The sequence below is a fragment of the Cnephaeus nilssonii genome (assembly GCF_951640355.1).
Source record: "Cnephaeus nilssonii genome assembly, chromosome: 11".
Lineage (NCBI taxonomy): Eukaryota > Metazoa > Chordata > Mammalia > Chiroptera > Vespertilionidae > Cnephaeus > Cnephaeus nilssonii.
Window position 1 is genome coordinate 33,348,344 of NC_137082.1, and position 131,361 is coordinate 33,479,704.

Consider the following 131,361-nt stretch of genomic DNA (forward strand, 5'->3'; position numbering starts at 1 on the left):
GATGCTCTATCCACTGAGCAAAACTGGGGTTTTGTCTCTACAGCTGGCTTTCTTGGATTCAGATCCTGGCTGTGTCACATACAGTGTGTGACTATGGAGATGTTGTCTGCCCTTCCTGGGCTTCAATTTCCTACAACTATAAAATGGGAATGATAACATTTTCTACCCTAGGGTTATTGTGAATATGGAATAAATTAATATGTGTAAAGTACTTCAAACAGTGCCTGGCATATAATAAGTGCCAGATGTTATTACTTACATGGACCCATGGGAAAAGTGGAGCATTGTTTTGCATATTTTAAAAAAACATAATTGTTTCACACTGAATTTATATCAGCAATTTTCAGCTGGTGTGTCACAAGAATTTTTAAGACAATACTTAACTATTTAGTCAGGGACACTGACCTCTTTTCCCTAAGATTGTCAAATAAAAAAAATGACAACAGAGGAGAAACCAAGATGGCAGCATAGGTAAACACCTAAACTGCTGCCTCGCACAACAATTTCAAAACTACAACTAAAAGACAGAACGGACATCATCCAGAACCACAGGAAAGCTGGCTGAATGGAAATTCTACAACTAGAAGGGGAGAGAAAAGCACACTGAGACTCAGAGGAGCTGCAAAGGACTGAGGTACGGAGACACATGCACAGAGAGGAAGGGCGGCTGAGTGCCTGGCTGGCTTTCTCTGGCGGGAGAGGGAAGGAAGCCCCCGACTGCACTGAACCCCAGTTCCGACTGCACTGAACCCCAGTTCCGGGCGAAACCCCGTGAACCCAGGCTCACATGGGGGAAGTCTGGACTGTCAGGTAGAGAGAAAGGCACACGGAGACTTGGAGACTCAGGGAAGCCATGGCGGACAGGGGTCTGGAGGCTCACGCGAGTGCATGTGCGCACGCACACACGCACATGAGTGCACACAGAGAAGACTGACTGCTGAGGTTGCCGCTAGCTCTCGCTATCAGAAGGGAGTCGGAAGCTCCTGACTGCACTGAACCCCAGTTCCGACTGCACTGAACCCCAGTTCTGGGCGAGCCTGGGGGAATCTGGACTGTCAGGCGGAAACTCAGGGGAGCTGCGGAAGGCAGAGGTCTGGAGGCGCGCGCGCACGCAAGGGCAGGGCTGATGGGAAGTCAAGACTGTCTGCTCAGCTCTGAGACTCCGCCCCATCCAAGCAGAGCACAGAGGCTTTTGCAATTTTGCAAGTCTGGTCCTATAAGGCTGTCTCCAGCACAGGTCTCCCGGCGTAGACACAGCTGATACACACAGCCAATTGGCCTGGAGGTCAATTCCTCCCAGTGATACCAACAACAATCAAGACTTAACTACAACAATGCTGTACACACAGACCACAAAGGGGTGCACCAAGAGTGTCCACCTCAGGTGACTGGGGAGGCTGAGCCACTGGGCCATATAGGACACCTACCACACAAAGCTACCCTACCAACTCAGGGAAGCAGTGAAAATGGGGAGACAAAGTAACAGATCACAAAGGAAATGGAGGAAAACAAACGTCTGGATATAGAATTCAAAACCACGGTTATAAGATTTTTCAAGAATTTCCTAGAAAAGGCCGATAAATTTAGCCAGACCCTCGAGGATATGAAAAAGGACCAACTAGAAATTAAACATACACTGACTGAAATAAAAAATATTATACAGAGACCCAACAGCAGACTAGAGGAACGCAAGAATCAAATCAAAGATTTGAAATTCAAAGAAGCAAAAAACACCCAACTGGAAAAGCAAAAAGCAAAAAGAAGCCAAAAATATGAAGATAGTGTAAGGAGCCTCTGGGAGAACTTCAAGCATACCAATATCAGAATTATGGGGGTGCCAGAAGAAGACAGAGAGCAAGATACTGAAAACCTATTTGAAGAAATAATGACTGAAAACTTCCCCCATTTGGTGAAAGAAATAGACTTACAAGTCCAGGAAGCGCACAGAACCCCAAACAAAAGGAATCCAAAGAGGACCACACCAAGACACATCATAATTAAAATGCCAAGAGCAAAAGACAAAAAGAGAATATTAAAAGCAGCAACAGAAAAACAGTTAATTACCTACAAGGGAGCACCCATACGATTGTCAGCTGATTTCTCAACAGAAACTATGCAGGCCAGATGGGAGTGGCAAGAAATATTCAAAGTGATGAATAGCAAGAACCTACAACCAGCCGAAACCGGTTTGGCTCAGTGGATAGAGCGTCGGTCTGCGGACTGAAAGGTCCCAGGTTCGATTCCGGTCAAGGGCATGTACCTTGGTTGCGGGCACATCCCCAGTAGGGGGTGTGCAGGAGGCAGCTGATTGATGTTTCTCTCTCACCGATGTTTCTGACTCTCTATCCCTCTCCCTTCCTTTCCTCTCTGTAAAAAATCAATAAAATATATTTAAAAAAAAAAAAAAAGAACCTACAACCAAGATTACTCTACCCAGCAAGTTATCATTCAGAATGGAAGGTCAGATAAAGAGCTTCACAGATAAGAAAAAGCTAAAGGAGTTCATCACCGCCAAACCAGTATTATATATAAAGTAAAGATAAAAATTATGAACAACAAATACATACCTACCAACAAGTGAACCCAAAAATCAAGTGAATTAAAAATCTGAGGGACAGAATAAACTGGTGAATATAATAGAATCAGGGGCATAGAAAGGGAGTGGACTGATAATTCTCAGGGGGAAAGAGGTATGGGGGGGTGCAGGAAGAGACTGGACAAAAATTGTACACCTATGGATGAGGACAGTGGCGGGGAGGTAAGGGCAGAGGGTGGGATGGGAACCGGGTGGAGTGGAGCTATTAGGGGGGGCGGGAAAGGAGAAACTATTGTAATAATCTGAACAATAAAGATTTATTAAATTAAAAAAAATGACAACAGCCAACACAACAATAGTCATCCAGTGTGTGAATAAATCAAAATTGTACCTATTTTTTTTTTTTGGCAAAATATATATATTTTTTGGTGTGCCACAGAATTTTAGTAATTAGTTTCTGCATGCCATGAGATGAAGAAGGTTGAAAATTGCTGATTTATATCAATCATTAATTTGTTTTTTATTTTAATTTTTTTATTGATTTCAGAGAGGAAGGGAGAGGGAGAGAGATAGAAACATCAATGATGAGAGAGAATCATTGATCGGCTGCCTCCTGCACACCCCAAACTGAGGATTGAGTCCGCAACCTGGGCATGTGCCCTTGACTGAAATCGAACCCGGGACCCTTCAGTCCGCAAGCTGATGCTCTGAGCCAAACCAGTTAGGGCAGTAATTTGTTTTTTAACTCAAAAAATGTATCTCAAAGAAAACTCCTTGTTAGTCCAGATCTATGGAACTCTTTTTGAACAGATGCTTAGCTAAGTATTCCATTCTATAGTCAGGTTATTGAAATAATCCCCTGTGTATGGACATTTAGGTGGTTTCCAATTTCTCACAACTACAATGCAACAGGCTACTAATTGATTTCCCTATTTCCAATCTTGTTCCCCTTCCTTCTGTTTTCACTACAGCAACTAGAGTTATTTCATTAAAAGCAGACAGAGAGTAAATCAATGCTTGAAACCCTCCCAGGACTCCCACTTCATTCAGAGTAAAAATTAAAGTCCTTATAATGGCCTAGAATCTAGGCCCTAGATGGTCTGCATCCTGCTCCAGAATATCTCTGGTTTCATCTCCTGATCGTCTTCTCCCTGTCCACTTCTAAAACATGCCTGCTATGCTCCTGCCTTTGCACTTGCTGTGTCCTGTGCCTGGAACACATTCCCTTCAGTTATCTGCATGAATCACTCATTCATCTTCTTCAGGTTTTTGCCCAAATGTCCCTGCCCTGCCCTATGAAAATCACAAAACTCTTTTACAGAGATAATGTCAACACAGTCATGGCTGAAACTGTGGATAGGGTGGACCAGATGTGTCTATGCTTCCTTCAGCTCTAAAATTCTGCTTTGGTGATTTCAGACCTCGAAGTCTCCCATTCACGAATGGGAACTTGAGACTCAGCCTAGGATGTAATCGATGCAGAAACAATGACAAAAGAGGAATCCCTTTCTCCAGGTTTACCTCTTGTTAATTTGGAAGGACTTGGGAAAGTTCTTGCTCACATCCTGGCCTCCTGGCATTGCCTCATTCACTCACTCACTGCGTCACTGAGCACCTTCTGCCTAGTAGGCCCTGGAGACAACACAGGTCTGATGACCTCTCACCTAATACAGAGCAAGCTATCTCTGCCTCCACCCTCATCCCAGGCCTGGCTTCTCTGTGGTTCTAGAGGTCCGGTGATATTTGCTAAAAGTGGCAGTTACAGCCCAAGCAGACCCTGCCCTCCCTTTGTCTGATCAGTCCCTCCTTCCTTCTCTTGTTGTCATCCACCCTTCAGGGCCTGGGAGCAAATGACTTTGCATTTATCACCTCCCAAGACTACATCATTTATTTATTTACCTTATTTAGGATCTGTCTTCTTCACCTGAGTTCCCTCAGGTCAGTGATTGATTTTTCTGTCTTTTCACTGCTGCATCCCCACACTTAGCACAGGGACTGACCCAGGGTAGGCCCTCAATTGCTGGAGTGACTGTGCCTCTGTGTGAAAGTGGATAAGTATGTCTCTTGGAACTAAACCTAGAAATAGAAATCCTAGGTCACAGGGCATACATGTTTTGTCTTTTTAATAGATGTTGTCAAGTTTCCCTCCAGAGCAGGGGAACCCATCCATTCTCCCACCTGCTGAGTTACCTTTCAAATCCTTGATACCTTCCCACTTTAAACTCTGGTCAATCTGATGGGTGAAAAATGGTACCTCTTTGTTTAAACTTCCCATACTAGTGAGGCCAAGCACCTTTTCCTGTCTTTAATGGCCAGTTTTGTTCCTTCTTCTAAGAATTGGCTATTTTTCCAAAATTTTTCCTATTAAATTTTGTTTTGATTCTTGTCTCAGGAGATTCAAAGGAGACTTTTTGTTTGTTCGCATTCTGGGTTCTAATCCTTTGTTACGTGTGTTGGAAGTATTCCTCCCCTAGTCTTGTTTGTTTTTCTTTTGTCAAACAGAATTTTAAAATTTTGGTTTGGTTGGTCTTTTCTTTTGTCTTGATTTTTTCCTATGCCTTACTTAAGATTTTCCTACCCTAATGCCATCAACATATTCTTTTAAACTGTAAAATTTTTAATTTTTAAATGTCCCTAGGGTTCTAATTCATTTGAAATTTGTTTTTGTAACTGGTACAGAATAAAAAAATAACATAATATTTTCCCCAAATGAAAAGCAAATGTCCCAGCTCCATTATTTGTTTGTCTCTGATTTCAATTCTGCGCAGCATTTAATAAATTCTGATATATATGGGTCTTTTCTATACTCTTAAATTCTTCTACTGATTAACAAATTTCTCTATGGCAATCCCCTACTTAAAAAACACACACTTTTGTATAAAAAAAAAAAAAGAAAAAAAACTTTTGCAAGCTGGACCAGTGTGGCTCAGTGGTTGAGCGTCAACCTATGAACCAAGAGGTCACAGTTCGATTCCTGGTCAGGGCATATGCCCGGGTTGTGGGCTTTATCCCCAGTAGGGGGCATGCAGGAGGCAGCTGATCCATGATTTTCTAACATTGATGTTTCTATCTCTCCCTTTCTCTCTGAAATCAATTAAATATAGTATATATATATATATATATATATATATATATATATATATATATATAAGACTTTTGTGGAAAATTTCAAACACATATCTGTATATGAGTATGTGTATGCATATATGTCACTCAGATTCAACAATTATCAATTTGTGGCTAATCTTGTTTCATTTATATTCCCACCTACTTTCCTCCCCTACATACTTTCAACTATTATTAATCCTCACCTGAGGATATTTTTCCATTAATTTTTGAGAGAGAGAGAGAGAGTGAGAGAGAGAGAGAGAGAGAGAGAGGACATTAATTTTTGAGAGAGAGAGAGAGAGAGAGAGAGAGAGAGAGAGGAAAGGAGGAGGAGTTTGAGAGAAAGACATACTTCCATTGGTTGCCTCCCTCACGTGCCCCAACTGGGGTTGGGGATTGAGCCTGCCACTGAGGTATGTGCCCTTGATCAGAATTGAACTTGAGACCCTTCAGGTCGGGCCAACACTATCCACTAAGCCAATCCGGCTAGGGCACTCCCAATTATTTTGAAGTAAAATTCAAGAGTCATTTTATCCTTTCCACTTCTATATGTATCTCTAAATATAAGAAATACTAAAAAAACAAAACCAAACCAAATTGAAACAAACAAAAAAAACCTTGCAGTTTATTTTTTTGAAGAAACTAGATCTTTTGTACTCATCTGGATTTGTTGTTCTTGTTTATTTTTGTTTATCCTCACCCGAGGATATTTTTTCCATTGATTTTTTAGAGAGTGGAAGGGAGGGAGGGAGGAGGGGAGAGAGAGAGAGAAACATTGGTGTGAGAGAGATAAATCCATTGGTGGCCTCCAGCACCAGCTGACCTGGATGGGGATGGAATCTGCAATATATATTCCAGAGAGGAAGAGAGAGATAGAAACATCAATGATGAGAGAGAATCATTGATCCGCTGCCTCCTGCGCCCCACACTGGGGATGGAGCAGGCAACCCCGGCAGGTCCCTGACCGGAATCCAGAATCCAACCCTGACCTACTGGTTCATAAGTGGACACTCAACAACTGATACACGCTGGCAGCGCTGGGTTCTCTCTTTAAATAGATTTTTTAGAGAGAGGAAGGGAGAGGGAGAGAGAAACAGAGACGTGTAACCAAGTGAGCCACACCAGTAGGGCCAGACATTTTAAATTCAAATCCTATCTCCTCCACTTATTACGTGATTAGACAAGTGTACTCAAGTTCTTTGAGTTTTTTGTGGTTTTTCCTACAATACAAGGATAACAACACTCGAGATGTAGTTGGAATTAAAATAGAAAAACAAGGAACCCTACAAACCGCTGTTTAAACCAGTAATATCAGGGCGTGGACTGTATTAAGAATTTGAGGGTCTCCTTCATTGGCAGAGAAGCTGAGGGCGAGTCTATGTTGCAGGCAGGGGATTCTATATTAAAATGAAGTGAATTCCTACGAATATCAGGCACAATGCACAGTTACAAGGAGAATAATAAAATTATCATTTCCTTCCGTAAAAGTTTTGGGGAGGTCCAGGATGGGTGCTGTTTTGTTACCTAAATCGACTTCCCATCTTCTCAGTTGGTACCACCTTCCCCAAAGAGTTTGGAGCTGAGCATTCTGGGCTTTGTAGTAAATCCTTATTAGAGCTGTTCCAATGGGCTCACGAAATCTCCTGAGACTACATTTCCCAGGAGCCTTCGGGCAAGTGATTGCTCTTCCTTTATCCTGACTTCCGGCATCAAGCGATTTGTAGGACCAATCGGGAGGCTGGGATTGCCAAGTTCCGGCAGTCTGATTGGTGCATTCGGCTGGAGAGCCTGGGTTCAAATTTTCAACGGCATTGAGTAAATCCCGCGGCGGTTCTTGCGGGCGCTCCGCCGTTACAGCTGAGAAGAGGTGAGCCTTAGGGAGAAAAGGGAAGCAGCTGGGGCACCGGGGTGCCTTTTCCTGATTTTCGAACGGCTGGAGGTTGCCTCCAAGCCCCCAGTTCGCTCCGCGTTGCTAGGCCCGGGCTTCTGGAGGCTTTTGTTGTGGGGCGCCGTCCAGGCAGGGGCGGAGTGGGGAGCCGGTCTTCCGGCCACCCTTCTCTTCCTTACAGATTTTTTCCGGTAAGTCTGTCTGGGCTGAGTCTAGTGGGCTGTATCTGGAAGTAGAGATGGAGACTGACCGTGAGAAATAGGGGAAGAAGGATTTGCGAGAGGCTGTAGGCTAGTAGTAGTGGTAACAATTATTGTTATTACATGTGTGAAATAAGCATTTACTGGGCTAAGCACTTTGCGTGCGCTTTCTCATTTAATTTCCACATCAAGCCATAGAAGTAAGTGCTATTCTTTGCTCCACCTTGTAGAGGAGGAAACTGAGGCCCACAATCCAGACAAACTTAGAGAAATGGGTGAAACAGTAGCCCCGCTCTCAAGAAGGGTGGCTTTTGGTGGAGGAAAATAGTTGTGGTCACAGACAACTACATTTCAAAACTAGATAATTGAGGTGGTGTGAGAACATACTTGAGGGAGAGTTTAATTCCACTTGGAGTTGTGTTTCTATTTGGGATTTTAAATTAATCCTGTTCTATCTATATTTGCCCAGCCCCTCCCCTTTGGATCTAAAAACTAGGTATTATTGCCTTTCTAATTTCTTGTCCTAACCTAGGACATTTATAGGTAGGAGAGGAAAGAAGTGTGAACCAGGCTATAATATCATAGGATTGGTTTGCCCCCCCCCCCTTTTTTTTAAAATATATTTTATTGATTTTTTACAGAGAGGAAGAGAGAGGGATAGAGAGCTAGAAACATCGATGAGAGAGAAACATCGACCAGCTGCCTCCTGCACACTCCCTACTGGGTATGTGCCCACAACCCAGGTACATGCCCTTGACCGGAATCGAACCTGGGGCCTTTCAGTCCGCAGGCCGACGCTCTATCCACTGAGCCAAACTGGTTTCGGCTGCCCCCTTTTTCTTGATAATACGGTTTCTTTTTATCACATACCGTTTTCATAATTAAGTACCAAGGATTTCCCCCAAATCAGTCCTGCTGAGGACAGGACAGCATCTGAGTGCTGTACTGTTTTGTATTGTAAGTGCCCTGGCAATTTAGAGGTGAGGGAGATCAATGAAGCTTAAAAATGGACAAGGGTGGCTTTGTGAAGCAGGTGGGACATAAACTGGCTCTTGATAAGCAAAGTTTGTGAGACAGGAACTAGAACAGTCTTGGTGCATAGAAATCACCCACTTAATATCTATTGAACTGAATAGGCAGATGGGCATTGTCTAAATTGACTATAAAATTGCAGGCATGAAAAAGTGGACTTAATCGATTAGGTTGGTAAATTTGTTTAAACTTTCAAATTATATAAATAAAGTAGAGTCACTTTGGCCAGCCTTATGCGTAAGTCTTTATTCTAACCTGAAAGTTAATTTACTCTACAGTTGCAATTAAGCTTCTGCAGGAAAGGGGATTATGTGGGAAGGCCCTCATTTCTCGTGTAGGAACCCAGAGAAGTCCAGAGTTCTATATCCTCCATATATTGTTTTCTCCAGCCTTTTCTGGGTCTCTTCCCTAATTCTTTTTGAATTGCTGGGGAAGAAAGGAGGAGAGATTCAAGTGCCCCTTGGCAGACTTAATTTTCTTTGTCATGGGTAAAGGTAGGAAGCAGAATTGATGACCGGGAGCAACTTTTTGAATAGATTTATGTTTGCGACAGGGACATATCGATCAGCAGCCCAAGGTACTTTGTGAAAAAGGTGTAGATAACTGGAAGGGGTTCTGCTTTTGTCTGTTTTGGTAGATAAACTTGATTAGGAGGACATTAAAGATTAGTGAGAAAGGTATAAAGTTGTATGTAGAAGCTTACTTTGGAAAATTTTAAAAAATGCTAGTTCTACTTAAAAAAAAAACCCTAGTAAAAGTGTTTTTCATATATATATTTTAAAATATATTTTATTGATTTTTTACAGAGAGGAAGGGAGAGGGATAGAGAGTCAGAAACATCGATCAGCTACCTCCCGGGGATGTGCCCGCAGCCAAGGTACATGCCCTTGACCGGAATCGAACCTGGGACCCTTGAGTCCGCAGGCCGACGCTCTATCCACTGAGCCAAACTGGTTAGGGCGTGTTTTTCATATTTTAAGTGTGCCTGCTATTTGTCCTATTTGAATAGGATAGAAGTGCACACTACCACCCCTTGATGTCAGTGTTCCTAAATTGCAGGTTTTAGAAAGGTTGCTTTAAAGTGGGAGTAGATGTAGGTAATATGAAAGACACCAGGAGACAGCAAATATACCCCCCAAAAATTTAAGAACACTTTTCCACTGATGAACAACAGTCTGTTAAGAAGTTTGGTGTTTGGAGGTTCCATGCTATTTGGACCTTGGCTCTCAGAGAACTCTGGTTTTGAGAGTGGATATCCTTGATCTTAGAGCTCCTTCCTGTTCTGTTAACCTTTTTTTACTACAGAGAACTTGAACCTGTTTCTTCATCTTTCTGCTTCTCCCAGGTTCTTGTTTCTTTTTCTTTATTATTATTATTTCTCTCTCAGGTTCTTGATAAGAAGTACTTGCTCGACTTCAAGATATCAGAAGAGAGGTGAAAGTATATTGCAACTTTGATTGGACTTTCAGATTAAACCACAGGTACGGTTGTGTCCACAGTGAATTACATTAAAAAAAAATAAGGGGAGCATTAATATATTAGCTTCAAAAGTATTTAAGTAAATTTAATGTATCTTTATAAAATAACATGTTTTGGAAGAAAATTTATTTAATATTGGGAAAGCAAAAGAAAACAATATAACCCATTGTCCCATCTCATAAACTGTGGCTAACATTTTGATAGATTTCTTTCCAGTGTTTTTTGTGCCTATATTTGGTTTTAAAAAATTATTCACTGAAAACCTTTATTCCCCCACCCCCCAATAGGTTATGACCATTTTTTCATGCCATTAAAATTTTGTAGAACATATTTAATGGTTATGTGTTATTCCTTTGGCACATAACACCAAATTGCCTCATAGGAAAATTATGCTAATTCACATACCCAGTGACAGTATATATTCATAAAGGCACAAATTTATATTTTAAAAATATGTAATACATTTGCATTGTGCAAAAATCCAAATAATGTAAAAAGATTTATAGTATTTAAAAATCTTCTGACCCTAACACTGTCGACCTCACTCCCTGTCACCTCATAGATGATCACTTTTTTAGGTTCTGCTTCCCAAACCTTTTGAAGGTTATAACTCTCTACAAGATGGAGTGATTGAGAATTTATGAGGATTACAACCTGCAGTCCCACTGTCAATCCTTACAAACTCTTTCAGCTTCTTACTCTTGGAATATCAGAACACTAACATTTTATAAAGATTTGTGTCATTATTTGGCCTAGAGGTAAATGGCATTGAATTCTATCCAGGTTCTATTAGTCATATAAGAGTGGATTATGGTTTATAGAATCTATGGATAAATAAAGCAGTCCTGAGTGTAATTCTTCAAAGAGAGTGATCTGAAACACAAGTTTGGGAGAGAAATGATAGAAAAACATTTGTTTGAGGTTTCTGGGCAGTGATGAATTAGAACAAGTGTCTCTGTGTCCTGTGCTGACTTCAGAGTGCTTGGACAGTGAGGGATTGCCATTGGATTTTAAATTGACCCAATTTTGGAAGCTTCATAGATCTGTTTCTGTAAACAGATCCAATTTCAACACAGAAATTAGCAAACATAAATATGGAAACACAAAGTACATTAACTTCCTTCCGACTTAGTTTGTGACTTATATTAACAATTAAAATTGCACGCTGGATTATGTTGCCATTTACTGACACCTGCTGATCTCTTATGTACAAAAAAAATGTAGGTGTTTTCTCCCTGGGTAAGATGAAAATAACTATTTAACTTGTGGTATGTAATAGGATATATTATCCCTTGTGAAAGAAGGAGAGGGTGTCCCTGGGGAAATGGCACTGCCTGGGATGGGACCATCTTGACTACACTCTAATGAAGTCTTGAGTTACTCTGTTTACTCTTTGATATTTCCTTTTGTTTAACTCATGATTTTTTCTTTTTTTTTTTTTTAATATATTTTATTGATTTTTTACAGAGAGGAAGAGAGAGGGATAGAGAGTTAGAAACATCGATGAGAGAGAAACATCGATCAGCTGCCTCTTGCACACCCCCTACTGGGGATGTGCCCGCAACCAAGGTACATGCCCCCGACCGGAATCGAACCCGGGACCCTTGAGTCCGCAGGCTGACGCTCTATCCACTGAGCCAAACCGGTTTCGGCTCATGATTTTTTCTGCAATAGAAATAGGCAAGACACAGCTGGAAAGCTGGATATTGAGGTTCTCAATTGAGAACATCTATCACACCGAAGTGTTTGTTTTACTTAGGAGCTGCCAGCTCACTATTTCAGCGTTGCTTAGAATGCACCCTTTTGACACTTCCTTCCTCTCACTTCTGAACCTGCACCTTTTGATTTATAGAGCTTGTCAAGACTAGTTATTTTTGGTTTAGAGTGAAGAAAGGTAGACGGGAGGTAATAGAGGTTAATATCAGATGACTGGAAAAAGGTAGCATTGCTTCTTTTGCAGTTTTCCTCAATTGTATATCCCGCCCCCCCCCCCCCCCATTTGTTTCCTCTTTCCATTTATCTCTTCCACTAGAAAAACTCGACATTCATCTTTACCTGGTAGAACTGTATTTTTTAGGTATTACTTCCACCAGGAAGCTAGCTCTGACCCTTCTTCTTCTTCTTTTTTTAAAAAAAAAATATATTTTTATTGATTTCAGAGAGGAAGGGAGAGGGAAGGAGAGAAACATCATTGATGAGAGAGAATAATTGATCGATTGCCTTCTGCATGCTCCACACTGGGGATTGAGCCATGACCTCCTGATTCATAAGGTCGACGCTCAACCACGGAGCCATACCGGCTGGGCTCTGGTTCTTTACTCTGTTAATGCTTCTCTGCACTTCTGTAGTTTATCCTTAGTTGCCCTTGCTTTATCCCCTATTATAGCAAGGATCACACTGTGTTATAATTGTATTCTCCACTCAACTGTGAGTTTCTTAAGGGAGGGAATTATGTATACCCTTTTAGGCTTTGTTTTTTTTTTTTTTTTTTAATATATTTTATTGATTTTTTACAGAGAGGAAGAGAGAGGGATAGAGAGTCAGAAACATCGATGAGAGAGAAACATCGATCAGCTGCCTCCTGCACACCCCCTACCGGGGATGTGCCCGCAACCAAGGTATATGCCCTTGACCGGAATCGAACCTGGGACCCTTGAGTCCGCAGGCCGACGCTCTATCCACTGAGCCAAACCGGCTTTGGCTAGTCTTTGTTTTTTGGAAACAAAAATAATGTATATGATATGATGGATGGCACTTAGTAGGCAGTTTTTATTTATTTATTTATTTAAAATATATTTTATTGGTTTTCCACAGAGAGGAAGGGAGAGGGATAGAGTTAGAAACATCGATGAGAGAGAAACATCGATCAGCTGCCTCCTGCACACCCCCTACTGGGGATGTGCCCGCAACCAAGGTACATGACCTTGACCGGAATCGAACCCAAGACCCTTCAGTCCGCAGGCCGACGCTCTATCCACCGAGCCAAACCGGTTTCAGCTTTATTTATTTATTTTTAAAAATATTTTTATTGATTTCAGAGAGAAAGGGAGCGGGAGAGAGAAAGATAGAAACATCAGTGATGAGAGAATCATTGATCGGCTGCCCCCTGCATGCCCCCCACTGGCAATTGAGTCCGCAACCCGGGCATGTGCCCTTGACCGGAATCGAACTTGGAACCCTTCAGTCCACAGGCTAATGCTCTATCCACTGAGCCAAACCAGCTAGGGCAGTAGGCAGTTTTTAAAAGGAAACTAGTTCATAACATACCGGAGAGGCTTTTTTCTCGATTGTACGAGTTATTGGTCAGAAAGAGCTATTTTTTTCACTTATAATGTTTCTAAGTTTGCAGGAGTCTGAAGCTATGGTGGATTTAGATAATTTTGAAATGTGATGCTGATTCTTTTGCTTGGCAGCTTAATTTGTTTGGGGGAATGTGGTTGACGCATGTGCCCTTCCTCCCAGTGAGAAGTGTTGACAGAAATTCAATCTTGATTAAGGGGCACAGGAAGGCATCCAGTTCCCACCATGTCTCAGGCTCTCTCATTTAAACAGTTGGCTTTAGCCCTGGCCTGCTCCATTTCCCTCTAGGCTTTGTGCTCTTCAATTTTTGAAGGTTTTACATTCTAATATTTATTATTTATAGGAGAGGCAGTGCGGTGAAACTGGCATAACCCTTAGTTACTTTTGGCTTTGTTCATGTACTTGTGCTATCACCCTTTATTTATTTATTTAATTTCTTTATTGATTAAGGTATCACATATTTGTCCTCATCCCCCCATTCCCATCCCACACCCCTCCCCACACATGCTCCCACCCCCCTGTTGTCCTCAACCACTGGTTAGGCTCATATGCTTGCACACAAGTCCTTTGGTTGATCTCTCCCCTTTACCCCCACCCTCCCCTACCCTCCCTCTGAGGCCCGACAGTCTGATCCATGCCTCCTTGTTTCTGGGTCTGTTCTTGTTCATCCGTCTATGTTGTTCATTATTTCCCCTAGATGAGTGAGATCATGTGCTATTAGAAATACACTTATAAAAACCAAAAATGAGACAAGCAATAATGGTTATGGTGACAGGCAAATGAATCAGTCTGTAGTGAGTTTCTTTCTGGGCTAACAGTTCTTTTGAGACCCAATTTCAATGTCAAACAGTTCCTTATGTGTACATGTCAGCAATGACATTTCAGTTCTGGATGGTGGACAAATGGTGGTAATGCAGGTCCGACTCTCTGGTTTGGTCCTGGGCAACCTGCAGTGACGCACAGCTGCTAACTGCTAGTATGGCAAGGCGACATCGGCGTCTTCCATCTCTGGACTGCTTCTCTTCTGTCTTCATGGCTGGAGTAGTGTATCACCCTTTATTGAGGAGAGTCAGACTTCTCAATGAATGTGCATTTTCTTTTAAAATTTCACCCAAATAAAGTTTGGCTGCTTCCTGCACACCCCCTACTGGGAATCAAGCCCACAACCCTAGCATGTGTCCTGACAGGGAATGGAACTGTGACCTCCTGGTTCATGGGTTGACGCTCAACCACCGAACCACATCAGCTGGGCCCTTTGCCCCTGTTTAAATTGGATTGTGGTTGGTTTGTTTTTTGGTGTTGAGGTTTATAAGTTCTTTGTAAATTTGGTATATTAAGCCCTTATCAGAACAGAATATGTTCTCTCATTCAGTGGATTGTCTTTTCATTTTTTGTTGATGGTTTCCTTTGCTGTGCAAAACCTTTTTAGTTTGATGTAGTCCCATTTGTTTATTTTTTCTTTTGTTTCACTTGCCCAAGGAGATATATCAGAAAAAATATTGTTACACTAAATGTCTGAAATTTTACTGCCTGTGTTGTCTTCTAGGATTTTTATGGTTTTGAGTCTAACATTTGAGTCTTTAATCTATTTTGAGTTTATTCTTGTGTATAGTATAAGAAGGTGGTCTAGTTTAATTTTTTTGCATATATCTGTCCAGTTTTCCCAGCACCATTTATTGAATAGACTCTCTTTAGCCCATTGTATGCTTTTGCCTCCTTTGTCAAATATTAATTGACTATAAAGATGTGGGTTTATTTTTGGGCACCCTATTCTGTTCCATTGATCTATATGTCTGTTTTTATGCCAGTATCATGCTGTTTTAATTACTAAGTTCTTGTATAGTTTGATATTTGGTAGCATGATACCTCCATCTTTTTTCTTCTTTCTCAAAATTGTTCTTTTGTGGTTCCATATGAAATTTTGGAATATTCTAGTTTTGTGAAATATGCTGTTGGTATCTTGATAGGAATTGTGTTGATCCTGTAGATTGCTTAGTATGGACATTTTAATTATGTTAATTCTTCAGTGTCTTATAATTTTCTGAGTATAGATCTTTTACCTCTGTTAAATTTATTCCTAGGTACGGTATTTTATTTTGTTTTGAAGCAATTATGAATAGGATTGTTTTCTTAGTTTTCCTTTCTGATATTTCATTATTGGTATATAAAAATGCAACTGATTGCCCTGGCTGGCATTGCCCAGTGATTAGAGTATCAGCCTGTGCATTGAAGGGTGTTGAGTTCCATTCATGGTCAAGAGCATGTACTTGGGTTGCATGTTCGATCCCCTGGCCCTGGTTGGGGTGAGTGCAGGAGGCAACCAATCGATATGTCTCTCTCACCTCTCTCTCTTTCTCTTTCTCTCTCTCTCTCTCTCTTTCTCTCTTTCTCTCTCTCTTTCTCTCTCTCTCTTCCTCTTCCTCTCCCCCCTCCCTTCCACTCTCGCTGAAAATCAATGGAAAAATATATCCTTGGGTGAAGATTAAAAAAAAAAAAAAAGCAACTGATTTCTAGATATTTATTTTGTATCCTGCTACTTTACTGAATTCATTTATCAGTTCTAGTAGTTTTTGTGTGGAATCTTTAGGGCTCTCTGCACACAGTATCATGTCATCTGTAAATAATGACAGTTTTACTTCCTTTCCAATTTGGATGACTTTTATCTCTTCTTGTATGATTGCTGTGGCTAGGACTTTGGTACTGTGTTGAATAAGAATAGTGAAAGCAGACATTCCTATCTTGGTTCCAATTTTGAGGGAAACTCTTGTAGTTTTTGCTGATTGAGTAAAAATATTTTATTGATTTCAGAGAGGAAGGTAGGAAGGGAGAGAGATGTTGGCTGTGGGTTTATCATATATGGCCTTTATTACTTTGAGGTATGTTTCCTCTATTCTCACTTTGCTGAGAGTTTTTATCATAAATGGATGTTGGATTTTATCAATTTTGCATCTATTGATAGGATCATGTGGTTTTAATTCTTCATTTTGTTTATGTGGTCTATCATATTAATTGATTTGTGGATAGTGTACCAACCTTGCATCCCTGGAATAAATCCCACTTGATCATGATATCTGATCTTTTTAATGTACTGCTGGATTTGGTTTGCTAATATTTTGTTAAAGACTACCTCATTTTTGAAGAAATATTTATAGGAAAACCTTGCATGTTATAATAATTCCAGATTTTGGAATCCTGTGGACCTGGTCTTAAAACTCAACACTGCTACACTGGTTGGTAATTGTAGTAGCTTAACTTCTCTGAGCCAGTTTCCTTATTTGTAAAATCATGATGATGATGATGATGGTATGTACTTTCTATATTGTTAATTCATTTAAATGAGATGACTTATATGAAGTGCCTGATAAGGTGCTTAGCCTGTAGTAGAGATCAGTATTTGAAATATATTATTACTTATAAATGGTTTTGTCTCTTGCTCCTTGACATTTGATATTGATCTATACAAATATCTATTTTAAAATAAATATGAAAGGTAGTGGGTGGTGCAGTAGATAAAGACATACCCTTTAGAGCTTGTCTGGATTCAAATTATGGTTCTACTACTTCTTAGCTGTTTTGTGACCGTGAATAAGTAGTAAATATCTTTGCCTCAGTTTCCACTTCCGTAAAATGAAGGTAATAGCAGTACCTACTTCATAGGGTAATTGTGAGGATTTAGTGACTTAAAGTAAAACACTGCCAACAGAGCCTGGCATGTCATAAATACTCAGTAATTAATAGCTATTGTTATTTTTAGCTTTTTTCAAGTTTGCATACCTTTTTATTAAGTCAATGTCCAGGACCAATTTAACTTTTTACAGAAACATTGCTAAAGAAAGAGAATATGTAACATTTGTATATGTGAAAGTTAGTAGCCAATTTATAGACCACGTAAATGGGAAGCATTATTTCAAAAAATCAAGAGTTTTAACAGTTATTGCTGGATTTAAGAATGCTTAATAAAAATTCCAGAAAACTCTAGAAACATAGATTTAGGGGGAGATAAATACTGCTTAACTAGTTTTTTAAACTGAAAAGGTATGCATTTATATAATAAAACCTATTCAGAGAGTATAAAAGTTCATATAATAGAAAGTCTTCTCCTGACCCCGAACTCCCAGCTCTCTTCCCAGACCCAAATAGTACTGTTAACATTTTTGAGTCTCCTTCCACAACAATCTGTGAATGTACAAAGGTATAAATGAGTATATATTACCCTTTTCTCTCTTTTTGACATGAACGGGGGCATGCATTTCTGCATTTTGCTTTTCTCATTCAATAGCTCTTGGAGCTTATTCTGCACATATAATCACGTATAAAGTTACCTAATATATACATTTGTGCCATAGTTTATACAACAAATCTCTTATTGGTGGACTTTGAGTTTTCAGTTTTTTGGCTTTTATGCACAATTCTATACTGAATATTCTTATACTTACATATATGCATAAATACATACCTGTAAGATAAATTTTTATGTTTGGCAAGATCTTTCAAAAAGAAAAATGCAAATTGCCCTCCAAAGAGGTTAGCAGTGTAGCTCCATAAGTAAAAAAAGAAAAAGGGGTGTTAGGGGTTAAACTTGAATACTTTCCAGGTGGTTTTCAGCAGCATGCTTTAGTGGAATCATGGTTTTTAGGAGGGTAAGTGGGGTTGCTGCAAAATTACATTCCTGCCTCTTCCCTCCCCCAACTTTAGTTGTCTTCATTACATTCCTGCCTGGGAAGTGTTCCCAGTGACCTGGGTTAGGCATTAAGATCATGGGAATCCAACATTTTCCCATGTCTTCAGCATGTTTGTTCACAAGAACAGAAAAACTTTCTCCTTGTAGAAGGGGAATTTTAACCACTGTCATTTACTGGGGAATCTTTCGATAAGGGTCCTTTGAATAGAAATCAAAGAGAAGAAAGTTATCAGTAGGTCAAAGGCAGTGATAATGTTATGGTAATATATTTCATAGCACTGGAAATATCTTTTCATTTGTTTATGGGAAGTAGGTAGGCAGAAAGGTAGATGAGTTGCCCATTGGCCACATACATCTAATAAATGCCAAAGGTGGCTAAATTTCTGGACTTGTATGTTACTTGGTATTACTTTTGTCTGTCTGTGACAGAAAGTGTAATTCTAATGGCTTATACAAAAACATATTACTGTCTGAGAGGAAGGGAGTGGGAGAAAGAGATAGAAACATCCAATGATGAAAGAATCATTTACTGGCCACCTCCTGCACACGCCCTGCTGGGGATCGAGCCCCAACCCGGGCATGTGCCCTGACCAGGAATCGAACTGTGACCTCCTGGCTCATAGGTCATTGCTCAACCACTGAGCCACACTGGTTGGGCGGTTGCTGATATTTAATCATCAAAGATCAGTAGCTCAGTGATATCAGAGCCAATGTCAGTTATACTCTTAGCCATCCACTCATGTGTACATGATGGGTGTTATAGCTCTAACCATTTATATCTGCTTTGAAGGCAAGAAGGAGGGTGAAAGAAAAGGGCAGGACCAGGGGCTGTAGCTGTATCAGAAAAAAATATAAGTTTTCTTATGAATCTGTCAGCAGATTCTGACTTTTTTCTCATTGGCCAGAACTGTCCCATGGCTACTCCAAGCTCGGAAGGTGGCAGTCTAGGTCAGCGGTCGCCAACCTTTCGGACCTCCCGGACCACCAGTGGTCCGTGGACAACCGGTTGGTGACCGCTGGTCTAGGTGACTTCCATTATTTTGTGCTTCCTACTGTTTTGATGATGTTCAGTTAAAAATACTTAACAATGGCTTAGGTTATGTTAACCTCTATTTCTCTTTATATTTATAGTTCATACTATATAATTTAAATATTGTGTACTGCCTTATTTATTGAGAGTATAGGACTTCAGCTACTGTCTAGATTTTTAAATTCCTTTGTGTTTGAGACTAGATCTATTTTTTTTGGTATATTTTTGAGAAAGGAGCTTCAATATCACCAAAACCCACATCTTAAGAACTACTTACTAAGAAATAGCTTATTGAGTTAAATTGAATACTGAAAGTAGAAATAAGTGAGAGTGAAAAAGTTAGAATGGCAAAAAAAACCACTATGGAGAATGGATCTACTTAGAAATAAATATAGTACTACTTTCTATAAAAATATAAACCTTAATTACATTAACATGCTTCTCTAATTCACAGAGTGAGAGGGAAGAATGATATAGAAAGAACATTTTACTGAAGTCAGGGACCTCAGTTGTAGATCTAAATCTGTTTTACATAACTGTGCTATTGGGCAAGTCATTTAATCTCTTTTACCTTCAGCTTCCTCTTCTGGGACGGGGATAATAATTGCTACTTTACAGATTGTTGAGAGTATTAGGAATAGTACATATTTAGTACTTAATGGCACCTGGCATGTATAAGCACCTTTGGCAACTATTTTTAACATGATCATTAGTATTAATTGTTGGGTGACTTTGAAGTACCCCTTTTTGCATCAATTAATTCTTATCTATAAACTGCAAAAGTTTTAACAGCTTTTTTATCCACTTGTCTACTGATGGTCACTTCGGCTGGTTCCAGATCTTAGCTATTGTTGTCTAAGATGCCTCCCAATTAAAAAATATCATGTTTCTAAACTAAGTCCTTCAACTGAGGCAATTATTATAAAGGTAATCTGTGGAGATCTGAGTTCATACGAGACCATGGGAAGATGAAGTTTTCTACTATATGGATTGATGTCAACATATAAACCAAATGTGTTAGAACAAATGTTTCTGAGGCACTGAAGTACCTTCTGAATTATCCCAGGCCACTGAGAGAAACTAATGAAATGCTGGCCAAACCACTGAGCAGCAGTGAAATTGGGTGTAACTAATCTTATGATTTCTCTCAGAGTATACCTATAGTGGTATAATATAGAGAAAGGTGACAGTTTGGGGAACCAGCACACCTCTCTGATAATGTAAGTGGGTATTACTTCTGAGGAACATTTCACAGTATGTAGCAAAAGGCAGCAATTCCATTTTTAAGCATTTATCTTAAGGGAGCAATTATGGATGTGTACAGAAGTTTAGTTCCAAGGATATAGTACTATCTTTAAAGTGAAAATACTGGGAAAAGCCTAAAAATAAGGAATAAGTAAGTTAAGGTATAGCCATCATTTGATTATATATCAATATTTATTGACATGGAAAATATGTCTGTGAACATGCAAAATGTCAATGATCCCATTTTTACTTTTATTTATTTTTTAAAATATATTTTTATTGATTTCAGAGAGGAAGGGAGTGGGAGAGAGAGCTAGAAGCATCAATGATGAGAATCATTGACCGGTTGCCTCCTGCATCCCCCACACCTGGGATTAAGCCTGCAACCTGGGTATGTGCCCTGACCGGGGATCCAATTGTGACCTCCTGGTTCATAGGTTGACGCTCAACCACTGAGTCATGCCAGCTGGCCGAGCTGATCTCATTTTTAAAAGTAAATATATATGTATGTGAGAGCAGAGAGAAGCTGGAATAGTTCTGCATTTTAGATTAAAAAAAAAAAATAAAAGCTTTTTTTGTGTTCTAATTTTTATTTTTTTAAAAAAATCTTTATTGTTGAGCCCTATCCAGTTAGATTCAGTGAATAAAGCATCGGCCTGCAGACCAAAGGGTCCGGGGTTTGATTGGTTGCAGGCTCCTCCCCTGCCCAGACGGTCAGGGCAGGTACAGGAGGCAACCAATCGATGTGTTTCTCTTACATTGATGTTTCTCTCTGTCTTTCCCTCTCTCTTCCACTCTCCCTAAAAATCAATGGGAAAATATCCTTGGGTGAGGATTAACAATCCCCACCCCCCCAAAAAAAATCTTTACATACATATATTACATACGTCTCCTTTTTCCCCCCATTGATCCCCTCCAGCCCTTCCTACCTTCCACCTCAGCCCTTCACTACCCCATTGTCTGTGTCCATGGGTTATGCGTATATTCATGCAAGTTCTTTGGTTGATCTCTTCCCACCCACCCTCCCCCGCCTTTCCTCTGAGATTCTGTACTCTGTTCCATGCTTCCATGTTTCTGGATCTACTCTGTTCATCAGTTTATTTTGTTAGATTCCACATATGAGTGAGAGCATGTGATACTTGTCTTTCTCTGGCTTATTTTGCTTAGCACAATACTCTCTAGGTCCTTCCATGCTGTCTCAAAGGGTAAGAGATTCTTTTTTTTTAACTGCTGCATAGTATTCCATGGCATAAATGTACCACAGCTTTTTTATCTACTTGTTTACTGATGGGCACTTGGGCTGTTTCCAGATCTTAGCTATTGAAAATTGTGCAGCTATGAACATAGGGGTGCATACATTCTTTCTGATTGGTTGATTTCTAATTTCCATTGTGATCTGAGAAGATGCTTGATATGATTTCAATCTTCTTGAACTTGTAGAGACTTGTTTTATGTCTTAACATGTGGTCTATCTTTGTGAATGACCCATTGCACTTGAGAAGAATGTATATTCTGCAGCTTTGGGGTGAAATGTTCTATAAATGTTAAACTCCTCTGATCCAGTGTGTCATTTAGAGTCCCTGTTTTCTTGTTAATTTTTTTGTCTGGAAGATCTATCCAGTGAAGTCAGTGGGGTGTTTAATTCCCCTACTATGACTATATTGTTGTTGTTCTTTTCCTTAAAGTCCTCTAGATGATTTTTTATATATTTAGGTGCTCCTATATTGGATGTACATATGTTTACCAGGGTTATATCCTCTTGTTGGAGTGATCCCTTTAGTATTATGTAGTGATCTTTGTTGTCTCTTATGATGGCCTTCTTTTTAAAAAATAATTCTTTATCGTAGAAAGTATTACATATGTCCTCCTTTTTCTCCCATTGACCCCCTCCAGCCCGGCCTCCCTTCAGCATGATGGCCGTCATTTTGAAGTCTACTTTGTCAGATATGAGTATTGCTACCCCAGCTTTTTTTTTTTTTTCCATTTTCATTTGCATGGAAAATCTTTTTTTCATTCCTTTACTCTCATCCTATATGAATCTTTTGTTCTAAGGTGAGTCTCTTGTAGACAGCATATAATTGGGTCATGTTTTTGTTTTCATTCAGCTACCCTGTTTTTTGATTGGAGCATTTAACTATTTACTTTTAAGATTATTATAGGTACTTATTTATTACTATTTTCATTCTGTATGCCTATGTTTCTCTCTGTATTCTTCTCATTACTGTAGTCTCTTTAGCATTTCTTGCAGTGCTGGTTTGGTGGTGAAAACTCCTTTAGCCTTTTTTTGTCTGGGAAACTATTTTACCATCTATCCTTTTCATAACCTTGAATACTTCATGCCATTCCCTTCTGGCCTGTAGAGTTTCTGATGAGAAATTAGTTGACAGCCTTATGGGAGCTCCTTTGTAGGTAACAAATTGTTTTTCTCTTGCTGCCTTTAAGATTCTCTCTTTGTTATTTTTGGCATTTTAATTATGATGTGTCTGGGCGTGAGCCCTTTTGGGTACTTTTTGCTTGGGACTCTCTGTGTCCCCTGTACTTGAGTGACTTTTTTCTTCATGAGGTTAGGGAAGTCTGCCATTATTTCTTCAAACATGTCCTCTATCCCTTGCTCACTTCCTTCTTGGGCACACTTATTACATTTCATGTTGTCCCATAGCTCCCTTAAGCTGTCCTCCTGTTTTTAAATTGTTTTTTCTTTTTGGTTCTCTGATTGAGTGATTTTTTTTTTTTCCTACCCTGTCTTCTAATTCAGTAATCCAATCCTCAGCTTTCCCTAATACATCTGTGTTGTTTATTAGTGCTATGTCAGTGGTCCACTGTGCTATGTCATTCTTCTTTTTTATTATTTTTATTATTTTTTATTTATTTATTTTTATTTTTTTTTTAAATTTCTTTATTGATTAAGGTATCACATATTTGTCCTCGTCCCCCCATTCCCATCCCACACCCCTCCCCACACATGCCCCCACCCCCCTGTTGTCCTTAACCGCTGGTTAGGCTCATATGCCTGCACACAAGTCCTTTGTATGTCATTCTTCTGAGTTATCTTCTCAAGCTGTTGAGAATGTTTTTTAAGTGTTTTTCCCTAAGGCAGTGGTCGGCAAACTCATTAGTCAACAGAGCGGCAAACCGCGGCTCATGAGCCGCATGTGGCTCACGAGCCGCAGTTTGCCGACCACTGTGCTATGTCATTCTTCAGAGTTATCTTTTCTCATGCTGTTGAGCATCTTTGCCATCATTATTCTGAACTCTATGTCTGATAAATTTATTATCTCCATTTCATTTAGCTCTTCTTTTGGAGAATTTTGTTGTTCTTTCATTTCAGGCTTGTTGGTTTTTTTGTCTCCCCATTTTGGCTGCTGGTTTGGGTTTGTGACTGTGTATTAGGTAGATCTGCTAGCCCTCCCAGTCTCTAGTGCAGGACAGTGTTAAATGATGTTTCTGATTAATTAGATCAGGCAAAGACTCAAAGCCTCCGAAACCTGCCTCTGCCTGCAGACTGATTGGATTCAGTCTTCAGTCTTCAGTAGCCTCAGGAAATCATCCACAGGTGGGGTGATAGGTTTTCCAACATAGTGGGACAATTGATTCTGCCTGGAGGCTAATTGCTGTTTTCAGTCTCTTAACGACCTCAGAAACTCCATAGGGTGGGGCAGGGGGTTTTCCAATAGGATGTGGCAACTGCCACCCCTCCAGGCAAAAACCGTCTGGATAGCAAAGGTCTGCCCAGAAAAGATGTCCTTCACAGTGTGAGGGAATGACTCAGCACAGGAACCCAGGGTGAACCCTGGCTTCTGCTCACACAGCTCCAGTCTACTCTGCCTTCCCTCAGCCAGAGCCCAAGGTGAATTGTGCGTTGGCCTTTTAAGAGAGTGCCTGCATTTCCAGCCATTTGTCCGTGGCAGACAACAGCCCTGCTGCTTTTCACAGCCAGATGTTATGCCAGCACCTTTCTCAGTTTTGGTGCTCTCTGCTGGGGGGCCCAGCTTGGTGTTTAGATCCCAGATGCTATTTTAGTTGTAATTTCAGTTTGGTCCTGGGAGTGTGTCAGTGTTACTTACTCCACCACCATTTTTAATCTCCTATATGCTTTTAAATCCCCACTCGAGGATTTGTTTATTGATTTTAGGGAGGAAGGGAGAGAGACAGAGAAACATCACTGGGAGAGGGAAACAAACATCAATCTGTTGCCTCTTGTACAGGCCCTGACTGGGGATCGAACCAGCAACCTAGGTATATGCCCTGACCAGGAATTGAACCTGCAACCTTTTATTGGATGACGCTTCAACCACCTGAACCACCTGGCCAAGGCTTATATATTTTTAAGTCTTTTTCTTCATGCCCAGGAACAATATTTTTATGAAAATAAGGAAAGAAAACCTAAATGTGGCAAAACTGTATTGAGCTCTTTTTTTAAAAAAATATATTTTATTGATTTTTTACAGAGAGGAAGGGAGAGGGATAGAGAGCGAGAAACATCGATGAGAGAGAATCATCGACCAGCTGCCTCCTGCACACCCCCTACCAGGGATGTGCCCGCAGCCAATGTACATGCCCTTGACCGGAATCGAACCTGGGACCTTTCAGTCCGCAGACCGACGCTCTATCCGTTGAGCCAAACCGGTTTCGGCTGTATTGAGCTCTTACTATGTATAACAGGCGTCCTCAAACTACGGCCTGCGGGCCACATGCGGGTGTTTTTGCCGTTTTGTTTTTTTACTTCAAAATAAGATATGTGCAGAGTGCATAGGAATTTGTTCATAGTTTTTTTTTAAACAATAGTCCGGCCCTCCAACGGTCTGAGGGACAGTGAACTGGCCCCCTGTTTAAAAAGTTTGAGGACCCCTGATGTATAAGATACTGTTCTAAGCACCTTGATGGATGAGGCATACACAAATGAGTAAAATCCATCCTTGTCTTTAGGAACTTATAGTCTACTTGGAGAGACATTTGTGTAGGTTATTAATATAAAATTGGACGGTAAACAAAGCACTATAGCGTTGGAGAAGCAACAATTATGTACAATGGGATAGAAATTGAGAAATAATTTGTAGAGAATTGAATTGGACTTTGAATGATGAGGAAGATTTTGGTTAGTAGGTATGAAATTTAATGTGTGCATTTCAGAAATTGGGTTGTGTGGGGGAGAGAGAGAGAAAATTGGATTGGGTTATTCAGGGCAGAGAGAGTAAATTGGGTGAGAAGACGGTAGATTGAGGGGAAAATAAAATAATGAATGTAAAACAACTAGCCCAGTGGATGGCATGTTGTAGGTACTCAAACTTGGCCATTTTCTAATTCTACCATATTTACCTCAAGGAGTATTTTCAAGTTACCAAAAATAACTTGATTTGATTTGAAAAATAAGACATATGCAGTCAAGTTTTTGAAATTTTCTTATAAGTTGACCTGGTGAGAAAAGTGACACTAATATTGGAAAAACCTGCTCTTCTGTGCCAAGGTGGGGACAATGTCTTATTCCTATGATGCTCCCACGGACTTCATCAATTTTACATCTTTGACTGAGGAGGAAGAACCCCAAAACATAGATTCTTGGTTTGGTAAGTGTCTGCTTTCTCTGCCATTTTAAGGGTTAGTGGCTTGCTTTGTTCTGAGGATCTTAAAAAAAGAAGGGGTTGAAAGAAAATAATTAAAATGTAAATTCCTTTCTGCATCAAGATACTTTGTCATCCATGATATGAGAGAAATAATTGAAGTGCTCAGTATTTTGGGAATGAACTATCAGTATAAGACAACGTTATTTTGCGGTTAAGAATGACAAATAATTTAAACTTTAGGGATATATGGGAAAATCCAGAAATCCATATTTTCTTAAAATACGATGAAGCAAAGTTGAGTGAAACTCTAGGACTCAAAACCATGTCTATAGTGATGGCAGCCACGTGAAAATTTGCTCTACTTGTCACTGGGCATAGAGTATAATATTACAACTAGGATATTGACATTGATACAATCCACAATCTTGCTCAGATTTCCCATTTCACTTATACTCACTTTTGTTTATGTGTATTAAGTTTTATGCAATTTTATCACTTGTGTAGGTTCGTGGATCTGTCACCACCGTCAACATACTGAACATTTGTAACATCACAAGGAGCCTTTTTATAACTATACTAGTCGTGCACGGTGTGTGGGGGAGTGTTCCTCAGCCAGGCCTGCACCCTCGCCAATCTGGGACCCCTCAGGGGATGTCTGACTGCTGGTTTAGGCTCGATCCCTGGGATCCGGCCTAAACCAGCAGTCAGACATCCCACTCGCAATCTGGGACCACTGGCTCCTAACCGCTCACCTGCCTGCCTGCCTGCCTGATCACCCCTAACCACTCTGCCTGCTGGCCTGCTTACTCCCAACTGCCCCACCCCCCGCCAGCCTGCTCGCCCCCAACTACCCCCCACCCCCGCCAGCCCACCACTGCTGGCCTGATCACCTCCAAATGCCCTCCCTTCCTGGCCTGATCACCCTAACTGCCTCTGTCTTGGCCCTGCCACCATGGCTTTGTCCGGAAGGACGTCTGGAAGGTCTCCCAGGATGTCTCCCGGCCTAATTAGCATATTACCATTTTATTAGTATAGATTTGTCTCCCTCTTGCTAACCCTCCCCAATTTGTTTTTAAATGGGAAGGATTATGCTACTCAGAACCCAGTCCCTAAACAGAGATAAGATTGCCTGATGTTGGGTCATGTGATGTGGCACAAACCCTGAACCAGGCCAATAATAAATAAGGATGGTTATATATATATTTTAAAAAATATATATTTTATTGATTTCTACAGAGACGAAGGGAGAGGGATAGAGAGTTAGAAACATCGATGAAAGAGAAACATTGATTAGATGCCTCCTGCACACTCCCCACTGGGGATGTGCCCGCAACCAAGGTACATGCCCTTGACCAGAATCAAACCTGGGACCCTTGAGTCCGAAGGCCGATGCTGTATCCACTGAGCCAAACTGGTTAGGGCAGTGGTTGGCAAACTCATTAGTCAACAGAGTCAAATATCAACAGTACAATGATTGAAATTTCTTTTGAGAGCCAAATTTTTTAAACTTAAACTTCTTCTAATGCCACTTCTTCAAAATAGACTCGCCCAGGCCGTGGTATTTTGTGGAAGAGCCACACTCAAGGGGCCAAAGAGCCGCATGTGGCTCGTGAGCCGCAGTTTGCTGACCACGGGGTTAGGGCAAGGATGATTATATTTTTATATTACTTTGGAGTAATATATGAGACTATGTCAGGGTAGTAGTTGCTGGGGCCCCTTCATTTTATTCTTTTGCATGTCCTTTTTACTCCTTATTAAGAGAAATCAATATTGATAGGAAAATGAGTCCATTGAAGCTGTACTTAGCACTGGTAATGCAGAGTCCAAATGTAAGGGCATAAGCCATTCTCCTGGGAAAGGACTTCAATGGTGTCTAATCCAGATCCCAAGAGGAGAGGTTTCTTGGAAGTGGTATGGGAAGAAAGATAGACAAGAGCGCCAACTGCCCAACAGGGGTCTTTCCATGCCCTTGCTCTACGGAAATTCTGAGGAAATGGTTGGGTTGTCTGTTATCTTTTTTTCACAGTTTCTCTTTAAATCAAAAAAAGGAAATACTAGTATAACAATACTATTACATACTAGAAGCCCAGTGCACGAAATTTGTGCACTCGCGGGGGGTCGGGGGGGTCCCTCAGCCTGGCCTGCACCCTCTTGCAGTCCGGAGCCCTCGGGGGATGTCCTAAGCCGTCAGTGGGACATTCTTAGCGCTGCCATGGAGGTGGGAAAGGCTCCTGCCACCGCCGCTGCGCTCCCTTTGTGGGAGTGCATTGACCACCAGGGGCAGCTCCTGTGTTGAGCATCTGCCCCCTGGTGGTCAGTGCGCATCATAGCGACCGGTCATTCTGCTGTTTGGTCGATTTGCATATTAGCCTTTTATTATATAGGATAGTTGGGAAGAAAATGATTAATCCCACTGTTTTTTTCAAAACCTTAGTTCTAATATATTGCTTTCTAGTTCCTCCAAGTAATCACATCTTTTTACACAGTTGCAATCAGTTTACATGCACCATGTTTTTTGCTGGGGCTCACCACAATCTTTTTTAAAAATTATTTTTAAAATATACTTTTATTGAGTTCAGAGAGGAAGGGAAAGGGAGAGAGAAATAGAAACATCAATGATAAGAGAATCATTGATTGGCTGCTTCCTGCACACCCCCTCCTGGGGATCAAGTCCACACCTGGGCATGTGCCCTTGACTGGAATCGAACCTGGGACCCTTTAGTCTACAGGCCGGCACTCTCTCCACTCAGCCAAACTGGCTAGGGCATTCTCACCACAATCTTGATACTTCTGTCAGTAGGCCGGGGTAGAACAGGCGTTTCATTGCTTTGTGCTGACTTTAGGCACAGCAGAACATAAAACAAAATTACTGCATAAAGCCTAGTTCTCTTCCTTTCTCACATACCTCATACTCCCCTCTCACTACCCTAATTGAGGAATAACCTCAACTCAGACTATGAGAAGTCCCTTGTAAATCCTGCAGAGCTTGGTGGCTACAGTTTTCTTTAGAAGGAACATGATGTATTTAGGTGGTAGATAAGCCCAGTTCATGCTTGTATGGTCCTAACTTTGAATCAAGCAAAGACAAGGAGCTGTTCACAGTGTAGTCTGTACTTCTTTTCTAAAATACATTGTTCACTGTTGCCAGTGTTTTAGTGATACTTTTCACAGTCTATCTCTGACGTATAATGTGTACTCATTTTTTTTTTACTCACTAGAATTTTGCTTGTACTTGTCAAATGAGTTAGAAGTGTACTGGTTGGGGCTTTAGGCCCCATTTTAAGTGCATGGCACTGACTTATTTTGCTTGTGTAGATAATGACATTCTTATCATTTCACAGAAGAGAAGGCCAATTTGGAGAATAGGTTTCCTGACATGACTCCTATGAGAAAAGCAAATCCTCCACAAGCTATTGTGACACCTTTGAGACCAGGTAAGAGAAAATATTAGAAAAAAGCTCCTTTGCAGAATGGTGGTACATTGTATTAGGAGCCTGAGGGTTCTGGAGGAATTACCTAAATGCTGTATATCCCTTGGTTTATTTTTGGTGAAATGGGCTAATTTATTTCATGGTGAATGTGAAATTAATGATGTGCTACACTTTTAAAAAAATAATGTCTTGGAACTTAAGCTAACATGGAATTTTTTTTTGTCCAACTAGAATTTGATTGCCAGGTATATAACTATCTTCTTTTTATGACAGTATTTAATGTAACATATGGGTCTGGCTGGTAAATAAACCAGTAGGAGAGAAAAATGTATTGCTCTATATTATACAAGAATTCTTTGAGTTGTCTGATTTTAAAAGATGATTTACATTTAAACTGGTGGTTACTAAATCTGTAGAATATAGTCTATTTGATCAGAACAAAAGAGGCATCCTTTAAGAGGTCACAAATCCGTGGACAGTGCTTTAGAGCCTGCCCACCCTCTACATCCTGGAGGCTGTATTAATTCCCCTTAATTCACAATAAAGTCTTGTGCTCACGTTTAAACTTAAAAAAAAAAAAAAATAAAGTCAAATCCTTGAAAATGACCTTTTTTTGAAGTCATAGCTATATTTAGATATAATTCAAACACAGAATTCACCTACTTAAAGTGTACATTTCCTGTTTTTTTTAAAAAAAATATTTTATTGATTTCAGAGAGGAAGGAAGAGGGAGAGAGAGATAGAAATATCAATGATGAGAGAGGATCATTGATTGACTGCCTCCTGCACGCCTCACACTGGCGATCAAGCCCGCAACGCAGCCATGTGCCCTGACCGGGAATCGAACCATGACCTCTAGGTTCTTAGGTTGACGCTCAAACACTGAGCTGGGCTGTGTCGTCTTTTTTATAGTATGTTCATAGAGTAGTGTGCAACCATCACTACAATCAATTTGTCATTGATTTTTTTTTCTATTTTTCTGTTTTCTAATTTATAGATTTCCATTCTGATCTTTAATATTTTCCTTCTACTTACTTTGGACTCACTATGCTCTTTTTGTTTTATTAAAAAAAAAATCACAGACTGATTTCAGAGAGGAAAGTAAAGGGATAAAAACATAAGTGATGAGAGATTATCATTGATCGGCTACTTCCTGCATGCCTCCTACTGGGGATGCAGCCCTGACCCAGAATCAAACGTGACCTCCTGGTTTATAGATTGATGCTCATCCACTGAGCCACATGGGGCAGGCTTTTTTTTTTAAGTTTCTTAAGGTGGCAACTGAAGTCATTGATTTGAGATCTTTTTTCTTTTTTACTGTGTTTACTGCTATAAATTTCCCCCTAAGTACTGCTTTAGTGTAGCAATTTTCAACCTTTTTTATCTCATGGCACACATAAACTAATTACTAAAATTCTGCAACACACTAAAAGGTATATTTTTTGCCAATCTGACAGACAAAAAGGGTAGAATTTTGATTGGTTTACAAAAAAAAAAGTATCTACCATTTTTGCTCCAAAGTGACTTTTTAAAAAATCAGGTGCCTATCCTACATAATAAAAGAGTAATATGCAAATTAACCATCACTCTGCTACATGCACAAGCCGTGCCCACCAGCCAATCAGAGTGAGTATGCAAATAAACCCAACTAAGATGGCTACAGCCACAGAGAGCAGGAGGGAGGCTTGGGTTTCCCTGGTAACAAAGGAAGCCAAGCTTTCCACGTGCCGTTGCAGGCCTAAGCCTCCACTCAAGGCTACAAAGTTTCAATTATAGAAGGTAAACAAATCCAAACAGAAATGGCAGCAGCCATGGAGCTGGAAAGAGCAGGAGGCTAGGGTTGCCCCCTGCTTTCCGCACATCCTGGCCGGCTCAGGCCTTTGCATAAGGCTACAAAGTTTCAATTATAGAAGATATACACAAACCCCAACAGAAACTGCTGCCGGCCACGGAGCGAGCAGGAAGCTTGGCTCCACTCCAGGCTACAAAGTTTCAATTGTAGAAGGTAAATAAATTCCAGATACCAGGGCCTCCGCTTGGGTTGCCAGGGGACGTGGCTGGCCTGCAAACCACCTCGCTCAGGCCACCCCACGCCCCAAGGGAACCCCCACCCTGATCCGGGACACCCTTCAGGGCAAACCAGCTGGCCCCCACCCATGCACCAGGCCCCTATCCTATCTATTAAAAGAGTAATATGCAGATTGACCAACACACAATATGGATACCCCCATGTGGTCAAAGATCCTGCCCCCATGTGGACACAAGATGGCCACCACAAGATGGCCAGCAGGGGAGGGCAGTTGGGAGGCACCAGGCCTGCAAGGGAGGGCAGTTGGAGGCGATCAAGCCTGCAGGGGAGGGCAGTTAGGGGTGACCAGGCCGGCAGAGGAGGGAAGTTGGGGGCAAACAGGCTGGCAGGGGAGCAGTTAGACATCAATCAGGCTGGCATTGGAGTGGTTAGGGGGTGATTAGGCTGGCAGGCAGAAGCGGTTAGGGGAAATCGGGAAGGCAGGCAGGCGAGCAGTTGGGAGCCAGCAGTCTTGGATTGTGAGAGGGATATCCGACTGCCTGTTTAGGCCCGATCCCAGTGGGATCGGGCCTAAACAGGCAGTCGGACATCCCTCGAGGGGTCCCAGATTGGAGAGGGTGTAGGCTGGGCTGAGGGACACCCCCCACCCCCGTGCACGAATTTCGTGCACCGGGCCTCTAGTCTATATATATAAAAGTCTAGGCGACAGCGACTGGCTGACCAGCGACCGGCCGGTAGCTGTGACACGCAATGACCACCAGGGGGCAGATGCTCAATGCACAGGCATGGAAACATAGAACAGACTGAATTTCAGAGGGAAGGGGGCAGGAGGGTGGCTGGAAGAGATTAACCAAAGATCTTATATGCATGCTAGAGGTTTGGTGCACGTATTCGTGCACTGGTGGGGTCCCTTGGCCTGGCCTGTGCCTTCTTGCAATTCAGGATCCCTTGGGGGATGTTGGAGAGCTAGTTGTGGCCTGATTTCCGCAGGCCAGGCCAAGGGACCCCACTGGTGCACGAATTTGTGCACCAGGCCTCTAGTATCATCCTATATAATAAAGAGGTAATATGCAAATTGACCATCACACCCTCACAAGATGGCTGCCTACGACCAGGCCGGCAGGGGGCTTAGTGAGGGACAACCAAACGACAGAACTGCAGGCTGCGTGGGGTGACCAGGCTTGCAGGGGGGTTAGTTAGGGATGACCAAATGACTGAATAGCAGGCTGCGTGGGGTGACCAGGCTGGCAGGGGGCCCCTTCATCCTTCCCTCCACTCTAAAAAAATTAATGGGAAAAAATATCTTCGGGTGGAATTAACAAAAAATAAAAATAAATAAGATGTCATGAGGATGTGTTTGGGATTTTTTTCTGAGATGGTGCCTAAGGTTAGCAAATAGGCAGGACCCTGGATACTTTATTTTTGCTTCAACCAAAGTAGCTTTATAAATTGGTCTTCTTTGGAACATTTCACTAGAACTAAAAGTTCTATTGCTTAGGAGGGCTATATGTATACACACACAAAATTTAAAAAAAATATATTTTTATTGATTTCAGAGAGGAAGGGAGAGAGAGATAGAAACATCAATGATGAGAGAGAATCATTGATTGGCTGCCTCCTGCACGCCCCCTACTGGGGATTGAGCCCGCAACCCGGGCATGTGCCCTTGACCGGAATTGAACCCAGACCCTTCAGTCCACAGGCCGATGCTCCATCCACTAAGCCAAACCGGCTAGGGCCACACACAAAATTTTTAATCCAGAATTCTGTTTTAAATCATATATATACATGTTGGGGGGAAAAGTGGGTTTACAGTTGTGAGTACCCAAAACACAGTTTATTCTTGTATTATTAATTATTGTATTGTTTTCCATATGAACAACTGTAAACCTACTTTTGCCCCACTGTGTATATCTTATTTTTAACTTATTTTCTTGAGATTTGAGTACTGACTAGTTTTGTTTTATTTTAACTTATTTAAAAAAATATATATATTTTATTGATTTTTTACAGAGAGGAAGGGAGAGGGATAGAGAGTTAGAAACATCGATGAGAGAGAAACATCGATCAGCTGCCTCCTGCACTTCTCCTACTGGGGATGTGCCCGCAACCAAGGTACATGCCCTTGACCGGAATCGAACCTGGGACCTTTCAGTCTGCAGGCCGACGCTCTGTCCACTGAACCAAACCGGTTAGGGCTTAACTTATTTTTTTAGAAACTGGGGGGGGGGGGGGGGGGGGGGGAGGGAAGAGAGAGAGAGAGAGAGAGAGAGAGAGGAAAAGAAACAGAGAAACATAAACATCCATGTCAGAGAGAAATGTCGCTTGGTTGTTTCTCGCATGTGCCCCAACCAGAGTGGGGATTGAACCCACAACCTGGGTATGTGCCTTGACGGGGAATCAAACCTGCTACCTTTTGGCGTACAGGAGGACGCTCCAACCAACTGAGCCACACTGACCAGGGCTGAGTGCTGACTAGTTTTTACTCTCTTGCAGTTGACAACACTTACTACAAAGAGTCAGAAAAAGAAAATCTGGTGCAACAGTCCATTCCCTCAAATGCTCGTTCTGCCCTGGAAGTCAAGGGAACCACCTCAAGAAATACTCCATCTCTGCCTCAGAGGTAAGATTGTTTCAGGGTCAGAAGTGGTGGTTATATATTTTTAAAAAATCTTTATTGTTAAGATTATTACAGTTGTTCCTCTTTTTCCCCCCATAGCTCCCCTCTACCCAGTTCCCACCCCACCCTCTGCCCTTACCGCCCCCCCCTACTATCCTCATCCATAGGTGTACAATTTTTGTCCAGTCTCTTCCGCACCCACCACACCCCTTTCCCCCTGAGAATTGTCAGTCCACTTCCTTTCTATGTCTCTGATTCTATTATATTCACCAGTTTATTCTGTTCATCAGATTTTTTATTCACTTGATTTTTAGACTCACTTGTTGATAGATATGTATTTGTTGTTCATAATTTTTATCTTTACCTTTTTCTTCTTCTTCCTCTTCTTACAGAATACCCTTCAGCATTTCATATAATACTGGTTTGGCGGTGATGAACTCCTTTAGCTTTTTCTTATCTGTGAAGCTCTTTATCTGACCTTCAATTCTGAATGATAGCTTTGCTGGGTAAAGTAATCTTGGTTGTAGCTTCTTGCTATTCATCACTTTGAATATTTCTTGCCACTCCCTTCTGGCCTGTATCGTTTCTGCTGAGAAATCAGCTGACAATTGTATGGGTACTCCCTTGTAGATAACTGTTTTTCTCTTGCTGCTTTTAATATTCTCTCTTTGTCTTTTGTTCTTGGCATTTTAATTATGATGTGTCTTGATGTGGTCCTCTTTGGATTCCTTTTGTTTGGGGTTTTCTGCGCTTCCTGGACTTGTAAGTCTATTTCTTTCACCAGATAGGGGAAGTTTTCTGTCATTATTTCTTCAAATAGGTTTTCAATATCTTGCTCTCTCTCTTCTTCTGGCACCCCCATAATTCGAATGTTGGTATGCTTGAAGTTGTCATAGAGGCTTCTTACACTATCTTCAACTTTTTGGATTCTTTTTTCTTTTTGCTTTTCCAGTTGGGTGTTTTTTGCTTCTTTGAATTTCAAATCTTTGACTTGATTCTTGCAATCCTCTGGTCTGCTGTTGGATCTCTGTATATTATTCTTTATTTCAGTCAGTGTATGCTTAATTTCTAGTTGATCCTTTTTCATATCCTTGAGGAACTCACTAAATTTATCAGCGGTTTCTAGAAAATTCTTGAAAAACCTTATAAGAGTGGTTTTGAACTCTATATCCAGCCGTTTGCTTTCGACCATTTCTTTCATTTGTGATCTGTTTCTTTGTCTCCGCATTTTGGCTGCTTCCCTGTGTTGATAGAGTGGCTTTGTTTGCTAGGTGTCCTATAGGGCCCAGTGGCTCAGCCTCCCCAATTACCTGAGGTGGACACTCTTGGTGCACCCCTTTGTGGGCTGTGTGCACAGTCTTATTGTAGTTAAGCTTAGATTGTTGTTGGTATCACTGGGAGGAATTGACCTCCAGGCCAATTGGCTGTGAGGATCAGTTGTGTCTATGATGGGAGAACTTCTGTGCTGGAGACACCCTTATGGGGCAGGACTTGCTTCAGTGGGGCTTTGGTGCTCACTGAGTCTGCCCCCTGAGTGTGTCCCTTATGGATCTGAGGAGTTGTAATTTGGATGGTCCCACTCTGACCATTGGGTACACTGGCTCTTGGATCTCCAAGGAGGTGCAAATTGAGCTCTGCCTGAGGCCACCCAGCAGGAACTATGGAGAGATCTGCAGATTCCTCTTCTTTGTCTGGGGTTTGGAGGTGCCCAGATGAGGCCCAGCTGTGAAGCAATGCAAGCTGCTGTGGAGCCTTGGAAGTTCTGGGGCTCTCTGACCCAGCTGCAGTTTGTTAGGTAATTTTAGATTGCAAAGGGCCAGGCCATTCATATGCAAAACCCTCTGCGCACAGCTGGGGTGGAGTTGTAAATTGGGTGGGGCGGGGTCTCAGGGAATCAACAGGGCGGAGCAAACAGCAATGGCTTCCCATCAGCCCTGCCCTAAGAGGCCCCCGGATCTTAAGTGTCCCGCAGTAATCGCTGCAAGCACCTCTGAGAGAAAGTTGCCCTTGAGTTCCGGCCCGATGCCAGACAATCCAGTGTCCCCCATATGAGTCTGGGTCCCCAGAGTCTCGCCTGGAACTGGAGTTCAGAGCAGTCGGGAGCTTGTGTCTCCCTCCCGATTGAAAAAGACATCCGCTTCCTCAGTTGCCAGCCCTTTTCCTCATGTGCGCCTCCATACCTCTGCACTTTACTTCCGCACCTCCTCTGAGTCTCAGTGTGCTTTACCCTTCCCTTCTAGTTGTAGAATTTCCACTCAGCCAGCCTTCCTGTGGTTCTGGATGATGTCCGTTTTGTCTTTTAGTTGTAGTTTTGAAGTTTTACCTATGCCGCCATCTTGGTTTCTCTCCAAAAGTGGGGTTATATTAATGATGTTCAAAGAATAGTTTCCTGGACAGAGTATCTACTAGGTGTGCCATACTTTATTAGACTCTTTATGTTACATCATTTAATCTTCGTAACATTTATGAGATGTAGGTAATATGTTTCATTTGTGATAATGGTTCAGAGGTTACTAAGTTATTTGTCTATGGTAACTTTATTTCAGAGCCAGGATTCAAACTGATCAGTTTGGTTCCAAAGCCCTTGCTGTTTGCACCACCAACACGAGTTGCAATTTTAGATTTATTTTTATGGCTATTTGACAGAATTTTTTTTTTTTTTTTTTTTTTTACACCCCATTGTAAGTAAACTTTTTAAGGGCAACTATAATTTATCTCTAGTCCTTAACAGTGTCTGGCTGGAGCAGAAGCTCAATAAATACTTGATGAATGAACGAATGGATGGGTGGGTAGATTAATCTGCCATCTTTACCAGCAATCTCAGAGCTTTCACCATCTAATAATTAACCACCCCTGCAGAGTTTAAATTGCAGGGCTATTAATTGCTTTATATTTTGGTGTCACCTAGAATATCTCAAGAAGAATGGTAGAGTATTTATAATATTATTGCCCAGAAATAATGAAATTACCTTTTGCAAAGCCTTATGCTGGCATAAGGGTATCACTTTTGAGGATATCACGAGCTTATACTAATCTTCTCTGGTAAAGAAGCCCATTTTAATCAAAGAATTCTATGAAATGTCAACCAGATATGTATATATCACAGGCTGAAGAGATTGCTATTGGTTGATTCAGTGGTTTCTGTTCCATGTTTAGATTGTGAAGTAGGTCTATGGAAAAGAGACCCAGTGTCCTATAGATTCCTTCAGAATCCAAGAAACTGTTAGTGTCTTGGCTTTTCTGTTTTGTATGTGTATATGATTACAAAAATTGTTCCTCATCCTGACTGAATTCTAGAATGCTTTTTGGAAATGATGGTATGATAGAAGATATCTTCTGTCAGAAGATCTGCCTGAAATTTTTTTTTTCTTAGGGGCATGTACCCTCAGCTATTCAAAACCTTAGTTTATTGAGAATAAGGGAGCTAATTGTAAGAAAGGTCCAAATGAGATAATATGTACTTTGTAAATGATACTGCGTTATGAAAATGCATAATAAGCCTGGCTGCTGTTGCTCAGTGGTTAGATTGTTGGCCCATACACCTGAGGGTCTCAGGTTCAATTCCCCATCAAAGGCACATACCTGGGTTGCAGGCTCAATCCCCGGCCCCATTTGGGGAGTATGTGGGACATAACCAGTTGATGTGTCTCTCTCTTTCTCTCTCCCTCTTCCTTCCTACCCTCCTCCCTTCCACTCTCTAAAAATCATCGGAAAAAAATATCCTCAGGTGAGGATAATAAAAAAAGGAAATGCATAATAAGAGGTAAAATGTTAGTGCATTATCTCAGATCTTAGATTTATCTTAGAGATGTCCAATCTAGAAAGGAACAGCATATGAAATAGGATGGTGTAGACAATCATACAAATTTCCTACTATTTTATTTCACACTAGAGGCCCGGTGTACAAAATTTGTGCATGGGTAGGGTCCTAGGCCTGGCCACGAACAGGTCCCATCAGGGCCTTCCTTCCCCTGGCTGCTGGCTGCTGGCCAAGGCCTTCCTTTGTTCCACACCGCCCCCTAGTGGTCAGCACACGTCAGAGCGAGCAGTCAAACTCCCTGTTGGTCGAACTCCTGAGGGGACAATTTGCATATTAGCCTTTTATTATATAGGATGGTTTAGATGGATAGGCTGAAAGATGGCCAAAACTACTTTGACACAGAAGTTAAGAATCAACAAGTCTGTAATAATAATTTTTCCATGGAGGTGTTACTTTACCAGTGAGACCAGTGATATAAAATAGAAACTCAGTTTCCCATGTATGGGCATGGTATATGACAAAGAGAATACTGCAGACCTGTGGGGAAAGTGGTTTGTTTTTTTCTTTTTTTAACTTCCCTTAATTAAACACTTGGACAATGGATATCCAAGTAGAATAAAAATAAAACTTGTCTTTACCTCACTATATAAAATGGTCAGTTCTAGATTATAGATCTAAATGTGAAAGCTGAAACTCATATAAGGCAATATAGGAGAATATAGTTAAGAGCTTATATAAGGAAATATAGGAGAATATAGTTATGAGCTTAGTATAGGGATATTTTGAATAGGATACACATAGAAAAACACTGACCATAATGGGGAAGGGGGTTGATGTATTTTGAGCACTGTTAGTCAAATGATACTATAAAGAGTAAAAAAGCCAACCCTCATAGTGGGAAAAGATATTTGTAACATAAAATTTACAAAGGACTCATTTGTAGTATGCAAAGAGTCTCTACTAATCAATTGGAAAAGGATTAACAATCTACAGAAAACAAGCAAGAGACTTGAACTTCTTAGCACTTTATGAAAAAGGATAACCAAATGGCCAATAAGCATGTGAAAAGTTGCTCAGTCCACTGATAATCAGGGAAAAGCAGAATAAAACCACAGTATCATTTAATATGGCTATAGTTAAATCATCTGATAATACCTAGTTCAGGAGGCAAAAAGGTGTTCAGGAGGATGTAGATTCTTATAAACTTGCCAGTGTAAGCATAAATTGATTCAAGCACTTTGGAAAAACTACTTGAGTTGTTTTAACCAATGTCCTATGACCCAGAAATCTTAAAACTTAAGATATCCAGCAGCAGCATGTATACGTCTGCACCAAGAACATGAGAATCAACAGTAGGCTGGTACATTCGTGCAATGAATGCATCATTGAAAACTGAATTAAAGCTACATGAATCAATGTGGTTGAATCTCACAAACATAATGATGGGTAGAATAAAGAATAAATGAGACAGAAAAAAAATACTTGCAGCAGTCTGATTACATTACATAAAGGTTTATTTTTTGTTTCTTTCCTTAATGTACCATGCTTATATGGTAACATCATAAAGAAAAAGTAATGATTACTTTAAGACAAGTCAAGATAGCTGCTTCCAGTGTTCTGTTTCTTTGCTTAGGTCATGATTTCAATTTGTAATCTTTTAACTTTAGTTTTGTGCATTTTTTGGTATGTGTTATATTTTAACTGTGTGGCTAAAAGTAAAAGGAGAAAATAAAGACTATGATCAGTGTCCAGGAGCTCTGATCTCTAATTTCAATTCTGACAGCAGTTAGTTATGTAACAGGGTTGGTCAAGTCACTTCACCATTTTTTTTTACTTTTCTCACTTATGAAAGAAGGAATTCTGCTAGGTGATTGCCAGTGCCTTAAAAAAAATCTCAGCTTTATTGAGGTCTAATTTACAAGTACCAATGCATTTAAATACTAATATTTGTGATGAAAGTTTGAAAACTATCAGTAAAACAAGAGATTAGACGTTTAGAGTTGAAATAATACCACTAAACTTTTTATAGCCCTTTGTAGTTTGACATACTTTCACATTTCTGAAGAACATTTACATATCTGTAGGAGATATATTAATTTCAGATAAATTTTTGTCAATTCCTCTACCATAGAAGATCTGTTAGACTCTCTGCTCAGAAAGCTTTGGCACAGAAAGAAAAACACCATGTGAAAACGAAAGCCAAGAGATGTGCTACTCCTGTAATCGTCAGTGAAACTCCACCGTCCAAAAGAATGAAAGTGTAAGTAGCCACAGCTTTTGACAGTTGGCATAGGTTTTACCTCTGTTTGCTCCTGAGGTTAATAGTAAGCAGAATATATGATGTTCTTATTTTTATCAGTTAGAAATGCATTTTACCTGTTCAGCTAGAGTGGTTTACAGACTAGTTATTTATTTGTTTCACAGAAGTTTACTGTTGGCTTTGGTTCAGTGGTTGAACAATGCTAGGGCATCATCTCTGTGAGTCAGCTTTTATTTCTTGCTTGTTCCTCAAGATGGCTGCTCTGTTTCTTAGCTTCTTCCTTGTGTTTGTTGCCTCGTTCCCACAAGATAGCTGCTATATCTCTAGGTGTCCAGAGAAGAAGGAGGCAAAGGAAGAGGGGCAGCACCACCGTATCACAAAAGTAAAATATTTTCCAGAAACTCTTGTTATTATCTTAGTTGCCCAATTGTGTCATGGATCCCTCCTAGTTGCAGTAGAGACTATTGATGCAAGTGCAATACTTTTGCCTTTTTCCATTGTTGCCCCAAACAAAATTGGAGTTCTGTTAATAAAAAAGAAAATGGAATAGATATTGGGAAGGCAACCAGCTGTCTGGCATTTGTGCATTTGATGATGAACACTTGGAATCCCTCTTATCCTCTTGAAGCTTCACTAGACAACTCTTACCTTGACTTCTATTAGTATTCCTAAAGTTTACCTGTTAGAGATGATCTGATAACCACTAGTTACCTACTAGTAGAAGAATCTTGTGGTTGAAGTATGCTTGTTGTCTCAGAGAGTGAAAATTAAAGTCATATGCGATAGGTTTGGGGAGGAGGCTAGAGCAGGGTATAATTTAGGGAATTAAGAGGATTTTTTTGTTCTTTTGAACTCAAGTTCTAATCAAAAGAAGTCAGAAGAAGAGGAAGATGGCATTGCTCCTCGTCAAGATACTTCTGGAAAGAATGAGTCTTCCCCAGAGAAAGCCAAGGACAGACGTACTATGCCTTGTATACCACCTGTAAGGTATGCTTCTTTCCTAAATTTAAAACTGAGTCAATAGAGGAAAACTGCAAATGGGTACATCTCCAGTCTATTTGTTGTACGTAGAGCTTGGGAAACTCCTGAGGCTATAACCATGGTGAGGTGAATTGTTTTATAACCCGGTGAGCACTCAAGTCTTAAACATTGGGAAAAATATATTATTAAAGCAAATTAAAAGAAATATAAAAGGAAAAAGTAAAGGTTCTTACTATCCAACTTGAATGTTTTTATTTCGCCAAGCTCCCTTCTGGTTTTATTCAAATAAAATACATATTTTCCCAATCAGTATATAAACAACCTTTGGCTTTGCTTTATTCACTCACCATGAGACTTTTATTTATTTACTTTTCTGTACTACTATAAAATCTTTACATTTATCCTCTTTTGGTAGATTGTTAATATTCTCATATTTAAACATTTCTGTTGAAAATGCAGTTTCTAATTTTTTATTATAAGTAGTTAGTGAACATCTTTATAGGCAGAACTTTTTCTTTAGTGTAATCTCAATTACTAGTTTTATGGCTATTAATATATATTGCCAATTTTATTTTAGAAAAGAAGATATAAATTTACAGTGCCATCAGTTTTAAATATTATTATTTCCTTGTCTCATTTGCATTGAATGTTTTTACTTTAAAAAATGTTCCTGCCACCCTAGCCAGTTTGGCTTAATGGATAGACCATTGGCCTGCGGAGTGAGAGCTCCCAGGTTCGATTCCGGTCAAGGGCACATGTCCGGGTTGCGGGCTCAATCCTCAGTAGGAGGGGGTGTGCAGGAGGCAGCCGATCAATGATTTTCTCTCATCATTGATATTTCTATCTCTCTCTCCCTCTCCCTTCCTCTCTGAAATCAATAAAAATATATTAAAAAAAAAAAGTTCCTGCCCTGCCCTGTGCGGCTCAGTTGGTTGAGTGTTGTCCCGTGTACCAAAAGGTGCCTGTTCGAATCCCGTCAAGGTGAACCCCCGTCATCAGGGTGCGTGTGGGAGGCAACAGATCGATGCTTCTCTCGCACATTGATATTTCTCTCGTGCTCTCTTTCTCTTTCTTTCCCTCCCTGCTCTTTCTAAAATATCAATAAAAAATGTTCCACATTTAATTGCTATATTGTTGGTGGCATTTAATTTATTTTAATTTGTATTTACTTGATTGCTGACAACATTGTATTACTGTTATTGTAACATCTTTTCCATATTTCCTCACTAAAGGGTGAATTTTCTGTTTCCTTTTCTGTTTGTTACTAAGAATGGCTACTCTAACTGGAATGTTTACTATGTGTCAGGTACTCAGAAACATTATCTTATTTAATAGTCACAAACATTCTGTGAAGATGAGTATATTCCTCATTTTACGGTGGAGACACCTCAGACTCAGGTTAAAGTCATTTTCTCAGGATCACATAGGCAGAAAATGAAATGACAGGGCTGAGATTTGAACTCTTTGGCTTTACTCCTAAGTCTATTCTCTCTCACAGTATATGTTCTGTATATATTACTAACCTTTGGCCATATTTGTTGCAAAGATTTTTCCCATTCTAGTGGCATTTTAATTTTAGCCTTTCTGGTGGCAAAAAGCTAATCACGACATAGTCCAGTTTGTGGATCTTTTGGAACATCTTGTGTGTTTTAGCTATTTTTTGAAAATTTGTTCAGTATTTAGGTATAAATTGTGCATCTGGATTATTTTTTCCATAGGTGATCTAATCAAGTTTTTGTTTGGGTGATTATTGTATCACAGGTTTAAAATCTAACCTATATAATGCCTTTAGGTTATTTTGAACCATTTTCTCCTTGCTTATCTCCTTTATTGATTTGCCCTTTAGACAGAAACTTCTAAAAAGTACTGAGGAGCAAGAGTTGGAGAAGAGCTTGAAAATGCAGCAGGAGGTGATGGAGATGCGGAAAAAGAATGAAGAATTCAAGAAATTTGCTCTTGCTGGAGCAGGTCAGCTTGGCTTTGGTTGAGTCTGATTTACGAGGGGGTGCTTCTCATATTCTTGGTAGGGTTTTTTTTAAGTCTCTATAGCAAAAGAGTCTTTCTTAGTCAGTAGTTGGCATAAAATAATGTTTATTTAGAAGGCTGGACCATTCCAATGATCATTCCCTAGAACATTTTCATACATTGACCCTTTCTTAGAGCATACTGTTTCTTCTCTAACTAGAAGTCACACCCATCTTTTGAGACCTTTTCCCATGAGGACTTCCTTCATTTCTTCAAGTAGAATTGATTTCTCCCTCCTTTTTCCTCCTAATTCTTTTTATTTATAGTAGAAAAAGAGGGACTAGGATTAAGACAGGAGATAAAGCAGTTGGGCAGGCCAGTTGATTTCCCATTTTATCCTTGGTAGAGGAAGAGGAAGCGGAATGAATTCAGTTGTGGCTATGGAGGAAAAGTATGACTGCGGGAACTGAAGGATCAGAGCTCTGCTTTGCTCTTGCATGGTTATTGGTGGAGTTGAAACTATAAAGCCCTGCTTACTGGTTGAAGGAAGCACTCCTGGAGTTTATAGTGTTTCCTTCTTAGAGATGTTTAGTTAAGAGTGCCTTTTTAAAAAATATATTTTTATTGATTTTTAGAGAGAGAGGAAGGAAGAGAGAGGGGAATATTGATGAGAGAAAAACGTTGATTGGCTGCCTTCTGCATGGCCCCCACCTCAGATCAAGCCTGTAGCCTGGGCACGTGCCCTGACCAGGAATCAACCAGTGACTTTGTGGTGCATGGGTAGCTGCTCAACCACTGGACCACACCGGCAGGGCTAGTTAAGTGTGATTTTAAAGTCAATTGGGAGCTTTGCCTATCAATAATATTCCAGCTGCTCATTGTCTTCAGACCTATGGCCACACCTGGGAGATGGGATTTTTCTCCCTGCCCTACCTCGTTAACAGTTGGCATCTGACCAAAGGGCCTCAGCTCCAACAGTACTCAACTCAATGAATAAGGCACATATATTATTGTCCTTAGGACTGTTTCAAATATTGGGTTATATGTAAAGAATGAACAAAGTTAGATCCATGGCAATAGAAAGACCAAAAAGACTGGATAAAGGGAGATTTACTCATGTTCTCTGTTCTTAGTGTAACCTGAGTGTTTTGCTCTGCTCCTCATTCAGGACAACCTGTGAAAAAAACAGTGAGCCAGGTAACCAAATCAGTCAACTTCCACTTTCGCACAGATGAGCGAATCAAACAACATCCTAAGAACCAGGAGGAGTATAAGGAAGTGAACTTTACATCAGAACTGCGAAAGCATCCTCCATCTCCTGTAAGTTGATGGACTAAGTGAATATTCCTCTTACTAATTTAGTGAGGATTTCAGCTGTAATATTTGTGGTCACCACTTACAATAATATAATTGAATTAAGATCTAAATTCTCACTTTGCCTCCTGCTAGCTCTGTGATCTTGGATAAATTACTGTCTCTCTGGGAACCATCTTGCTAAGTTGCTGTGCAAACTGAATTGAGAATATACACAAAACACATAGGATTATGGGTGACAAATCATAAGCATAGGCTTGATACAGCTTGTGCTGTTACAAAATTCTTGAAAAAGTCTTGTTTGCAAAGCTGTGTACAAAATATGATTATCATTTATGGGGAAAATGGCTTTGCGGTGACCACTCAAATCCTATGCAGTTTTGTTACTGGAGCACTAACAAAAACAGTAACAATCCTAAATAAAAATTCTAGTACTAAGAATCTCTACTTGCAATTTCAATCATCATTATCATTTGTTAAAGTCAGTCTTTCAGTCTTAAACCCTGGGTGTGTTCTTTATTTGAGATGTAGGTTCTGGAAAAGTGTTGTTTTCAGTCAGAGACCAATTTAATCAAAATCAGTGTTCCAAGGAGTAGGCTTCTTCACTCAGTTTTTGGGTGTATAAGAGTCTGATTCAGACTTTTACACACTTGACCTGATCACTCCCAGAGTCCTAATCAATTTTTTTTAAAATGGATTAGGGATAGAGAACCTTTTAAGCTTTTTTGGTTCATTCTTATCCTAAGAAGATTTGCTCTTGATTGCTTTAAAACATTAATATACTTGTAAAAAATCACTTTATGTGCCTATTGTAAAACAATTTGCTAAGTGCTAGATTATTTCTTCCTTTTTTTTTTTTTTTCAAAGATGGGAATAGACTTAAGAGTAATTAAGTTATAACCCGTGCTCAAAGACTGACAGACTTAAGAGTAATAATCCTGGTTTTACACAAGCTCTTTTCCTTTTGATTCTCTGCTGAAAGTGTGACTTGTGGTACATCTGAGCTTCTACAACGTTTCATTTGGGGAACAACTTCTTTCTTTACAGGCCCGAGTGACTAAGGGATGCACCATTATAAAGCCTTTCAACCTGTCCCAAGGAAAGAAAAGAAAATTTGATGAAACAGCTTCTACATATGTACCTATTGCACAGCAGGTCCAAGCCTTCTATAAAGGAACCCCTAACAGATATCACTTGAGGAGCAAGAAGGATGATATTAGTAAGTTTCTTACCGATATCATAGCTGGCTGGAGTCTCCCCTAGAATTCCTTTTGCTGAATCTTAGACACAAATTTGCCTTTAGTTGATATCCTAGTGTTTGAACTAAAGTATGGTATGTACCTATATGCAGACAACTAATTTATTGTTGAACATTTCCTCTAACCACCCAGAGCTGTCTCTTCATTTATACCTATCAATCACTTTGATCCTTCTGGTCAGTAATGGGCCAAGGGGAAGCAAAGATATTTTTGCTATATATCAAAGTGTCATGGTGCATTTATTTATTCATTCAAGGTTGTTGTGTGCTTTTTGTTCAGTGATTCAACAAGTTTCCTTTACTATTACAAACCAAGTACTTTTTGTGTGTTGAGGGTATAGAAGTGAACAAAATGGACTTGGTGCTACTCAACATCAAGTTCTAATTCAGTGAGAGAGATGAACAAATAGATCATCACAAATTATTGTAAGTGCTATGAAAGTGAAAGGAGATGTCAGAGTTAAAAGATGTGGGAGATAGGTAGAGTGTGCCAGCATACTAAGAAGTTCCTGGCAGAGAAAGAAGTTGAAAATAGAGGAGAAAAAGAAGATAATCAATGGTTAAATCCCTGCACAGGCAGGTAGAGGAGGAATACTTATCATAGCTCTCATTCTTTGAAAGGAGGATGGAAGAGTGAGAAGAATGAGTGCAAATGCTGGTGGGTGTATACTAGTAGATTTGGTGGTGAATTCTCATTTGAGAGAATTCTAATAGTTTCTATTTTTTTATGAAAATAATTACTATAAGAAGGAAGGTAAAACAATTTGAAAAATAGTGGTATAAAATAGTCCAGCATGTAAGGCTAACATTATGGATAAAGCAGAATCTGGTCATTTTGCCTTTGAAGGTCTGTTTTTTCTGCCCTTATGTAGGCATTGTTTAGTGCTGTGTCAGGTAGCCAGACAAGCTTAATACTATTTATTTGTCAAATTTTATATTAATGAAAATAATAAAATATCTTTTTTTATCCTAATGGAAATTTAAATATTAAACATGACTTTTCAAATAATATATGACTTTTAGACTCAGATATGTCCTGCTCTTATAATCTCAGTCCTGACAAATTACAGAAAGTAATTTTTATTTAAAACTTTTTACAGTGATAGCTATATAATGGTTATTTATATACTTGAAGGCTGGCTTCTTTATAAAATAGATTTGGTTTCTACCTTCTTATCTTATGTGATAAGATATAAATTAGAGAACTCATTTTACATAATAAAACTGACTTGGTTGCCCCTGACTCAGCAAATCAGTATTTTCTATGAGTAGTAATAATGGTCTTTTTTTTTTTTTTTAAATTTTTATTGAATTTATTGGGGGAACATTGGGCGATGGTCTTAATATTGATGCTTTGACATAGTTTTTTTTACTTGGTCCATTTAACTTTCTGTGCGAGGTAGTCTTGATACTTTGATATAGATGCTTTTAGGGAGCTTATAAAATTGGTAATTATTACTTGGTCTTTAGAAAGGCCTTATTTTAAAAGCTGGAATAAGTAAAAATCTTACTTGTCATTAATAAACAAAATAGTTGGCATTGCCGATAGAAAGGCAGTATAGGCCTGGGCAGTGATAAGGAATTCATCAGACATGGGTGGTTTTTAAGTTCAGAAGATAATAGTAGAGTTTACCAAAAGGCTACCGTCATCATACCCCTCAGTAAAGAGTGATAGGGAAGAAGGGACTGCATATTTGTCAGGTTGACTGATGTGAACTGAGCTGAATCTGGGCTGCCAAGATGAGTTAGCACCTACAGGTAAATGGGGTCTTGGGGAGCCAGGTGAATGTCTCTGATCTCGGTTTACAGCTCCGTTACCCACCAAATCTACTGTGGCCAAGATTGTCACAGAACCACAGACTCCTGTGTTGCAAACCAAACAGCGCACAAGGCCTGTGACCTGCAAAAGTGCAGCGGATCTGGAGGCCGAGGAGCTCGAGAAACTGCAACAGTAAGTACCACTGGCAGTGTTTGAGGAAGAGTTTAAGAAACTGCCTACTCTTTTCCGTTCTATAAGGGGACAGTTGCTATTTTTCATGCCATGGGAATTTACGGCATTTGAGTTATCAGCTCTGTAGGCTGTGTCCCTGCCTCTATGACAGTCTTGAAAGTGGGAATATGGAGATGTCCTGGAGTGTAAACTGGTAAAAAGCTAATGCAGAGGTTGGGGTGGGAGAACATATGATTCCAGTTAGGGAGTGTCCTCTGGGGTTAGTTTAGGTAGATCCTACTCTTTCATGGCTGCCCAAGGGATTGCTCAAGGGAGGAAACTGGAACTTAATGTGGTTAGCACTGGAGTTTGTCTCCTATATCCTCTTCCCATTTCTTTTTGTACTTCTTTTGAGAAGGGGGAGCTTCCCCTGTGAAGAAAAACCCCAATCATTAAAGTGGTGGGAATGTTAGGATTTTCTTATTCTTTACTCTAGAAGTAGAAATAATGGCTATGGAGAGAAATTTTGCTCTGCATGATGGCTAAGCTTAATGATTATTGTTTTTCTGTTTGGCCTACTTTGTTGTTTATGTATTTTTTTTAATTATTAAAATTTTGGGGGGGATGGCATTTAAATTCTCACCTTACAGATATAAATTCAAAGCAAGGGAACTTGATCCCAGAATTCTTGAAGGTGGGCCCATCTTGCCCAAGAAACCACCTGTGAAGCCACCCACTCAGCCTATTGGCTTTGATTTAGAAATTGAGAAAAGAATCCAGGAGCGCGAGTCAAAGAAGAAATCAGAGGATGAACACTTTGAATTTCATTCCAGACCTTGCCCGACTAAGATCTTGGAAGATGTTGTGGTAAGAATGGTTGAGGCCCTGCATGCTGACAAAATTGTCCTGCTTATGACCACATATCCACCCACTTATACATATTTGAATATATATTATGATCAGGGCATCATATTAGGAGTTGTAGGTGATAAAGAGACATATCAGAGGTGGATTTTGTTCTCAGGAAAGTTCAAGTCCAATAAGGGAGACAACATATGTTTAAGTAATATAAGACGAGATAGAAGTGTTCAAAGAGAGATGGCAGTTAGAAGAATTATAGGAATTCAAAGGAGATAATGATTTCTCCCAGGTAAAAGGTTCAGGGAATGATTTTGGGAGGAGGAACATTTGACTTCATCCTTGACAATATGGAGTAATAGTCATCCTCATCATGTTGTCACTGTTGTAATAGCTGACACTCTCAGTTTGTGCCAGGCACTGCCCTAAGCCCTTTTCATATATTAAGCCATTCATGTTGACCATGGCCCCTCCAGGTGGTTTAGTCTAATTATCTCCAGTTTTAGTTGAGGCAGTTGAGGCGCAGAGAGGTTAAGTAGCATTCCTAGGACACTTAGTTAATAAATGGTGGAGCAAGGATAATAATTCAGGCACTTTGGCTCCAGAGTCCATGATCCTAAACTGTCATTATATTGCTTCTCCATTACAAGGTAGAATTTGTACTTGTAGAAATGCAAATGAACTCACGAGGCATTCCAGGCAGTGGGAGTGACCAAAAAAGCCTGAAGGTGGAAAACAGGGGACAGCTACTGGAAACTTAGTGGGTCAGTTAAGCTGGAAAAAGGAAGTCTATATATTAGGAGCAAATGGAAACTAGATGTGAAAAGTGGGTTACTTTTATTTTGATGGTGGGGAAGAGATGCCACAGTGCAAGAATAAGTAATGGAGTTCAGCACCGGCTTAAGTGCAAAGATGGTTTTTAAATGAATTTCCATGCAGATGAGGAAGCACCCTCTTCCCTTGGTTTGGATCTACTTATGTTCAGATACTAAGAACATTGTTGTCCAGTCCTCTTTCTTGTTTACCCTTTAGCATCACCATGGTTTCAAATGAAACTGTTCACCAGTGTATATTACCTTCAACTTTTGTTTATTCTGTTTTCTTAGTACTAAGTCAGAAGCAATTTGAAGTTATATTTTCCAGGCTTTAAAAAGCATGATAATGCTTAGAAATGGTTCTTCCCCTCTTCTTATGCGATGTCTTTCAGTTGAGAACTTTCTGTATGAGACCTCTTTTCTATTCATAGTGGTTGTTATTTATTTTCTTTTTCCTTTTTTTGGGGTATGATTCACATTTATTATAATGTCAAACTCTGTTACACAAACTTTATTTTATTTTACTTTAAAATAATTATTTATTGTTGAAAGTATTACATATGTCCCTTTTTCCCCCTCATTGACCCTCTCCAGCCTGCCCCCACCCTGGCCCCTAGCCTTCACCACCCTATTGTCTGTGTTCATGAGTTATGCATATATGTATGCAAGGTCTTTGGTTGATTACCTCCCACCCTCCCCCCGCCTTCCTTCTGAGATTCCACACTCTGTTCCATGCTACCATGTCTCTGAATCCACTCCATTCATCAGTTTATTTTGTTACTTAGATTCCACATATGAGTGAAATCATGTGATACTTGTCTTTCTCTGACTGGCTTATTTCACTTAGCATGATACTCTCCAGGTCCCTCCATGCTGTCTCAAAGAGTAAGAGATTTTCCCCTTTCCTTTCCTTTCCTTTCCTCTCCCTCTCCCTCTCCCTCTCCCTCTCCCTCTCCCTCTCCCTCTCCCTCTCCCTCTCAAGAAAATGACTTTCTCAAGGCTTCTATAACATTCATTTGGCACTTTGCTTTTAATAACATCTCCCAAGCACCTGGCTTTTCCCCCTGCTACAAGTTTATTTTTTTTATTTAATTCACATACCACCCTTTCAATTTTTCCTATATCCTTGTATCTCATACAACAGTGTTGACTTGATATATTCTTTTTAAAAGTGATTTTAAAGGAAACATTTAAATCATCATGTAAATGGAAAACCAGTACTTTTTGCCATGAATAGCAATAGTAGCTACTACTTATATACAGCTTATTATGTGCCATGTTTTATTCTAGACTCTTAATTCTTATAATAACTGTGGGTGGTATACGTTATTGGTAGTATTATCCATCCAACCATTTTATGGTTAGGAAATATAGAGGTTAAATAACTTGCCCTAGATAACAAACTAGTCATTGCCAGAGCTAGGATATGAATCTAGGTAGTATGGTTCCAAGGTCCATACTCTTGGAGCATCCTATCTAATAAAAGAGTACTATGCAGATTGATCATCACTGCAACACACAATATAGCTGCCCCCATGTGGTCAAAGATCCTTCCCCCATGTGGACACAAGATGGCCACCACAAGATGGCCAGCAGGAGAGGGCAGTTGGGAGGCACCCGGCCTGCAAGGGAGGGCAGTTGAGAAGGACCAGGCCTGCAAGGGAGGGCAGTTGGAGGTGATCAACCCTGCAGGAGAGGGCAGTTAGGGGTAACCAGGCCGGCAGAGGAGGGAAGTTGGGGGCAAACAGGCTGGCAGCAGAGTGGTTAGGGGGTGATCAGGCTGGCAGGCAGAAGCAGTTAGGGGCAATCAGGAAGGCAGGCAGGCAAGCAGTTGGGAGCCAGCAGTCCTGGATTGTGAGAGGGATGTCCGACTGCCCGTTTAGGCTGGGATCGGGCCTAAACGGGCAGTTGGACATCCCTTGAGGGGTCCCAGGTTGGAGAGGGTACAGGCTGGGCTGAGGGACAACCCCCCTCCGTGCACGAATTTCGTGCACTGGGCCTCTAGTCTATATATATAAAACCCTAAGCCAGTGGTTCTCAACCTTTCTAATGCCGAGACCCTTTAATACAGTTCCTCATGTCGCGACCCACAGGTTGAGAACCGCTGCTGTAGAGCCTAAGACCATCGGAAAACACAGATATTTACATTATGATTCTTTGACAGTGGCAAAATTACAGTTATGAAGTAGCAACGGAAATAATTTTATGGTTTGGGGTCACCACAACATGAGGAACTGTATTAAAGGGTCTTGGCATTACAAAGGTTGAGAACCACTGCGCCTAAGCGAAGGGAGGACCGCTGGTCGCTGTAACGCACCTGACCACCAGGGGGCAGATGCTCAGTGCAGGAGCTGCCCCCTGGTGGTCAGTGTGTTCCCACAGTGGGAGCACTGCTCAGCTGACTGATGGGTGCCAGAAGCCAGGCTCATGGATGGCGAGTGCAGCTGTGGCGGGTGCGAGCCTCCTTTGCAGCAGTGCTACCTAGCAGCGGAAAGTGGGGGGTGGGGGGGTGGAAGGAGGCCGGGGGGCCAGGATGAGCTGGAGCAGCCGGCCTGGGCTCAGGCTCCTCCCCCCTGCTGCCTGCCGCTTTGCGCATTACTACATCCCTGGGGCAGGGGTGGGGGGTGGGGGAGGGGGGGGATGTAGGACTGCTGGTTTCGGCAGTCTGACATCCCTGGAGAGGTCCTGGATTGGGAGAGGGTGCAGGCCAGGCTGAGGGACCCCACTGGTACACAGATCTGTGAACCGGGCCTCTAGTTCTTGAATAAAATAGAAGGTTCTTAAGAAAATATGTAATTATTAAAAATAAAAAAAAGACTATCCCATCTAACATCCTCTTCCATATCATCAGTCATACCTGAACTCCACTTTTAGAAACATTGATTTAAGATATTGGCTTGGCAGTTTGTTGTGCTTTGGAAATAACTCGAGAAGTGTTAATTGGAGAAGGGTGACTAGAGTTCATTAGGAGTTAGTTGAGATCTTAGAGTAGTGTTGTACCAGGTATGCCTTGTTGAGAATTCTGGATAAACAAATCAGCAAAGCACTAGGTTAAACAAGTATGCAACTGAATTGAAGTGCTATGCTGCAGGGAAGTGTTTGCCAAATCCTGCTGGTTCTCAGAATCCTCTGGGGATCTTATTACGTAAACAGATTCCTGGGCCCCACCCCTGGAGCTTTTTATTTGTTAGGTGCAGCAAAGATTAGAGAGAGCCCAGTGAAGAATTTAGTGTCTGACACACTAAAGCAGTCACATTGTTAATAGTAATAACTGTTTTATTGCCTGCATACATTGTACCGAGTGGGGTTTTTTTCTGAGTGTTTTATGTAGATTATCTTATTATAACTCTTAAGAGGTAGGTTCCATTTTTATACCTATTTTTCGGATGAGGAAAGAGACACTCAGAGGTGTCTCGTATGCAGAATCAGAATTTGAACTGTCATCTTTTTAAAATATATATATATATTTTTATTGATTTCAGAGAGGAAGGGAGAGGGAGAGATAGAAACATCAATGATGAGAGAGAATCATTGATTGGCTGCCTCCTGCACGCCCCCTATTGGGGATCGAGCCCATAACCTGGGCATGTACCTTTATCAGGAATTGAACTGTGACCTCCTGGTTCATAGGTCAACTGCTCAACCACTGAGCCACTCCGGCTGGGCTGAACTGAACTGTCATCCTGGTAAGCACTATCATCCTATCCCACAATGCTGTTATCATTGTGAATTTTGGCAAACACAGTTTTTGAGTTTGATGCTAGCTATTTTCAGCTCTCCCAAATTTCCAGTGATTTCACTTCAACTGATGGTTTTTAGAGAAGCAAAGCATAGGAGACGTTAGATGTATTCTCTTTCACTCTTCTTTGTTTTTTTAGAAAGGGAAGCTCTGGAAGAGGAATGTGGCTTGCCCATTTTTGAAAGTTGTTGGCAGAACTGAGATTAGGGCTCTTAATTCTAGTCTTGGACTTTTATAATAGCACGGAAGAGCTGCCTTCCAGAGCCCAAATGCATCTTGTCTGTCTGCCACCATTGTTCCCCATTCATGTCCTCTGGGTGCTTAAGCTGCTTTCTCTGTCTCCTTCTGATGTTTCTCAGGCTCTCCCACCTGTGGTTGATAGGTGGCAAGGAGACAGCGGGCTTGGGCAGCAGTGGGCCATGAGGCAGAGATGAAATAACGGCTCTTGGGAGAGAGGTGGAGTGATGAAAGCGTTGAGCTCCAGGGTGTGAAATGGGAACTTGTTGCCGACATCTAGTGGGAGAGCTGGGGCACCACAGAGGTGGATATGGTGTCAGTGAGACCAGTGAGTAATTTTAGCAGTGATATTTTAGGGATGACTTGGGGAGACCAGCACAATTTCACCCCTACCCCCTCTTATCCCTGAAATAACATTGCTTCACAGTAATTTCCTAACTGCTCTGGGACAGGCCTGAGATCTTGTCCCAGGGGACTTGGGGGCATATCCTGCCTTATAGAGACATGCTTACCCCCATTATACTTTAGCTGTATTTCTGCTATATTTCTTTATAGCACTTGTGAAAACCTGGAAATAATTGATTTATTACTTTTTCATTCTCTTTCTCCCACTAGAATGTGAGTTCCCTGAGAGCAGGGGCCATGAATATCTGCACTGTTCACTTCTGTATCCCTAGAACCTAGCATCACAGCATAGGCACTCCAATATTGGATAACTGAGTGAGTGACAGTACAAGCTGAAATGCTCTCGCCTGTGTTTCTAGCCTGTGGTAGACACTGGGAATTCAGAGATGGAATGTGAAATAGCCCTGGTCCTGAAAGCTTTCAGTCTGGCTGGTAGAGCAGATTGGCATATAAACAAATTAATCAACCTTGTGTTCATTGGACAATTACTTCTTGTAGGTTCCTTGGAGAATGCAATTGGCAACATCCCTGCCCTTAAGGAATTTATAACTGAAAAAACATAAAATGGCAAAACAAGAAGCCTTTTTTGTTTCTAAAAACCCAGTTTTCTTTTCTTTGTTTCTGATTGAGCCCCCAGTTGGCTTTGATTGCAGTGAAGAATGGGGTGTGGGTGGATGGTTGCTGCAGAGTTGATTTTCATAAATCACCTTTCCCTCTCTCCAAACTAATTATGAGGATTGATCCCATTGGTAAACATCTTTTTCATGGCTGACTTGTTAGAGGTTTCCATTGCTTTTCTTAAAAAATTTTTTTAAAAATTTATTTTAGAGAGAGAGGAAGGGAGGGAGGGAAAAAGGGGGGTGAAGAGAGAGAGAGAGAGACAATGATTTATTGTTCCACTTACTTATGCATTCATTTGTTGATTCTTGTATGTGTGCTGACCAGCAACCTTGACATACAGGGATGACGCTCTAACCAATTGAGCTACCCAGCTAGGGTCTCCATTGCTTTTCTTTAAAATGCATGTCTCTCTGTTGGGTGGATTTAGAGAGAGGGAAATAATAGGAAAAGAGGCATTATTTTAGAACGAAATGAGTCCTCAGATATTTATTTCCAATACTTTGTTTAATGAAAAGAAAACAAATAATCTGAGGTCTGAAGGCTATGTGATGCACCTAAGGTTATAGCAATTGGAATCAGAGTTGGGTGAAAACAGATTTCTGGCTCCTTGTTCAGTATTCTTATTCCCACATGTCATGGGTTTGTTTAGGCAAGAGGCTGGTGTCCACTTGTCTAGGATGTTGTACAACAACAGATTTTGTTGTTTTATGGTAAGCATTATTTGAAAATCCCATTTCATGGACTTTTGTCACTCAGATGACAAATTCTGCTATATTGGATTTCACTATGCTTGAGATCTTGGCTTTATTTAGGAAACATAAGAACTTTCACATCAGAATGAGTATTCCCTTTATAGTGGTCACCATAGGAGGGTATACATTTTTTCCAATGATTGCTATTGTGCAAAACATTTTGGAAAAGCCACTTGTCTTAGATCCTGTGGCACAGTCTTTTGGATCTCTTCAAGGATGGCAAATCTTCATATTTCAAAGATGAATTTGCTTTAAGAAGCTGGTCTAAAGTCATTTGGAACTAGAACTTCAGAGTAGTCCAAATTAATAGGCCTGGAAACAGTTTTGTTTAATTAAAAGTACAGATTGAGTTACTACCTTGCTTGGTCCCAAAATTGGCTTTGAAAGCCACTCAAGAAAGATATTCCAAAGATGTTTTGAGCAGTTGCAGCATTGTTGGGATTAAGGAGAAGTCTCTCAAGATGTAAATTTGAGTCCAAGGTATAAATTCTGTTATTCTTACTATATTCATTCAACAAACATTTGCTGAATGTTTGGCTTTATACTTGCCAAGGTTAGGGATTGATGAAATGCAAGTCCCCACTCATGGGGCACTCATAGGCTCACACAAGCAGATGAACATCTAAATAAACTAGTGCAATGAAGTTCTGTATGTACTGTGATAGAACTGGACACAGGGAGAGAGGCGGCAGTTCTGTAGGTTCTGGGAGTTTGAGGATCTATTGAAAGGCTTTATAAAGAAGAGATGCTTCTGTGGAGGCTTGAAAAGAAGGGTTAAGTACTTCAAAGCAGCTGAGAGAGAGTGCACAAGAAAAGGCATTGAGTTGAAAACCAGTGTTAATTTTGGCAGTTGCCAGTAGTTCATTCATGCAAGGAGGGTTGAGAGAGAAGACTGGAGAGTCAGGCAGGGTATCAGATTATGAAGCACCTTGTACTTCATGCCAAGGCATTTGTTATACTGTTGTAGGTAAACAGTAAGAGGGAGCCATTAAAGAATTTTAAGTCAGGAAGTAATATATCAGATGTGTTTTGAAAAATAATTCTGACTATATACAGAGGATGGATTGGAGGAATGAGATGAGGAGCTATAGGCAATTGATGATGTGGCCTGTGGTAAGGTGGTGAAGAGTTTAGAGAGGAGGCAGAGTAGAGCCGATGGGCAACATTAGCATGTGAGAGAGGATTTTTAAAAATTGATCTGGTTATACACTTCATTCAAAACAGCAGCCCAAGAGCTAACATTTTGTAGTTAGTATTAATTGCCAGATTTGTGATAGAGTTTAAGTGCTTATGAAATGAACATTTAAAAAAAATTGTTTTTGAGGGATTGGGGTATAGAAAAGAAGAGAAACATCAGAACATTGGCATTAGTTTGTTTTCTGTTATCAGTAGTATTTTTCATAAATTCAAATATAAGATTTTGATGAATTCTGTTTTTACTGAATATACAACTCAAACTATGTCCTTAGTATTTGCCTCTCTTCTATTGTGATATTCCACCTTTGGAGTGCTACTGCAGATCTGGTATGCCTTTGTCTTAGATGGGTAAATAACGACATACTGAAACACTAGCTTTATTTTATTCCTGGTTTTGTGAACTTCCCTTTAAGACAAGGATTTAATCTTAACTAGTGGAGATTGTCCTAGGATGTCTAATTGAGTTGTTTACTCCTTCCAGGGTGTTCCAGAAAAGAAACTACTTCCAATCACTGTCCCCAAATCACCGGCGTTTGCATTAAAGAACAGAATCCGAATGCCCATCAACGATGAGGTGATTCCCTGGGATGGGGATTTCTTCTTCCTTCTGCATAATCAATCTAAGCATTACTCTTTCTTAAAGCTTACTGGAACTCAAAGGCAGTCACTCTTGTCCGGAGTTATCTTCAGCAGTGGGCATAAACATTTGATCATCTCTTTTGCTCCTCCTAGAGCAAAGTAATTGGCATGAATCTTCTGGCTTGCAGTGGTAATTCTTTGCAACTTATTGGAGGCCTGTCTGTTTGTATAACATTGAAAATTAGCCTACCATTGTAACGTGGATTAAAAGTTGCTGATCCTTGTCCTCTATTTTGCCTGAGTTGTCACCATTCACTGAGGGACTTTTTAAAATGTTATTTATTTATTTTAAGAGAGAGACATTGATTGTTCCACTTATTTATGCATTCATTGGTTGCTTTTTGTATGTGCCCTGACTGGAGAGTGAACCTGCAACCTTGGTGTATTGGGACCGATGCTCTAACCTACTGAGTTACCCTGTCAGGGCATTGAGGGACTTTCAAATTCACACCAGGCCTAGGGATTGGGGTATAGAAAGGAAGAGAAACACTAGGCTGTTAACATTCACCCTGTCCTATCTCCATTAATCCAAGGGTTGCAAAGGTGACTCTGTGATGATGGATCATGAAACTGGAATACATAAACAGTCATTGACCAAGCTAGTGCCCTGTTACATCTCCATCCTCCTATATAATAAAAGCCTAATATGCAAATTGACTGAACGGTGGAACGACCAGTTGCTATGACACGCACTGACCACCAGGGGACAGATGCTCAATGCAGGAGCTGCCCCCTGGTGGTCAGTGCACTCCCACAGGGGATGTGCCCCTCAGCCAGAAGCCGGGCTCACGCCTGGTGAATGCAGTGGCAGTGGTGGGAGCCTCTTCCGCCTCTGCTGCAGGCGGGCGGTAAGGAGCGAGGGGTCTCAGGCTGTAAGAGCCCCAGACTGTGAGAAGGATGTCTGACTGCTGGCTTAAGCTGGCAAGCGGACATCCCCCGAGGGGTCCCGGACTGCGAGAGGGCGCAGGCTGGGCTGAGGGGCGGACACACACACACACACACACACACACACACACACACACGCATGAATCTCGTGCACCGGGCCTCTAGTTTTATCCATAAATATCCAGAGTTGGGGTAATTTTATAGCAGATCTTAAGCATAAGCCATTTTATGTGGGTTCATTTGAAACTAAAATACACAGTAATCTCACGTTACCAGCTTGAACCCAAACAACTTGGTCCTATTCCGGGTTTGACGACCCATTAACTCTCAGTCACATGTTTTAGTGGAGTCTAGATGGAGGTTGGGTCAAAGAGGAGGCCAAGGTGTGTGTACCTTTCTTCTGTTCTTCATTTTATTTCCACTGATTGATCTCATTTATCTGTTACAACCTTCCTCTGAAAGACTTTAGATCTTTAAGAGTAATTATGTTAGACCTTTATAAAATACTTTTACACTGGTCTCACCCCAGTGAGTTGGTAGGTAACTTTTGCTACACAGGAAACTAAGACACCTAAGAGACTGAGTGATTTGCCTTAAGTAATGACTTCTGTCATATAATGTCTTCTGACTCTCCATTCTGAGGAGGTCAGAGTGAGCAGTCTTGTTTCTAAACTGCGTTTTTTCTTGTAGGAAGAGGAGCCGGTAGTGATAAGAAGAACTCAACCTCGGGCACATTTGGGGGTACCTTTTAAGCCCCAAATCCCAGAGGCAAAGACTGTGGAAATATGCCCTTTCTCATTTGATTCTCGAGACAAAGAACGTCAGTTACAGAAGGAGAAGAAAATAAAAGAACTGCAGAAAATGGAGGTAGGTGTTTTCATTTCTGTAAGTAGCTTAACACAATTCTTTGATCCCTCAAAGATAACCTTTTATGTTGCACTTTTATAAAAATCACTTACTTCTTTTGATCTCTTTATGACAACCTTATGAAACATAAAAAGGGCAAGTAATTTTAATAACCTTTCTGGATCAAGGGTGTTAAGTGACTTGTCCATGATTATGTTGCCATTGCAGGCAATACCAGTATTGGGAGGAAAAACTGGGTTCCATTACTCTTTTTTTTAAAAAAATATGTTTTAATTGATTTCAGGAAGAAGGAGAGAGAGATGGAAACATCAATGATGAGAGAGAATCATTGATTAGCTGCCTCCTGCACACCCCCTACTGGGGATCGAGCCCACAACCTGGGCATGTGCCCTTGACCAGAATCGAACCCGGGACCCTTCATCCCGCAGGCTGATGCTCTGTCCACTGAGCCAAACCGGCTAGGGCCCTTTCCTCTTTTTTAGATTTAGATTCATCCAAATATTCTGGTGTAGCTATTGCTTTCTGGCTAGAAAGACCTTATCTTAAATCTTATGTTTTCTTTTATATCAGGTGCCCAAGTTCAAGGCACATCTTTTGCCTGATTTTGACACTGTTAACCTGCCAGAGAAGAAGGTGAAGAGTGTAACCCAGACTGAGCCTTTCTGCTTGGAGACTGACAAAAGAGGTGCTTTAAAGGCACAGACTTGGAAGCACCAGGTGAGGGATTGGGAGAGCAGCTAGTATGTAAATGATTGTTGGTTTGTTAGAATGGGTAGGCCCATGACATTGAAATTCATCTCAGAACTAACTGGATTATTTCAGAGTCTCCGCTCTAAATCGGGTCAGCAAACTTGTTCTATTAAAAAAAAAATTGTAAATACATATTTTAGGTTTTGTAGGCTGTATATGATCTGTCATATAGTGTGTGTGTGTGTGTGTGTGTGTGTGTGTGTGTGTGTGTGTTAACTTTTTAAAATTGTAAAAACCATTCTTAGCTCAAAGAGGTTGTAAGCTGGCTGAAGTTTGCTGATCCTGGCTCTGAGTGCTCATCTGGGGAATGTGAGAACTGATAGGCTTTCTTTGCATCTGGAGTTTCTTTATATATTAGACTTGTTTACATGTTCACTCGTTTCCGTTGGTGCTTTGATAAGAAATAGAATAGTGAGAATAGCTTCTCAATATGGTATGCTCTTTTGTCAGCATAGTGTGTTCTTTGCTCTTTATAGATGACAGGTAGTTAAAAACAATTAATTGGTTGTTGGCTGGTTTAATTGGAATCTAATTCTGCCCTATCTGGGAAAAAATTTTTCCTGAACCCCTGTTGGTATTTTTATATTGTCACTTATCTTACACTCTGTCCAAAAGGAGCTCTGGGCTAATTTTTTATAGGAAGTCACCCTTCCTGAAACCCAAGAAATGTGTCTGCTAACCTGACTGAGCAAGCGTAGGCCTCTTGTTGTTTTCTAGGAAAAATTGAGACTGTTGCTTTGAAAGTACTAGTGAATCTCTCTTTCAAGGGCTGTGACACAGAATGTCTGTGGGGGTTATTTTCCATAATAAAATTTTTTTCAAGTTTTTCAGTCATATACAAAATAGAATAGTATAATGAACTTTCATTAACCTGTAACCTGGTTCTATAGTGATCAAAACATAGAAAAATCTTACTTACTTACACTGGATACTGCTACCTACACAGGGTTACTTTGAAGCAAATCCTCATCTCATTTTGTCCAAAATACTTCAGTGTGTATCTTTAAAATACAAGGATTAAGAAGATATAATCACAATATTATTATTGTAGTAAAACATTAACAATAATTCCTTAATAGTGACAGGTAGTCAGCATTTATATACCACCATATCTCTCATAATTTTTTTTAAACGGTTGAATCGCTCAAATCAAGATCCAAATAAGGTCCACATATTACATTTGTTTAATAAATCCAAATCCCTTTTAATCTATAGGCTTGTCTACTTGCATTTTATTTGTTGAGTAAACTGGATTATGTGTCCTATAGGTTTTCCATAATCTGGATTTTGGTCATTGCATTCTATGGTGTTGCTTAATATGTTCCTCTGTCTCCTATATTTCCTGCTGATGAGTAGATATATTAAGAGGCTTGATTAAACTCTGTTTAGGTTTTTGTTTTGTTTTTCAGGGGGCTTGGGAGGGAGAATACAGATGATCACATCTGGGGGTATATAGTGTCTATTTTGGGGGTAGGTGTTAAGATAAGGTCTTAAAATTATAATTGATCCTTGAACAACATTAATTTGAACTGCACAGGTCCACTTATGCGTGGATTTTGTCAATTAGTACTGTGAATGTATTTTCTCTTCCTTATTTTCTTAATAACTTTTTCTCTAGCTTAATTTATTATAAGAATACAGTATTTAGTACATATAACATACAAAATATGTTTTAATTGACTATTTGTGTTATTAGTAAGGTTTCCAGTCAAGAGTAGGCTATTATAGTAAGAGGAGTCAAAAGTTACATGAGGATTTTCAACTGTGTGGAGTGTTGGTGCCCTAATCTCCATGTTTTTCGAGGGTCAGTTGTACCATAAAGATACTTTCTAATTGTCAGTGGATTTAGGTGTTGTCAGTCTGATCTACTCATTGTAGATGAAATCATCTGCTGTCTTTATTGATGAGACAGTTAGAAACACTAGTACTTGAGTCATGGAGGTGGTAGTCATGGCAAGTTGTCTGACAGGCTTTCTTTCTAATAGCTGGAAGAAGAACTGAAACAACAGAAAGAAGCAACTTGCTTCAAGGCTCGTCCAAACACCGTCATCTTCCAGGAGCCCTTTGTTCCCAAGAAAGAGAAAAAATCCATGACTGGTAGTATTATTATATGTACTCTTGGGGGATTGGGACAACATTGTCAGACTTCCCAGGGGGAATGCCTGGGACTCAGTTGTGTCCGTATAATGCTGTGGCAACCAGAAGCATTTGCCTATAGAGGATCTAGTTTTTTCTCTCCTTGACCCAGTCTTTTGCCTTTTTTGAACCCAGCAGCTATGTTGAGTTTCAGAATATGTTGGGGCCAGATTCATAGAGCGAGATCCTGGGCAGAGGCAGCTGGCATTTCAGTAATAGTTATAGGCTTTGCCCACCTAAAGAATACCAGTAAGTGAGGGAGAGATAGCCAGGACCTCTTTCTGGAGTTCACCCTGAAGCAAGCCTTAGATATAAAACATTTGCTTCCTTAAGCACTGGGTAGGTTGTCAGAAAATTGGGGTTCTTCTACATCTATCTGTCTTAAAATCACAATGTGGTTTTAAGCAAGCTACTTCACCTATTTGGGTCTTGCTTTTCTCCTAATTAGTTGATTTTCAGGCGCCCTTCCATGTCTTAAACTTCTAAGACTCCAATTTTCAGTAAGGCTTCCTTAGCGCTCAGCCGTTCTATTGACATGCATGTCTGTGCCTCTTGCTGGCTCTATGGGGTTCAGGTTTATGCAAGTCCTGCTTGAGTACCAATATTCTCTCTGTTTCTGTACTCAGAGAGCCTTTCACTAGTTCAAGAACCTTTTCAGCTGGCCACTGAGAAGAGAGCCAAAGAGCGGCAAGAGATGGAGAAGAAAATGGCTGAGGTCGAAGCCCAGAAAGTCCAGAAGTTGGAGGAAGTCAGGCAGCAGGAGGAAGAGCAGCAGAAGGAGGAGCTGGCCAGGCTACGGAAAGAACTGGTAACTGGGCAGCAGGAGTGTTGACTAACCCATGATTGTCTCTGTTTTGTTTTCTCTGTACCTTGTCTTGTTTCAGAAAGGACCTAAGGTGGCAACAAGGACACATCAAAGACAGGGGAAGCGGGAAACCACACAAATCAAGGGTGGTGACAAAGTGGACATGTGAATGAGGCTTAAGATCTGTACATTGTGATCCATGTATCTGCTAAGTTTGAGTCATAATTTTGGTCCTTTTTAGGAACCAACCTGTCAGTTACATAACTCACAATGTTCATGTGATAAAAGCAAGCTAGTTGTTAAAATAATACATTTATCCTTAGTACTGCACTCAGACAGTTTCTTCCAGGGGTCTTCATAAGGAGGAAGTCATGGCATAACTGTTCACAGTGATCATTAACTTATTTTTATTATTTCTTAAGCCTTAAGAGAACCAATGTATTTTACAATTAGACAAAAATACATAATTAGGGAAGGACATGAGAATTGGGCAGTAACTGTATTTTCATTTTCCTTTTAATACTTGACTCAAATTCCTTGGAGTTATAGTGCATATCAGTTCACATGAACTTCTGTGCTAACACTAACATAATGATTTAAATATTAGTTATCCAAAAAGAAAGCTTAATTCACATTAAGGACCCTTTCACTAGGAGGGCAGCAAGCCACATTAACTGCATCAGTGAGGAAGAAGACAGTTTTAGATGAAGCTTCATACAGTTAATAAAAATGACTATGGACAAACATAAGTTGTTGAGGTTTTGTCTAAAAGTGCTAAGCCAACAGCTGATGCAGTGGTTGGCAGAGGTGACTGGCTGCAGAAAGGGTCTGAGCACAAGCTATTAAAGGGACTAGCTTCTCGGCAAAATTCAAGCTACCATTTTCTGATTGAATGAAGAAAACAGTACATTCCCCACTCCAGATATACTCACAAAACCAACCTTTTTTCATCCTCAGGCTCTTTGATTTTTCTCTTCGACACTTGTTACCTTCGGCTTATGTTTGTCCCCATCATGGAACTGTTTCTTACAGCGAGTCTCAGTGCTAGTTAACTCTCTATTAATCTGGCTTGATGGAGGATTGATTGTAGACGAAGCATGTCAAACTCTCGGCCCACAACGAATATTTTTGTGGCCCAGCCAATATAACGGTATATAAGAAACATTTTAATAAAAACTTCGTGACTTATTTTTTACAATATCCTGTTATACATAATTATTAATAACGAACTACAGTGTTCGCTAATGACTGATTACTATAACTGTGTTGCATTCATTTCCCTTACGCGCCTTACGCGCAGGCGCACCATTTCTCTCCACTAATATTAGCAGCGAATATTTTAGCAGCCAATTGCCACGTCATTAGTCCTGTAGTGACTTGTTTGGTGTGTGCAACAGGAAATATTTCTCTTTCGGAGAAGAAGAAAAATAGGTTTATTTGAGTTACACTTATTAATTTGTGCAGTTATTCAGTGTCTGGTAAGTTAATGTTCAAGGAAAAATATTAATTTTTATTAAAACATTCTATTACTTTATGTTAACAATTACTCATTTATTTCAGCCCTTTGTATTCAACATGTCTCTATCGAAATAAACCTACGTTTCTATGAAAATTGAAGCTTTTGTTTTTTGCGGCCCACATAAACTTAAACCTTGTTTATTTGGCCTGTGTTAACCTTTGAGTTTGACATGATTGTTGTAGACTGCCCAAAGGATAACGGGACCAGGCATTCTTTCAGCAACCCTTCCTAGTTACTGTTTTTTGTCTGTTTTTGTCTATGCTTTTAGTGAATATTAGGACTCAGTAAGCTTAAGGCTGTACTTTAGCCAATTCTTAACACGTATCTCTTCTCTGCTACAATTGCGTACTGCCCCATCACATCCTAGTAATAAACACTCAAACTGGAGATAGGTTTGACATTCTTTAGTGTAAGCTGAGGGATGTAGCAAGACATGAATAGAAACCTACTTGGGCTCCAAAGCTCATGTGCTTTTCCATTATACTGTGTTTGCCTCCCTGCCCTTCCCCCCCGCCCCCCCCCCCCGCCTTGGATTAGTGAGTGGGATCTGTAAGACTGTACAAACATTTTCTTAAGAAAAACAAAACAAACAACTACAGTGTAGTTTTCTAACAACAGTATCAGTGATGACTTTATTTTCCTTACTTTGCAGGTGCACAAGGCAAACCCAATACGCAAATACCAGGGTGTGGAGATAAAGTCAAGTGACCAGCCTCTGACTGTGCCTGTATCTCCCAAGTTCTCCACTAGATTCCATTGCTGAACTCAACTGTGGGCTGCAGACACTACCTGGAACAGGAGCTGCTTTTTCCGTCAAAGCTTTCTTTGTCACAGTGGTATGGAGAGGACGCATTTCTTCAGACTTTTACCTACCCATGCCAACAGAGCATACCTTACAAGTGTGGACTCTAATTTTGTTGAGAATTGTTATCTTGCATTATTGAGGCTAATAATGAGACTCAACTCCTATATCTCGATCAGACTCCATGTAGTTATTTCCTTTGGACCATCAGTTGACCTTTAAAATGGGTTTAACTTGGACTAGAATTTAAAGTCTTTATATCAGCACTATGTAATTTCCATTGCCCATTCCCTCCCCCCCCTTTTTCCTTTTCTATTTTATGTCAGAAAATAAAGATAGTTAATTACTGAGATAGGATTTGAGTCATGGCTTCAGTGAGGAACAGTCAGTATATCAGATTCCTCTTCTCTGCACAAAATGAATTTCAAGCTGAGCGCTTTGCTACGAGGGGAAAGCCTTATTAACTGCACAACAAGGAAGCAGACGGTGTGGACTGCTGGGAGCCTCACAGTAGCATCAGCAAGCTTTAGGCAGAGCTGCTGCTACTAAGGCACATTCTTCCCTTATTGGTGCTGATGATAATGGCGATGCCGTGCAGCCCACGTTGTAAGTTCTTCAGTAACGTGGACTGGAAGAAATATGTTTGTCTTTCCCTCCCTGGTTCCTTATAAGTGTCAGCTCAAGTAAAATTTTTTAAATAAATCCTTCCTTGATCATATGACCTCCTTAGATAAGGATGATCATTTTTTTTTAGTGCCTCCCAAATGTTTCTTGTGTATGTCTCTAGTACAGCAATTACACCACTGAGTTACTTATACTTGTTTATAAACTAGTAGAGACACAGGTATCTAAAATTACCTTAGTCATCTCTGTATTTCTTGTAGCTGGCACAGTATTTGCTAGGTCCATGTTAAATAGTATATTTTCTTTTAGACTTGACATTATTTATGAACTCTGCTCTATACGAATCATATCTGTCTAGGCCAGTCCTAAGTACCATATTAAACCTATATTCCTTTCGTTTATTCATTCAGTGAGCATTGTGTACAAACCATTGTAGATTCAGCAAGATGTGATTTGCAGGCCCACAAACTGATGCAAAATATGGTTCCTTTATTCACTTAGACGTATATGGTATACAGTTCCATAACTACTTATGTAGTTCATTTAACAATATTAATTTGGTACCAACTATATATAACTTGGCATTGTGCTAGTCTCTAGAAATATAGCAGTGACCAAAAATAGAAGACCTTGCCTTCATGGAGCTTACCTTTTTTCGAGGGGAGACGGATAATAAGCAAGTAACTGTTCTGTCAGGTGAGAAATGTTTCCCTGACTGACTGCTGTGTGGAGAATAGATTAGGGCGGGGAGCGGGGCCATGTGAGAAGGAAACAGGAAAGTTGAGGTTCTTGATATCTAGGCGAGAGCTGATAGTGGCCCCCGGCCTTGCATGGTAGCAGAGGAGGTGGTGAGAAATGGTTGGATTCTGAGTGGATTTTGAAGCTGTAACTGATAAGACTTGCTAACAGATTGGACCTGGAGAGTAAGAGAAAGGGGAGTTAAGGAGGACACGCAAGTATCAGCCCCAAACAGAGTTCTCCGTCCCTTGTGCCCTGAGAAATCCAATTCTACCCCAGTCCTCGTATCTCGTGGGTTTTCTGGGGGCTTTATTATTATTATTTTTTCTAGTCACCTCTTGCTTTGGTTTTTAACTTCTGTTCATCTCTTGATCCCCTCTCTGTCCTGTGGAGCTTTTCTACCTATCTATACCAGCCTTTCCTTTCTAACAGTTCACTGTCCTTCATATATTCCCATCTGGTATCATTTTTGTTGTTGTCCATTTCTTGTTTTTGGTTGTTTCATGGAGAATAAATCTGGCCCTCAAGTTGAGGGTTTGGGGAAGAGAATTATTGAGAATTATGGGCCTGTGGGATCCTTTTATCCCATTTACCTCATTCTGGATTACCTCCTCCAGAAACACCTGTGTCAGAGTGGAATGTGTTTTAGAAGCAAACAAATAGCTTGAAATTGAGACACAGATATCCATTGCCTCTTGCTTCCCAGAGTTTCTCAATTTTCCAGTGGCTCTCTTTTCTCCTTAGCACTGCCTGTCTAGTGTTGAGTCCTCTCTGAACTACCTCACATGACATTCATTTTTCTAGTACAGTCTTCCATTTTCCCTGAAACTTTCCACTTTTTTTTTCTTCTCAGATATGCCTCAAGTTTATTAAAGATGCCCTATATACACATTTGCTACTAAAAATTGAAATTGGACATCAAAATATGTTACAACTCCAATAAGTACAATAATAAGGTGTATATCTAAAATGGCTCCATGCCATAATTGTCAATAATACAATCAAGAGGACCTGGATGTAATAGGCAATGACTACAGCCACATTTAAATCCTGGTTTATTCAGATACAAGGTGCGATATTTAATAGCATCCATCCTTCTTATCATCTTTAATCGAAGCCTTTTCTCATCTCCTTCATTTCTTTCTGAACACTTGCCGCTGTCCTCGCTCCACGTCTCGGGTAAAGCGTGCCTTCATTCAGCCCCAGTCCTGACGCCTTCAGGTTGTTTCCTGTGTCCTGCTGTTGGGGTGAATGTTTTGGTGGAAGGGAAGGAAATTCGGTACTAGGGTTGAGAGTCAAGTCACTAAGGCTCTGTGCTAGTACTTCTGAGACAGCTTGAGTGCCAGCTGAGTATCCTTCGCCAGGCATCTGGGAAAACTCCTGGGTCGAGGGTGTGTTACTCTTTGTTGGTGAGTCCATTGGAAGTTTAGTCACAGCCTGAAGTTCTTCCTAGATTCCGTCCAAAAATAGCTCAAACAGAAGGTAATGCTCATTTCTCTCATATGGATACAAAGTCTCTACTTTTATTTTACAGAAAAATTCAGGTTCTTCATCCCTTCAGGCCATGTCTTAGAAGGAGCCTCTCAACACCCCGAAGTCACTGCAATTTTTCTAAACCAAGGTCATGTCCTCTGATAGGAATTTACTGATTTCTGAGAAATCTGGTCACACTTCACTTGACAATTTTGCGAAGTTACTAGCACCTATGCATTGTTGGAATTCCCACAATTTCTGGGACGAACTCTGTTTTCCATGTTGTTTTGACTTGGTCATGGTTTCCCATTGCTAATAGTCCTGCGCTAAGTTTCACACACTTAGGAGATTATTGTTCCCTCTTTAGTTGATCGTTTTGCTCTTGTGTAATTGCTTTGTTGCCATCTTGACTGCTGTTTTAGTTCTTACTGGTTAATTTCCACAGAGTTTGTCCCTAGAAAGTGGAGTTTGAGTGGTAGGCAGGCTGCAGTCTCAGTTGCTCCATCATTTTAACAGAGATGAGACCTGTACACAAGAAATTGTAACACCAGATAAGATGTGATTGAGCCATGAGAGACAGAAGAAACAAATGCTGAGGGAGATTCTTATTGGGGGTGAGGTTGCAGGGTTTTTAAAAATTGTTTTTTTATTGATTTGAGAGAGACATTGATTTGTTATTCCACTCTTTCCTTGGTTGATTCTTATATATGCCCTGACCAGGGATCGAACCCTGACTTGGCGAATTGGGATGATGCTCTATCCAACGGAGCTCCCTGGCCAGGGTGAGGTTGCAGTTCTTTTTTTTAAAAAACACACATATTTTTATTGATTTTAGAGAGGAACTGAGGGAGAGAGATTGAAACATTAATGATGAGAGAGAACCATTGGTTGGCTGCTCCTGCACGCACAACCCGGGAATGTGCCCTGACTAGGAATTGACCCATGATCTCCTGGTTCCTGGGTTGACTGCTCAGTCATTGAGCCATGCCAGGCGGGCTCTTTTTTATTTTTAAAGTAAAAATTACAAAAGTAATACTGCCTTTGGAAATAAAACAATAATGATTATATTAAGACATGAACATCTCCTCCCCCTATTCCCATTCCTCGGAGGTAACACATATTTAACAATTGTGTGTCTTCCAGAAAGCTTTTGTTCACACAGATTTGTAGGGCATTTTTCTTTTTATAACAATATGATTATAGGATTCTACATTTTTATTTTTATTTGTTCTTTGAAAGGTTATGCATTCACATGGTTCAAAATTCAAAAGCTACCCAGGTAGTTTCCCACTTTCTCCTCCAGCTGCTCCCTCCCCAGATTAGCGCCGCCAGGTGTGTTCCCTTGCGGAGATGGCTTCTGCATGTGCGGATTCCTATCTCTAACCTTTTATTTTTAGACAAAGTGTCATACTCTACACTCTGACCTCACTCTTTTCATATGTTCTACATTGAATGGTGTGGTTCAGCTGCTACTTTGGGCAAGTGCTGGCTTGCTCCCTGACTGAAGTAAGAAGCCTCTAATGAGAATCTAGTGACATGGAAACAGATCTGGAGTGGGGTCTAGTTCCTCTACATGATGTCCTTGGCTAGTGACCTGAGGTCCCATGGACTGGGGGGCAGGTCAGTAACACCTGGTCTTTTTTAGCTTCTGGCTTAGCTGAGCCTTGGGGGCTTATTGGCTTGCATGTTTGGTCAAACCTGTGTATCCCTTTAGATAAATCTTGACTTTGCTTTCCTCTCAGTTCCCTTCCGAATCTTGTCTGCTGGAGAAGGTTCCTCATTGCTGACAGTAGCAGTTAAAAAAGCCATTGGCCACGAGGCTGGGCTCCTATTTCTGCACAGGCAGCTTGGTGGTGTGGATCCAGGTAGGAATTGGTCAACATTCGGAATCCTGAGCTGCCATCTGCCCTGCAGCCTGCTGGGATGCTCAGTTTAGACAACATATAAAGTTTCCTGGATCCGGGACAAGCCCAGGCCTATGGAAAGAGCAGGGAGGTTAAAGTGAGTGGTACTTTGAGCAGTGACGAAGGCGTAACCAGGGAGCTGACATGTTTGCTCTGTCGCCAAGAATTCCAGGACAATTTGTTATCCAACTCAAGCCAGTGTAGTTGCTGCAAAAAAGAAGCCTGGGGATAAAACCCTACACTTTCCTTATTGCATTTGCTTTCTTGCATACCCACTCATCTAGTGCTGTAGTGAAGTTTACCGACATGGAAATGTCTGATGATATTTGCTGTTCTCATGCAAGAGAATAGGAGGCTGGGCTCAGGCCAAAGCATGGTTTTTATGTGTGGAAGGTGTCAGCTTCCTGAAAAGGCTTGACAAATGCAGGCATTTCATTCCCAGAAATCATAGTTGGAGGGGCAGGGGTAGCAGGGGTAAAAAGCTTAGGCAAATACTAGGTTTTATTTAGGAACTATTTTACCAGACTAAGTCTAACATGAAGGTATCAATTGCCCTCTCCCTTTTCCTTAAACTTTTTAAAAAAAATATATTTTTTATTGATTTTTTACAGAGAGGAAGAGAGAGGGATAGAGAGTTAGAAACATCGATGAGAGAGAAACATCGATCAGCTGCCTCCTGCACACCCCCCACTGGGGATGTTGCCTGCAACCAAGGTACATGCGCTTGACCGGAATCGAACCCGGGACCCTTCAGTCTGCAGGCCGACGCTCTATCCACCGAGCCAAACCGGTTTCGGCTCCTTAAACTTTTATTAAAAAGGAAATAAAAACTGGGCCTGTCTGATCTGCTGAGACCCACGTAGTTATGGGATTGGTATCCCAGAACCGCCCAGGCAGGTATGTGAATGTGCTAAGAACTGCAGCCAAGTGCCGTTGCCCAGCTTGTTTTGGCACCGGTGGTATTTTCTCAGGTCAAGGGTGGGAGACATAGTTTGCAGTTGGTCAAGATACTAAATAGTGGTCGTAAATTGTAATATGAAAAGCAGTCTGGACAGCACTGACAGACTTTCACTGGTGGGCATTTGTGTACACAGTCTCTCAGAAAACCCACGACGTCGCTAGAAGGTGACTTTAAATTTGCTCTATGCAAAAATCTCACAGCATTGTTATATACACTTTTTATTGTTAGTTATATACAATTTGGAATATACCTGGTAATAAGAGGAAAGAAGAAAAATCCATGGTCCCATCACCCACCTTGAACACTGGTATTACTTTGTATAATCTCTTTTTCTCTTGTGTAAAACTTTTGTCTGTTTTTCTACATTATAGGGTTTTTCTGTATATATATTTTGTATTCTACTTTTTAAATTTAGCATAGTAATGACTCAAATATTTTTCCTATATTAACACACACTTTGTAAATACCAATGTTAACCACAGCACACTGCTCCATTGTTTTGTCTTTGCTTTTCTTTGTTGAAAATGCTTGTTTTGCAAAGGATTTTTCTAGACTCGATTTATAGGACAGATTTGTCTTGATTTGCTTCCCTCTAATGTATCATGTCTGTTTCAACTTGAAGTGACTGTTTCAAACCATTAGTCAATCTTTGTAATTAAAATATTAAAAGGACATATTAAGCCCCTCCCAAAAGCATAGTTAGTGACGTTATTCTGGCATACCCATTTGCAAAATGGGAAGCTCCTTTCAGCTGGTGTGATCTGTGTTACTGGCACTCACGCCCAGTGAAAAAGTTTATTGGCATTTAGCAAAGCCTTTCTGGAGAGAACTCTAGCTAGTTATGTTATTTTAAAGTCTTGGAGCGCTACATCTTCAGACACAGTGGATTGTTGTCTCTAAGCCTTTAGGTCGGATTTGAAAGAACGCCCTTGTCTGAACTCTATTGGGGAAGAATAGGAGCAAGGATGTCTCTCACTGCTGTCCCTGACATGCTAGGTGACGTTTAACAGGTCACTTCCCTTTTCTGGACCAGTTTCCACATCTGTCAGATGAGGAGATTGAACTAGAAAGATTAATAGGGCTCTTTTCAGCTTGAATATCTTCAGAATTTTTTTTCTAGGCAATTTGTTTTCACTATACTTTCATGTTTATATTTTTCTATAACCAGTTGCTCAATCACTGTGAGAGGGCACCTCTAACAAACTCTCCTGCCCCTGGATTTTCATTTGAACTTCAGTGAAGTATGTTGGAGACCTGTTTGTTATCTTGTTGAGGACTTTCCAAGGGTTGTTCTGGAAACGGAAATCTATCCCAGTTTACTCCCTGAATCATGTCCCCTGACATACACACATTTTCTGATGTTTCTCTTGACCTGGGAACTGGTTAAAGACTGCACAGAATGAGTGCTCATTGAATTCTTGCAGACTACTGCATGAAGTCCCTCCCATCCTTGGCATTTCAAGGTGTGAAGTTATCCCGAAGTGGTTCTATTGTGGTGGGTGGTTTAAGGACACCCCGGTCAAACTGATGCCTTGCCTGGCTGCTCTTCTGTCTCCACCACAGTTCAGTTTTAACACTGCCCTTGGTCAGAGGGACTTAGGTTGTTTTGGGACAAATGTCACAGGGATCAGGAGGAACACAGATGAGCCCTATTGGGGATTGGGAGTGGTTTCTGGCTTTGTGACCTTGAGCATGTCGTTTGAATTCTCTAGGCCTCAGTTTCCTCTTCTGAGAAGTTACAGTGATGTGTCTAGAAAGGACCTTTTCTCCAGCTGTGAACGTGACAAAGGCTCTCCCAGCATTAACGTGACTCAAATGTACTCTGGGCAGCAATGATGACTGTCACACTGGGCACATATTTATCCCTGTTGGCCAGTGTGACTCAGTCATATTTTCAGTACTAATTGTTAGTGGGTATGTGTCACTAGGGGTTGCCAGAAGCCCCTGCTGTTGACTAAAACTAGCAACCTACCAGGACAGGGCCAGCAGCTGCTAGTTAACAGCCAGCGAAAGGAGCTGGGAGATTTCTCAGGGAGGAGGCTACTGGGAGTTTGTGCAAGCATTCAGAAAGGCAAGGGATTTGAACTGAGTTTGTAGAAATCTCATTCTTAATGGCTGGAGGTTGGTGTCTACACTGTAAGCTCGCTGGTCTTATTTGCTCATTAGCCTTTTTCTCTCGCAATTTGTTACTGCAGAATAGAAATTGAATAGAGGAAGCAGCACAGAGCAGTTAGTTAGAAGTTGGGAGGAGCTGCCACTACCCACCCCCGTTCACTAACAGTTTATGTTTTTGTGCATCTCCCTCTCTTTGAACATCAGCTGTACTAATAGTGGGGTCTGAGGGTTTGTGTTTTCCTCACACAAGTACCCAAACCCTCCTCCCAACCAGAGGCGTCATGAAAATGGGTAGGGATTGCCAGGCTGGAAGCTCAGCAAGTTGGTCTGGGACAGTGGTCCTCAGAGTGTGGTCTGGGGACCAGCAGATAACATAACCGGGACTAGAAGTGCAAATTCTCTAGCCCCGCTCCAGACCCCTCAGTCAGACACTGTGGCAGCAATGTGTTTTAGCAAGCCATCCAGGGGACGGATGCATGCCCAAGTTTGAGGACCACTGTGCCGGGAGAGGGACCTGCAGGTCTCCCAGCTCAGAGGTCTATGGGCAGGGAGCCAGCAGCCATTCTCTCCCGTGACCCTCCGTGTCCAGACCAAACGAGCCAATCTGGAGGCAGGAACACCCCTCCTGCCCAGAGCTTCCTGGGAGTCGGCTTTGTGCCGTCTGCCACCTTAACAGGAGAGCTGCTGAGTTCGTTGGACCGGTATTTATCTCCTTAACCAGTATTTTATGACCAGAATGAAGATGGAGTGAAAAATGCTTTTTCATATGTCCTCCCAATAAGTTATATGACAAATAAATGGAGGCTCAGAGTTTAAGTTACTTTCCGAAAGTTCACCGTGCTAGTAAGTGGCAGAGTCAGAATTCGGATCCAGGTCTCTCTGTCCACAAGTGTCCTTTCCACCACATCCATTGCATCCCTCAAGTAGAGCCACCTGTAGGGAGTGGTCATTCTCACCAGGGTTTGCCAGAAGGTAACAACCTAACAGAACCGGGCCAGCAGCTGCTCCTTAACAGCCAGCAAAGGGAGCAGGGAGCTGGCATTCTCCTGGCTCTTTTTATTTACTTTTATCTTTTAAAAATATAATTTTATTGATTTCAGAGAGAAAGGGAGAGGGAGAGAGAGATAGAAACATCAATGATGAGAGAGAATCATTGATTGGCTGCCTCCTGCAGGCCCTCCACTGGAGATGGAACCCGCAACCCAGGCATGTGCCCTTGACCGGTTACAAACCCAGGACCCTTCAGTCCTCAGGCTGATGCTCTATCCACTGAACCAAACCAGCTAGGGCCTCCTGGCTGTTTTTAGAATTGAGTGACTCTTGATCCAAGACCCCTGGGTGAAGAAGAGATTGTTTTTGCCACCTTCCTGGACTGGCGACTCTGGACTTGGGAGCAATTGTCTTGTGAAGGTTGCAGATTGGTCTGGGGCCTGCACTGAACTCTCGACCTTGCTTCGGGAACCTCCAGCTAAGCTTCCCAGGAGCTGGGAGGCAGGTCCTCTCCGCACTTTCACACAGCGGGCATCTCAGACCATTCCTGTCGGGGATGTGGTAGCTGTCAGTCAACTAAGTCACAAGCCTCAGGGGGCCTAGGTGACAGCCAAGGTGGTCAAAGTGCCAAGTGTCTGCAGGCAGGAGGCGTTTTGCCCAGCCCACTCCTCATCCTCATCCTTCACGTGGACGCCCCCAACATCCCACACAGGCCCTTCCTCCCAGCTGTCACTCAGAGCTTGCCACAAACCCCCTGGTTCTTAGGGCAACGTAGTTTAGCCAACGGACCTGAAGTTTTATAAATAGCACCGTGGTGGGCGGGGAAGCCGGCCTGTGCAGCAGGGCAGAACGCGCATTCCCTGCTTTTTGAGACATTTCCTGGGATTGTGTGACAGGAGGGACTTCTGGTGCAGATAAAGTTGAATTACACTCAACTCCCAGGTCTCTGCTCTGCTCTTGGATCCTGCTTCTACTCTCACATGTTTGTCCCCGCCCCCACCAGGCCTGCCTTCCTGAGGTGGTGCTTCCAAGTCTGGTCCTGGGACGTTTCCTGTTCTTGGAACAGCTGCGCCAGTCTGGGGTACCCTCCTGCTACTTGATCCTATAGGGAGGTGTCCAATGGCCACGGGCAGTTTTCAGATGACCTTGTTTTTCTGACGTCATTAGATGGCTATTTTTGGCTTTGCTGTTTATGCTGCAGAGAGTTGGGCTGAGATAGGGGAGAGGGAGAAAGAATGAAGGAGGGCTGATCTTGGTGCCCATGGTCGCAGGGCGCTACCAAAGCAGGAGCATTTATTTGTCAGCATTTTCGGAGCACCTATTGAATGTCAGGCCCTGGGACTTCCAAATGGGTGACATAGTCATCTTCACTCGCTCACAAATGTGTTTTTCAGCATCAAGCTTGAGAAGCACAGCCCAGAGGGCTCGAGAGGGAGGTGTGCTCTGGAGTCCCCACGGGCTGCACAGTGGGGTGCTATCAGGCATGCCCTCAGAGCTGGCCCTCTGCGCGGGGCTTCTCACACTGGGTGTTTATGAAACCACCCGGAATGCTGGGGGCCCGGGCACTGCGAAAGCCTGCACTAGCCATGCCTTGGGCTGAGAGCATCCCTGACCATCGTCCTAAAGACTCCTCTGAGATCCCACAGTGTTTTATGTTTCATGTGTAGCTCCTACCATTTTCTGCCTTGAATTGTAGGAATCTGAGTCCATATTGATATGTTTTGAATTATTGATTAATCTCAATTACCAATGGTCACTTCAAAAAAATTTGCAAAATTCAGACAAAGAGTAAAAATTGTCCATACTCCACACCTGTTCATATGTATATTTCTATTCCTCCAGATATTTTCTCTATAAATATTTTTAACAAAAAAGGATCCAAAATTCATGAATGATTTTGCAATGTGTTTTCACCTAAAAGGCACTGAGTGGCTATTCTTCTTTTCCCCAACTCCATCTCTCTGTCCCCAGAATAACCAGTTTAGTCCTTGCCAGTAAGTTATCTTTGCAATAAAACTCTACAGTTCCAGGGTGGAACAGCACGTCATTTGAGCTTCCAGAGAAATCTGTGTCCAGTTGGCCATACCGAGTGCCCATCGATCTCGCATATTCTGCTCTAAGGACAGCAGTCTGACCCAGGGCTTTCCCAGAGGCCGGAGAGCTGTGCCACAGCCCTGGGCCTGGGGCCCAAGGTGGGCGAGGGCAGGAGAAAACATCCCTCCGCGGCTCCATTCCAGGACCAGAGGAAAGTTGTGAGGGGACTTGGCTGCTCCCTTTAGAGTCAGAAGGTCATTGCTCAACTCCCTAGATTTTCCATCACAGCCGAGCCGGGAGAGGGTGAGGCTGGGAAATGTCTCCTCTGAGCAGGTCCTTTTAAAAGCATCTTGGCTGGATTAATTTCATCCTAAGAGCCAGGGAAGCAGTGCCCGGCTGGAGTTAACCCCTCCACTCCCAAGGAAATCTCCCAGAAATGGGCGAGCCTGGGAGCCCAGGCTTCTGGAGTGCAGAGCCATCCAGGGCAAGAGGCCTAAGGAGCCGTGAACTCTGGCTGGAGATCACTTCCCTGTGGCCTGGGCAAATCCAACAGGCATAATTGCATCCTGCTGACCTTAATTCCCCTGGCAGGTTTAATTGGTTCTGGCATTGCCCCACTTCCTGCCCTGCCCCTGTAGGAGCAAAGAGGATGGCTGTACAGCTGGCGCAGGGTGGGAGAGCCCCTTCTTAAGGGTGGGCAGGGGCCCTGGCAGCCCCCAGCTGGTGGAGGGGGTTTCCCCATGCCCCACCCCCGTGCCTCCAAGGGAGAGCTGAGAAGAAGCTCAGGGACTCCCAGGAGCAGCTGGCCAAGCTGAGCTCAGCCTGGGCGGCCAGCAAGCTGCAATCCTGTGGATCCGGAACCAGGCCAGTTTCATCCCAGCTGGAAGGGACCACGGAGGAGCCTGCAGGGACAGCTGAGCCCTCCACCTGGGATGCCCACATCATTATGGAGACCCCACAAAATACACTGATGAACAAAGTGGATCCAGAGACACAGAAGCATGGAACAGACTGTGGAACCTCAGAGGGAAGGCGGGGGAGGTGGATGGGTGGGAAGAGATCAACCAAAGAACTTGTATGCATATATGCATAACCCATGGACACAGACAATAGGCCTGGGTTGGGGGGCGGGGACATATGTTCCCCCCGTCCCCCATTGACCTTCTCTAGGCCGACAGTGCCTAGTACTTCAATATCTGTGCTCGCTAAACGGTCCCAGCCACCCTGGGAGAGAGGCCACAGGCAGAGTGGTAATGAGCTGAGCCTTGGATTAGGTGGTTCAGACCCAGTGACTCAGTTTTCCTTCACATCTTTGAAATGGGTTGAAATAACATTTATGGTGCATGTACTATGTACCCAGGCCCTGCTCCTATATCCCTCCCCCCGTGAGGAAGATGTTCCTCCTACAGATGAGGAGACAAGCAAAGGCCTTTGCCCACGCCTGTTAGTCTCAGCTTGGCTGACAGCTCCTAACCACGGAGATTGTAAGAGCTGAATTGAGGACACTCATGAAGTTGCTTATCCAAGGTCTGGCCTGTTTACATAAGGGTTCAGTAAGTGCTATTTATTATTTGGGAACCACAACCGTGACAAAGGTAGCAAGTTAAGCCCCTTATGTTGTCTAAGCCTGGATTTTGGTTTCATCAGGAGGCGGCTCTGGATTTGAATCTGAGAAATTTGAAGCTACTCAATAGAGACAAGCCTCTCACCCTTTCTTAGCATCAGTTTCTGCACCATTGAAATGGTCTAACATTTGGCCCCTGGAGTCCCTTGTGAGGATCCAATGAGCTGGAGGGAAGCCTTCGGCAGAGTCAGGCCTGGCCCTCGGTGGGCACTCAATAAGTGAGCAGTATTGACAGCCACACTAATAGCAAGAGGATGTCAGCAAGGGCCATCATGGTAGAGCAGTTCCCATACCCAGTCCAGACCCTTGCTAGTCTCATCCAACACTGATTGGCAAGTACGCCTTGTGCTGAGGACACACGTGAGCATCATACAGCCCCTGCCCTCTAGGGCTCCCAGACAGTGTTCATAGTGGGATCAACCTGGAGTTGAAGGAGGCCAGAGGAGGGAGGCCCAGCATTTCAAGCTAAACCAGAATCTGCTACAGGGACAACCAAATGGGGGGCCAGGGGCTCCCAATAGTAGGTGCAGACAGGAAGCATTTCAACCTCCAGAATGCTGAGACCCCAGCGGGGACAGTGGGGTGAGCACAGGCAGGGAAATTTTATGGAAGAAAGAGAACTTTAGGTTGTGAAGAAGGACATTTCTGTCTGGACTCCCCGTACTTGTGGAGTGACTTTGTGCAAGTTACTCAATTAAAAAATATATGTATATATTTTTATTGATTTTTAGAGAGGGAGCAGGAGAGAGAGAGAAACATCTACATGAGAGAGGTGAGAGCATAATGTCAGTCAGCTGCCTCCTGTTCACACCCTACTGGAGATCGAGCCTGCAACCCAGGCATGTGCCCTGACCAGGAATCAGACAGGCAACCCTGTGGTGCACTGGATGACGCCCAACCAACTGAACCACACTGGCCATGGCAAGTCACTCAATCTTTTGATCCTCCCTGTCTTCACCTAGAAAATAAGATGAAAGCTTCCCACAGAGTTGTCAGATGATGTTTTAAACCCTGGCCAGCATGGTTCAGTGGTTAGAGTGTTGGCCTGCACACTGGAGGGTCACAGGTTCAATTCCCGGTCAAGGGCACATGACTGGGTTGCAGGTTTGATTCCCGCCTCCGGTTGGGGTACATTCGGGAGGCAACCAATTGATGTGTTTTTCACATCGATGTCTCTCCTCTCTCTCTAAAAATCATTGGAAAAATATCCTCACTCCTCAGGTGAGGGGAAAAAAAAAAAAAAAAAAGCCCGATCAGTGTGGCTCAATGGTTGAGCATCAACCCATGAACCAGGAGGTCATGGTTTGATTCCCTGTCAGGACACATGCCTAGGTTGTGGGTTCAATCCCCAGTAGGGAGCATGCAGGAGGCAGCTGATCAATGATTCTCTCTAATCTTTGATGTTTCTATCTCTCTCTCCCTCTCCCTTCCTCTCTCTGGAATCAATAAAAACATATATTTTTAAAAAAGATGATGTTTTGCCGAAACCGGTTTGGCTCAGTGGATAGAGCGTCGGCCTGCGGACTCAAGGGTCCCAGGTTCGATTCCGGTCAAGGGCATGTACCTTGGTTGCGGTCACATCCCCAGTAGGGGGTGTGCAAGAGGCAGCTGATCAATGTTTCTCTCTCATCGATGTTTCTAGCTCTCTATCCCTCTCTCTTCCTCTCTGTGAAAAATCAATAAAATATATATTTTTTAAAAAGATGATGTTTTAAGACAATATGGATAAAGTTAATAATAGTATGCACTCAAAAAAAAAAAGGGGGGGGGGAGCTCCCTTCCCTTTAGAGAGCCTGGGTTCAAGTCCCAGCTCAGTCCCTTACAAACTGGATGACTTTGAGTAAATTATTTAACTTCTCCGTGCCTCAGTTTACCCATCTGGAGTTGTACCTACCTCATTGGATTGTTCTGAAGATCACATGAGTGAATCAACACAAGAGCACCAAGAACAAGGCCTGACACATGTGGCAAGTACTAGACAGGATCAGTTATTATTTTTTCTTTCTTTTTTTTTTTTTTAAATATATGTTTATTGATTTCAGAGAGGAAAGGAGAGGGAGAGAGAGATAGAAACATCAATGATGAGAGAGAATCATTGATCGGCTGCCTCCTGCATGCCCCCCCACTGGGGATCAAGCCCGCAACCCAGGCACGTGCCCTTGACTGGAATCGAACCTGGGACCCCCTAGTCCGCAGGCCAACACTCTATCCACTGAGCCAAACCAGCTAGGGCATTATTTTTTATTTCTAGAAGAGGCAGGCTGTCTGTCAACTGGACCTTGATGAGAGAAATGGAGGAGGGGAGGGCCAGGAAGAGCAGAAGTTGTCAAGAATGAGGAAGGAGCTCCAACTCTGTTTTTTTTTTTTTTTCTAGCCAGTACCAACCTCCTCAGCATTTTCTCACTTAAAAAAATATTCACTCAGTTCGGCCGGCGTGGCTCAGTGGTTAAGTGTTGATCTATGAACCAGGAGGTCATGGTTCAATTCCCAGTCAGGGCACATGCCCAGGATTGTGGGCTCGATTCCCAGTGTGGGGCATGCAGGAGGCAGCCGATCAATGATTCTCTCTTGTCATCTTTGTTTCTATCTCTCTCTCTCCTTTCATCTCTGAAATCAATAAAAATATATTGGAAATATTCACTCACTTTGAATAGTAAACTGTTCACGTAGTTCATGGTTCAAATAAAAAAGTTAAAGGGTAGCCCGCTGGTGTGGCTCAGTGGTTGAGCATTGACCCATAAACCAGGAGGTCACAGTTCGATTCCCAGTCAGGGCACATGCCCGGATTGCAGGCTTGATCCCCAGTAGCAGGCATGCAGGAGGCAGCCGATCAATGATTTGAAAAAGACATTTTCAAAAGAAAAGGCTTTTAGGCCCATGGGCATGTTGAGCAAGAGCCCCTGGGACAATTCCTTAACCAAAGATGGTCCAAGTAGGTCCAATTGCCAGGCAGAGCTCATGGGCACAGAGCTGGGCACTGGGGTCAGGGTGATTATTTCTGGGCCTGTGCGGCTCTAACCAGGTTCTGGGGGACCCCAGGACATGTGGGATGCAGGTGGGCAGAGCCAGGGCCCAGTCTGGGCATAATCTTGCCCTTCAGCCCTGCCTGAGATCCCCTCTTCTTCCAGGCCCCTCCCTGATCCTGTTCAAGCCAAGGCATGGGAAAAGGCTGCTGCCCCGTGCCCCGGGGCCCCAGGTGCCCCCTCCTTTTTCTCTTCTGCTTGTTCCAACACCACTCCCCCCCACCCCCCCGTCGGTCCGTGGGAAGAATGCTGTGTCCTCTGAATGGGGGCCAAGAGTGACAGGTGGTGGCAGTCCGAGCTGCATGGCCCCTGGTGTAAGAGATCCTCTCCTCCGTCCCCGCCTCCCCTGCCTGCACCCTGCCTCCGCCTCTGCCCACCCGGCCCAGTCCCTTACAACTGCCCCCGGACGGCTCCTGGGCAGCCGCGGCAATACAGACGGCCACCAGGTTGCCCCTCTCTGCTCCAGGTACCTCTCTCCCCTCAGTCAGCTGGCCCTGGCCTCTCGGCCTGACAAGAGGAGGACTCCGACAGCCTGACACACCCCATGCTTCTCTCTGCAGCTAGAAAGACTTGAGTTAGACAAGCGGAAGCGTACGCCTTCCTACCTCATGGCGACAGAAAACGGAGCAGTGGAGCTGGGAATCCAGAGCTCATCAACAGGTGCCAAGCTGGGGCAGGAGGCGGAGGGAGGAGCTTGGGAAGGGGTGTTTGAATCCAGGTCTGGGCCAGTTCCTCAGTGGTAGTTCTGTGCCCAAGACCTCTTTGTGTGGTGCATGGGGGACTCAGAAATCCGAATTCTCTCTGGGTAGGACTGGGCGGGTCAAGAGCTTACATGAATTCCTCCCCAGAGAAACTAGAAAAATGTGAAGCTTTCATGGACGGCACTAAATACAGGGCAAGGAGTGACGGGATGTCCGGGCCCAGCAGAGGACCAGGAGCCCTCCATACAGGACTCTGAGATCCCAGCAGCCCACCTCTAGAGCCCGTCAAGGGGCCCCAGAGGCTCAGTGGGACAAGCATTTGCAAATCTTTGCTTAGTGGGGACCTGGGCCCAGAGCTGGTCTCTGGTGAGCCTGGCTGGGGAGAGAGGGGAAGGGGGGTGAATCCTGACTGACGTCTCACCTCCTCTACAGACAATGCACCTAAAGGTGCAGCAGGCGAAGGACCCCCAGCTACAGAGAAAGAACTTGTCCCCCCAGACCCAAAGAAAGACCCTGGTCCCCAAGAACCAAAGAAAGAAACTGCCCCCCCAGACCCAAAGAAAGACCCTGGTCCCCAAGAACCAAAGAAAGAAACTGTCCCCCCAGACCCAAAGATGAAACCTTCCCCCCCAGACCCAAAGAAAGAACCTGCCCCCCCAGACCCAAAGAAAGAACCTGCTCCCCCAGACCCAAAGATGAAACCTTCCCCCCCAGACCCAAAGAAAGAAGAACCTGCCCCCCCAGAACCAAAGAAGGAACCCGGCTCCCCAGAACCAAAGATGAAACCTTCCCCCCCAGACCCAAAGAAAGACCCTGGTCCCCAAGAACCAAAGAAAGAAACTGCCCCCCCAGATCCAGAGATGAAACCTGCCCCCCCAGACCCAAAGAAAGGAGAATCTGGTCCCCCCGATCCAAAGAAAGAACCTGCCCCCCCAGATCCAAAGATGAAACCTGCCCCCCCACACCCAAAGAAAGGAGAATCTGGCCCCCCCGATCCAAAGAAAGAATCTGGTCCCCCGGACCCAAAGAAAGAACCTGCCCCCCCAGATCCAAAGAAAGAACCTGCCCCCCCAGATTCAAAGAAGGAACCTGTCCCCCCAGATCCAAAGAAGGAAACTGCCTCCCCAGACTCAAAGAAAGAATCTGGCCCCCCAGATCCAAAGAAGGAACCTGCCCCCCTAGCCTCAAAGAAAGAAGAACCTGCCCCCGCAAACCCAAAGAAAGAACCTGCCCCCCCAGATCCAAAGAAAGAACCTGCCCCTCCAGATTCAAAGAAGGAACCTGTCCCCCCAGATCCAAAGAAGGAAACTGCCTCCCCAGACTCAAAGAAAGAATCTGGCTCCCCAGATCCAAAGAAAGAACCTGCCCCCCCAGATCCAAAGAAAGAATCTGGCCCCCCAGATCCAAAGAAAGAATCTGGCCCCCCAGATCCAAAGAAAGAATCTGGCCCCCCAGACTCAAAGAAGGAACCTGCCCCCCCAGATCCAAAGAAAGAATCTGGCCCCCCAGATCCAAAGAAGGAACCTGCCCCCCCAGATCCAAAGAAAGAATCTGGCCCCCCAGATCCAAAGAAGGAACCTGCCCCCCCAGATCCAAAGAAAGAATCTGGCCCCCCAGATCCAAAGAAGGAACCTGCCCCCCTAGCCTCAAAGAAAGAAGAACCTGCCCCCGCAAACCCAAAGAAAGAACCTGGCCCCCCAGACCCAAAGAAAGGATCCGGTCCCCCCACCATGAAGAAAGGTGCCCCAGAGAAAGGGAAAGGTGGCCTGGCCCAGCCCTCAACTACCAGCCAGGGCCCCGAGGGAGAAGGCGACGTGGGCAGTGTTGGGCAGCCAGCAGCCCTGCCGCAGCAGACCCAGACGGCTGAGGCCAGTGTCAAGAAGCCCAGCGACGACGATAACCAGGAGGCCTCGGGCAGCCAGGATCCTGGAGCGTCCAAGGAGCGAAAGAAGGCCACAGAGAGCCAAGCAGCGGCCAGGAGGGGCTCACCAGCCTTTCTGCATTGCCCCAGCTGCCCTGCTGCCATCTCCAGGTGAGTGCCCTGCCTGGGGTCAGGGAAGGGACTCTGTCCCAGGGTCGGGCTGAGCTCCTCTGTCCTGGGAATCAGTGCTGGGTTGGGCAGTCCTGATGTGCAGCTCCCTCTGGCCTGGGCATTGGCTACGCCTTCTCGTCCCCGTGCATAAAGCAGGAATTTCACAGAAGCCCAGCACGTCAGGCAGGAGAGGGCCTCAGAGACCGCTCAGGTGGAACTCCTCTTCTCTAGGCACCCGAAGTCCAGAGTTCCCCATATTCTGTGCACTTGGGTCTAGCCGAGGGTGGAGCCGAGCTATCAGGAGGAAAGGAAAACCCCTCTTGTTAATATAATTATCAGTATAACATGGAAAGATGATTCATAGCAGATTGGTAGATCCTTCCTAACACTTTCATAACTTACTAATACTTTTCATAAGAAAGCATCAGTCTTATGATGCAATCAATTACACTTACCTGAGTGCTAATCAGATTAACCAGGTCATTAATGATATGTTGTAAACCACAATAATAACACCCTATCAACTTAAATTTTATATTAATATCAATCACATTGCTACTGTTTTTATGAATCAAAAGCTATTTACCTCCCTAATTATATCCATATAATGACTGATCATATCAATAATCCTATTAATGGTTAGTTATTATCTATTAGTGTATTAATAGTCAAGATAATGACCACAGTCATTTGTGATAATATTAACATCCCTTGATTTTGCAAAAAGTGGCTTTGGATACATTGCCCCGTGCACTTGGGGTTGGGGGGCAGGGTTACATCGGCTCCAGAGAGCAGATGAGGCTTTGGAAGCAAGAAGACCGGCCGGAGGCCACAGCGAGGCTGTGGCTGCTAAGGGCACCACCTCTGTGTTCTCACCTTCTAGCCCAGAGAAGCCGCTGGCTGAGAAGCCCCCAAATGAGGCATCGGAGCTCATCTTTGAAGGGGTGCCCGTGACCCCCAGCCCCCCAGATCCCGTGCCAGCCAAAGCAGCAGAAGGAGGGGAAAACATCCCGCGAGGCAGCCAGCAGGAAGCAGGAGAGAAGGCTCCAGGCCAGGCTGAGGTGGAAGGGGACACCTCGAGGGGGATCGAGTTCCAGGCTGTGCCCCCGGAGAGATGGGAGGTGGGGCAGCCCCTCTGTCTCACAGCCAGGGAGGAGGACTGCTTCCAGATCTTGGGTAGGCCAGGGGCAGGGGTGGGCTTGAGGCTGCCTGGGGGCTCAAGGGAAAAGGGGAGGGGGATCCCCAAGTCTCCCCACTTGAGAGGACTGAATTGCTCTGAGCCATGTCTCACCCAGGCTGATTCATCTAAGGGCCACACAACTCCAGGCCGTATGAGTGTCTGACCCTTTTGATAGATGGGGAAATGGAGGCTCGGCAAAAGGAAATGGGACGAGTGCCCCCAAATCCACAGCTAGGAGAGGGCTTGCACCTCTCGGGGCGTCCTCACGCCAGAGCTCAGTTTTGGCTTTCTTTTACTTTGGCTGACATGGGGCTTTGAAAAATGCCAGGCAGGTTATTGGAGCCAACCCCACTCTCTGGGCGGGGGAAGGGGAAGTCAGTCTGCAGAAGGACTAAAACGCCGGACTTGGGTACTTGAACTACTTGGTGGACGGGGTGGGGCGGGCTTGTGAGCGGAGCACAGGTGTCTGTGTGGAGGCAGTGGCCAAGGAAGTTGGCACGTGCGAGGGGGCAGGACCGCGGCGTGGCCTGAACTGGTGACCAGACCAGGAGCCGTGGTTTACCCAGCGGGCAGCAGGGAGCCACTGAGCATGCGTGAGCTTGGCCAGAGGGTGGCCAGGCTTGGGCCAGGGTACGGCGGGGCTGGGGGTGGGGTGAGATGGGGTCAGGAGAGCCCAGAGTGTCCTGACACCCTCCCCCCCACCCCCGGGCCGAGGTGCCCTGGGAGACTGGCCAGCCTGCCCAGTGAGCGGCTCAGTGCCACCCAGACAGGGTGGGCGGGCCTGGCGGCTGGGCGGCAGCCAGGAGCCCCGCCTCCTCCTGAGAAGCGGCAGAGACCTCCGCCCCGCCCCGCCCAGGGATCACATCCTCAGGGTGACGGGGCCTGAACCACCTCCAAGGGCCGTTTGATTTATCCCCGGCCCGGCTCCCTGCCGCCTCTTGCTATTTATAAAGAGGTTTCCATTCCCCATGATTCAGCCTGTCCACCGCCAGCGCCCCTGTTCACCGTGGTGGTCACTAGGTGGCAGCCTCTCCCTACCAAACTACGTCCCTGCCTCCACTCCCCCTCCGCCCCCCCCCCCCCCCCCATCCACCCACCCTCCCCACCCCGGGCCAAGCACAGGTTAGACACCCATTCCGCTGGCCTGGCCGGCCTGTGGTGTTATTTGAGGGGATGGTAGGCAGATCCCATCACTTTTTCTTCCATGGAAATGCCGCTGGCTTGGGATGCAGGTAGCTGGGGAGGATCCCAGTAGTCTAATGGGCCATCCCCATTGTGTTGGTGGTGGTGGTGGTGGTGGTGGTGGGGGGGGGGGGGGTAGGTGAGCCTCCCTCTGTCAGAGGCAGAGGCCTCCCAAGGCCATTTTGTATGGTGGTGGCAGAGCTGAAATTGGAAACTGAGTCCTCTAGCCCTTGTCCCGGAGCCAGCTGCCCCCCAGGTATGGGCCCAGGCCAGGCAGGGGTGGGGTGGGGGTGAGGGGTGGGGGGGGGTGGCGTAGGGGGTGGGGGGAGTGCTAGGTGGATCCTCAGCAGCTCCTGGCACTGACTGTGATGGCTCTGCTCTGCCTCCAGACGATTGCCCGCCACCCCCGGCCCCCTTCCCCCACCGCATTGTGGAGCTGAGGTCCGGGAATGTCAGCAGTCAATTCAGCATGAACTCCAAGGAGACACTGGGCGGGTAAGAGCTGGGCCCCTGGGCCCCTGAAGAGCATCGAAGCCCCTGAAGCTTTACATCTTCCCTGTGCAAGGCCCAGCCAACGAACACATGGCTTCTAGTGGTGCCGCCTGTCATGTGCAAGCTGCCACGTGGCTGATGCCTAATCATGTCACAGTCATTCACACAGACACATCACCGGCCATTCAGTATTTCCTATAGGAGCGCACATATTTTCCTGTCTGTCTCAGTGGATTCCTGCTTTGTAAAAAGCCCTGGAGGTTTCCTCCCTGGGGCCCAGAGCTCCAGGTTGTCACATCAGGGACCACTCTTCGGATCAGCCCGCCCTTCCTGTGCCCACGGTTTGTGTGGTTCGGCCATTGTCCCAGAAGTAGAGCTTCAGGAAGGAGTGAGGGCTGGCTGGGACGAGTGCCCCCCTCTCATGGTGGGGATCCAGATGGGCCCAGAGCACAGGCCCCCTCAGCCCTTGCCCCCTCACCCCCTCACCCCCAGCCTCGTCTCTCTCCAGCGGCAAGTTTGGAGCCGTCTGCACCTGTACAGAGAAAGCCACCGGCCTCAAGTTGGCAGCCAAGGTCATCAAGAAACAGACACCCAAAGACAAGGTAGTGGGGTGGGGGCGTGGCTATGGGAGAGAGGGGATCTTTGGAGTGTGGGGGCCTCTCACCTTCCTCTACCCATGTGTCTGTCCAGATGGACAGATGGACAGCCCTACACTGGGGCCTGATGCCCCTAAATGTAAACCAGACACCTCAGTTAGTGAACGCATCCCGGGACTTCCCCTTCTAGGCACAGGGTATTCATGCCCTCTGTTTCGTTCAATTCAACAAACACTGAAAAGTGCAGGCTCTGGGCCAGCTCTGTGCTGGGCACTGGGCGTCTGGAAGTGAAGTGACTGTGGTCCCTGCCCTCAGGCAGCACCAAAGTGAACAGGCCTGGTCTAGAGTTCTGCCTCCAGCACCCAGCCCAGGCCTGGCTCAGGGGAGGCCGAGAGCAGGGCTTGTTGTGGAAGGAAGGAAGGAAGGAAGGAAGGAAGGAAGGAAGGAGGGAGGGAGGGAGGGAGGGAGGGAGGGAGGGAGGGAGGGAGGGAAGGAAGGAAGGAAGGGAGGAAGGAAGGAAAGGAAGGAAGGAAGGAAGGAAGGAAGGAAGGAAGGAAGGAAGGAAGGAAGGAAGGGAAGGGAGGGAGGGAGGGAGGGAGGGAGGGAGGAAGGGAGGAAGGAAGGAAGGGAGGGAGGGAGGGAGGGAGGGAGGAAGGGGAAATAAGTGAGGAAGGAACAAGGAAGGAGGGAGGGCAGGCAGAGGCTCGCATGGAGCGAGGGAGTCTCCTGGTGTAGTGAGAGCTGTAACCGGGAAAGCTAGGGCAGGGCGGCAGTGAGGAGAGGGCAGAGGAGGCTCCTGTTTCAGCCTGTGGGTCAGGGAACCTTCCTGGACTGCTGTCATGAAGACTATGAAGAAGGAGGGACTGTGGGAGGTGAGGGCTGAGTGCTGGAAATAGCAGGGAATGCTGGGACCCTTGAGTTGAGGCAGAGGGAGCGGAGAAGTGAGCTTATGGCCATTCCAGGCAGAGACCACGCACGTGCAGGGCCTGGAGCCCAGAGAGAGCATGAGGAGCTGCTCCGAGTGCCGGAGCCTGAGCACACGTGGGAGGCACGTATTTTCCATGTGACTCTGTCTTTCTCTGCCTCTTCCACTTGACAGGGCCTGGATCCATGTTATTGACTGCTGGGTCCCCAGGCCTCTATCATGGGCCTGGCTCAGTGTAGATGCTCAATCCATGTGTGCTGCATACATTCACTGGAGGCAGCTATTGGTTAATTAATCACCAAGCACTTTTTGGTGTGCCATTCAATGTGCAGAGGAAATGGCAGTGAACTAAAAGAGTCCCTGCCCTTATGGGTTGACATGCTAGAGAAGAGAAACAGACAACTAAAAAGCAAAATGCAACATTAAGCCTGGTGCCAGGAACTGAGAAGTGCTAGGAAGAAAAATAAAGGCAGGTAAGAAACAGGGAGTGTGGAGCTGTGAGGGGATGTGCAGATAGAGGGGGGCGAGGCTAGGCCTCTCTGAGGAATGTATGTAAGGTGAGATATGAATGGAGGCATGGAATGAGAGAGATGAAGTGATTCAGGGAGTGATACAATGTCCTGGGGACGGTGGGGGGTGGAGTGAGAAAGTCCAGGGAGAAAGTCCATTTCTACTGGTGGCATTTGCCAATTTCCGTGGTGTAAATATTTCTACCATAACTGATTTCAAACGACCAATGTGACAACTGGCTTGCAAACTTTCTCAAAGTGACAAATAATGGTGGCGCAGGCTAGGAAGGCAGTGGTGGAGGAGGTGAGAAATCATTGGATTTGTCATCTGGTTTGAAGGTAGAGTCAGAAGATTGGCTAATGGGTTGGAAATGGGGTGTGCGGAAGCAAGATTAAGAGAAGAATCTGGGATTGCTCCTAACCTGTAGTCCTGCACACCTGGGTGAGGAGCGATGTCCTGTTGCTAATGGACAAGCTCAACTGTGGGGAAGGGGTGGTAACGAGGGTTTAATTTTGGACTTGACAGAGTTGCGATGCCTCTGGACATCCGAGGGAAATGACAGCTGGGCAGTTGGCGATATGGGTGTGTTGGGTTCAAGGGAGCGCTCAGAGGTGGAGAGATAGATGCATTTGGAGATTGATCACATTCGGGTGGAATTATCTAGTCATGGGGCTTGAGGAGAATGCCAAGGAGAGAGGGGAGAGCTGAGCGGGGAGGTCCGGGCCCTTGGATTCCCAGGATTCTGCCAGGAGGAGAGGAAGAACTGCAAAGGAACGGTGTCCCAGCAGGAAGGACTGGGGGTGGTGAGGACACAGGCTTGGGGGTGGGCAAGGAGGCCAGCGAGGAGGAGGCTGGGCAGTGGTCCAGGCCAGGTTCCCGTCAGGGTGCAGGTCTGGAGGGTGGAGGGCAGGGAGTGATGACACTTGGATGGTCCCCCGACTTCCCTGGTCCCCAGGAAATGGTGATGCTTGAGATCGAGGTTATGAACCAGCTCAACCACCGCAATCTGATCCAGCTCTACGCAGCCATCGAGACCCCACATGACATCATCCTGTTCTTGGAGTAGTGAGTGCCAGCAGTGGGGGAGGGGCCGGGGAGGCGGGGGTGCCGCGGGCCCAGGAGCAGCCTGTAGAGGGGTCTGTGCACGCAGCATCGAGGGCGGCGAGCTCTTCGAGAGGATCGTGGACGAGGACTACCAGCTGACCGAGGTGGACACCATGGTGTTTGTCCGGCAGATCTGCGACGGGATCCTCTTCATGCATGAGATGCAGGTTCTGCACCTGGACCTCAAGGTACTGGGGCTGGGTCTCCTGGGAGGGTCAGGAGCAGCATCTGACCACTTCAAATCAGTGTTGCAACCAGCCATCCCTCCATCCTCCCACCCCTTCTTCTCTCCCTCCATCCATCCTCCCACCTGTAGACCCAAAAAGGGTTTACCGAGCACTTCCTAAATACCAGAAATAAAGAATGAGACAGAAAACAGAGCAGAAGACTTGGTCCTAGCTCTTAGGAGCTTCCGGTCTAATACTAGATACTCGTTGAAAGTGTCTTTTGCAGCCCTGTGACCCCCAAGCGCAGTGCCTCCCACAAAGAACTTACTAATTAGTGTTGCAAAAGCATTTACTTCTGTGCTGGGCCCTGAAAGACACTGCAGGTGTTTGTCTCTTTAGTCAACAAATATTTGTTGAGGGCCTACTCCATGCCAGACAGTGTTCCAGCAGCAGGTGCAGACCCGGGGGTGAACTAAACAGATACAAATGCCTGCCCCTATGAAGCTGACGTACTAGGAGGGGAGTCAGAAAAACAAGTCCGTCAGTATAGTGTCAGTGCAGCAATACACACAGAGTAGGCGCTAACAAAAAATGCTTAATGAAAGGATATGTATATCCCTCTTCCGACCTCGCTCAGTCCTGGTACATAGCAGGTTAGGGGAAGCGATAGATTTCATGATCCACTGGCAGTGCCCTTGGGTTATATGAAGACCCAGAGTGGGAGGGACTAGCCTTGAAGTAACTTCACTCACAAAGGATTCTGGGAGCCATGGCTGAGCACCTATGGGTCTTAGGTCGATACTGAGGGTGGGGAGCAAAGGGGCCGAGAGAAGACCGAAAGCACGCTGTCTGCCCAGCCCCGACCCTGCAGCGCGCACGATGGGTCTTTGCTGGCTGGCAGCAGGCAGAATGATATCGAAAGACCAGCGTTGGAGTCAGGCGGTCCTGCCAGCAAGCCCTGGCACTGTCACGTACTTGTTGGGTGACTGTAGCCAAGTCACTTCTGGGTCTGAGCCTCAGTTTTCTCAGCTGTGAAATGGGCACGGGAAGTGACAGTCTCCGCCTCACAGCGCTGTTGGAAAGATTGAGGAGCTAATCGCGGAAAGTGACGGGTACAGGGCCTGACATTTGTAGGTGTTGGCGTCATCCCTAACTGGGGAGACAAGAGTAGCACCTCTTAGAGCATGCCGGGAGCAGCGTGAAGCCCCTCCGTACCCAAGAGGCTTCCTCTGAGAGCCCTGAGCTAGTATTTTCTTTCTCTGGTCTCCGGAGCTCCTCGTACCTGGTGCTGACCCTGAACTAGCCCCTCACCAGGGCACAGAATTGCTGCATCCCCAGAACTGCTAGAACACTGTTCCCTCCTGGCCTGAGATGAGGGAAAATGCCGTCTGCACCCGCCCAGAAGCCTGGTGCTGGGAGGCCTCATCCAAATCCCTCTCAGGGGCTCAGGCTCCACATCTGTGCCTGGAGCAGGCGGGTCTGGGGGCTCGGATGGGCTGCTAACTCTGGCAGCCTGGGCCTCTGGCTGGACCTGGGACTTGGGTGGACTTGAATGGGGAGGGAGGTGAGCCGGGCCAGAGGCCAATCCGGGCCACCCCTTCTCCTCAGCCAGAGAACATCCTGTGTGTCAACAACACCGGCCATTTGGTGAAGATCATTGACTTCGGCCTGGCACGGAGGTACCACCTCGGGGGGAGGCCAGGGCCAGCCTGTGAGGAGGGCAGAGGGCAAGGGAGAGGCAGTGGGCTGTGCTCTGAGCGTTTGGTCTCACCCCCAGGTATAACCCCAACGAGAAGCTGAAGGTGAATTTTGGGACCCCAGAGTTCCTGTCTCCTGAGGTGGTGAATTACGACCAAATCTCCGACAAGACAGACATGTGGAGTATGGGGGTCATCACCTACATGCTGTGAGCCCCAAGGGAGCATGGTGTTCCTGGGGTTGGGCGCCTGGTGGGCAGCTGAGGCCAAGACTGGCCTTGGGGTCCAGGTGAGGTGGTCTCACCTCACTCATTCACTCCGTCAGGGTTTTGCTGGGTGTTGGGAGTGTCAGGGAGAACCAGGAAAGGGGAACTTGGTACCCATTTTACAAATGGAGAAACCAAGGCCCCTAAAGGCATAGCATCCCGGCCCAGGGCTCTGGGCAGCAGATCTCTGATGACCCCGGGTGGGGGCACGGGTGGTGGACATTTTTGTGCACTCACCATTCCTCTCCTTCACTGTAACCCTGGGAAGCTGGGATGATTATGCCCATTTTACAGATGAGAAGAGTGAGGCTCAGAGAGGGGAAGTGACTTGCCCAAGGTCACCCAGCCAGATTCAAACTCAGGTCTGTCCCACGTGAGAGGCTGGGGGTCTTTTCAGCATCTGGTGCTGCCTCCTAGGATCTGTCCCCATCCCCCAAACCCTCCAAGGTGCCTTAGCATCTCCAATCTCACCTCGCTGCCCTCTACCATCCCCTCCCTCCAGGCTGAGCGGCCTCTCCCCCTTCCTGGGAGATGATGACACAGAGACCCTAAACAATGTCCTAGCTGCCAACTGGTACTTTGACGAGGAGACCTTCGAGGCTGTGTCAGATGAGGCCAAAGACTTTGTCTCCCACCTCATCGTCAAGGACCAGGGGTGAGGCTCACCACAGGACACGAACCCCCCTGTGCGAGCCCAGTGCGTGTGTGCGCAGGCTGGGTGGGACCTGGTTGGAAGGCCGGCTGGCTCCAGTGCCTGTGGGCATGCCACCCACCCTCTGCACGCTGCACCCTCCCCACAGGGCCCGCATGAGCGCTGCCCAGTGCCTCGCCCACCCCTGGCTCAACAACCTGGCAGAGAAAGCCAAGCGCTGTAATCGACGCCTCAAGTCCCAGATCTTGCTTAAGAAATACCTCATGAAGAGACGCTGGAAGGTACCACGGGGCTGGGGGTGGCTGAAGGGAAGGGCGGCAGGGCGGGACGCGCTCCTGGCACCAGGTTCGGGCCCCACCGGTCCTGCCTTGGCAGGTTCCATCCACCGGGCTGGCCCTGTCTGGAAAACAGGGTTGGCTTTTCTCTTTGTCCTGGGCTGGCTCCTGACCTCCCACCCACCCCCTCCACCCTGAGGAGGGGCGTCCGCCTGGGGCTCAGGGTCAGGAAAAGGTCTCTGACCTCATCACAGGCTTCCTTCCTTCATTTCTCAAATATTGGTTGAGCCTCTACTACCTCTAGGCACTGGGGATACACCGGTGGGTAAGACACAAGGATTTCAGTCTTAGTGGACTTACTTTTGGTGGTGGAGGTGGTGGTGGTGGTGGGTGTTGGGAGGTATGAAAAGGTTAAGGAAGGGCTCTAGAAGAACAAGGCTGGTCAGGAGTGCCAGAGGAGAGGTCGCACTGCTAAAGAGGTGCTCAGGGAGGACTCACTGAGAGGGACAATGTGAACAAAGACCCGAAGGGGGTGAGGGGTGAGCGGTCCCAGAGGAAGAGTGTCCCAGGCAGAGGGAACAGCCAGTGCAAAGGCCCTGAGGGAGAAGCATGGTTGGCAAGTGTGAGGAGCAGGTAGGAAACCGGTACTGATGGAGACCCAAAGGGGTGGGGGAGATGAGCGCAGAGAGGGGCGGGAGGCAGGGTGTCGGGGGACTCACTGGCCATGGCGAGGGGTTTGTCTTTTGCTTGGAGCACCTTGACAGAGCACTAGTCTGGCTGACAAATCTGTGGAAGGAAGGAATCCTGGAGGGTGCTGTCGTGGCGCCTCCTGTGGCCATTTTGAGCACTGCACCCTCCCTGGCATCTGGCCCTCCTGCAATAAAGGGGACTTGAGGAGACACTCAGCTGCCCTGATGCTGACTGGGACCCCTCTCCACCACCCCCCAGAAAAACTTCATTGCTGTCAGCGCTGCCAATCGCTTCAAGAAGATCAGCAGCTCAGGGGCACTGATGGCTCTGGGGGTCTGAGCCCCAGAAGCGGCCGAGGCCTGGATGCGGCTGCACGGTGGCCAGGGCTGAGGCCTCACAGCCCAGAAGGCCAGAGCAGATGGCCAGACCCCAGGGTGGGCAGGCCAGGACAAGGCTGCGCCAGGCTGGGAGGCTCGGGGCTCCCCACGCCCCCACACAGTGACCGCTTCCCCGATGAGAGCTGCCTCGGATGTGGCCGGAATCCGTCCCGCTAACGCCTCCCCAGACAGGCTCCGGCCCCTCAGCCACCGCCCAGATGCCACAGGCCCCTTGTTCCCTCCCCGGCTCCCCCTGTGGAACTGTTGGCCTGGTGACCCTGCTTGGCCCCACCCGGGCACCCCCGGCCTGAGCTTGCGCTCAGCTGAAGTGGGCGGGCTGGGGTCCCAGGGTGTGGGGCTCCTGCAGTTGTGGACGGGAGGCTCTTGGTGGGGCAGGAAGGCAACAAAGTCCATTCCTGAGGCCCAGCTGCCGGGAGACAGAGCAGGCTTTGTGAAGGAGGCTCCTCACGCCCCGCCTGCCTCCCTACACCCAACCGATAAGGCCTAGCACACACCATCTGGCCAGCTCCAGCTCCCACCCACCTTCCTTGCCGACCACCAACACACAGGAACTCCGCGTGAGAGAGAGGACGCCCAGCCCAGGCCTGGCGGAGGGGGCAGGGAGCGGCCTGGGGGACACGGAAGACCACCCCCGAACTTGCCTGAGGGCCTCGCTGGCTCAACCCAGCCACTGTGGGCGCCCATCCCTGCCACGTGGGCTTCAGATGATGGAGTCAGCAGGCCCCGGAGGAGTGCAAAGGCCGTGGGCAGCCCCCAACCTGCTCTCAGCTTGTGCCTTGTAAATAAATGTACAGGTTGGATGTGGCCTCATCTCTCTGCATTCATTTAGATGAAGTCACAGGCGGCTCCCATTCATTGATTGCTGCACGCCAGCCAGTGAGCCATGTGTTGGTTCCCAGTGTAATCGTCACCGGTGCAGCCTCAGGAGCCACACTGCCCAGGGCATGATCAGGGCAGGTGGCTTCCCTACACTGTGCCTCAGTTTCCTCATCTGTGAGAGGGAAGTCACAGCACCAGCTAACACTTATGGGGTGATTACTGTGTACCGGGCTCTGTCTAAGCACGTGTATGTATATTAACTCATTTACTCTTCTCAGAAAGGTTAGGTGGTAGATATTATTATTATTATTATTCCTATTACCGAGGGGGAAACTGAGGCTCATAGAGGGGAGGAAACGTGAAGAGTACTCAACAAGTCAGAAGCTGGGGCTTGAAATGAACTCTCCATCTCCTAGAGCAGGGTTCTGCTCTGAGCCCGCCCTGCTTCTCACCAGAGCAAGGCGTCAGCAGAGAGCAGAGTCTCCGCTGGGCCTGCAGGGAGGGGGGACTCCCAGGAGGCCCCGGGAGAGAGCTGTTCTCTGCTGGACCCACCACAGGCCTGCAGTGCAGAGGAGGGGGCCCCATCTGCTGGGGGCGGGGTGACAGGAGAGCTTAACCCTAAGAGGGTGCAGCCTTTCTGGTTGTGAGGAAGGACATTGGTCAGAAGGGGGACTGACCTCAGCAGGGCAGCTGGTCCACCTGCTGGAGGCGTAGCTCTGGGTCCCAGCAGGAACGGCAGTGAGCGCAGTTCACATACACGGCGCACCTTCTGGGTGCGGGCCTGGCCCAGCTCTGCTCATGATCGCATCCACTGCTCACGGTGACCCTGCGAGGCGGGCGTTGTGTTGTGTCTACTTCTCAGATGGGAAAGCCAAGCCTCATGGAGGATAAGCCACTTGCTCAGGCTCATATAGTGGTCAGTGGCAGAGCCAGGATTTGTACCCAATCCAGGCCCAGAGCCCATGCTCTTAACTGCTGCGCTGCCTGCCTCCTGGGAAGCTTGGACTTGCCCACAGACCGAGACCACGACAGTTCACCCCCTCCCTCCCCTGCCTCTGTGATGAACACTGGTCCCCTGCCTCTGGGCCTTGGCCAAGCCCACAGTGACCACCCCATGGCAGGCTCCTCACCGCCACCCCTGCCCTCTTCCAGCAGGTGGGTGCAGAGTCCTGCTGCAGCAGGTGCCACACGGAGTGGGTGACTCTGGGGTCTGGGCCTGGTGGGGTGTTTAGTCAGGGCTTGGAGGGGCTTGGGAGCCTAGCTTGGGCTCTTGGTGGGAAATGAGTTTCAGGGCCAGGCCCCCATGGCCGAGGATCCCTGCTGCCTGCCCACCTGCCATCTGCCAGCTGGGCTGGGCCTGTGGTTTCCTCTGAGTTCTCAGCCTCGCTGGCCCCCACCCAGGCTGAGCTCTGGCCACACAGCGTGATGATGAGGGATGAGTCACTGCTGTGGGTTGGCGGGGAGGAGGAATGAGGTCCAGTGACAGCAGAGATTTAGGGCCTGGGTCCAGCTGTGGAAACCGAGGCCAGAACGAAGAAGGCCGCTCAGCAGAGACGGCAACAGCTGGACCTAGAACCCGGGACCCCTGGCTCCCAGCACAAGCCTCACTCCCCTCCTTCCTAATATGAAACCCTCAGCTCTGCTCTCCTCTGCCATTCCTAGGGCCATGGTGATAATCAAGATATGGGACTGGGTGTTCATTCACCGTATTTCACAGGTTCAGAGAGGGAAAGTGACTGGATCAAGGTCACATAGCAAGTGAATATATCCGGGGCAAGAAGCCCACCCAGACCCAGGGAACAGGCTGATCTCTGCCTCTGTCCCCATCCCTTCCCAGGAGCACATCTTAGAAAGCTCTTTTTGATTCATTAGGTACCTCCTTTGGGCCTCCCCTGGTGCCTGGAGGCAGCAATATGGATAGGGAACTGGGGATTCAGAGAGATTTTGCTCCTTCCAAGGAACTCAGAGCACACCTAGGAAAAAGCTGGGGTGGCAGCCCCTAAAATGGGACCGAGTCTCTGCCTCTCTGCAGGCCTGGCCCCGGCACCCGTCACTGGAGCTCCCATCCCAGCAGCCTCGGGGGAGGGGGGAGCAGCTTTCCCCCCTAGGAGCCACCTGATGGAGGGAATGAACCCTCAGCTGGTTTGGGCCTGCCAGCTGGAGCCAGGCCAGGGCCAACGCTTTGGGTCTGCAAGTCCCGAGTGCTAGGCTAGGACTGCCCCCTGCCCCTTGCTTGGTGTGCCCTGCCCGCCATGGAGCCTGGTGTGTGGGCTCCTCCTGCATGGCGCCCAGCACACGGCTGATGCTGTGGCCTCTCCTGCAAGGTGCTCTGTGCCTCATGGGGCCGGAACCACAAGCTTCCTCGGCCCGTGTCCTGGCCCCCTTTGTGGGCTCAGAAGGGTTAACGGCCTCAATGGGACAGCTCCTCCTGGTTGGTCCCAGCCCAGAGAGCGTTCCTCCAAGGCTATTTCCTGCCTCTGGGCCTTGGCCAAGCCCACAGTGACCACCCCATGGGTCTGAGGCTGCATCTGGTTTGGATTACACCAAGGCTGGTGACGCCGCCTTTTCCTGTCTGTGTCCACTGGCCTCAGATTCCACTGGCCACCTTGGACCCAACAGGGCAGCGGAGGGAAAAGATTCGGCCAGTGACAGGGCTGCCTCGAGGGTGTGAAGCAGCCAGGCCGTCCTGAAGGAGGAGCCCACCTGGACCAAGCTGCCACTCGCGCAGCTGCCCACCACCTGTTCCCTCCTTCACTCTCACGGCGTTGTTTATTGAGCACCAGGCACTGTACCAAGTGACTGCACGTATGAGCTCACTCATCCCCACACTGTGAGTGGGTATTTTCACGGCCAGCTTTGCACAGATGAGGAAACTGAGGCACAGGGAGTTGATGGACAAGTCCATGGGTTCCCAGCCAGTAGACAGTGGAGTCAGGATGCAAAGCCGGCAGTCAGACTTCCGACACGTCCAGTCACCTCATGGCTAATTGTGGAGTCCCTGCTCTGGGCCTGGCCTCAGTCTAGAGCCTGGCGACGAATTAGTCGTGGTCCCCAGCCTTGGGGAGTTCACAGCCCCTAGGACCCCAGTGGGCAGGAAGTTGGGGATGACAGTGAAGCGGGAAATGGAAGAAGACACTAACCCCTATTTTCTCCCCAGTGAAAGTGACAGCCAAGCGGAGGGCAAATAGGAGCAGAGGGAAGAGGGCGTTCCAGGCAGAGGGGGTCACGTGTCCAAAGGCTTGGAGCTGAGAGCAAGCTTGTCTGGGAGCAGTTCAGTGAGGCTCTCGCATCTGATGAGGCGGGAGATAAGTCTGGAGAAGTCTGGCAGCCTCGAATGCCAGCCTGGATCGGGGCAGCAGGGAGCCACGGGAGGGTTTTAAGCAAAGGAGGGGTGTGGTCAGATCTGTGGTTCAGAAGGGTCTCTGCAGCCAGGGAGGCCAGTGAGCGGGAGGAGATTGGAGACAGGGAGACCAGACAGGGGCTGAGCCATGTCTGCCTGAGGGGCTGTGAGGAAGTGGGGACAGGAGGCGGGGGACAGATCTCATACACTTCTCGGGAGACAGGCTGGCGGCAGAGACTGGGTGCCGGTCAGACAGACGGTGTTCCAGTCGATTTGTTTGCCTTCTCTGAGCCTCAGAGCCCCACCTGTGAAGTGGGGCGATAGCAGCCAGTAGAAAAGGTACGTGAGATGTGCAGAGCGGCCTGGGCGGCTGACCTCATACTCGTCCCACAGCTACTTCTCCGGCTCCTCTTACGTGCCAGACGCCGTTCTAGGTTCTGGGGACCAGCAGCCCATTGACCAAAGTCTCTGGCCTCGTGAGACTTCGTTCGAGCAGGAGAAGTCTGAAGGGCAGAGATGAAGTTAGAAGGTGTTGGTGGGGTGGGTGGGCATGTGGCCACCAGAGAGGGCTTCTCTGAGGACGTGAAGGGCATGAGGGAGGGAGCCCTGAGGGGTTCCTGCACGGTTGTTCCAGGCAGAAGGAAGAGCAAGTGTGAAGGCTGTTTGGAGTCAGGGGAGGGCAAGAGGAGGCGAAGCCAGGGCACGCGGGCCCCTGAGGACTTGGGCTTTTGCTCTGAGGGGGCCAGGGAGCCCTCTGAGATTCAATCCATGGCAAACGGATGAATGGCTGACCACGACTCCACTTGTCCACTCTGCAGACCTTTATTGAGGGCCTGCTCTGTGCTGGCCACCGGGTTAAGGAAGTGGATACAGTGATTAAGGCAGACCCAACCCCCGCCTCTTGACGCTCACGTTTTAAGGAGAAACACGACCAAAGTGAATACACCAGAAACGCATGCTTCCGCATCGGAGTAGGTGCCAGCGGAGGAACCAGATAGGCTGCAGAGAAAGAAAAGGGTAAATGGTCTCGGGGCGCCCACTCAGATCCAGGGGAGGGGCTTCTCTGAGGAGGGACATTTAACTTGGGCTCTGGGTGGGAGGAGTCCGCCGGTGGGGGGTGAGCATTCCAGGTGGGGGGACAGCGAGTGAAAAAGAGACTCTCCAGGGAACCGGCTGTCTTAACCTGGAGCAGGAGGATTAGACTCTCATTTGTATCCGAGAGACAGGTGCACCCCGAGGACTGTGGTCAGGAGCAGGGCCTGGCCTTTCCAGGGAACACCAGCAGGATTCTGGCTGACGCTGGCCTGTTTTTAGCCTGCAGCGGCTTCCTTCAGCCCTACCAGCTGCCTCTTTGCGTCACCAGCCAATCACCAGTCGGAACAGGGGGCTCGGCACCTCCAGACCTGCTGGGAGGGAAGTTCTGCCTCGGCAAAGAGGCGGGGAGGACTGGGCTGCGGTTACAAGACCTTCAGTGGGGCTGTTTTACGTTCCAACTTTATTCTCGTTGACTGAATGGCGCACATAATGTGCGGGTTTCCCACACACCAGTCCTGGGAATTGGAATCATTGTCCCCATTTAACAGATGAAGAAACTGGAACTCAGGAAGGCGAGTCCACTTGCTCGAGGTCACACAGCCAGGAAGACGAGATGCCAGGAATTAAATCCAAAGCCTTGTCTACATCAGTCTTTCCTCCCTGCCTCCCCCCACCTCCACAGTAGCGTGGCCTTTCCTTGGGGGTAAATCAGTTTAAGGGGCCATGCCCCCAGGGCCCAAATATTTATGTATTGTACTTAACAACTATATTGCAGCTTCCATGTACTAGACTCTATTCTAAGCACTTTGCAAATATTAGCTCATGTAATCCTCACAACAACCCCATGGGGGTAGGTACTGTTAATGTCCACATCCTATATAATAAAACCCTAATATGCAAATCGACCGAATGACGGAATGACCGGTCGCTATGATGCGCACTGACCACCAGGGGCCAGACGCTCAATGCAGGAGCTGCCTCCTAGTGGTCAGTGCGCTCCCACAGGGGGAGCACTGCTCAGCCAGAAGTCGGGTTCACGACTGGTGAGCACAGTGGCGGTGGCGGGAGCCTGTCCCGCCTCCAGGGCAGCGCTAAGGAACAGCAAGCTGAGCGGTAAGGAGCAGTGAGCAGGAAGGCAGTAAGGAGCAAGGGGTCCTGGACTGCGAGAGGGATGTCTGCCTGCCAGCTTAGGCCCGATCTTAAGCTGGCAGTCAGATATCCCCTGAGGGGTCCTGGACTTAGAGAGGGTGCAGGCCTGGCTGAGGGACAACCCCCTCCCCCCCAATGCATGAATTTCATGCACTGGGCCTCTAGTTTTATAGATAAACACAGAAACATACAGAAAGGGAAAGCAACTTGCCCAAGGTCACACAGCTAGGAATTGACAGAGCTCGGATCTGAACCCAGGCAGTTGGGCTCCCAGAGCTCCTGCTCTTCGCTGCTGCACCTACTGCCTCTGGCAGCCTAGCCCTCGGGGAGATGGGAGCCCGTGTGGGGAGGACATGCTTGGCTGAGGCCTGGATTCCTGGGTTCCGTACACTCCCAGCAGGCGGACATGCCAGGCTGGCTGCCATGGCCTCCCCCTTCCTCCTTCCTCATCACTTGGTGGCCTCAGAGCACCCGCCCTCCAAGGGAGAAGGTCTCCCCACCCTGGCCCAGGGGCTGCCTGGGGTGTGGGAAGGAGTGTTGAACTCTGGGCAATGGAATGCCAGAAACCAGGGAAGGAAACGTGGGTGGGAGAGCGGGAGGGGAGATAAGATGTGGAGGGCGGAGGAGCTGCTGAAGGCCCAGCCCTGGGGGTGGGGGTGGCCGCCTTGGGGGCAGGGAGAGCAGAGACCAAAGGACCAGCAGGTGAAGAACTTCCTGACAGTCCTTTGGAGCTGCCAAAGGGGGCGGGGTGCCTCTGAAGTCAGGGGCTCCCTTGTCCTGGCACCCCATGTGGTATGCGCACTGTTTGGTGTAGAGAGGATTCAGAAACTGAGCAGGAGACGCCCTTTCAACTCTGATATTCCAAGAATCTGAGCTGCTGTGATTAAACACTCTGGAACATCCTGAAATACCACTGGTTTTACCGTTTTCAGTTGAGATTTAGCAAGGTGACTCAGTGCCCTTTTCGCCCTTCCCTTCGAGGAGGCGTGGGGGCTGTGACCTCCTCCTGGCTCAGACAAGTCCGCAGTGGGGAGGGTCCTTGCAGCAGAGTCAGGTGGGATGGCCCTTGTCCCGACACAGCTTCGCACTGCGGAGGGGAGCCCTGGTAGGGACGGAGGCCGTGCTGTGTGGCCTTGGGAATGTCACTTCCCTTCTCTGGCCGGTCTCGTCGTCTATGCTGAGGTGCACTCTCGGGGTCCGCCAGCGTGGGCATGCTGAATCTCTGCTAAGAACTGCCTCCCCCCAGGTGGGGGTGGCCAGGCAGGAGCCAGAGGGTGTCTGCTGGTCATGGAAAGAATGTGAGGGCAGAAGGCCCAGTGGGTGGGGTCCCCGGGCTGGGCAGCGAGCAGAGGGCAACGTGAGATCATGATGTCTGGGCCTTCTGGGCCAGCACCTCTGGGGGTGAGATGCCCTCTAGCCCACCCCCCCAGGTCACACCCTCCTCTGGGACACAGACTCAACAGGTCAGGCTGTTTCCCTGCTTCCCCACACCCCTGGGGCAAAGGGAGTGAAGTCAGGGCCAGAGAGGTGGGCACTGGTCCAGTCTCACACAGCGAGTCCAAGGCCGGCACTGAGCCCGGGGTCCTGCTCGGGGACTGGGACTGAGGGGGCCCTGTCTTCACTTCTTGGCCGTGTTGGGAGCCAGAGAGGGATGTGGAGAGGGTGCTCCCGGGTGTGGGTTCCCCAGGGCAAAGGGTGGGCAGGCAGGGGATGCGGCGTTCTTCTCCCCAAGCCCCCACCTCAGTTCAGAAGCCAAACCTCCTCAGGGGAGGGCTGGGCAGGATGCAGAGGCCGGGGCTCCCTGAGGCAGGCCAGCCTCCCCATCCTCCTACGAGCTCAGGACATAGGCTGGGAAGGAACTGGGGTCACCAGGTCTCCAGAGGAATGCACCACAGGGAACAGTGCCTGGCAGCGGCCTCCTTCCCTGAATCTGCTTGTCCTTGTCTCTATAACTGTCTCTGCATTACACACACACACACACACACACACACACACACACACACACACACACACACAGATACTGACCCACACAGGCACATGCCATCTCTGAACCCACACAAGAGCCTCCTTCCCCTTTCCTCATCCATGTCCCCCCACACAGGACCTTTCTCTCCCCCGCTTTCAGCCACGAGGCTGCCCGAATGTGACAGGACAGACCCTCTCTCCTTCTCCCCATCGCTCGATGGGTTCCCGGCTGGGGTCCAGCAGACATGGGAGGGAGGGGCCCCACAGCTGGCCAGGCACTTTCTCAACCCCTTCCGGCCTCAGTTCGCCCCCACCCTGCGGGACCCCTCTCCACCCTGGCTCGGGAGTCTGTGGGAACCAGACAGTTGGGGCTGTCCAGCCCAGCTCGCTTCCTCCCAAGCCCCAGGGGACCTGCGGAGGGAGGAGGGAGCAGCAGAGACTGAAGTCCGCGTGGCTGCCTGCCCAGGAAGCGCCTCTGGAGGGGCCTGGGCTGCCCGCCCCATGAAGGGGTCTCCAGCCCCCTGGGTGTCGCCTTGTGGGCTGTAAGACCCTCCAGACCACTACACCAAAGACCAGAAAGGGGTCCCTCAGTATCCTGGCCCTTCTCTCCCTACACCCATCATCCAGATGGGGAACTGAGGCTCTGGAAGGACAGCCGCTCCCCTCCCCCCATGAGAGAAATGCTTTCTTACGAGTCACCAGGAGAGCTCAGAGAGCTGGGACCCAGGAGCCCCCGTTCTGGCAGGAAATCCAGCCGGGGGACTAGTGCCTGCCTTTGAGCCTTGAAAGGGATAAGCTGCGCCCTTTTACCACTGGCATTGGAACCCTCCTGCCCTCCACCCCCACGAGCTCCGTCCCGGACACCACCAGCTCTGCTCCTACCCGGCGTGGCACCCTGCGTCCGCTCACGCTGCAGGCCAGGCCTGGGGCAGACACACACCCAGCTCCCATTTCCTCTCTGCCACTCATGTGCCATCTGGAGTCGAAGTTAGGACCCCAAACTCTCCAAGGCCCCGATTCCTCCAACGTCACACGAGGATATCATCCCATACCACACGGGATTTGGCGAGAGGGTAGAAGCCTGGGATGGAGTAAATGTCACAAATGGTCACAGTTATCCTGACCCCTCATGACGGGGGCAGCTGAGTCAGAGTTTGGGATTGGAGAACCAGTCCCGCCGGCCAGGCCAGCCTCACCCCCTGCCTGCTCTCTCTCATGGCTGCCTCCCGCCCCTCTCTACCCCATTCCCTGCTCCCCCTTCCTCTGCCTTCCTGGGAAACTCCCCGAGAAAGTCCCCAGCAGGAGAAGTCCTCATGTGGAACATTTCCACCCGGGGTCTCTCACCTGCCACACAACCCCACAACCACAGCCACCCCACGCAGAACCAGGCTTCCCGCCCTTAGCCCCCAACCATCCAGCAAGCTGACCCTCATCATCACACTGGCTTTATTGGCCCTGAGAGCCACAGATAAACCTCAAGGGGGCTCTGCTTCCCCTCCCCCCAAGTCTGTCCGGAGGCCCTGGGGCTGGCTGAGTGTTCACCACTCCAATCTTGGCTTCCTGTCCCGGCTGTCGTTGCCTTGCCAGGCCTGGGTCCTTTGAGAGCTCCCCGATCCTACAGCCAGGCTCAGCCTGGAGGGCGGAGTGGCAGGGGCTGCCCAAGGCCAGGCTGGCTTCACTCAAAGAAGAACATTCCTGGTGTCCGGTATAGGCAGGGGGTCAGCCCCAACGGGTAGCCAGAGCCTCCCTGGACAGGGAAGCCGCCTGCAGCCCAGGGCTCCTTGGGGTCGGCTGTCAGGGGCAGCGGGGCCCGCAGTGAAGCTGGAGGGGTGGGAGGCGCAGGGGAGGGCGCCGCTGAGGCCAGGAGGTGCTCCAGGCCGGGGTCGGTGCCCACGCAGAAATTCAGGGCCTGCAGCCGGCACTGGTAACTGCTCCCAAGGCCCGCCTCGGGGGTCAGGATGGGCGTCGGGGCCTTGCTAAAACCCTCAGCCTCAGAGAAGCTGGCAGGAAAGCCAAAGGCCGGGCATGAGGAAGTCGAGGTGCCCATGGGGACCTCCCCTGAGCCTGCAGGCTTGGGCGTGGGCATCTCTTTGGGCTCCGCAGATGGCCGGGGCCTGACATCGGTGGGTGCCGGGCACAGGCTGGCTGGCAAGGTCCCCACCAGCCCCCCAAAGGTTAGGCTTTTGGGCTCTGGCAGCTCCGGCAGGAATGCGCACTGCCTGCCAGTCGTGGTATCGAGGACTCCTGGGTCCTCCTGGCTGGTGGCTCTGAGGGGTCCTCGGCGTGCCTTGGCGGGGCCCTTGGTGCCCTCAGCACCTGCTCGCCGGGTGAAGCGTCGGCGCCGGCGCAGGAAGCTGCCGTGCTCGAACATGTCGTGACAGTCAGGGTCCAGGGTCCAGTAGCTGCCCTTGCCTGGCTTGCGGTCGTCACGGGGCACCTTGACAAAGCACTCGTTGAGTGACAGGTTGTGGCGGATGCTGTTCTGCCAGCCGGGCCGGTTGTGGCGGTAGAAGGCGAAGCGGCCCATGATGTAGCGATAGATGCCGCTGAGCGTGGCCCGCTGCCCCGGGGAGCTCTGGATGGCCATGGCGATCAGGGCTATGTAGCTGTAGGGGGGCTTGGTGGGCTCGGCTGCAGGGGCCAGGGGCCCGGGTGGGGGCTGCTGTTGCATGCTGGCGGGGCTGGCCGGGCTGGCGGCTGCCAGGACCGCGGGAGCCAGGCACTGCGTCCAGGGCTGGTGTCCGGCACAGCCTGCCCAGGCTGGTTAAAAGGCCCACTGGCCCAGCCTCCCAGCCTGGAAAGGCAAAAAGGGGTGGGCCCGCCAGGCTGCCCTCCCTTCCTCCCTTACCCCCTCCTCCAAGGCCCAAGAGGGGCGGGCAGGAGAGGCCTGGATTGGGAAGTTTTGAGCAGCTGCCAGGGGTAAGAAGTTGGGAAGGAAGGGACGGAGTGAGACCCTCAGCCCACATGTGCTGCGTGGTGCTGGCTGGGGAGGGACAGGATGTGAAACAGAGGGAGACAGAGACAGAAACAAAAGGAGACAGAGGCAGAGATGTAAAGAGACAGAGATAGTGGGGGGAAAAGAGACAGAGACAGAGACAAAGAGAGGTAGAGATATAGCAAGAGACAGAAACACACACAGAGATAGAGGCAGAGACGTAAAGAGACAAAGATAAGACAAAAAATACACACACGTGCACACATACATGCACGTAGTATACAGAAAAAGCATCACTGAAATAGAGAAATAAATGTACAGAGACAGAGAGAAAAAGGAGGATACAGAGAGAGAGAGACTCCCACAAGACAGGGAGGGGTAGAGAGACAGAGAGACAGTCATCCCTGAGGAGAGAGGGGAGAACTTAGAATCTAAGTGCTGAGCTAGAGACCTGGGGGTCTCCCTGCGAAAAGCCACCAGGGCTTCTCCAGCCCCCACCTCCCGTTCCCCTCTCCTCCTCTCCTCCTCCCAGGCCCGGGTCTTCTTCTCCCTACTCCCCACCACGCAGAGCCCTGGAGGCCACACTATTTATTCCCTCATCTCCTCTCAGTAGGGTGAATGTGGGGTGGGGCACCTGGGATGGTGATGAGAGCCAGCCAAACCCATCGGCTGATCCCCGGCGCCCTCTAGTGGTGTAGGGAGGACAGACATTTGGGCAGAGATAGGCCCTCTCCCATGAGGTGTCTCAAGCAAGTCCCTGACCCTGGCTGAGCCTCTGTTTCCCACCTCTGAAGTGGAGCTGGTGACTCTTCATCTGTTGGAGTTGTGGTGAGGAGGCAACAGGCTCCCTCTCATAGTACCCAGCACCCTCTGTGAGCCTAGCACCGAGTAGGACATGGCTGAGGACTGTCACTCTGAACTGAGCTCCCCGCCAGCTGCAGCCTTAGGCCGGGATACAAAAAAAGCCCAGGACAGACACCCAGGCCTTCTGAAAGATGGGGGAGCTTCCTCCATGTTCTCTGAACCACAAGCAACCAAGTCAGAAGGTACCTACTGTGTGCCTCTTTCCATGCCAGGCTCATTCACCTCCCTTCTCCACATCTACTTCTCAGACCAACCCTGCTCCAGAGGCCTTCAGAGCTGCTTTGGGAGAGATGAGGGATCTGAGGCTCAGAGAAGTGAAGCGACGTGGTTAAGGTCACACAGCTAGAGAATGAAAAGGCTAGGATTTCAACCTAGGATTCTGTAACTCCTTCACATCACCTCTCCTGTGAGGGGCAGGGATAGAGAAGTCCCTGGGGCCCCACTGGAAAACAGGCTGGGAACCCCAGGAGAGCAGGGACCATGCTGTTTTGCTCTATCCCCAGTGTCCAGCACTGGCCTGGAACAGGTGTTCAATCAACGCTTCGCGGGCAGGAGGAGCTCTCGGGCAAATTCATTTGTTGAATGAATTTAAAAAACAGCGATCTGATTGACTTCTGTCTTTTGTTGAATCATAGTCCCCCCCCCCCACTCCCATAAAAGTGACTTATTTATTTTTTAAATATATTTTATTGATTTTTTATAGAGAGGAAGGGAGAGGGATACAGAGTTAGAAACATCGATGAGAGAGAAACATCGATCAGCTGCCTCCTGCACACCCTCCACTGGGGATGTGCCCGCAACCAAGGTACATGCCCTTGACCTGAATCGAACCTGGGACCCTTCAGTCCGCAGGCCGATGCTCTATCCACTGAGCCAAGCCGGTTAGGGCAGTGACTTATATTTTTAAAATATATATTTTTATTTGTTTCAGCGAGGAAGGGAGAGGGGGAGAGAGAGAGAGAGAGAGAGAGAGAGAGAAACATCAGTGATGAGAGAGAATCGTTGATCGGCTGCCTCCTGCACGCCCCACACTGGGGATAGAGCCCACAACCCAGGCATGTGCCCTGACCAGGAATCAAACTGTGACCTCCTGGTTCATAGGTCCACACTCAACCATTGAGCCACGCCATCCGGGCAACATGTGACCTATTAATGTCTCACTAAAAGAGATTTATTATGATGCCACCTGCAAAAGCAGCCCTTTCAAGTCGGAAATCAGGAAAGGGGCAGAAAGTAGTGACTTCCTGACAAAGCAGGGTCAACTGCCCTCATGGTTGAGGGGCTCCCTCCCAATCTCAGGGATTTCCTACAACTTACGGTTTGTAGAGTCTGAAGGGGCTTGGGGAGGGGCTGGACTCCCCCTAGTTCCCACTTTGTCTTCTGCCCCAGGGCTCTGTTTGGGGGCCTGACTCAGTTTCTCCAGAGAAAGTGTCTCCGGATGTTGGTGGTTTAGTGGTTAGCATCCAAAGTCCCAGGGTCAGGCCAAGTCCTCTGTTTTGGGACCTCCTCCCCTCACCCCAAACCCAGGTAGGAGGAAGAGTCTGGAAACTCAGAGCCCCTTAGAGGTAAACTCAGCTTTGAGCAAAGCTTATCATGGATCGATCGCAGGTAAGGTCTGCTTTAGATGAACCGTTATGGGCATGTTGGGCTCTCAACAAAGAGACAAAGTCTTATTTCTTCTGCTCTAATTGCTGTTTCTGGAATCTCAAGGTCCAGTTCAGTTTCCGCCCGACACCCCGGGCCCAGGGAGGCCATCCACCTACACACTGCGTTCCAGGGCTACAGCTCCTCAGCTCAGAGCTTGAAGGCCATGATCGGTGGGGGGTGGGGAAGGCCCAAGTCCAGTGGCTCAGTTTGGGCAGAGCTGGGGTGGGATCTGCATCCTGTTTGTGAGGGGCGGGGGGCAGTGACTTTAGAAGGTATGAGGAAGAAGCAGCTGCTTAGGGCTGGCTCAGTTGTGTCACCAAGTGAGTGATGCCATCAGGGATGTGGGGACTGGGGCCTGGCGCCCGGGGCCCTGTGGTGGTGGTGCTTCGCGTGCAGGAGGAGCTCTCGGGCAAAGACTGGCTCCACCTGCAGGGGGAGGGGAGGCAATGAGCCGACTTTCTCCGTTCCCCACCTTCTATGCTCCTGTGGGAAGTGACAGCCTAATGATGGCCCCTTCCCCACACACATTTTACATGCAGGGTCATACAGACCAGAGGGTCATATAGCAGGCCAGGGGCAGAGCTGGGACTAGAGGGAGCAGTGAGGGGCTGTGAGGAGGGGACTGGAGGGTGTGGGGACTGGAGTGGGGAGGTGACTCACGTGGGCCATGAGGAGCCGCTCCTGGGGCTGGTCCGGGGGGCCCGGGTACTCCTCGCCGAAGCACAGACGGATCTGGTACTCGGGCTCCGGGTGGCCGTCCTGCAGGTGGGCCCGCAGTTCTGCGGGCACCGAGACTGTCGGGGCTGGGCCAAGATGGGACGTCCCACCTGGTGCCCACCTTGCGCTCATATCCCATGCCCATGTCCTATGAGCCCACATCCCCATTGTGCACACCCATGCCCTATGCCCACTTCCACGTTTCATGTCCCACATCCATGCCCACTTCCAGTGCTCACGCCCCATGCCTTGTGCCCCTATGCTCACTGCTCTGCCTTTATGCCCATCCATGCCCATTGCCACTCACCTATGCCTATCTTGTGCCCAGTGCCCCTATTGCCCACCCTACGCCTAGCACCCTGCCCTATGACAACACACCTGCTCACGCCTCTGCGTATGCCCCCCCAATGCCCCAAGCCTGTTCCCGCCTATATCTCCCATATGTTCACGGCAATATCTGTGCCCAGCTCTCCTGGTGCCCAGATCTGTTCCCACTCCCAGTACTTCCGTGCCAGGTCCTTTGTTTCGATGTCCACCCCATGCCCCGCATCCTGAAGCCCATTCCCCTGCCCCACACCCGGTGTGCCCACTCCCCTCTGCCCACACCCCTTTGCCCACCCTTGTGTCCAGCCACCCCGGCCCCACCTTCTCAGCCTACCTGCGAGGAAGCGGCGCGTGTCCAGCAGCTGGCAGGTGCGCTCGCGCTCCAACTTGTTGGGCTGCGCGCGGTGCGGGGCGAGCGGGCCGCGCCAGTACACGCGGCCCTGGCACAGGCGCTTGGCGAACACGCCCTCGGGCGCCACCCACAGCAGCACGCCGCGCTCCAGGTGCGGCAGCAGGCGCCGCAGCACGCGGGCCCCGGGCGGCGGCTCCGGGAAGCGAACCTGTGCCTCGCGTGGCGGCCCCAGGAGGCGCTCCGCGGCGGAGTCGACCGCGGCTGCGCGCGGGCCCAGACGGCAGCCCTCGGCGGTGCGCGCGGTGGCTTCACGCACCAGCTCCGCGCCATAGAACAGCCGCACGTGCAGCCAGCAATCTGCGGGAAGGGAACGGAGGCGCGCCGGGTGAGGGTGGCGCCAGCTCCCACCTCCCCGCATCTCACCCCTCAGCAGGGCAGGGGACCCTGAGGTGCTCCCCCCCTCCGCACCTCCCCCTCCCTCCCCCCCCCCCCCCCCCCCCCCCGCCTCAGGAAGTCTGGCGGGTCCTCCCCATAAGAGATAGCAATCATCCCAGCAGTGGCGGCGGTGGTAAATAACTGCCGCTTCCAGTATAAACGGAATGGGAGTTGAGCTTCACAAGCAGAGCCCGGGACTGTCTGTATACTGGGGCGTCACCCGGAGGCCCTCTGCCCAGCAAATACAGGAATGCTGGTGGAAATAACAACAACGCAGCAGCCTCCCCTGTGAGGAGCCAGCAGTGTTCAGTGGTTTGGGCTGTGGGCTCTGCAGCCAGGCCCTGGGCTTCTCCTCTCTCTCTGGCATTTGGGAGCTGTTAGGAACGTCCCCAGGCACTCGCTGTGTGACCCTGGGCAAGGTCCCTCACCTCTGTGTCTGGCTTCTGCATCTGTAAAATGGGGGTGGTGGCAGGATCGCTCTCTCAGGACGGTGGGGAGAACTTGGAAGGATGCCCGGAAGAGACTAAGCCCTCAGCAAAAGCTAGCTGGTTGGTGGGAGTCTGGGCTGGGTACTGTGGGGAGACAGAGGCTAACTGGCCCCAGCCCCCGGCCTGCAGGTGGCCGGCAGGAGAGCCTCCAGATTCCTTACCGGGGTTGCTGAAGTCCTCGGAGGGCAAAGGGCTCCAGAAGCGGGAGGGGTCCGGTGCCTGGTACCCTGGGGAAGGAGGGAAAGCACTCAGGCCCCACCTCACCCTGTGTTCCTTGACCCTGAGATCAAGGTCCTGCAGGAGGCCAGGGAGGATGCAGGGCTGGGTGAGGAAACCCAGTACTTACTGTGGTCAGCCAGAGGGCCTAGGAGCAAGGCAGCTGGTGCCAATGAGCCCTGCTGGGCCAGCCTGGGGGGCTGCTCCCTGTTCTCATCCTCCGTGGCGAATCCGGAGCCAGCCTGAGCACCGGGAGAGAGGGCAGTGAGGGGGGGAGAGGAGCTCCCAGACCGTCTGCCGTGGGGCAGAGGGAGGTCTGGGTAGGCTGAAGGCCCCCTGGGGTTGACAGGAATTTGAGGTTTCAGAGCTTAAGACCTTTTCCCCAAAGAGGTAAAAAGAGAGTTGACGGGGTTGTTGGAGGTGATGGGGACAGAGATGAAGCTCACTATGATAGGGGGGAAAAGTGCTAGGAGTGAATGGGGAACAGAAGTGATAGAGATAGCGGGACAGAGTGACGGAATGGATGCCGATAGGAGTACGAGAGAGAGTGGAATGGATCAGACTGATGGGGGGATGGGGACAGAAAAATGAACCACTGATGATGGGGAAGAGGTGATAGGGTGGAGATAGTAGGGGTGATACAGACAGTGATGGAGATGATGGGGTGAGAGAGCTACAGGTGATGACAGTGAAGGGAATTCAGTGGTAGAACTGGATATCATGGGGTGACTGGAGTCAGAGTAATGGACCCACTGATGATAGGGGTCAGGGAGTAAGCTTTGAGAAAATAGCGTTGATGCAGACAGTGATGGAGCTGAAGATGATGGAGGTGATGGGAACAGTGAGGGAGCTAGAGATGATGGAGGCAAAGTGAATAGAATGATGGGGTTGAAAGTGATGGCAGAGGTGAAGTAGAGCTGATGGGAAGGGTGGGCATGGAGGGGGTGAGAGCATGTGTTGGGTAAAAGGTGACAGCTGGCAAGGCTGGAGGGCTGCAGGGGACACACTGACCTGGTCTGTCCTACAGGCGGGCTCCATCACTTCTCTAAGGGGCTCCTGCTGGCTCTGGAGAACGCCCTCCTCTTCAGAGGAAGCACGAGCCCTGGTAACTAGATGGGGTAAGAGATAGACTATTGTTTCCTGGGCCCCAAGGGGAACCCCCTCAACTGAGATGATCCCAGGCAGAGTACCCCAGCTCACTGCATAATCTCAGGCAAGGCCCACCTCTCTCTGGGCCTAAGTTTCCTCCTTTTCAAATGGGGAGATTAACTGGTTGGTCTAAGGGTCCTTCTCTGTTTAACTGCCCATGAGTTTAAGCTCAATAAGCCCACCATTTCCCATTTTATGATGTGCAAAATGAGGTACTTATTGCCCAGAGAGCCATTCTTGGCCACTACCTCCAGGGGCAAGATGGTACCTGGGCCATGGGCACTGTCCGACACAATCTGGTAGACCTTGTAGGGGTTGGAGATGTCCAGCTGGCTGCGCTCACGCACCTCACGGAAGTCCACACTCTTGTTGAGAGCGCAGCGAAGCCGTGTCTTCCAGGTAGAGGGGTCCTCCTTGTCAGTGCCCTCCAGGTGCTTGCCCTTGTATATGGCCCAGGCCTGGGGATGAGCAAGGGTATTTGGGCAGGAATATCCTGGGGTGGGGGGACTGGTGTTACAAAAAAGAATGAGGGCCTCCCTTGCCTCCCACCCTTCCCTCTCTCTCCCTCTGACCCTTTGTCCCTTCACCTCTCCATCCTTTCCTTTCTTCTTTCCTCCCTTCCTCCATCTAGCCCATATTCCTTGAGCTCCTACTATGTGTCAGGCCCGAGTTAGAAACTGAATGGAGAGCAAGACAGACATAGTCCCTGCTCTCAAGGAGCTCCAGTCTGATGGGAAAAGACAGCTCAATGGTAATAGCTATATTCCAAATTATGGATTGTGATAAATAAAAAAGAAATAGGATGACAGGATATAAAATAATGTGGTGAGTTGCTATCTGGAGAACCATGAAATTAAATCTTAACCTATTGCCACATACAAAGAGTGGACTCCAGAAGATAAACAAACCAAAAGTAAGAGGTAAACTTATGAAATTAATAGGAGATAATGTAGGAGAAAACCTTCTAGGATCAGAGAATGCTTGGGAACAAACCTTCAAAGGCATGAACCATAAGGCAAAACAAATGGACCATGTTTGAAATTAAATCTGGAACATACAAAAAACTTCTGCAAGTCAACAAGAATGAATGATTTACAGAAAAGGAAACCATAAGCCCATAAACATATGAGTATTTAAATGCATAGTGTTAGAGAAATGCAAATAAACATAGAGATATCACTTGTAAGCTGACAAAATTTAGCCAGTTGGATAATGTCAGGAGTTGGTTGCGATGTGGGCAGAGTTGATGGGCATGGAATGGGTGCAGGTCATCTGGCATGCCTAGTTAAATAAAATAGAAACATACCCTGTGAGTAGAAATTCCAATTCAAAAGGAGTTCTCACAGAGGCTCATGAAGGGCCCGGGATAGCTACTGCAGGAATACTGTGGTGCTTTGTCCATCCCTGGGCCAGTGTGTGTGTGTGTGTGTGTGTGTGTGTGTGTGTTGTGTGTTGTGTGTGTGTGTGAGATGGATATCCACTATAGAGTCTAGGCAGCATCTAGAAGCATTTTCATTAAGTGATCAATAACTTTGTTTTGTGTGTATTTCCACAGGATACCATATATATATATATAAAACCCTAATATGCAAATAGACTGAACGGCGGAACAACCGAACAACCTGTCATTATTACGTGCACTGACCACCAGGGAGCAAGCACAGAACATGGTGGGAGTTGGCCTTGGCGGGATGGTGGAGCAGGTGAGGGGGGCGCCAGACCAAGGCGAGCCTCTGGTGGTTACTGAAAATTCTTTGCTCCCAAGCCACAGTCCTGCCTGGCGCTCTCACCCACTGTTGGCACCCGGCGCCAGCCCGATCACCCCTCAGGGCTTCTCCACCTCCCCCTGCTCCTGAGAGGCAATCGGGGCCAGCCAGAGCCGCTGCTTGCACCCACTGCCGGTGCTCTGATGCCAGTCCTGATGGCCCCTGAGGGCTTCTCCATCTCCACATGTGGGGGTTGCAGGCTCAGTCCCTGGTAGGAGGTGTGCAGGAGGCAGCTGATCCATGTATTCTCTCTCTCTCTCTCTCTTCTTCTTCTTCTCTCTCTTTCTCTCTCTAAAAATCAATAAAAATATTTTTAAAAAGAGCACAAAAATATTTAACATGTGGCACTAAGTAGACGGCAAAACGGACATTTGTTTATAGCATGAGAAGAAGAAGAAGGCAGAAAACAAGAAGGCAGAGCGTCACCTGTTCAACCTCAGCTGGGAATGTGCACGTCCAGGGACTTAGATTGTTCACTTGTCTGCAGGTGTCTGTAAGCGGCCACAGCAGTGCCTGGGTATTGATGTGGGGGTTACAAATTTCAGCGAGTGAGTGAATTTGCGAACATGAAATCCACAAATAATGTGTGTGGTGGGAGAAAGGTGGAGAGGAACCAAGGAAGAGACAGGCTGAAGCTGGGTCACGAATGTCCGCAAAGGCCAAGCTTTATTCCCTGGCTTTGGGCACCAGGAAGGTGTGAAGCCAGGGAGTCACGTGTGTGTCAGTGGTGGGTTGAGGGATGTTCAAAGCAGCCAGAAGGATGGGGAGGGCGAGCCTGCAGAATCTCTCTCCTCTGAACAGCAGCACAGAAGGCCATGCAAACACTTAAACACTTACTGAGCACCTACTGTGTGCCAGGCTCTGTGCTCGGTGTCACCAAGGCACTTACAATTCGTAGGGAAAGTGGTTTCAGTGGGGGAAGCCGAAGGAATCAGGGATGAAGTGGGAGAAGCACTGAGTTAGACTTAATACACGCATTAAATGAATGCATCGGGGAAGACTCTTGAGGAAGAAGCGTTTAAGCTGAGCACGATGACAGTTGGCCAGGTAAACACGAAGAGGAGAGGTGCTCCAGAGAGGGAACAACAGGTGCCAAGGTCCAGTGGTGAGAGAGCCAGGAAGCATTTGGAAACTGAAAGGACTCTCAGGCTGGTCTACCGTTGGGGAGGGGAGAGAGTGGAGAGATGAGGGCAGGGATGAGCAGCTCCTCCAGGGCTTCAGGGCCACGATAAAGAGTTGAGACTTTATCACAAGGGCAATGCAGAGCTACGGAAGGATTCTGAGTAGGGGAGCAGCAAGGCGAGATTTACATTTAGAAAGATCCCTTTGGAGGACTGAGGGGACAGCTGAGAGACAGGGGGAAACCAGGGAGTTCAAGGAGGCCACAGCAGATGTCCTGGTGAGAGATGTGCAGAATGGGCCCAAGGCCATGGATGGAAGAAGGTTCTGTGGGAAGAGCCAGCAGGCCTTGGGAGAGGAGTAGAATGAGATTGGAAGGGAGGAAGGACGCCAGGGTTCAGGGCCCTGGCTCTGGGGTCTGGGTGGCAATGTGTGCAATATTCCATTTCGAGAAACGGATGCTTGTAGGGGCAAGCAGATAAGCGTGGTGTTGAGGAGATGCTGAGTTTGAGAGGTCTGGGGACTATGAGACCCACAGGCTGGGGGCTCCATGCTGAGGCTGTGGAAGGGGAGGATGGGACATGAAGAGGAAGGTCCAGGAGTGGATGCTGAGAGCCCCAAAACGGGAGCGGAGGGCTTGGAGGCTGAGAAGCAGGGGCCATGAAGGTAGGTCAGAGAAAAATGGAGAGCAGGGTGTGTGTGTGAGGGGAGGCAGAGATTCTGGAAACCAAGCGAGTGTGTTTCAAGGAGGAGGGAGGGTGCTCCAGTTCCAGACACGCCCCCCCCCCAGGGGTCAAAGAAGATGACAGTGATGGCAACCTTAGATTTGGCACCTAACAACATTAGCAGGAGGGACAGAAGCCAGAAGGGGCAGAGGAGGGAGAGAAGGAATTGCGGGGCTGTGAGCGAGGGAGTTGGTGGCCAGGAGACTTTTTCCAGGAGATGGGGAGACCAGAGGATCGGGAGCTAGAGACAGCGCGGTGTTTGGGGTGCTGGTGGCCGCCTGATACGTGGCTGGCTGGTTCCTTATTGCTTACAGGAGAGATTCTGGGCCTTAAATGTGATGGGAAAGCGCCAGTTGGGAGGAAGTTAATGATGACTGAAGAAAGGGAGGGCATCCCTGGACGGGTAGGTCCCTGAGAAGGGCTGGTGCTGGGAAGCACACAAAATGTCCCCAAGCTGGGGGGGGGGGGGGGGGGGTTCCCATCACTGGCATCTCATTTCACGCAGTGGAGAGGGAGGAGAGGCCCTCTGAGACGTGGGGGTTCTGTTTTCAGAGGGCGTCTGAGGGCCTCCCATCTGTGGAGGACACTAGAGACGACTGAGGCTAAGGGCCGAGCCAGTGGCCCAGGTGCTCGAGGGGTCGGGGCCGAGCTGGTCCACAGCCCTCCCTGCCAGGCCGGCTGGCCCCCGCCCCTTACCCTGAAGAGCGCGGCGTCCTGCTGCGCCCGGTACCCCTGCTTGGCCGCGTGCTTCCAGGGGATGCGGAAGAGGGTCTTGCCCTCGTCCTCCCAGCGCAACCCGGGGTAGCTCCCGCTCTCGATCTGCAACAGCAGCCAGTCACGGAGACGCAGGGGACCCCCGGCCGCCCCCGCCGTGGGTCGTCCGCCATCGCCATCGGGGACCTTTCCTTCCTCCCTCCGCCAGGGGTCGCCGGCCATCGGGGACGCAGTGCTGGGGGGCAGCTCTGGGCCCGCAGCGACCGGGCCCCCAGCACGAAGGGCGACAGCGGGGCCACCTGGGTGGCGCGTGGAAGCAGAGAAAGCGAAAGTCTGGCCGGCCAGGTTTCACTTTCCTTTCTGTCCCCCCTCCCGGAAGGCCCTTTGCTTTGGTCCCTCCCCGTGTAGCCTGGCCCAGAGGGCGTGGGGCCTCGAGCAGAGGTCAGCTAGAGGGGCCAGGGACGCCAAGGCCCATCGGGGGCAAGGCGTGGGCCAGCCAGGGCTCTGCCGGTTCCCAGGGGTGGTGGTGGGGGAGGGGGGGCGACAGGCACGCTAGCGTCCCTGGCCCCACCGCTGCACCTGTTTCTGCTCTTCCCAGCCGGCCAGAAAACCGTCGGTCCCTTTGCAGAACCTGGCCCCGTAGAGGCTGGAAAGGTGTAGTGCTTCTCAAGCTAAGTCCACCCCAGACTTGTAGAACGCGATTCTGATCCAGGGGGTCCATGGGCCACACGTGGAGAGCGATTTCCTTAAACCGTGGGAGTCCTCCTTTATGGATGCCCACCACGGTGCGGCCTGCGAGAGCCTCCCTGCAGTGGCTTGGGTTGGTTCTTGAGACAGCACGTGCGATTAGTGTAACTACCTCTTTTCTTGCAAAGAAGACTGGAGCTCAGAGCGGTGAAAGCCCTGTAACACGGTCTCAGGGCTAACAGGTGGGGCAGCCAGGACCCAAACCTGTGTCTCTCTGACCCGGGAGCCCAGGAGCCTAAACCACAGCTATCCCTGGAGCCTAGGGATTCCTGGTGGGGCCTGTGAACCCCCTGAATGTCTCTGCATTTTTCTAGTTTGTATCTTTCATTAAATTGTCACCGGGGGCCGAAACCGGTTTGGCTCAATGGATAGAGCGTCGGTCTGCGGACTGAAGGGTCCCGGGTTCGATTCCGGTCAAGGGCATGTACATTGGCTGCGGGCACATCCCTGGTGGGGGGTGTGCAGGAGGCAGCTGGTCGATGATTCTCTCTCGTCGATGTTTCTAGCTCTCTATCCATCTCCCTTCCTCTCTGTAAAAAATCAATAAAATATATTTAAAAAAATTGTCACCGGGGGTTTGCGATCTGAAAGAGGTCAAGTAGCTCGGACTGCTCCCCGCCTCGCTGTGTACATGGGGAAATAAGGCTCCAGGAGAGAAACCCCCCCCCCGCCCCCTGCAGTGAGTGCAGGGCTGGGTGCCCAGCCAGTATGACCGGAGGCTGGTAGCACTGTCCTTCATGTGAACCTGCCAGAGGGGCCTTCTTACTCCCCACCCTCTGTCCCCACATTCCAGCAGCCGCCCAGTTCGGACACTTCCAGCCATAGCCAGGATTCAGACTCGGGCCTGAAGGGCTCCTATGGGGCATAAAGCATTTCACATGATTGAATCCAAAAATATTTAAAGAATACAAAATAATTGCATCAAAGCAGAGGCCTTTGGCGTGTCGGACAGTCCCTTCATTTGCCTAAGTGGCAGAGGTGTAGGAATTAGGAGGGCAGGGTCCACAGCCAGGCTGCCTGGATTCAAATCACGGCCCCACCACGTGCAAGCTGGTGACCTTGGGCACCAAGGGTTCCCTCCTAGGGTTGCTTGAGGATTAAACTGGATACAGGTAAAATGTGTAACACGTGGCCTGGCCCACAGTGAGAGTCAATGCACGGATGGTATTATTATTGTTGTTGAGTCACAGTGTGGTGAAAGTAATGGTGGAAGCAGGGGGAGCATCATGAAGGACCTGGAACATCAGATCAAGGTGTTGGTTTTGTCCTATGATAATGGGGAGCCACAGAGATGTTTAAGTCGGGGAAGGTACCGATAGAATTAGAATGGTGTTTTTAACCCTGTGGATGGTGACACCCCCCCCCACACACACACACACTCCGCCCCCCAATTAGCCAGGATACCACAGGCTCCCTGCACTCTGCTGAGTCCAGCCATCTGGGGAATGCTTCTCCCCAGAGAGCAGGACAGTTCACTCCCTCACTCCCTGACTTACATTCCTTTTGTTTATCCATCTATCTGATGTCTTTCCCACCAGAATATCAGCAACAGGAGGGCACAGTGCTTGGTGCATAGTAAGAGCCCCATGCCAGTGGCTATATTATTGTAGCTATTTCAGAGCCCTCTCAACTCTGGGTTAATTTTAGTTTAGGAAAAGGCAGCTCCGATGACCTCTGCTCATCCTTGAAGTCAATTTGTTGCTTTATTGGGCTGCCTGGCCTTTAAACTCTAGGTGGGAAGGGTCATTCCCACTGGCTGGGGGTGGGTCCTCCTCTCCAGTAACCACCAAAACCAGAAAGAGCTGCTTCTTACCAACCCTCATGCCACCCGCCCCTACTCTAGCTGTGTGTCCTCTGGCAGGCAGCCTGCCCCGGGATTAAGTGAACTCGTGTATGCAAAAGGACAGGCACGAGGGAGGCATTTACCAGCTAGTATTTGTGAATAGGGAAGGGGGTGGGGGGGAGTTGGAGGAGGAAGAGGGGGCTCAGGGAGGAGAGTGGGGAGGGGAAGGGGATTCAAAGAGAAGGAGGGAGACCAAGGCTTGGGGAGAAATGGGGGGTGGGGGGGAGTGTCAGAGCAGCATTCAGAATTCAGCCCAGAGGACTGCACTTTTACCCAGGGCGGCAGGCTCCGCGGGCCCCAGGGGATGCAGAGGGCCTCCCACCCCTGTTTCCTGCTGGCCCCAGGCCCCTGGCAGCGTCCTGCGGCCCCACCTTTGCTCAGTAACTGGGAGGCACTCAGGAAAGCCGCTTCTGTGTCTCTTTAATACCCTGCAGGCCCGTCCAACCCCACTCCCTCCGCCTTTAAGAGGAGGGGCCGCGTGCCCCCGCCTCCAACCCAAGGCCTAAGGCACCAGGTGACTGCAGCAGGCTGGCCCAACGCAGAGAAGCCTAGACGGAGGAGGACGCGCTACCGCAGACAAGCAGGGCGGGCAGCGGGGGCAGGAGCAGGGATCGGGCCGCCGCGGGGCGCCCGCGGGCTCTGGGCCCTCCTGGAGGCCGTGGGAGGCCCAGACAGCCCCCCTCAGGGGACTCGTCAGGAGGAAGAGGGGCGGGATCCTCACTTGCCGCCTCGGCGGGACAGGCACCGCGGGAGGCAAGAGAAAGTCTGCTTGACGCGCGCCAGCAGCGGCAGCGGCCCGTGGGCCTCCCGGGGCGTCCGCGGCACCAGGCGCTGCAGGGTTCCCTCGGAGGCCGAGGACTGCGGCGCGGGGGAGGCGGCCGAGGTCGCGGAGCCCTGCCGGCAGCGCTTGCACAGCGGCAGCAGCAAGCGCATCTCCTCCTCGTCGCGGAACGGGCTCTCTCCGAAGCGCTCCTCCAGCTGCCGGCGAAGCTGGGGTGGGGATGTAGGGGTTCGGTCGGTGCCAGGCCGTCGGCCCGGTCCCCTCCCGGATCCTTAGAGCTTCTGCCCTTGGGCGAGCTTCCCACACCTCGCCAAGCCCCGCCCCTTCCCGAATGTCCCCTTAGCCTCCGTTCTGCGTTTCCATCCCCCTTACGGAGCCCCTCCATGAGTCCCTTCCCTCTCCCTGAACCCACTTTCCTTTAGGACACTCCATCTTCCAGACCTGCCAAAGTGACCCTCCATCAATCCCTCCCCCCTGCACAGAACACCACTCACACCGGGCCTCTTCTTTGCCTGCCTCTGTCCTAAAGCCTTGCAGACAGGCCTCTGGGTGCCAGCCTGCCACCTGCTGAGCGCCTTCCTGCACTTGCTGCTTCTCTCTCTCTGTCTCTCTTCCCCGGTTGTCCGGGAAGCCCCAGTCCCTGATATCTCCACGTGCCATCTGCCCATTGGGCAAAAGAGAAGGGACTGCTTTGGCCTCATCAAGGATCCAGGGGTAGAGTAGGAGGTGGACATTTCTCTCCAAAGGGGCCCAAACGCTCAAATGCCCTTCGGGTTCCAGGCAGGTAGAGCAGGTAGTTGTGGGACCTGATCAAATTGTCGGGTCCAGAGTCTGGCCCAAAGGCATTCAGATTCTAAATGAAACAGAAAACATCTAGCTCTCCAAACAAAATACACCCGGGGGCTATGTTAGCTCCAGGGCCATGCGTTTGAGACCCCAGAAAAATCTTCTGCCAGGTCTGAAGCAGAGGCTAAATTATTTGTTTGTTTGTTTGTTTGTTTTTGTTAATCCTCACCCGAGGATATTTTTTCCATTGATTCCTAGAGAGAGTGGAAGGGAAGAGGGGAAGAGAGGGAGAGAGAGAGAGAGAAACATCGATGTGAGAGACACACATCGATTGGTTGCCTCCCACATTCTCCCCGACTCGACCAGGGCCGGGGATCAAACCTACAACCCAGGTACATGCCCTTGACCAGTAATTGAGCCCACGACCCTTCAATCTATGGGCTGGTGTCCTAACCACTGAGCAACCCTGCCAGGGCTAAATTCTTTCCAATCAATGCTCAGCTCCAGTGGGAAGAGCCTCCCACCCTGCCCCAGCCCCTGCCCCAGTCCCTACCTTCCGAGAACTGCCCCAGCCAAACTCTTCAAGCTGCTGCCTAAAGCCTGGGTTGGGGTTAGCAATGGGCCGGGTGGACTTGATGGCTTCAAGCACTTCCCGCCAGCCTAGTCCCGTCACAGTCATCACATATGCTGTCACGATGGTGGTGCTTCGAGAGATGCCTGCAAAGCTGATTACCCCACCCCAAGCTTCAGGGAAGGCCCAGTCTTCTCTGTGCCCCCCAGATAACCCATCCCCACTTCCACTCTCCCACCCTTGCCTCCTGAGCTCCAACCACAAGGAACCTGCCAGGACCTATCTCCCCACCTCCAGGCCTTTGCCCATTCTGTTCCCTCTGCCTGGAGAATCCCCAGGCATTCCTCCACATTAAAGTCCTGAGTGAAACATCATTTCATTCATTCATTCAATAAACGTTTACTGATCCTCTGTTGTTTTTCAGATCCTGGGGATCTAGTGGGAAGTAAAACAGAGATGGTCTCTGTCATCCTGATACTTATAGTATGGTTGGCGGAGACAGACACTAACCAGGGAAACGATTTCAGGTGGTGACAATGAAGATGAGTCCAGGGGCTAGGAGATGGTATAGGAAGAGATATTAATCTAGTGGGGGGAGGGGAGGGGGAGGATGAGGGAAGCTGTTCCTAAGGAAGTGACACCAGGCTGAGTCTTGAATGGTATGTAGGAAGACCAGGAGATGGGAGCCTGGTGGGTTTGAAAAACAAGGAGATGGCCAGTGCATTTTGAGCGGGGGAAGGAGGGAGAGAGGGTGAGAGACAAGGCTGCAGGTAGCTCTTCCTGTGGCTGGGGCTCCAGCATAGGGTTAGTGCTCAGTGAGAAGTTATGAAATGAGTGACATATACTGGGCTAGGGGCTCCTGGGAAGACTTGGGGGTCCCGTCTCCCAGCCTGGGGTTCTCCACTACCCTGCACTACTATGGCTCAAATGCCTAGAGGGGAGGGGAGGGAGCTAGAACTATTGGTGGGTATTTGGTTACCTGCCCATGCTCACCTGTCCCTCCCAATAGCCCATCACGTCAGCATTCTTTCCCCCATTTCACAGATGAGGAAACTGAGTCTCAGGGAGAAACAGCTATTTGGCCGTGGCCTCCCAGCTGGTGAAGGACAGAGCCCCGATTTGAGCCCCCTTTCAGCTTCTATCAGATGGACGGTGGATGGTCAGCCATTGTGACAACTGGACAAGATTGCCACACGTTCCCCCTTCCCCATAGGATGAGTGTGTGTTCGGGGCAGAGGACAGCCACTTGCTTCCTTTCTCCCCGCTCCCCTCTTAACTCACCAGTGCACAAGGCAGTTCCCCCCGTTGAGGCGGCAACAGTGGATGAAGTTGATACATTCTTTGAAGTGCTTTTTGCTAGAAAAGAAAGCAACAGGGAGGGAGCACTGGGGGGGTGTCTCCCAGTTGTCCCCCTCCCCATTTATGGGATGGCAAGAGACAAAGAGCCTGGGGGTCCTTAGGTCAGCTAGTGCGTGCAGTGAGTAGGGGCCAATGCTGTCATTTGAGGTGGGGATGTGCGTGAAACAATAAAGAGAGGCCAGTCATGGCAGATCCCACTACAGAGGCCGGAGAACCTCCCCAATGTGTCCTGGGGACCCTGTTTTCACAGGGGAGGGAGAATCTTGATTTTTTAAGGAATGGGTGGGAGGAGACACAGGGGTCCCCTTGCTCTGGGGGTCTGCAATCACTGGGGACAGTGATGGTCTACAATGGGGCTGACAGCAAGATTCCAGAGGGGCAGGGGCGCCTTGTCTGGGCCCCTCCCAGGCTGGAGGCACTGCTGCTAACATGAACAAAAATCCTGGGTTCTGAGCCCCCATTATACTCCAGGCCTTATCCTAGAGCCTCAACCCACGCCATCTGATCTCGGAAAGCCTCCTTGATGCTGATCACACCCCCACTGTCCCTCTCAGAGAAGGGAAGTGATTTGTCCAAGGTCACACAGCAAGTAAATGGCAAAGCCTGGCCAGAACCCAGACATCTTAACTCCAAGGCCAGGAACCAGCTGAGCCTGACTTTCCAAATCCGCTGGTGCAGCTGATCCTGTGAGTTGGGGCACTCTCTCCAATTCACAGCAGAAGAGACTCAGCTCTGGGAGGTTAATGGTCTTGGTCAGGGGCCCAGACCAAGGCGTGGCTGAGACAGAGTCAAACTTGGGGCTGGGTGACCATCTGTGCTGGGGTCCCAGGACAGCTTTCTGGTCTGAGTCCTCTCTTTTCTCCCTCACACCACTTCCCATCCTCCCTCCCACCATCACAGGAGGCAGCTGTCTATCCGTCGGTCGGTCCATCCGGGGAACTTACATGGGTACCTCAGGGTTGTCGGCTACTGGGATGCGAAGGTAGGTTATGCCCTGAAAGTACAAAACACACACAGGCAGTGCGGGGGGGCGGGGGGCTTTTTTGCCCCCTCTTACCCCAGCCTGGGCCCCCAAGCACCTCCTGACCCCAGCCCAGTTCCTGCCCCTCTCTGGGCCACAGTTGTCCTCTCTGTTCAAAGAGGACCTCCCAGCTCTGACCATCAGTGATTCTAGAACCTTCTAAGAACCTGATAAAAAGGATCCAGGGACCTTTCTTTTAGCCAGGAAAGGGCCACTTAGAGTGACTCCCCTCCAAAGGAGGATTACAATATTACATAGTAAGAAGGGCACAGCAGATTTCATTTTCTTGAAAAGAAACAAAAATTATGAAAATAAGTTTACACTTCACGAATTGTGGTTATAAAATTTGTGCTAATTATTAAAATAATCAAGGAGTGTATTGTCACTAGTTTTCCTAACAAACTTGTTCCAGCATCCTTCACTTCATGCTTCACCTTCACACAAGTTCATAAAGATGATCTTTGCCCACATTCCAAGAACCTCATCACTTTTCTCAAGGACTTGTCTTAATTGTTGGATATTCAAATGGCTCTTTTCAGGTATCTGGCCCACCAATGGCCAGTGGCTAAGGGACCCCAGCCACATCCTCGTTTGTTAAAGGCTTCATGTGAGAGTACAGCTTTTCTCCAACTCACTTCCACCAAGGTCACTCCATCCTGCATCTTTTGCAAGGCTTGCAATTTCATTTGCAACACATTTGGCCTTGCATTTGCAGGGCATAATCAACCTCTGACTGGTAAATTCACTGATGGATGGAGCAGGAGAGACACTTGGGAGAAGAGGGGAGGGCTGTTGGAGCAGGGATTCATTTTACAAGCAGTCATTTCATTAGTAAATATATTCATGACTTCACAACCTTCCCCATGCAATCTGGTGACTGCGTACTCCAATTACTTCAAAACAAGCCTGCACTATAAAGCAAAATCAGACGCCATTGACCTGAAAAGTTCTTCTTTGAATGACACTGAGAATCATAGATTATTGGATGTTGCTCTCAGAAATAATCAAATCAGACACATGGGGAAACTAAGGCCCAGAGAGGGAAAGGATCCTGCCTAAGGTCACACAGCAAATCTGTGACAGAACCTGGTCTGAATCTCAGATCTTCAGAGCCCTTTCCCACCCCCAGTTCTTTACCTCCAGTGGGTGACTGAGACTAACAGATAAGGAGGAAGGGTCTCTGTTCATGCGATGAGTATGATTAACTTTGTATTATATCAGCTGTAAATTGTTAAGCACCTATTGTATGCCTTGCAACAATTCAGTGAGGTCAGTACTCTCATAAAATTCCCTTTACAGGTCAGACAACTGAGGTTCAGAGAGGTGACGTCCTACCAGTGGTCGGCAAAGCCAAATATCAACAGTACAATGATTGAAATTTCTTTTGAGAGCCAAATTTTTTAAACTTAAACTTCTAACGCCACTTCTTCAAAATAGACTCGCCCAGGCCGTGGTATTTTGTGGAAGAGCCACACTCAAGGGGCCAAAGAGCCACAGTTTGCCGACCACAGTCCTATACCCAAGGTTACAGAGAGAGTAAGTGAAGATGTGAACGCAGGCCTCCTGACTTCAGCACATGTGGTCTGGAGTTCCTGCTTTCCTCCTCTGGGTCAAAACACCCTCACCTCCTTTTCCCCAGGACTCGATAATTCCAGCACCAACTGCTCCGGTGGGAGCCATGCTTTACAGTGTGCCAGGCATCTTCACCATCCCACAGCCCATTTGCCCCCTCACAACAGCCCCCAGGGGCAGATAGGGCTGAGGGACCAGAGGCCCAGAGAGGCAAAGTCACAGCTCCAGGTCCCACAACGAAACACAGAGCCCAGAACCATCCATTTGGAGCCGTCTATTCAGCTGGGCAATGGGAAGCCCAGGTGGGGGCCGTGTTATGGCTCAGTGGAGGCATCTGGAGCCAGATGGCCTGTGTTCAAATTCTAGCTCAACTTCCTGGATGTGTGAATTTAGGCAAATTACTTTACCTCAGTTGGCAAATAGGGATGCTAATGTAAAAGAGGCTCGTTTTCAACCAAATGAGAGAGCATGGGTCAGGGGGTCAGGAAGGCAGTCAAGGACTGGCACATAGTAGGTACATGATAAATGGGCACCGGGGGGAGGGTGTCTAAAGCCCCCTCCCCAATCTATGCACAGCCCTGGGATGGGGGTAAGGAGTACCTGCATCAGAGGCTGAGGTGACTCATGAATGGAGATGATGTGTGTGATCTTATTCCGGCCCAGCTGATCCGGGTCTTTGGCATCTGAAAGAAACAGGAATCTTAAGCCAGTCTGGCAGGTATGACTTATGTGTTCCTGATGGCCAAGTGAGAGGCAACTCCCTGCCCAACTCTCCTTCTCACCGCACCCTCTCCGCCTTGGCGGACCCTCTGCCTGGTCCCGGCTCCTAGGCCACCTCCTGCTCCTGGCATAACAGGTCCTGCCACACCCCTAGGCTTCAGTCTTGTCTCTGGGGCACCCCCAAGTAACAGCCCAGCATCTCCCCCACCTTCCCCGTGCTATTCTTTCCATCGCAAACACCCTTTCCCGGCATAGCCTTGACCCAGTAATTCTGCTTCTAGGAATTTGGTCTATAGAAGGGTTTGTTCACATGAAGTTTTGTGTACAGAGGACGATATTCTCTTCAGTGCTGCTTATAACAGTAACAACACCAGAAATAGAAGTGGGAACAAACTAAATGTCCATCAAAAGGGAGCTGGGTAAAAAATGGCATATTCATACTTGAATACTATGCAGATCTGTGTGTGCTGATGTGCAAGGATGTCCACAATACATTATTAAATGGGAAATATAGGCGACAGAACAACATGCAGAATAGGTTTCCATTTTTGTTTTAAATCTGGTATCTGCATCGACAAAGAGATGAAACATGACCTGGGGGCAGGCCCACGCCCTATGCTATCAGAGGTCATTTCTAGGGGCTGGATTGCCAGTGTATACAGACCTTTTATAATCAAAGTATGCGACACATATCGCTTCTGTCCCCATTTGTCCACATCCTCACTCAACACATTTACTGAGTGCTCACTAAGTCCTGGCTTCTGCCCTCATGGGAATTTGGACCTTATTTAGCCAAATACTCAGAAAGCAATGTGGCATGTGCTGCTGAGGTAGCTCCAGGGAGGAGGGGGTCAGGGCTTCTGAGAGGGGGGCACCTTAGCCGTTGGGGGACAGGGTGATGGGGAAGGCCTATCCCAGTTCAGATGCCCCTCCCTCTCGGAAGCTGTCTCTGACTCTGCAGATGGAAGTGACTTTTCTCACTACGGGCCCCCCAAACCCTGGACCGGCCTGTCTCTGAACACAGGCCGGGGCAGGCGAGTGCCAAGGCCTTGGGGCAGAGTGGGCAGTGCTGACCAATGGAGTTCCTGAGGTAGAGCCCAGTCTCCAGGACTGCTGCCAACAGACCTCAACCCAGCACCTCAGGGTCAGCACCTTCAGAGGCGCTGGTCTGGTGCGGAGGGAGAGGCTAGGCTCCGAGCGCCTGCAGACTCGCCCAGCGTCCAGCCTTCTGAGCCCTTTGCCCTGGAGACACTTCCCCACCCACGTACCTACCCCTTCGTCCTCAAGAGCTCTTTCCCCCTCCCAGCCTGGCATCACTTCCCTGCCCCCAGCCCCATTCCTGAGCGCCTCCGAGGTGGGTGCTGTGGGCCAGAGCATGAATGGCAGGCATGGGCCTGGGGCAGGCAGAGTGCCATGGCCTCGGGGCAGAGTGGGCCGTGCTCACCAATGAAGTTTCCGAGGTAGAGTCCAGGAAGTACCTACAGGGGAGACAGGCAGGGTGAGCCGCAGGGTCAGCGGGGTAGGGGAGCGGGCCCTTCCCACCCCTGCAGCTGGGGCCCGCAGCCGCTCTCCATCCCATGAAGACTGTCTGAGCCTCAGGACAGAGGGGGGCCTGGACCCTGTGAGAGGGGTTGGGGAGGCACAAGGGGGCACAAAGCAGGCTGCCTGGGGTGGGGGTGGGAGGAAAGAGGAGGGAGGGCACGAAGACCAGGGAGAGGGAAGGGGGAGGTGGACTTGACAGGGTGAGTGGTCGGGAATTCTGAGGAGGAGGGAGTGGGAAGGCAGGGACAGGAGGAGGTAGAGAGTCCAGAGTCAGAGACAAGGGAGTCAGAGAGAGAGTCTAGGAGTGACAGGGAGCCACAGAGAGACACAGGGAGAAAGAGTCACAGAAAAGGCAGCTACAGAGACACCAGAGACAGACAGGAGAGAGAGAGAGAGAGAGAGAGACAGCCCCAGAGAGACAGCCCCAGAGAGACACACAGCGAAATACGATCTCAGAGTCACAGGGAGCAAGAGACAGAGACACAGAGAGACAGAGAGACTCGGCGGGAGCCAGAAGGTCAGAGGCGGGCAGAGCGACCCGGTCCTTGGCCGGGCGGGGGGCGAGCAGGCGCGGGCTGCGAGGTCCCGCCCACCTACCTTAGTCATGCCATTCCCCATGATCCCCGGGCCGGGGGGCCGGCCGCACCCCCAGCTGGCAGCCCCGAAAGCGCTCGGGTCACAGCTGCCGCGATGGCCCAGGCCCGGCGCCGGCTGCCTGGCGGGGAGCAGGGGGCCCGGCGTCCGCGGCCGCGCCCAGCCCGGCCCAGCCGCCGTCACCGCCCGCCGACCCCCGGCCAGGGAGGGAAACGATGGAGCCGCCGCCGCTGCCACCGCCGCAGGCTCCTCCTACCCCCTCGGTCATGTGGGGGCCCCTCCCGCGGGTCGCGGCGGGGGACTGGACAAAGCCCCAGTGTGCCGGGCCCCGGGCCCACGGGACAACGGCAGCTTGTTGGGGCCGCGTGGGGCCGAGGCCTCCGGAGGCGGGGAGGGGGGGGCGAGGCGCTCCCCCCACCCTGGCACCGTCAGGCTCGGGCCGGCGGGGGCGGGAGCCCGCAGCCAGGGGCTTGGAGACCCCGCCCCCAGCTCCGGCTCGGCCCCGACTTCCCAGCGGGCCCCGGGGCACAGCGCTTGGCTCCGTGGGCCTTGGTTTTCCCCCAGAAAAGTGATGGGGGCTGGACTCGGCTTGCTATGGGTCCCGTGTTCTTCAGATTCCGTTTGAGACGAGAGAAGTGGCCACTCCTTCCAACTGTAACCCTCGGTCCCGCCACACTCCCCATGCGGCATCCGAACAGCCGGCCATCCTCCTGCCCCACGCACACAGCCCTCTGTCTCCCACCCTTCAGTGCATTCATTCCCTGATTCATCCTCCATCCATTCATCCATCCTCCCATCGACCCTCCCATCTCTTCATCCCAGCTACTTGGACCTCTATGTGGAGGGCGCCATTTGGGTCAGTTCTGCTGGGACCAGGCACCTCTGTCCTCAGGGCCCCCAAGAAGTCAGAGGTGAATGGGAGGTGAGGGGAGGGTTGCAGCCCCCTGGGCCCTCGGAGGAAAGGAGACTACAACAGGATGTCGTTGGAGGCAAGAGTCCTGGAAAGTGGTTCTGGAGACCAAGGTTCCAGGCCCTACTCCCCTCTGGCCTGCTGGGTGGCCCTGGGAAAGCCCCCTTGGCGTCCCAGCCGCCCTTTCTGTGGGTCTCAGGGTGTTGAGGGGAGCCCTTCTGCTCCCAGGACCAAAGCTGGAGGATATGAAGTGACGGAGACCAGACACCTCCTAAGCGACTGAAATAGAAGCAGCGGAACCAGCTGTCCTCCCCCATCTATAGCAGCAGGTGACTGTGCGAGCAATGTCAGAACAGATAAGGGCAGAGGATTGAGGAACCTGTTGGAAATGCAATGGCTGGAGAAAAAGAAAACCGTTGCTTCTGTGTTTCTTGACTCCTCACATTCACAGCGTACACGGGGCTGCCTGTCTCAGCGCTCTCTGAGCCCAGAGTTCTCATGAAAACCAAATTATTCAACAATACTCACCGAGCACCTGCTGCATGGTAGGTACTGGGGACACATAGGTAGGAAAGGGAAACAGTTCCTATCTCCATTGGCTAACAGTCTAGAACAGTGCTGCCCAATAGAAATAGAACGTGAGTCATATGTGTAATTTAAAATGTTTTAGTATTTGTAATTTAAAATGTTTTAGTAGCCACATTAAAAATGTAGAAAGAAACAGGTTGTTAATGATGTTTGAACCCAATATAGCCAAAGTATTATTATTTCAACATGTAGTCAGTATTTTTAAATTATTAATGACATATTTTACATCTTTTTTTTTAATGGTATGAAGTCTTTAAAATTCAGCGTGTATTTTACACTCTGAGCACATCCCGATTCAAACCAGGCACATGTCAAACGCCTCATAGCCATATCTGTCTGCTAACTACAGATTGGACACCTCAGGTTTGGGAGGGTGTCCAAACAAAATAAGCAAGTAGACAAATAAAGCATTTATAAATGGTCACACTTTTCTGTGAAGGAAATGAAAGGGGGAAAAAACCTCTCTAAATAGGTGACATTAAAGTTGAGACCTGACATAGAAGAAGGACCCAGCTATTTAAAGATTAGAAAGAGATGTGGGGAGGGGGGAGCCGGGTCGGGGGGAGAGTAGAGAGATTTCCAGCAGGAAAAAACAGCATGTGGGGGGCCCAGCCAGCATGGCTCAGTGGTTGAGCATTGACCTTTGGACCAGGAGGTCACGCTGGATTCCCAGTCAGGGCACATGCCAGGTTGTGGCCTCAATCACCAGTCGGGGAGAGGGGGGTGCAGGAGGCAGCCAATCAATGATTCTCTCTCATCATTAATGTTTCTTTCTCTCTCCCTTCCTTTCTGAAATCAATAAAAAAAAAAAAGTTTTTAAAAAGGACAGCTTGGGCAAAGGCTCAGAGGTGGGAAAAGGTTGGCCTTTGGAAAGAGCCAGTGGAACTGGAGGGGAGGAAGCCAGAGGGAGGTGGTAAGAGTTAGGCTGAGAGGAGAGAAGAGGGGGAGTGTGCAGGATCATGTGTGGCCATATTGGGGGTTTAGGTTTTCTTTTCGGTATGATGGAAAGCCAATGGGGAGATGTAACTGGGGGAGCCATGTCACCTGATTTACATCTTAAGTCCATCACTTTGGCTCCTATCTGGAGTATGGATTAGAGAGCAAAGCAGAGAGGCCAGGAAGGAGGTTACTGTGGCCGCTCGGGCAAGAGATGATGGTTTTCCCACCTTAAATCACCACCTGTGCCACAGAAGTGAAAGCAGGGTTATTCATTCATTCAACAAATCCTTACTGGATGCCGGATTATAGATGAAAAAATTGCACCAAAGATATGCTGATATCTGACCTGAGTTCCCAGAATGCCCTACCCATGGATGACATAAAGAACTGCTGATAAATGGGCCTGAAGACTAGTCCCTCACCACGGCCCTGGCCTTAGCAGCTCTGTGAACCTGGGCAGGCAACCCAATTCTCCCGGGTCTGTTTCCTCATCCATAAAGGCAAAATTATAACAGTCTTTTGAACACCTACTTGGTTGTTGGGAAAATAATCAAGTCACATGTACAAAAGAACTCTCTATTGGGTTAAAAGATCTGGAAACAAACAAACATCCAGATATACTTATTAGATTGAACACATTTAATAACTATTAACTGTTTATCCTTTGAAAGTGTTAAGTTGTTGCAAAGCCCAATTTGCTGTAAATAAGTCATGAAGTGATTGTTTTATACTAGTAAAGCCAATAATAAAAAGATACTAAAATGCAGGCCTCATCTTTTCATTTCCTTGCTAAAAACCCTTCAGTGGCACATTATGGTAGAAAAAATAATGGATCCCCCAAAGATGTCCATGCTCTAATTCCTAGAAATTGTGACTATGTTATGTTACATGGGAAGGGAGAATTAAGGCTACAGACGCAATTGAGGTTGCTAATCAGCTGACCATGGGATGGAAAGATTATCCTGGACTATTTGGGTGGGCCCAATGTAATTACAAGGGTCCTTATAACTGAAAGAGGGAGGTAGGGGAATAAGGGTGAGAGGGTATGTGATGACAAGAGCAGAGGAATGGTATGATTGCTGGCTTTGAAGATGGAAGGGGGCCATAAGCCAAGAAATGCAGGTGGAAAAGCAAGGAAACCAATTCTCTCCAAAGCCTTCAGAAGGAACCCAGCCCTGCCGCCACCTTAACTTTAGTTTAGAGAGACACATTTCAGGCTTCTGACCTCAACACTGTAAACGAATACATTTTATATTGTTTTAAGTCACGTTGTTTGTGGTAATTACAGCAGCAATAGGAACCTAATGCATTCACCAATACCCCTAGGAAAAAGTCCAACCTGCTTAGCATAGCACACAAGGTCTTGTGGAATCTGGCTCATGTCACTGTGACCTTGAGCAAAGTTCTTAATTTCTATGGGTTGTTTCCTCATCTGTAAAATGGGAAGGAAAAAAAAATCCCTCTCGGTCTGTAATGAGATTATGAGAGGACACATTTAAGGTGCCTAATAGAGACACTGGCACACCATTATAATTATCATGGAGCAATTGGCAGGGAGTTAGGAGGCCTGGGCTCTATTCCCCTTGTTAGGGCTCGGTTTCCAATCTGTAGAAAAGGAAAGGAACATATACAGGTTTAGCATCTTCATCTCTCCCCTCTTCTCCTCTCTTTCCTGGCTCTGCTTTTCCTTCCTCAAACAGGCTTCCCTCTCTCTGACTTCTCATTTTGCACAGGCTATTCCCTCTGCCTGGAATGCTCTTCCCATCCCCTTCTCCAGGCTAACTCCCATTTCCTCCCAGCAGTCTTTGCTGGACCCAGTTAGAATCGGTTAGACCCCACTGTCATGTGTTCCCAAAGCATCCTAAGCTTCCTCTATGGTAGTACTGATTTTCGGTCATTACTATGGCTTGTGTGTTTTTCGTTTGGGAAAAAAACAACAACAACCCAAAAACAAACAAATCCAGATAAGAATACTTTGACCTATTTGCTCCAAGTGTGTTGTTTAAATAAAACAAAACGTTGCAAGTAAACTTGAAGTAGTTGACATTCCCTTTCCTCTCTCCTCTTTCCCAGAGGCAGCCACTATTGTGAATTTGGTGTGTAGTTTATCAGTCCACATTTTAATTTTTTAAATACCTATACACCCATAAATATATAGAATATGCTTTTATATGTGTTTATAATTAATACAAATTGTAACCTTTAAAATATTTATCATTCTACAACTTTGTTTTATTCACTCAAAAATAGGTCTGGAGGATATTTTCTTATTGATATAACCTGAATCTTACATTTTTATCACTATGTAATATTTTGTTATTAGAATATACCCCATTTTATTCATCTATCACCCTAGTAATGGACATTTAGTTTCTATTAATTTTCCACTATGATAAAGAATGTTGCAAAGAACATCTTTATACATATGACCTATGAGAATTTCTTTAGAAAAGGTTGTCAACTTGCACTTTTGTGGCAAAATGATAGGTAGTCCATGGGTTGTATAGCTGTATTTGGAGAGCTGACAGCCAATAGCATAGAGTTGGTGCTTAAGTACTGAAATCAGTGTGTGTGCATTTTCAACTTTACAAAATATTGCCAAATGCCTTCCAAAGTGTGAGTATACCAGTAGCATATAAAG

General features: G+C 47.3%; 5 protein-coding genes across 10 annotated transcripts; 2 read left to right on the forward strand and 3 right to left on the reverse strand.

Moving 5' to 3' along the window:
- The first annotated feature begins 7,413 nt into the window (after positions 1 to 7,413).
- Positions 7,414 to 76,357, forward strand: TPX2 (TPX2 microtubule nucleation factor). Of its 4 annotated transcripts, none has more exons than XM_079784140.1 (18): positions 7,414 to 7,511; positions 10,152 to 10,245; positions 25,964 to 26,063; positions 29,402 to 29,494; positions 34,017 to 34,143; positions 40,035 to 40,160; positions 41,019 to 41,147; positions 42,988 to 43,109; positions 44,275 to 44,426; positions 45,468 to 45,639; positions 47,488 to 47,629; positions 48,259 to 48,475; positions 56,714 to 56,806; positions 58,447 to 58,623; positions 59,194 to 59,340; positions 61,359 to 61,470; positions 62,136 to 62,317; positions 64,486 to 76,357. In XM_079784140.1, the coding sequence occupies exons 3-18, from the start codon at positions 25,973 to 25,975 to the stop codon at positions 64,594 to 64,596; spliced, it is 2,193 nt and encodes a 730-aa protein (XP_079640266.1). In that variant the 5' UTR covers positions 7,414 to 7,511; positions 10,152 to 10,245; positions 25,964 to 25,972; the 3' UTR covers positions 64,597 to 76,357. The 4 variants fall into 4 exon arrangements, with proteins under 4 accessions (XP_079640266.1, XP_079640263.1, XP_079640264.1 ...); XM_079784137.1 differs by having other exon boundaries at positions 40,032 to 40,160; positions 64,486 to 76,356; XM_079784138.1 differs by lacking the exon at positions 7,414 to 7,511 and adding an exon at positions 7,522 to 7,723 and having other exon boundaries at positions 40,032 to 40,160; positions 64,486 to 76,356.
- A 4,212-nt stretch (positions 76,358 to 80,569) lies between these two features.
- Positions 80,570 to 93,518, forward strand: MYLK2 (myosin light chain kinase 2). Its single transcript, XM_079784605.1, has 13 exons — positions 80,570 to 80,781; positions 81,255 to 81,392; positions 82,563 to 82,854; positions 83,738 to 84,030; positions 85,606 to 85,711; positions 86,217 to 86,310; positions 88,695 to 88,804; positions 88,890 to 89,031; positions 90,619 to 90,689; positions 90,788 to 90,916; positions 91,476 to 91,628; positions 91,774 to 91,906; positions 92,849 to 93,518. Exons 1-13 carry the CDS (start codon positions 80,730 to 80,732, stop codon positions 92,927 to 92,929), a joined length of 1,794 nt encoding a protein of 597 aa, XP_079640731.1. The 5' UTR covers positions 80,570 to 80,729; the 3' UTR covers positions 92,930 to 93,518.
- Positions 93,519 to 102,725: 9,207 nt separating this feature from the next.
- On the reverse strand, positions 102,726 to 104,607 carry FOXS1 (forkhead box S1). Its single transcript, XM_079784134.1, has one exon. It carries the CDS (start codon positions 103,965 to 103,967, stop codon positions 102,972 to 102,974), a length of 996 nt encoding a protein of 331 aa, XP_079640260.1. The 5' UTR covers positions 103,968 to 104,607; the 3' UTR covers positions 102,726 to 102,971.
- A 1,263-nt stretch (positions 104,608 to 105,870) lies between these two features.
- Positions 105,871 to 115,134, reverse strand: LOC307107136 (interferon regulatory factor 4-like). 2 transcript variants are annotated; one of them, XM_079784132.1, is made up of 8 exons: positions 114,730 to 115,134; positions 110,692 to 110,881; positions 110,286 to 110,383; positions 109,405 to 109,516; positions 109,220 to 109,285; positions 108,118 to 108,492; positions 107,403 to 107,501; positions 105,871 to 107,168 (listed from the first exon to the last, which is right to left on the reverse strand). In XM_079784132.1, the coding sequence occupies exons 1-8, from the start codon at positions 114,967 to 114,969 to the stop codon at positions 107,056 to 107,058; spliced, it is 1,293 nt and encodes a 430-aa protein (XP_079640258.1). In that variant the 5' UTR covers positions 114,970 to 115,134; the 3' UTR covers positions 105,871 to 107,055. The 2 variants fall into 2 exon arrangements, with proteins under 2 accessions (XP_079640258.1, XP_079640257.1); XM_079784131.1 differs by having other exon boundaries at positions 107,403 to 107,521; positions 114,730 to 115,132.
- A 2,352-nt stretch (positions 115,135 to 117,486) lies between these two features.
- On the reverse strand, positions 117,487 to 126,783 carry DUSP15 (dual specificity phosphatase 15). Of its 2 annotated transcripts, XM_079784135.1 has the most exons (8): positions 126,287 to 126,783; positions 125,592 to 125,625; positions 124,028 to 124,110; positions 121,779 to 121,828; positions 120,757 to 120,831; positions 119,458 to 119,629; positions 119,134 to 119,158; positions 117,487 to 118,327 (listed from the first exon to the last, which is right to left on the reverse strand). In XM_079784135.1, the coding sequence occupies exons 1-8, from the start codon at positions 126,305 to 126,307 to the stop codon at positions 117,840 to 117,842; spliced, it is 948 nt and encodes a 315-aa protein (XP_079640261.1). In that variant the 5' UTR covers positions 126,308 to 126,783; the 3' UTR covers positions 117,487 to 117,839. The 2 variants fall into 2 exon arrangements, with proteins under 2 accessions (XP_079640261.1, XP_079640262.1); XM_079784136.1 differs by lacking the exon at positions 119,134 to 119,158 and having other exon boundaries at positions 117,906 to 118,327; positions 126,287 to 126,779.
- Between the last annotated feature and the right edge of the window lie 4,578 nt (positions 126,784 to 131,361).

Coding starts and splice junctions, on each gene's coding strand:
- MYLK2 (XM_079784605.1), top strand. CDS start 80,730: ATGGCGACAGAAAACGGAGCAGTGGAGCTGGGAATCCAGAGCTCATCA. Junction 82,855..83,737: donor TGCCCTGCTGCCATCTCCAG/GTGAGTGCCCTG, acceptor CTCACCTTCTAG/CCCAGAGAAGCCGCTGGCTG. Junction 89,032..90,618: donor TTCTGCACCTGGACCTCAAG/GTACTGGGGCTG, acceptor CCTTCTCCTCAG/CCAGAGAACATCCTGTGTGT.
- FOXS1 (XM_079784134.1), bottom strand. CDS start 103,967: ATGCAACAGCAGCCCCCACCCGGGCCCCTGGCCCCTGCAGCCGAGCCC.
- TPX2 (XM_079784137.1), top strand. CDS start 25,973: ATGTCTTATTCCTATGATGCTCCCACGGACTTCATCAATTTTACATCT. Junction 40,161..41,018: donor CCGTCCAAAAGAATGAAAGT/GTAAGTAGCCAC, acceptor TTTGAACTCAAG/TTCTAATCAAAAGAAGTCAG. Junction 45,640..47,487: donor GAGCAAGAAGGATGATATTA/GTAAGTTTCTTA, acceptor CTCGGTTTACAG/CTCCGTTACCCACCAAATCT.
- LOC307107136 (XM_079784132.1), bottom strand. CDS start 114,969: ATGGCCGGCGACCCCTGGCGGAGGGAGGAAGGAAAGGTCCCCGATGGC. Junction 110,384..110,691: donor GGACAGTGCCCATGGCCCAG/GTACCATCTTGC, acceptor TACCCCATCTAG/TTACCAGGGCTCGTGCTTCC. Junction 109,286..109,404: donor AGGCCCTCTGGCTGACCACA/GTAAGTACTGGG, acceptor CTCCTTCCCCAG/GGTACCAGGCACCGGACCCC.
- DUSP15 (XM_079784135.1), bottom strand. CDS start 126,307: ATGGGGAATGGCATGACTAAG. Junction 124,111..125,591: donor CTACCTCGGAAACTTCATTG/GTGAGCACGGCC, acceptor TGTTTCTTTCAG/ATGCCAAAGACCCGGATCAG. Junction 121,829..124,027: donor CACCTCAGCCTCTGATGCAG/GTACTCCTTACC, acceptor TTGTACTTTCAG/GGCATAACCTACCTTCGCAT.